This window comes from Acipenser ruthenus, unplaced genomic scaffold (genome assembly GCF_902713425.1).
Source record: "Acipenser ruthenus unplaced genomic scaffold, fAciRut3.2 maternal haplotype, whole genome shotgun sequence".
Classification (NCBI taxonomy): domain Eukaryota; kingdom Metazoa; phylum Chordata; class Actinopteri; order Acipenseriformes; family Acipenseridae; genus Acipenser; species Acipenser ruthenus.
Genome location: NW_026708152.1, coordinates 1 through 120,000, shown reverse-complemented (window position 1 = coordinate 120,000; position 120,000 = coordinate 1). Strand labels below are relative to the sequence as shown.

Here is a 120,000-nt window from a genome sequence, read left to right as displayed (position 1 = left end):
CCATCACAGCCCTGCAGAACACTGTGGACTCCCATCACAGCCCTGCAGAACACTGTGGACTCCCATCATAGCCCTGCAGAACGCTGTGGACTCCCATCACAGCCCTGCAGAACACTTCAAAAGATCTTTTTCTGTGTTCGTTTTATTGTATTTTTTATTGTTGTGGAGCGCGTCCTCATTGTTAAGACGTTGGAAACAGTCTATGCAAAATAAGGAGTCTCTATGCAAACGAGTCACGCTGAATTGATTTAAACACACACACCCCGCCACCCACTTGACCATGCATTAACACACACGCTGCTGTACAGCGCCCTGCAAGACAACAAAACGAGTGTATTTAAATACACAGTACCGGCGCTGCACTGCAAATCACCCAACCCGTGCGTAACTAAGAGAAAAACAAATCTATCAATCCCATTACTAAACAGCCAGGTCAAATGAAACGACCGGCACCATATCACTCAGCAAAGTTTACACACTGTAGCAATGCGATTTCCCTTGATCTCCACAGAATCGCTACAGTCAGTGCACACCACTGCACGATCGGGACGTCAAAATGCACATTACGATGCTGAAACCTCGTATCCCCTGTGCAGATGCAGAATTGCACGCTAAGTGCTGTTTGTTTTCAGCGATGCACGCTTACTTTACGTGCAGGCTAGTTACTGGGCTGTATGATCACCGATGTCATTTTCCCTCCATTATTTACACACAAAATCTCTTACAGCACCCATCCTTAAGTTAAACGATTTGCATTGCAAACAAAAAAAAATAATGATAGCTGGCAATCCTTGCACCGTGCACACATACACCCCGCCATCGCACATTACAGACAAGCGGTGATTTCCACTTGTTTTTATCGGGATGTGACAAGTGTACGCGGTCTGGTATTTCACACAACCTGCTCAACACACACACAGAAGCACCATTAATCCACACAATGCGTTTCTCATGAACTTTAGACTTCTGTGACGTGCTATTCTTTTTACATACAGGATAATATTCGTGGAACACTATCATTATTATTATTATTATTATTATTATTATTAGGTCACACTGCACATACGCGCAGTTGCTCCATTTTAAATGTATTTGTCACAGACCAACCATTTTTCTAAAATGATACACACTTGCATTATTTAATTTTTTTGTAACCTCCATTATTATTTTACACAATAACTTTCGGCACGTTTCTTCCGTCTCCTTGTCGAAATGAATGCGGCTCCTTACCTCCTCGCTCCCGCTGGAGCTGTATCCGGCCTGTCGGAGGCGGCAGTGGTTCACCGCTAGCCCGAGCAGGCGGATCAAAGCCAGGTCTTCATTCGGCGCAAAGCCGAGGCTGCAAGGCCTGGCGCCTCCCGCAGCATCCCCGTGTTCAACCAAGCGCCTGCCGACCTGGGAGCGTTTCTCTGACCGCAACCGACTCCGGGAGCCCCAGGGCCGACCCGGGAAGCGGCCCCGTGCAACCGCTGAGGTGCTCAATCCTCCCCCGGCCGCAGGTGCCGCTGATCCGGATCCCGCCGCCGCCGCCGCCATCATTATCGCAACAACAACACCGAGGCTACTTTGGGACTGGAGAGAGACGAGGGAAGGCGCGAGATGGGGAGGGGAAACCGGGGCAGGCTGGGAAACCGAGTCTTTCACCCGGAGCCCCGGACGAACACAAAGGCTTTAAACATGGATCAAAACGAGTTTCGGGGCCGGCGGTTGTTTGTAAAGTAGTACACCGAAGTAGGGTCGCGGTCTGAGGGGGTTGTGAACTGTGCCGCGGTGAGGATGAAGTCAAAGTATGGTGTGGTAGTCCGGGCAGCGAACTACATCACCCAGCGGGCTCCGCGCGAAAAGAACTGCCGAAGAAAATGGCCGCCTTCTTCTTGGACGGTTCGGCAGAGTTTCAGCGAGTGCGAGAGGCGGGGACTACATTACCCAGAGGGCAAAGCGCGCACCGTCAGCGCTGTCAGCATTTGTAATAACCATTCAAAAAAAAAAAAACTTTAATTGAATTCTTTAATTAATTCATGCATTTATTACAACTAAATATAGTAATACACACACACAAGTCATTTCTTTTCTTTTTTTCTTTATTATTTTGATGAGAATGAACGCTGATCTCTTTAACTGTATACTACACAATAAACAATGTATTTTAATTTGTCCTAGTAAGAAGGAACTAACACTTCATATTAAAGCAACCAGCAATTGAAAAAAAGAATCAAACATATTAATTACACTGATTAAAATAAATACTTTTGGTACGGTTGTTTAAAAGATGTACTATTATCGTGTATGTTTATGAATTAATACCCCTGGTGTTGTACGATAGTTTTATTATTATTATTATTATTATTATTATTATTATTATTATTATTATTATTATTATCTGTGTGTAAATATATGTTGTGCTTTTTTTTTATTTTAAAAGATTGTTAAATTAGGGTGCTAGACACGTGACCTTGCAGCATAAACTACTCAACCCAGAATGCAGCGTAAACTACATCTCCCAGTGTGCTTTGCTCTTCGTCGCGTCCTCAAGCAGGAAGCGGGTGTGTTCGGAGCGAGTTCATTTCGCTGAATTCTTCGCATCCTTCTTCTTGTTGTTGTTGTTGATTCGTTTTCTCTCTCAGCTGAAGTGCGGTTGTTTTTTTCACCTGGAATCAGTAACGGTAAGGTGGAATAATTTAATGAAGAAACGACAAAATAAATAAATAAATACCAACAACAACAACGACGAATTGGCTCGTGATGGTAGCATTAGATTTACAAACAAACACAAAACCGCAGCTTTTAATATTTTATTAAACAAACTGCGTTTAATGTTTAAAGACTAAAGTTGTGTGAATGTCGTGTTTTTTGGTGTTATGGTGCTTTACGACATAAGTTGTTACTTGCCGGTAACCGGTTTCCTAGGCAGCACCTAAAGAATGGGTCCGCCATTGGATAGACAGGAGCGATGTTAAGACAGTGCATGGATCTCAGTCGCTGTGTGTATAATTGTGCCGCGGTGAGTTTCCTGTGTTCACTTGTGTTTCTGCTGTTTATTTTCTTACCACAGCAATCGGTGTGAACCATGAATCTGGAGCGCATGCCGAACGAGGACAAGCTGAACCTGTGCAGGAAGTACTACCTGGGTAAGAAACACTGAGAGCAGCCTGCTCACACAACCAGAGAGAGAGAAACACTGAGAGCAGCCTGCTCACACAACCAGAGAGAGAGAAACACTGAGAGCAGCCTGCTCACACTACCAGAGAGAGAGAAACACTGAGAGCAGCCTGCTCACACAACTAGACACAGAGAAACACTGAGAGCAGCCTGCTCACACAACTAGAGAGAGAGAAACACTGAGAGCAGCCTGCTCACACAACTAGAGAGAGAGAGAGAAACACTGAGAGCAGCCTGCTCACACAACTAGAGAGAGAGAGAAACACTGAGAGCAGCCTGCTCACACAACCAGAGAGAGAGAAACACTGAGAGCAGCCTGCTCACACAACCAGAGAGAGAGAGAAACACTGAGAGCAGCCTGCTCACACAACCAGAGAGAGAGAAACACTGAGAGCAGCCTGCTCACACAACCAGAGAGAGAGAAACACTGAGAGCAGCCTGCTCACACAACTAGAGAGAGAGAAACACTGAGAGCAGCCTGCTCACACAACTAGACACAGAGAAACACTGAGAGCAGCCTGCTCACACAACTAGAGAGAGAGAAACACTGAGAGCAGCCTGCTCACACAACTAGAGAGAGAGAGAGAAACACTGAGAGCAGCCTGCTCACACAACTAGAGAGAGAGAGAAACACTGAGAGCAGCCTGCTCACACAACCAGAGAGAGAGAAACACTGAGAGCAGCCTGCTCACACAACCAGAGAGAGAGAGAAACACTGAGAGCAGCCTGCTCACACAACCAGAGAGAGAGAAACACTGAGAGCAGCCTGCTCACACAACCAGAGAGAGAGAAACACTGAGAGCAGCCTGCTCACACAACTAGAGAGAGAAACACTGAGAGCAGCCTGCTCACACAACTAGAGAGAGAAACACTGAGAGCAGCCTGCTCACACAACTAGAGAGAGAGAAACACTGAGAGCAGCCTGCTCACACAACCAGAGAGAGAGAAACACTGAGAGCAGCCTGCTCACACAACCAGAGAGAGAGAAACACTGAGAGCAGCCTGCTCACACTACCAGAGAGAGAGAAACACTGAGAGCAGCCTGCTCACACAACTAGAGAGAGAGAGAAACACTGAGAGCAGCCTGCTCACACAACTAGAGAGAGAGAAACACTGAGAGCAGCCTGCTCACACAACCAGAGAGAGAGGAACACTGAGAGCAGCCTGCTCACACAACCAGAGAGAGAGAAACACTGAGAGCAGCCTGCTCACACAACTAGAGAGAGAGAGAGAGAAACACTGAGAGCAGCCTGCTCACACAACTAGAGAGAGAGAGAAACACTGAGAGCAGCCTGCTCACACAACCAGAGAGAGAGAGAGAAACACTGAGAGCAGCCTGCTCACACAACCAGAGAGAGAGAAACACTGAGAGCAGCCTGCTCACACAACCAGAGAGAGAGAAACACTGAGAGCAGCCTGCTCACACAACCAGAGAGAGAGAAACACTGAGAGCAGCCTGCTCACACAACCAGAGAGAGAGAGAGAAACACTGAGAGCAGCCTGCTCACACAACCAGAGAGAGAGAAACACTGAGAGCAGCCTGCTCACACAACCAGAGAGAGAGAAACACTGAGAGCAGCCTGCTCACACAACCAGAGAGAGAGAAACACTGAAAGCAGCCTGCTCACACAACTAGAGAGAGAAACACTGAGAGCAGCCTGCTCACACAACTAGAGAGAGAAACACTGAGAGCAGCCTGCTCACACAACTAGAGAGAGAGAAACACTGAGAGCAGCCTGCTCACACAACCAGAGAGAGAGAAACACTGAGAGCAGCCTGCTCACACAACCAGAGAGAGAGAAACACTGAGAGCAGCCTGCTCACACTACCAGAGAGAGAGAAACACTGAGAGCAGCCTGCTCACACAACTAGAGAGAGAGAGAAACACTGAGAGCAGCCTGCTCACACAACTAGAGAGAGAGAAACACTGAGAGCAGCCTGCTCACACAACCAGAGAGAGAGGAACACTGAGAGCAGCCTGCTCACACAACCAGAGAGAGAGAAACACTGAGAGCAGCCTGCTCACACAACTAGAGAGAGAGAGAGAGAGAAACACTGAGAGCAGCCTGCTCACACAACTAGAGAGAGAGAGAAACACTGAGAGCAGCCTGCTCACACAACCAGAGAGAGAGAGAGAAACACTGAGAGCAGCCTGCTCACACAACCAGAGAGAGAAACACTGAGAGCAGCCTGCTCACACAACTAGAGAGAGAGAGAAACACTGAGAGCAGCCTGCTCACACAACTAGAGAGAGAGAAACACTGAGAGCAGCCTGCTCACACAACTAGAGAGAGAGAAACACTGAGAGCAGCCTGCTCACACAACCAGAGAGAGAGAAACACTGAGAGCAGCCTGCTCACACAACTAGAGAGAGAGAGAAACACTGAGAGCAGCCTGCTCACACAACCAGAGAGAGAGAAACACTGAGAGCAGCCTGCTCACACAACTAGAGAGAGAGAGAAACACTGAGAGCAGCCTGCTCACACAACTAGAGAGAGAGAAACACTGAGAGCAGCCTGCTCACACAACCAGAGAGAGAGAAACACTGAGAGCAGCCTGCTCACACAACCAGAGAGAGAAACACTGAGAGCAGCCTGCTCACACAACCAGAGAGAGAGAAACACTGAGAGCAGCCTGCTCACACAACCAGAGAGAGAGAAACACTGAGAGCAGCCTGCTCACACAACCAGAGAGAGAAACACTGAGAGCAGCCTGCTCACACAACTAGACACGGAGCTAGACAGACTGAACTAGGTAGACTTCCTTTAGCCCCTGAATCTGTCCTGATTGTTAACCCACTGATCTCCCCACGCTGTCCCCAGGCGGCTTTGCCCTGCTCCCCTTCCTGTGGCTCGTCAACGTGGTCTGGTTCTTCAAGGAAGCCTTCATGAAGCCTGTGTACACGGAGCAGGCGCTCCTCAAAACATGTGAGTCTGGGGGAGAGGGCGGAGGAAAGCAGGAACACAACGAAAGAAAGAAATAAAACATTGTATCACTGAGAAAGCCTTCGAGTCCAACAGGTTCTTCTTTATTGGTCTTACTAAGATTCTTTTCTCGTAGAAAGACCTCGTGTAAGTTTTATGAATTAAGGCCCCCGGTCTTGGCACAATCGCAGTAATAAAACCACTCGGAACGACTGCATACAGCAGCGCGGGAAATGACACTTCAAGACGGGATGTCTCGATGTAAGAGAAGGCGTTGATCTGTCTGTCTCTCTCTCTGTGCGTGGCTGACCCCCCCCTCTCCCTCTCTCCCTCTCAGATGTGAAGCGCTCGGCGATCGGGCTGCTGTTCTGGGTGGCGGTTCTCACCACGTGGATCACCATCTTCCAGCACTTCAGAGCAGAGTGGGGCGAGGTGGCGGACTACCTGTCCTTCACCATCCCGCTGGGGATCCCCTGAGAGAGAGAGAGAGAGAGGGGACCCCAGAGCCCTCACCCCGCTCTGCCACTCAGAATCACATCCACCACGTTGCTTTAAACAGTCTCATTGTCTTTCTGTGTCTGAAACATTCAGGATGTTTACTCTGAAAACCTAATAGATTCTATAGATATATATATATACTGTGTGCCGCATGCATTGTGCTGTTCTGCTCTCTCTCTCTGACTGGGTTTGTAATGGAGATCAGAACAGTTCAATCTGCTTGTAATATTGTTTAATTAAAGGATGAAAATGATGACGTGTTCCAGAGTGCCAAAAGTGCGCTGAACCCCCCGCCCCCCGCCCCATACAGGAAATGTTCCCCGTTTTAAAAGGAATGCAGAGATTTAATCAGCCTTCAGCTGTTTCATAGGAAAGAACCGCGTTTTGTGGAAGTTTTACAGTAGCTCCAAATTAGCGTCTATATTCCGCTTGCCTGTAATTCCACGGGTGGGAATAAGACTCCTATTGCACAGCGGTTTCACCCATTCCAGGTTTTAATACGAGCTTGATCAGCCCCAGTGTGTCTAGGTAACAAGCTCAGGTGTGTCTGATTATTAAACTCACTGTAAACACCAGGAATGGATCACACTGCTTTGCAAGGGGAGTCTCATTTCCGTCCCTGAATTAACTTGTATAATCACTGGAAACACTACCGTGGCAGCGACGGCTCAGCCTCATCTGATTTGTGCAGCACAGCACTAATACTTCAGACCCCATCGTCTTTCATCACTGATGAATTGCACACGCTGTAATTAATTAAGAACAGATACTGGGAGTGCTTTGGTTGCGGGAGAAATAAATTGTTTTGGACCGGAAACTAAACTGGTGTCACACGATCGCCTTTCTTTCTTTCTTTCTTGTGATAAAGTTTTTTAAAAGTTCAGCTGTCTGCTGATGATAGGAGCCCAGTCCACTCCCTGGTGACGTCAATCAGTCCACCAGCGTAGGGAGTAATGCTGCCATCTAGAGGCCAAAAGGAGGTACTTCTGAGACGAGTGCACAACCATGGGATCTAGAAGTTGTTTTTAGGACTGTTCTATAAAATCCCATTTTGATTAATGAAATAAAGCTTTTCTACAAAGCAACTTTTACAAAACCTTTTTTTTTCTAAGTTGGAAGTTTCTGAATTTTTAGTTTCTGAAGCGCAGTTTAACAGAAGAGAATAATACTGTAGGGAACACCCTTCAAAAATAAATTACTAAATAAATCAATTCTTTAACTAGCCCTTCAGGTGTTGTGAAAGGGGGATTACAGACTCGTGCTGGTTTGCATGAAGAGCATTTCACTGCACTGAGGGGGAATCAGCCTGGATTACATCAACCCCCTGGCAGACAGCATCCATCACATTACACTCAGGGGGACTGCAACATGAAGCCATGACTTACACAACAATTTATTGACAGTAAATAAAAATGAAACGTAGGCTTGTACAATGACACTAGAATATCCTCTCTCTATACATTTATACAGCAAAGCTCTGAGGAAGACGTCTCCTTCACTCGTCCCGCTCCTCCTCCATCCTCACGTCGACCTCACTGCAAAGAAATCAAACCGAGATAAACGAGCGACCCACAAGACCTCGGGAGCTACGCTGAGGGAACACGAAGCCACTTTCTCAGTCTAGTCTCCTGGAGCCAGGTTCCAAGCCACGCTGTGGCTTCGTGTCCCCTCAGCTTCACAGCTGCGGTTTCCCCTCAATAACGGGCCGGCACAGCAGGGGAGACTTGGGGCTCAATACAGGCGACTCAAAGGGGCTAACCCTTATAAAAGTGTCCTGCAGTATTGGCAGTCGCTGTAAAGCTTAGAGAGATGCTGTTTGCACATTACAAAAACATGGCTATACTAATAGTATAACCAAGGGGGGGGGTACTGCGACATCACTGTAACAGCACAGCTAATGCAAGAGGGGAAAGTGGGGCTGCTTACCAGAGCTGGCCCCTGATCCAGTCTCTCTGCTGCCGCAGAACCTGCAGTAAGGGGTCGTCATCAAACTCCACTCCGTCAGAATCTGAGGAAACAGACACCTTGTAACAAACCCCAGCCAGGAGTTAAAATGAAGCGTTGTCAAAAGGGCATGAAGCCCACCACATGGGCTCGAGGTGTCGATTTATTTCACAGTCCCTCGCAGTCTTTTCCATGTATAATTGAAGGCTGTGCACACGTGCATGGAAAGAGGGATTGTCAGTCTCCTTTACCTGCAGCGTCCTGAAGGAGCTGGGCGATGGCTTCGGGGGGGTGGGGGTCTCTGGGAGAAGCCGAGGAGGGGGCTACAGGACGGGACGCCTCTTCAGGGGGGTCCAGGGGTTTCGGAGGGGGCGACGGAGAAGGGGAGAAGAGTCTCTCTGAAACGACCTGAGGGATTAACAGAAATAATACTCATATTGAGCTGATGAAACACCCGATAATGTTTTGACATCTCTGATGAAAAATAAAATGAAAAAAAAAAGTCGCAAACGACTGCTTTTAAAGCGAGCGCCTCTCCCTGCATTGAAGCGCTCCAGCCCATTGTAAATAACGCTCACCTGTCCCAAAGCGCTCTGAATGGGGGAAGGTGGGACGGCCTCCTCTCCTCTCCTCCCCCCCCTCGGCCTGCCCTTCTGCCCACTTTTACCCCTGGACACTCCCGGGGCGGATCCCGAAGCCTTGCTCCTGATCCTGGTCTCCCTGCTGGCTGCTCTGCCGCTGCGCTCCCTCCCTCCTTCCTTCCTGGGCTGTTTCTCACGGGCAATTCCCTCCCTCTCTCCAGCAGTCCAGGCCGATGCCTCTCGCTCCCTCTCCTTGCTCCTGGGCTCCGCTCTGGAGGCTGCGCTTGTCTGGGGGGGTTGGGAATCAGTAGAGGGGGGCTCCTCGGAGGTGCTTATTTCCGAGGAGCTTGCCTCCTCGCTGGGGTAGGGGTTACATTCCCCCTCTCCTGGCTGCTCTCTGCTGCCCGAGGCCCCCCCTTCCTGGTGTGGGCAGGGCAGCACGTCACACTGCAGGTGGAGGTGAGGAGGGACAGCGGCCCGTCTCCTCTCTCCCTGGCTGCTGCTGTGGCACAGTGAAGGGCTGGCCACGGGGAAGCCTGCGCGACGCCCGGCTGCTCCTCCTCTCCGGCTCTCTGGGGTCACCTCATCCAGCCCGGGGGGGAGCCTGCGAGGCGGGCCGGAGGAGGGGAGAGAGCCGGCATCTTCATCTTCATCTTCCTCCTTTCAGCAGAAGAGAATCAGAGATCAAAACGCAAACGCGATTGATCCTAGGGTTACGTTTTTTAAAATTAGTCTTACAGCAGATTTATTTATTTATTTATTTATTTTAAAGCCCCAAATAACAAAAACAAACAAGAACAACTGGAACATAAAAGCAGCCAGCTTGTGTTTGAGCGCACGGTGTCACTGGTGCAACGCTGAACCCAGGGAAGGGAATAAGACTCCCATTGCAAAGCAGTTTCATCCGTTCCTGGGTTTCGCTGCGAGTTTGATAATAAGACACACCTGATCAAGCTGGTATTAAAAGCTGGACTGGTTGAAGCTGCTGTGCAACAGGAGTCTTATTTCCAGCCCTGGAATCCTACTGCTAGACGACGTCACGCGGTCATTAATCAACACGAGCGAGATCGGACGAGCAGAGAGAACCACAGCGCTGCGGTTCGAGTAGCGCGGCGCTCTGGGGGCTGCTTACCCAGCGAGGGAGCCTGGCGGGGGGAGAGTGGGGCCCTCTCCTGGGCAGCAGCAGGGGAGGCGGCTCCCTCGCCAGCTCCATCTTCCTGCGCAGACGCCACTGGAACAGGATATCCTCCTCCGGCCGCGCGCGGGGCAGAGAGAGACGGGGCAGCCGAGCGGCGCTCAACGCACCTGCAATCACAGGACTGAGACATCAGCGCTGGCACAATCATATAGAGAGAGGGAGTGTATAGCAGACCCTGATAGTGATGAGATCCAGCCCTCTGAAATGTCTTTATAATATATAGCACTAGACCCTGATATTGATGTGATCCAGCCCTCTGAAATGTCTTTATAATATACAGCACTAGACCCTGATATTGATGCGATCCAGCCCTCTGAAATGTCTTTATAATATATAGCACTAGACCCTGATATTGATGTGATCCAGCCCTCTGAAATGTCTTTATAATATATAGCACTAGACCCTGATATTGATGCGATCCAGCCCTCTGAAATGTCTTTATAATATATAGCACTAGACCCTGATATTGATGTGATCCAGCCCTCTGAAATGTCTTTATAATATATAGCACTAGACCCTGATATTGATGCGATCCAGCCCTCTGAAATGTCTTTATAATATACAGCACTAGACCCTGATATTGATGAGATCCAGCCCTCTGAAATGTCTTTATAATATATAGCACTAGACCCTGATATTGATGCGATCCAGCCCTCTGAAATGTCTTTATAATATACAGCACTAGACCCTGATATTGATGTGATCCAGCCCTCTGAAATGTCTTTATAATATATAGCACTAGACCCTGATATTGATGTGATCCAGCCCTCTGAAATGTCTTTATAATATATAGCACTAGACCCTGATATTGATGCGATCCAGCCCTCTGAAATGTCTTTATAATATATAGCACTAGACCCTGATATTGATGCGATCCAGCCCTCTGAAATGTCTTTATAATATATAGCACTAAACCCTGATAGTGATGAAACTCAGAGATAGGAGCTCTATGCACAACCTCCTTCACCTCCCCCCCCCCGGGTTACCTGTGGTAGGGTCGATGAGACTGGGAACCCTAGGTCCGTGGACTGGCTCATCTGCGCTGACGGGAGAGGAGAGGCTGGACGATCCCACACCCTCTGAACTCACTGGGGCTGAGCTCCCGCTGAGCGAGGACTCGCTGTGGAGAGAGCAGACACAGCCACAGCCAGATGAGAATGTCTTTAGAGACGTCTTCAGTTTCTCTTTTACTTCCAAAAGCAAACCCTCCCCTACCTTCTTTGCACCAAGCGCTGGGCCTTTTCCTGCAGCCGGAATATCTCAGGATCCCCAGGATCAGACCGGGAAGCATCGGAGAGCTCCTTAACAAACACACACACACACAATAAAGAGGTGAATATTATCCTTCAATCAGCCATCCATCCTCACACTGACACACACTTTCTTTAGGAGTCGCACTGAACACTCAGCTAGTGGAATATCAAAGCGACAGGCGACCCCAGAACCTGTCAGTCGAATCACCGCGAGGCTCAGTTTCAGAGTTGCAAATAAATGTCATTTTAGAACATTAATAAATAGTTTTTAAAAAAAGTGACAATTTTTAAGTGGCGACCAGTCGACCTATTCAGCAATATTTTCCCCTTAACTGTCCCGCTATCGTGTTCTGGTTTCTATTTGATCCGGTCTCACTCCTGGAATGACTACAGGTGCTTCCTTCCACAGCAAGGACTCACGGGGGAGCTCAGCCCTGTGTCTGTGTACCCCAGAGCAGATCTGTGACGAGAGGGGGGAGACTGGAGCGGAGAGCGGCCGGTCCTTCGCAGGGGATCAGGACCTGCAAAGGGAGGAGGGAATCAGTAAAGACTGCAGTGAACGCATCAGGGGATCAGACTGCTGTGCCACGGGAGTCTTACTTTTTTGGGTGTTGCTATCTGAGGGGTTTATAAACAGGGTTTCAAATCTACCTTTGGCCGCACTCCCAGCCCGCTGAGGGAGCAGCAGTGCAATAAAACGCACCTTTGCTGGGGTCGTGTGTGGGAGTGGAGCTGGAGGGAGGGGAGGTCTCCAGCCACCAGAACGCTCGTCCCTCTCCACCAATCGCAGCCCTGCGTTCGCGGTCCTGGCGGCTCTGGGGCTGCCCGTGACGGAAGCGCTCGATGTACCTGCAAATCCAAACCGCGGAGAGTGAGCGAAGAAAGAGGAAGCAGGGGGAGCCGGGGGACTAAGGGTTAAACACCGCTGTGTCTGAAGGGTTAAAGTCCAGCGCGGGGGCTCCAGTCTCACCGCTGTGCGTTTCCAGAGCTGCAAGTCAAACCATGTAAAAGCTGCCTCTGTTTGCCCCCCCCCCAAAGAAACACAGCGGTCCAAACAGTTTGACTGCGTGGCCGATGAAGAAGCAATAAAGACACGTTTCAAGGATTCAATCCACTTTGAGACGAGGCACTTTTAGGGCAGTATTAATGCAGGACAGCTTGTGAACATCTCTATTCAAATACTTGCCAGAAGTGTTGTGCTCACATCACAGTGCTATTGCAAACTGGCACTGTGGCAGCATTTTAGCAAGGATGCTAGGCGACTTTATATACTTCAAAAGCTAATAATAATCATAATAATAATAATAATAATAATAATAATAGAATACATTTACCTGGCCAACACTGACTCATCATGAGCCCCAGCTTTCATGTCTGCAGGCTGGGGCTTTCCTGTCAGGGCTGCCCGCGGTGCTGCAGTGCTTTCGGGGGACCCAGTGGTGTCCGCTCCCTGGGAGCTGTGCTCGGTGGAGGGCCAGGACTCGTCGAAGCTGGCCTGGAGGTCCGGGACCCGCCTCCCCTGCAGCAGCAGGTTTGCAGAGGCCAGGAAGCTGGCGTCGGCCGGGCTCAGGGGCTGCTGGGGGCTGGAGTGGGAAGAGAGGGGCTTCTGGATCCGCAGGGGGCTCAGGATCTGAAGGGAGAGGGAGGTAGAGCAGGGACGGGAATAAGACTCCTGTGCAGTTAGTCTTATTTCCATCCCTGAGAAAGGTTAAACATATTACTATACAATTCAGTTAACAGCCCAGTGTGTGCATGTTGTCATTGTTCTGCCTCCTTACATCTATAGCAATGCTAAGATCACATCCCGCAGTCTAGTATTAAATCAGAGACCTGCTGTTACATGTTTAAGGAAACTATGAGAAGACTCGTTTTAACCAGGAGGGATTTCAAGGCAGGGAGATTATCATCTCCGACACAGCTGGCTGTCAAAACAGATCAAAAGCGACGCTGCATCTGGGTGCTTTTACAATGGGGGGGTGCCCGCTAGTACAGGGGTACCCCCATCAACCCAGATGAAAGCAGCGGGAAGCCCGGGGGGAGCCCTCACCGCATGCTGCTGCTGCTGCCTGGGAACCCTCGTCTCCTGGGAAGGGTGGTAGTGCTCCCTGGAGCCTCCCAGCGCTGCTGGAAACGGGTTCTGAGTGGAGAACAAGGCGCTGATCGGGGAGAGCAGAGGAACAAGGTTACTTAACAAATGGAGCTTACATTGCTTCCCTATGCTTTGCAATGCTTTCACTATGATAAACTTGACAATGCTTGCACTGTGTTTATCACACTGTGCAATGTTTTCACTATGATAAACTTGACAATGCTTTCACTGTGTTTAATCACACTGTGCAATGCTTTCACTGTGTTTAATCACACTGTGCAATGCTTTCACTATGATAAACTTGACAATGCTTTCACTGTGTTTAATCACACTGTGCAATGCTTTCACTGTGTTTAATCACACTGTGCAATGCTTTCACTATGATAAACTTGACCTTGCTTTCACTGTGTTTATCACACTGTGCAATGCTTTCACTGTGTTTAATCACACTGTGCAATGCTTTCACTGTGTTTAATCACACTGTGCAATGCTTTCACTGTGTTTATCACACTGTGCAATGCTCTCACTATGATAAACTTGACCTTGCTTTCACTGTGTTTAATCACACTGTGCAATGCTTTCACTGTGATAAACTTGACAATGCTTTCACTGTGTTTATCACACTGTGCAATGCTTTCACTGTGTTTATCACACTGTGCAATGCTTTCACTGTGATAAACTTGACCTTGCTTTCACTGTGTTTAATCACACTGTGCAATGCTCTCACTATGATAAACTTGACAATGCTTTCACTGTGTTTAATCACACTGTGCAATGCTCTCACTATGATAAACTTGACCTTGCTTTCACTGTGTTTAATCACACTGTGCAATGCTTTCACTGTGTTTATCACACTGTGCAATGCTTTCACTGTGTTTATCACACTGTGCAATGCTTTCACTGTGTTTAATCACACTGTGCAATGCTTTCACTGTGATAAACTGGACAATGCTTTCACTGTGTTTATCACACTGTGCAATGCTCTCACTATGATAAACTTGACCTTGCTTTCACTGTGTTTAATCACACTGTGCAATGCTTTCACTGTGATAAACTGGACAATGCTTTCACTGTGTTTAATCACACTGTGCAATGCTTTCACTGTGTTTATCACACTGTGCAATGCTTTCACTGTGTTTATCACACTGTGCAATGCTTTCACTGTGTTTATCACACTGTGCAATGCTTTCACTGTGTTTAATCACACTGTGCAATGCTTTCACTGTGTTTATCACACTGTGCAATGCTTTCACTGTGTTTATCACACTGTGCAATGCTTTCACTGTGTTTAATCACACTGTGCAATGCTTTCACTGTGTTTAATCACACTGTGCAATGCTTTCACTGTGTTTAATCACACTGTGCAATGCTTTCACTGTGTTTATCACACTGTGCAATGCTTTCACTGTGTTTAATCACACTGTGCAATGCTTTCACTGTGTTTAATCACACTGTGCAATGTTTTCACTGTCTTTTATCACACTGTGCAATGTTTTCACTGTCTTTTATCACACTGTGCAATGCTTTCACTGTGTTTATCACACTGTGCAATGCTTTCACTGTGTTTATCACACTGTGCAATGCTTTCACTGTGTTTATCACACTGTGCAATGTTTTCACTGTCTTTTATCACACTGTGCAATGCTTTCACTGTGTTTATCACACTGTGCAATGCTTTCACTGTGTTTAATCACACTGTGCAATGCTTTCACTGTGTTTAATCACACTGTGCAATGCTTTCACTGTGTTTAATCACACTGTGCAATGCTTTCACTGTGTTTATCACACTGTGCAATGCTTTCACTGTGTTTAATCACACTGTGCAATGCTTTCACTGTGTTTAATCACACTGTGCAATGTTTTCACTGTCTTTTATCACACTGTGCAATGTTTTCACTGTCTTTTATCACACTGTGCAATGCTTTCACTGTGTTTATCACACTGTGCAATGCTTTCACTGTGTTTAATCACACTGTGCAATGCTTTCACTGTGTTTATCACACTGTGCAATGCTTCTACTGTGTCAGCTCCAGTCCCTACCCGGATTTCATGGCTGTCTCGCTGAAGGCTGGTGACACTGTCGTGGGCTGAGTGTCTTCACAGCGCAGGCATTCTGCTCCGATCGCGGCTCCGCGTTTAATTACAGCCAGGATAACGACACTCAGGACCGCCTAGGAAGATACAAGTGAAAAGGTGTAATATAACAACCAAACACGGGCTGTGTCGGAATTATCTTTAGGCCCTCTCCATAAAACGTGTATTCTTAAAATTATAAACTTAATTTAAAAAAAAAAAAATGTTTTGTTATCATTTTAATTACAAGTGGTCCGCGCTCCAATATTAATACAGAACAAAATTGCATTTGTAAACAAAAATAGAGAGAACATTTAAAACGCTATAAAAACGATTACTTTCACTGCTACATATATCGTATTGTATTTTACAGCTTGTTTTATTTAAACGTACGTTTTAGTCGATGCCCTGAGTACCTAACACGAAACAAATCCGACGACTTTTACGACAATTTCTGAAATGTCTTACTATCGAGACGTTTAATGTCCGACATTTGCACAGAAGGCTTTCTGACATTGCAATGTAATTTACCGCCCTTCCCCGTGGATTCAAATACAATAAAACAGCGTTTTAATATGCTAAAAGGCTCCCTGTAATTACTGAATCAATTACATTCATTTTTGTTACTCTCTCGATAATTTCAGTGTATTTACGTACACAGAATATCCTTCCTGTCTTTCTGACGCCCAACTGAAACCGAACTGCGCGCCCTACCGGGGATCAACCAGTCACCAGGCAACCGAAAGGAAACGGACTATAAAACTACATTTCCCATGGGGCAGCAGCGGCGCGTTCTTGTGAATTGTAGTCCAAGCTCGACCGGTCCGATCGCCAATCGGATTTGAGTAGTTTAGAGGAGTGACGGCGCTGTGCACCAATGAAACCAAGAGGCGGTCCTCGGAATTGACGAATGGGGGAGAGGTTTTGGTGTTGCGCGCGGAAGAGGAAAGTCCGTTACCGGAGCTGTTCCGAAGTTGAAATTTTTGTGAGCTGGTAAATGTAAACATTTTTTTTTTATCGTTTATTTCTTTAAGATTTAATTTTTCTTTATCATACAAACACCAGAATAACATTATCAAAGAGTTTGATGATTGCTGAGGTAATTAAATGTGTATTTATGATTAATTTACTGTGCGCTGACTATCATGGTATAATAATAATAACAGTAGATATATTGACTCGTTCATTTGAAAAGCCTAATTTGATTCAAACTGTTCTGTGAAAATTGTTTTGAACGACAAACCCACAAGTGTGTTATTATATAAAGCTTAGTTTGGTATCTGTCAATGCTGGCCGTGTCAGTACAGTTTGATTATAACGAATTACAAGATTTCAGTGAAACACACACGTTACGTTTTCACGGAATAAACCCAGCCGGGCTGGATAGGAAGCATTGAAACAAACTGTTTTACAAGATCTCTCTCGCATGCTGTGCTCAGATACCGTATCGCTATGCTGCATGCTTCACGCCGGCATTTTGATAAGTGCTATCTCTCCAGATCAACGTTAGTATTCACATGGGATCCAAAGTTTCTGAACTTTGCAGAGAAAATAACATCTGTAGGTTTAATTTCAAACCATTTGCACATTCTAATATGTAATATGCACATATTCTCTCTCTCTCTCTCTCTCTCTCTCTCTCTCTCTCTCTCTCTCATTTATATATATATATATATATATAGAACACCATTACATCATGTAAGAATAAATCATGAATTTGAATGTAAACAATAACAAGTCGTTGTCATGCCGTCAAAAACCTATAAATACCTCCAATGTTTGGATTCAAACACAGGCTCCCTTGAGAAAGATATGTACAACATATCGAAATGCTGGGCAGCTGGCTCTTTGAGCTAATATATATATATATATATATATATAATTTTTTTTTTCCTCTTATTTACAGGTTGAGGACAAGTTAGAGTCGCAATGCTGCAAGTGAAAATTAAAACAGAAAAACCAGGTAAGATAAACCACAAAAAATATATATATTATAATATATAATAATATATATATATATATATAAAGGGCAGCTGGCTCTTTGAGCTAAAATATATCTATATATATATATTATCTAGGTAAAGTACCTTGCTCAAGGGTACAGCAGCAGTGTCCCCCCACCTGGGATTGAACCCACGACCCTCCGGTCAGGAGTCCAGAGCCCTAACCACTACTCCACACTGCTGACTCCACACTATATATAGTGTTTTTTTTATCCAGGGTACATGGATGATGTTGCAACTTATTTTGTAGCAATCCAGATCCTTTTGAGTTTTAGTTGGTACGGTTGATTCCTCTTTGTTTGATAGATGATGCAGCCAGAATTAGGCAGAGTGGCATCCTGTAGAGAAGAGATACTGTAAGCACGTCCTCCTGGGAACAGGGCTTTCTGAACTACCAGAACTACACACAAAACTGTGCAGCAATTTCCTCTCTGAATATCGGACGTGACAGTCGATGCTTTGAGAACAGCGTTATTCAAAAGCAATAAGCGACAGGCGTGTAAACTCTTTACACAGCTGAAAACACGCACCTGCACATTACTGGAACATAAGAAATTCTAGAACGAGAAAAGGCCATTCCGGCCAACCTGTGCTCGCTGGCTTTGATGCAAGCGTGGTCCGTTATCACTCTGGAGAGGAAGAACAAAAAAACCCGAAGCAGGTTAATAGGAAAATGAAACCTCTGGGAATCCATGGCTAGACTGACCGCCCTTCTTCCAGGCGGCTAGCTAAAGGTCTGATTGTGGTCACAGAGGAGGTTATACAGTATTGTTCATGACAGCATCCAGTCTGTTCTGGAACGATACGATAGCCTCTGCTTCAACAACTCTGTGCATAGTAATGTAAGCTAGAAGCAAAAGGAAGTGCAGACTGACAGTCCGCAGAGGCCTCCAGATTGAGGTGAAACCGATCTGTGAATGTTCAGGGGGAAAGCAAATCAGTTTTGTTTCAACTCTTGAAAAAAAAAAAAATCTCAACAAATAAGTAAAATCAAAATAACACTGTTTATGAAACGCAAACCGTCTGGCCCCCCCTTCCCTAACCTCAGTCCTCAGTGCTGAGGATGTGAGAGATGGGCGGTGGGGTTCAGAAGTGAACAGCCCGGGGCACTTCAGGAAGTCACCGACCTGAGTGTCTCTCTCAGTTCCTTCATTACAAACCCGCTTGCCAGCACATTATAAATGGCAGCTTTACCCTGTTTCAGGGTATGTTTTTGTTACTGATAATTATGCCCCGGTTTCCAGGGAGTCTCTGAATCTTGTGCACGGTTGCAAGAGGGGTCTGGTTTCTCTCTATGAATCTTGTGCACGGTTGCAGGAGGGGTCTGGTTTCTCTCTATGAATCTTGTGCTCGGTTGCAGGAGGGGTCTGGTTTCTCTCTATGAATCTTGTGCTCGGTTGCAGGAGGGGTCTGGTTTCTCTCTAGTCTCTGAATCTTGTGCTCGGTTGCAGGAGGGGTCTGGTTTCTCTCTATGAATCTTGTGCTCGGTTGCAGGAGGGGTCTGGTTTCTCTCTAGTCTCTGAATCTTGTGCACGGTTGCAGGAGGGGTCTGGTTTCTCTCTATGAATCTTGTGCTCGGTTGCAGGAGGGGTCTGGTTTCTCTCTAGTCTCTGAATCTTGTGCTCGGTTGCAGGAGGGGTCTGGTTCCTCTGTAAGCTCTGTGGTGTTTTTTCTTCGTAGATCTGGAAGCAGTAAGCGCTCGAAACCGGCTGGATGCTGTCCTGCAGTGCCTGGTGGAGAAGAGTGACAGTGAGAGGCGAGTACAGAGCTGCTCAGGGTTTGCTAAATATCTGATGTTGATAAGCAGAACACCCCACAAGTGCATCGCTACTCCAATCCATTCTCTGCCAATGCAGAATGGCTGCGTGGCGTATTTGATTTCTTCATTTTATTCCAAAAAATAAGTATTAAGATTTTAAGGGGACCGGTGATAATGCTGCTAATAACAGATTTTATGTTAAAATCTTGTTCAGCAATCCTTTAAGATTATTATTATTATTATTATTATTATTATTATTATTATTATTATTATTATTATTTCTTTCTTTATTCAATTATCAGGGACCAGACGGAGGAGGAAGCTGGGAAAATGGCTGCAGATTCACACAGCAAGTATGAATTACATTTATTTTTTATTTATTATTATTATTATTATTATTAGTCTGTTTCTGGTTATCTCTCATCCAGTTCTTTTGTATTTACATTGTTATTGTATTGATATTTCTTGAGTCTTAGCAAATATAGAAACCCAGCATGAACTACTGTGATCATTAACAGGACATGTCTCAACTGCACAGCACTCGGACGCACCCTTCTGCTGGTAAACTGGAGTCGGTGTCGCTGCTGTCGTGAGTCCTGGTATTATTAGGTAGTTTTCTAACCTCTTCTTGTTTTCGTTTTGCTCTCCAGGGATCTTTCTCCTTCTTCGTCTGGAAAGCGGTAAGCTCGTCCACCTGGCTGCTGGATTTCGAATGCGATTCAATTGATCAGCCCGTGCAGTGATGATCAGTGAAGCTTTGAACTGCTGTGGGGTGAAAAAAACAACTCGCCACCCACTTTAAGGTTATGAACCAGACAGGAGAATGCACTGGCAGGTGGTTTAACTTTAACTTGACCACCGAACCACGTTTCTTTATTCAAATACAGTAGAAATCTCACTTATTTTTTATTATTGTTTTTATATAAACTGTTAATTTGAGTGATTTTATATTTATTACGAGACTTCCCCACATCATTAGCACGTTAGACCTCTTCTCAAGGGCCCTGAAAAGGTTACAAGCTGGAAGGGCGCTGGCTTCACGAGGCAGTGGCTCGGCTCCTGGGTGTAAACAGCCTGTTCTTGTGCTTCTCTGTCGGCAGCCCTTCCGCAAGGTTCCCCCACCATCGCAGGAAGAAGCGCAAGGAGATGGATGATGGCATGACAGAAGGCAGCCAGCACAAGCCGAGTAAGGATGCCTGCAGTGAACCCTGAAGCAAAGCAGGCGATTCACGCAGGAACGCGCGACGCACCGTTTTATTAGGGCGTTGAGAAAGACGTTCTGTTGAAACCCTTTTTTTTTTCTGTGCTTCTATCAAATGTCTTTTATAAGCGTGACCTTGCGTTAAACAAAACACACAAAGTATCACGGGATGCGTAATTAGGAGGGAAATGTTATACAGGAGATAAAAAATACATTTTGAAAATAATGAACTCGTTCGACTGCTCAAAACGCCCTTGAAACTTTGTCGCTGCTGTTTTGTGTATCTGTCTCCGATCCAGACGCCTACATCATCAAGCTGTTTGACCGCAGCGTGGACCTGGCGCAGTTCAGCGATGGCACCCCGCTCTACCCCATCTGCCGGGCCTGGATGAGGAACAGCCCCTCAGTGAGGGAGCGAGCGCGCTCCCCCAGCCCTGCGGAGGGACTGATGGAGGAGGAGGTACCAGCACTGCCCTGGAACGCAGGGAACACCCAGCCGCTTGAACCCTGGGTCCAGGAGACCACCGGGAGACCTAGCTTGACGGTATCAAACCCCAAGGCTCCCCTGGTGTGCCGTGCAGTGGCCTGAAACCTAGTCTCCTGAAGCCAAGTTCCAAGCCACAAAGTGGGTCCGTGTTCCTTTAGCTTCAGAGAGGTTTCCTCATAACCTAGTGTTGAATTAAAACAAACTAGCAAATGACCCATTTACTTTTAGCATGTGTATGTCCTATTATAGGACAGGATGCTGAACAGAAGTTAAAAAGCACGTTTCTTTTTTTTTTCTTACCATGTAACAACCTTTAAAGTAAAATTTTAAAACGAATGCACTTGGGTCGTGGGCTCTCAAACCCTAGATCGCATCTCCAGCGAGCTGCCTGTGTGAGTGCAGGCGTGTGTATAATGCTGTGGTCTGTGTCTGCTGCCCTGCAGGTGTCCGACCTGCTGAATCAAAAAGCTCGGAATGTCTACCGGATGCCCGCCCCCACCTCCTGCTCCGTGAACTCCTCGGGGGAGCCAGTGAACCTGCGCATCCCGCCTCCACTGCCCTTCACTGAGACACCTCTCCTGAACATGGTAAGCCAGCGGGCACAGTGAAGCAGTGACATGTCCCTCACACACACACACACACACACACTGCTCCCTCAGCCCTTCACTGAGACATCTCTCCTGAACACGGTAAGCCAGCGGTTACCGTTGGTTTCCCGTTCCGCTGTTGTGAGTTGAGTAAGGTGAAGTGATTGCAGTGCAGAGTTGGTTGTGCAGCTGTGTGGATTTGAAACGTTCAGCGCTCAGTGTTCAGTGTTGTGTTCCAGACCTCCGAGTCCTCGCCGGCTCCCTCTGCTCTGCTGTGCAGCCACATGCAGCGCTGGAAGAAGATCAGGCAGAGGTGGGTATGAAGGGAGCGCTGATGTCAAAACATCATTTACTGGCGTGTGTTTTCTTCCATAAAAGTCACGCAGCAAAGGGTTCATTCGTTTTAATACCTTTTATCACACACTTTAGTTCAGTCTCGTAGATCTATGTAGCTACATGGTGTTGTAAAATATGATGGGACAAAATATCAATGGGCAGCTTCTATTGTCCACAGCTCCCGAAACACCCGATCATGGATTCGAGGAGACAAACATTTCTGTTAGTGCCTGCATCAGTTACTAGGTCTCTCTCTCTCACCTGTGTTTGTTTCAGGTGGAAGGACTCATCCAACAAGAACCAGCTGCGTTATTCTGAGAGCATGAAAATCCTGAAAGACATGAACGAGCGGCAGTGACTCCTCTGTGGAGCCGGCTCTGTGCAGACAGGCTCTCCCAGCTGAGGGGAGCGCGGGGGCTGGTCTGCGGGCTCTCCCAGCTGAGGGGAGCGCGGGGGCTGGTCTGCGGGCTCTCCCAGCTCAGCCTGTCTGCACAGAGGGGAGCGCGGGGGCTGGTCTGCGGGCTCTCCCAGCTGAGCCTGTCTGCACAGAGGGGAGCGCGGGGGCTGGTCTGCGGGCTCTCCCAGCTCAGCCTGTCTGCACAGAGGGGAGCGCGGGGGCTGGTCTGCGGGCTCTCCCAGCTCAGCCTGTCTGCACAGAGGGGAGCGCGGGGGCTGGTCTGCGGGCTCTCCCAGCTCAGCCTGTCTGCACAGAGGGGAGCGCGGGGGCTGGTCTGCGGGCTCTCCCAGCTCAGCCTGTCTGCACAGAGGGGAGCGCGGGGGCTGGTCTGCGGGCTCTCCCAGCTCAGCCTGTCTGCACAGAGGGGAGCGCGGGGGCTGGTCTGCGGGCTCTCCCAGCTGAGCCTGTCTGCACAGAGGGGAGCGCGGGGGCTGGTCTGCGGGCTCTCCCAGCTGAGCCTGTCTGCACAGAGGGGAGCGCGGGGGCTGGTCTGCGGGCTCTCCCAGCTGAGCCTGTCTGCACAGAGGGGAGCGCGGGGGCTGGTCTGCGGGCTCTCCCAGCTCAGCCTGTCTGCACAGAGGGGAGCGCGGGGGCTGGTCTGCGGGCTCTCCCAGCTCAGCCTGTCTGCACAGAGGGGAGCGCGGGGGCTGGCCTGCGGGCTCTCCCAGCTCAGCCTGTCTGCACAGAGGGGAGCGCGGGGGCTGGTCTGCGGGCTCTCCCAGCTCAGCCTGTCTGCACAGAGGGGAGCGCGGGGGCTGGTGAGGTCACTGTTCTCACTGCTTTCTCAAGGATGAATGTTCTTTTTTTTTTCGTCGTTTCTGCGTCACCAGTCATAACCTCTCCGTCCCTGAAGATCCTTTGCTGGTGTGCAGTGGCTTACCTGGCTGTGGTAGAGATCACTGGGCTTGTGCTTCGGTTCTGCTCTCAATGTCTGCAGTGATTTACTCGCGTTTTAAAAGTTTTGCATTTGTATAATTCATCTTAAAATCCGAATTTGTTTTGTATTTGAAAGTGGACCGCCTACCCAAAACGTTCCTGCCAGGACTTGAACCTGAAGCGGGTCCCGAAGCATCTAAATAGCGCTACTTGGGTAATCAAACGGATCTAATATTAAGCAATATTCATGACTGGCTGCACCCACAGCACATGGAGTCTTTACAGACGGACCGGACTTCTCTATCTCAGCTGTCCTTTTGTATCCTTACTGTATTATACAAAAAATACAAATAACACTCAAGTTGTGGAAAATTCAAATTGCAGTAAATGCGTGTGTTTTGTTGTTATTGTCACAGTTGCCTTTTTAAAATGGTGTTCCGTGTACTGCGAATAAAGGAGTAGATAACGTTGGGATGTTCGTTGACTCTCTGGCTTGTCCACACAGTTTTATTGAGTACCAATCACTGTCAATATATCAATATGCTCGTGATCAAACCAGCTCCAACCCCTGTAGATATTATCTGCAAATGTTATTTTACATTTCTTTATTGTTTTGATACAGAATTATTTTGATTTCACTTTGTTTCCGAATGTGCACAGCATTCATCACCAGATACTCCCATATCCGGTGATATACAGCTAGGGCCAAAGGTTTCGCATCCCCTGGAACAACAAAAGACTATGAACATCATTTAGATCTTTTATTTAACGTCATGTATTAAAATGTCTGTGAAGTATATGGAAACCCACAAAGCGACGGTATGTAATTCAGTATGTTAACGTAACGTTCTTCAGCAGGTTTCATTCGACTCTATGAAACGTAGTTTAATTCCTTAGGGTGACGCTGCAAAACTTGCAGTCACAGCTGTAGAGGGCGTGCTCGGAGATCTACTTTGCATCTTGTCGTTCATATCTATGGCAGGTGATTGTGTTTAGCATGTCGTGTCGTAATCAGGTTCTGGTCAGAGCAGTGGTGAACGCGCCAGCCGCAGTGTACTCTGTGAACAGCTGAGGGGGAGTTTTCAACTCCGGAAATATGCTTCCTGTTTATAGCTAGTTCTCCTTTTGAAGGTGGTTTTAGTTTTCCTTTTAAAAGTTCTTTTTCAATATTTAGAGGCTTCAAACAACAGCACTGGGACAAATATTCCACCATTCAAACAGCTGCTGCTTGAAATGTCAGCGTGTTTATCTTGTGCAGATTGCTGTCCGCGCTCTGTAAAGTCTGAAGTTCGTCGTCAGTATAAAAGCAGAACTTGCTTTTGCCTCTGTCTGTACCTGGGCTTTCAGATAACAAAAACTCACATGGCTTGTATCTTTACCAGCATAACAGAACAAATAAAAAGGGAAGCCAGTTTTAATGTGCCAGGTGCTGTATCACGACTTCCTTCTATATTCCCGCTGTTCTCAGAAAACGACATGTTGCAGGAGTAGACGATTCTTAGAAGACAAGCCGGGACACTGACTAACAAACCATGAGGCTTTTCTCATCCGAGCACCATTAGAAAAGACTTGACCTTCTTCACAGTAACAAGACGCTGTCGTGTTCAATGCACAGCATCATGGTGTGAAAGGCGTGCCACGCAGGCAAGCCCTCGTTTATCCAGTCTGGAGGCACTACAGATACTGCAGGAGGACAGGGGCAGCTGAATAAGCAGGGTGTGTGACGGACACTGGATAATATATATTTTTTGGTTTTTCTTGACCGCTGAGCTTGCAAGCACGCCCAGGGGACTGAACCCAGGGCTCCTTCCCGGTGAAAACGCCGCTCAGGTAGAATATTGTTTAACGCATTGGCACGAGGCGCGGTTCATGAATCATCGGGTTTAATTCTGGCGCTCTGTGTTTTGTACGAGGTGCACGTCTCTGTAAAACTGCGGTTGGTTGATGTGTGTGGCACGTATTAAAAAAATAATTACGGAATTAAAAACTGCTGCTCAAAACAAAAATAATAAAACTAACTGTGAAGAGAATGCAGGGAAGTGAAGTGCATTTCATAAGCTGGGTTTTCATTTCCTCATTCAATGAACCGGTTTGATCCGAGCGATTACAGCAGGGACCTCTCCATTCAACGCTGGGAGAGTTTCACATGTATTCTCTTAAGCTCTGGGCAACAACCCTTTCAAAAAACAGCAATTTGAAGAGCAGCAGAAACGAGACGTGCGCTGGGCATTGTGCAATGTGTCCCGCATCTCATACAGTGTCATTGTAACCAGTGCAATGTGTCCCGCATCTCATACAGTGTCATTGTAACCAGTGCAATGTGTCCTGCATCTCACAGTGTCATTGTAACCAGTGCAATGTGTCCCGCATCTCATACAGTGTCATTGTAACCAGTGCAATGTGTCCCGCATCTCATACAGTGTCATTGTAACCAGTGCAATGTGTCCCGCATCTCATACAGTGTCATTGTAACCAGTGCAATGTGTCCCGCATCTCATACAGTGTCATTGTAACCAGTGCAATGTGTCCCGCATCTCATACAGTGTCATTGTAACCAGTGCAATGTGTCCCGCATCTCATACAGTGTCATTGTAACCAGTGCAATGTGTCCCGCATCTCATACAGTGTCATTGTAACCAGTGCAATGTGTCCCGCATCTCATACAGTGTCATTGTCACCAGTGCAATGTGTCCCGCATCTCATACAGTGTCATTGTAACCAGTGCAGTGTGTCCCGCATCTCATACAGTGTCATTGTCACCAGTGCAATGTGTCCCGCATCTCATACAGTGTCATTGTAACCAGTGCAATGTGTCCCGCATCTCATACAGTGTCATTGTAACCAGTGCAATGTGTCCCGCATCTCATACAGTGTCATTGTAACCAGTGCAATGTGTCCCGCATCTCATACAGTGTCATTGTCACCAGTGCAGTGTGTCCCGCATCTCATACAGTGTCATTGTAACCAGTGCAATGTGTCCCGCATCTCATACAGTGTCATTGTAACCAGTGCAATTGGTTATTCAGAGTAGCGTACCTCTCTGGTCTTTACAGTGTCTGTACCCATGCTCTGGGTTGGAATGGATGGGATGGAAATCAGACTCCTATTGCACAGCAGTGTCATCCAGTCCAGGTTTTACTACCAGCTTGATCAGCCCCAGTGTGTCTAGCTAACAAGCTCAGGTGTGTCTTATTATTAAATTCCTAGTGAAACCAGGAATGGATCAAACTGCTATGCCATGGGAGTCCTATTTCCATCCCTATAATGGTTATAGTTTCCAGCTCCATACAACGGCGCTGGAGCCTTTCTAAAAGTGGGTCGGGCCGGGTTGGTATAAACTATTTCTATGGAAAAATGAATCCAATTTAACAGCTATGTCACATATTGAAGCAGGTTATATATTTCTAGTCTACTGGGTATTTAAAGCCTGCAAGAACAATATTACTGCACTACTAATAATAACGAGCTTGTGATCTGAATGCTGGGTAGTGAGTGGAGTCCCACAAACATCCTTTAATTTACTATACAATAAATTACAGGCTTGTTTTATAAAACAAACAAAGAAAATGATCATGTAGAGCATTTACATTGATAAAGAAGAAATATACTGATCCTGTCTGCAAAGTGTTTGTTTAGCTTTATAGCCTGTGGAGCTAGTCTTTATTTATTTATTTTTAAAGTTCTCCAGTTATTTGCTGCTTCAGACACAAGCCCCCCTCCGTTTAAAAAGTGCGTGGGCAGGGGCTCGTTGGCACCGTAGATATATTCGTGATAATATGTATTAGCAGTAACCTTGTATGTGTGAAAACCGCAGACAACCTGGCCCTCTGAAGCTGAGGAGTGTGGGGAGAACAACGCTCACAGCTTCCTCCAAAGAGGGTTTTGAGGCGGAAGGAAGTGGCAACATCACTTGCAGAGAGAAGCTCTGCAAAATAAAACAGGGTTATTGATCAGGACATTAAAAAAATAAGAAGAAAAAAACAGCATTTTCAGCTCTGCAGAAAGACAGCAAATGAAGTGCATGAAAGTATGAGAAACTGTCCATTGGAGTGTCTTTAACTTTTTCATGATGTCATCAGTCCTGGAGGATCATTCCACTCCAGGCTTGTTTAACAGGGGCAGGGGGATCTTCAGGGTCTGGGTGGAGGGTTAATTGATTCAATCAAACACTTTATAACCGGGTTCAGGTAGAAAGAGCAGGCGGGGAAGGGCCAGCTTCGAGCACCCCTGCACGTCAGCATTACTCTGGATGCGTGCATGGACAGCATTTAAGTGGATATGGAGAAGAGTCCTTTAATAGATGACCTCACACTGCCTACATCAAACTGAGTGAACACCACAGCTGACCTATATTTCACATCGGTTGAACCTTTTAACATTAGTGTAACCCACACTGCCGTCTCAGAAGCAAAACCAGCACACAGTCCGGCTCAATTCACAAAGACTGCTTTATTATGATCAGCTCCTCTGCAAGAGAATTTAAAAAATAATAATGATAATAAATGCATGGAATAAAAACGGACCTGGCTGCAAAAAGGACAAGAGAAGCATGCGAACAAGCTGCATGAAATACACTGGAACCCGTTCTGTCACCGTGGTTACCGCAGGCTTCATACACAGGATATGAATACGTTTGGCTTTGCTGCATTTTTACATTTCTCATTAAGGGCAACAGATTTCTGAAGAGGAATCAGTCATATTAAGATCTTATGAGTCATGTTCGAGAAACCAACCAATTCAAAAAAAAAAAAAGCAGTGCTTTTTTATTTTTGAATAGTAGTTCCTGGGTTCCAGATCTGATTCGGAGTGGTATAATACGTTAATACGCGATGTGTTGGGTGTGTGAGCGTTGAGTTTGAACACCCAAACTGCAACGAGATGGCATCTCTTCTACAGGAATAGAGGCCCTACACTCGGAAGATGAGGTTTTAACTATTAAAATAAACCCTGTGTGCTGTGAACCAAGCTCACCTCCAGACTCCTGCAATGTTTCCAAATATATCCCCTTTGGACGTGATTTTCTGTTAGAATTTTAGACATTTTTAAACAGTTTGTGTGAACTCTATGGAGTTCGGGAAGCTGCCCTGAAAAAAAACAAAACAAAAAAACATACACGCATTATAAAATAGATCTAGATAGGAAACGTAACATGGTACAATCATAAAGCAGTGACTGAAAGGGGATCTGCAAGTCTGTCTGTATTCGGTATGGTCCAGTGTTCGGCGCGGTTCACAGTCTCCGGCTTCGGGCTCACCCTGCAGTGCTGTCCTGTTTGTTCCCGTTAACCAAGGACTCCATCTGGACCGTGGAGCGCCGGGACGCGCTCATGGCGTACAGAGTCCCCTCCTCCACGAAGGCGCTTTCAATCACCAGCAGGAAGGACTTCCTGAACTTCTCCCGGAAGTCCTGACACATGCACACGTAGAGGATCGGGTTCATGCAGCTGTTGAAGAAAGCCAAGCCGGTGGCGATGGGCATCCCGAAATCCACCAGCATCCACAGAAAAGGGTCATCTGTGACGTGGGCTCTCAGTTCCACGAGCTGGAGGACGTGGAAGGGAAGCCAGCAGACGAAAAAGGTCAGGACGACGGCGACCACGATTCTGAGCGGTTTGTAAGAGCGCTGACGCTGCGTGGCGCGGTACCGTTGCGCGATGAGGACGTAGCAGGAGACGATGACCAGGAAAGGGAAGACGAAGGCAAACAAGAACCGCACCAGGGTCAGGGTCTTGAGCGTGCTCGACAGGGCTTCGGATGAATAGTTGTGGCGCCGGAAGGAGCAGTACGTCACGTTGCGATTCTCGACCGTGTCGCGGAAAGCCAAATAGGGGGAGCTCATGAGGAGGGCGGCTGCCCAGAGGAGGAAGCAGGCGAGGTAGGCCTTCCGGACCGTGCGGAAGTTGTGCGCCCAAACGGCGGCCACCACGGAGACGCAGCGGTCCAGGCTGATGGCGGCGAGGAGGAACACGCTGCTGTACATAGTCGTGACCAGGACCCCCGAGTTCAGCTTGCACATGAAGCCCCCGAAGACCCACCTGAATCCCAGTGCGTTGGTGGCGATGGTGAGGGGCAGGAAGGCAGTGAAGACGAAGTCGGCGATGGCCAGGTTGAGGAACCACACGGTGTTGACGGTCTTCTTCATCTTGAAGCCGGTGATCCAGATGACCAGGCCGTTGCCCGTGGTGCCCAGGAGGAAGGTGAGGGAGTACACGACCATGGAGAGCACGTGCAGCCCGTGCAGGGCGCTCTCGTGCGCAGGCTCGCTGGCAGTGCCGTTGTCAGACATCTTCGTAATCTCACTGAAAAGAAATCGCACAACGCTTAACGGGTTTGTGGAGCGCACCTGTCTAACACTCAGCAGAGCTACATTAAGAGATGTGCAATAAAATCCCCTGACAGTACGTTTGGAGCTTTGAAGACATAAGAACACAGGTGGCTGATCTCGTCTACCTCACATACGAAAAAGACAAAACATAGTATCTGTAATAAGAATGACTGAGAAGGATTGCAAACATAATACACAGGAAACAGTGATGATTTATATATATATATATATAAACTAGAGTGCTATAGTACACTATATATATATATATATATATATATATATATATATATATATATATATGTGTGTGTATATATCCTGTTGTCTTTAAAATGCCTTTTAAACTAATTGAAATCCATGTTACTGATACAGTGGACTGGGAGTGGTGAGGGGCTACACTGAACCAGAAATGAATAGACCAGCCACTTTATATAAACTAACCATTATCAAACAGTCAACACACGTTTGTTAAGCTGGCTTTTAACAGTTGATAAAGTTCTAAATTGCTCTCAGCTTGTTTAGCAGCTGTTCTTCCAGGTGGTACTGATAATACTTTGGCAGCACACAATAGAAGCATTGTATTGTGTTGTGGCACATGGTGTTCTGATAACAATTCAATTGAACACTGTGCCTGGTTTTTATACTTCGCAATTAAACAGCTATTAAAACAATAATAAACATCATAATAATAATCAGCATTAATAATCAATGAAATAATAAAAATAATCATTACTGATACATGAAATATAATAATAATAATAATAATAATAATAATAATAATAATAATAATAATGTTTACCTGCCCAAAAATGTTTTGAAATTTGATCCAAAATTTCTAGTTGTCGAAATCTTAGCTGTAACCCCAGAAGTTTCAGACGAGAGCTGAGGAGTGGTAGTCGTCTGTCTGTTAAAACAGCTCGCTCTCTCTCTCTCTCTCTCTCTCTCGCTCTCTCTCTCTCTCTCTCTCTCTCTCTCTCTCTCTCTCTCTCTCTCTCTCTCTCTCTCAAAAATGCTTTATTGGCATGACGAGAGCGCTCAGGTATTGCCAAAGCTTTTATAATACAAAACAGAAATAATAAAAACTGAAATAAAATTACAGAACATAACAAACACATAAACCATTGTCCCCTTCCCTTTGAACAACATAACTACCTCCCTCCCTCCCCCCTCCTTCCTAATCACCAGTAACCCCTGGTCGTGTATGCAGGGTGTCCCTCAGGTTGTGGCAGGCAGACACATACTGCGCTGCTAGATTTGCAGTTCGAATTGGAGAGAGGTTAAACTCTCTCATTGAGGAAGTCCAGTAATTTCACAGTTTTTCCCCCTGTGCTTTCCCCATTTTTTTTTGTAATGATTCAACCTGCCTCTCTGTGCTTTACAATGCTCACCCCTGCTTTAACACGCGTTCACTGTGCCTGATTATCGAGTCAAACCGATGACGGTAATATCTAGTGTTTTTCTTATCTGTGGTTAGTGCCTGGTGTTTGAGTGGTTCAATGCTGGATACGGTTTCACACACTGATTCATATCACCATGCAGAACAAGAGTCCCGTTCTGTACGGCTCTGCTTGTATAGATGTGTCCTTAACTGATTCTGTCGTTATCAGATACTGTGTGGTGCACAACACTGCTTCTCTAGAGCACCAGCTAGTGGAGACAAAACTGAAAAACAACCATTACGATAACCATTATGATAATAGCAAACTGTACATACACATGTGAGGGTGTGGAACCAACTCCCCAGTAATGATGTTGAAGCTGACACCCTGGGATCCTTCAAGAAGCTGCTTGATGAGATTCTGGGATCAATAAGCTACTAACAACCAAACGAGCAAGATGGGCTGAATGGGGCCTCCTCTCGTTTGTAAACTTTCTTATTCTCTTATGTTCTTATATATATAAGGCTGGTGGAGATATTCCCCTAATCTGACACTTACAGAGCATGTTATAGTTTTACCTGGGGAGTGTTGGAAGTCAAATCTTTAAAATATATATATATATATAATCATGTGTCATATACCATCACAGCCAATCAGACAGCTCCATTCCCATAGGATATGCCACTACAGCAACAACTACGGTTCTAAATCGTTTGAACCAATAAACCCTGTGCCGGGAGACACACAGAGACACACTCGCTGTCACTTCAGATTCAAGCCTTTCTTTATTTCACAGTCTCACAGGTACAGTGGTCGCGGGCGTCCGCGGCGCTCTAGTTGTACGCCACAGTGTTGTCGATCCAGCTGCGCAGCGCAGCCACGCGGGCGTACACAGCGGGCGCCTGCACGTTACAGTCCTGGGAGCCCCAGGACACGATGCCCACGAGATCCCAGGTCCCGCTGCGCTCACACACCAGCGGCCCGCCGGAGTCACCCTGGGGGAAGAGAGGCGGGCGTTAGGCAGAGGGGGAGCATGCAACCTGCCGGCTAGGAGCTGGGCTTTGAATGAAGGCAACTTTCAGGGCAGCTTTTTCCTTCTGGAATACCCAAAGATCTCACAGCCAGGACCCCTGCGCTGCCCTGACTGTGTGACTCCCCCTGCACACCACATGGCCGTGCCTTTACCAGGGGAGCCCCTCAGGGACCCCTGCGCTGCCCTGACTGTGTGACTCCCCCTGCACACCACATGGCCGTGCCTTTACCAGGGGAGCCCCTCAGGGACCCCTGCGCTCCCCTGACTGTGTGACTCCCCCTGCACACCACATGGCCGTGCCTTTACCAGGGGAGCCCCTCAGGGACCCCTGCGCTGCCCTGACTGTGTGACTCCCCCTGCACACCACATGGCCGTGCCTTTACCAGGGGAGCCCCTCAGGGACCCCTGCGCTCCCCTGACTGTGTGACTCCCCCTGCACACCACATGGCCGTGCCTTTACCAGGGGAGCCCCTCAGGGACCCCTGCGCTGCCCTGACTGTGTGACTCCCCCTGCACACCACATGGCCGTGCCTTTACCAGGGGAGCCCCTCAGGGACCCCTGCGCTCCCCTGACTGTGTGACTCCCCCTGCACACCACATGGCCGTGCCTTTACCAGGGGAGCCCCTCAGGGACCCCTGCGCTGCCCTGACTGTGTGACTCCCCCTGCACACCACGCGGCCGTGCCTTTACCAGGGGAGACAATCGGGGACCCCTGCGTTCCCCTGACCGTGTGACTCCCCCCTGCACACCACGCGGCTGTGCCTTTACCAGGGGAGACCCTCAGGGATCCCAGAGGCAACATTTTTAAGCTAGAAATGAAGGATGTTCAGGTTGTGTTGTTGCTTTTTATTTCTGTATGCATGTATTGGTTTGTTTAAAGGAGTGAGGATAGGGCTCTAGAAGGGGTCTTTGAAACAGCATTGGTTGTCGTTTACAAAGGAAGCTTTAGTTGTATTGGAAATGGCCAGGTATGGGATGCACAGATGCTTTTTTTTCTCACAATGAGTGACTCGTGTGACGTGTGTTTACCTGGCAGGACGAGGCTCCAGAAGCACCGGCGCAGATCATCAGGTCAGAGATCTTGTTGCCCCAGTACTGTCTGCAGTAGCTGGGGGTGAGGAGGGGCACAGCGACCTGCTGCAGAATGGCTGGGCTGGCTGCAAAGAGACCGCATCCGCATGTCACACATCACACATATCCACAGACGCGCTTATCCCAACGTCATGAAGCTCGGCATTAACAACATATAAGCAGGCATTACTGAGAGGATCAGATTCTGGGGAGATACATATTTATATATAAATATATGGAGGTGTGTCTGTCTGTCTGTCTGTCTGTCTGTCTCTGCAGCCAGCGTTCTGTGTGTCACACTCGTGATGTCACAATCGCTTCTCCGAATTCCGCTACACCATTCCGTTGCTATTTCTTACTGTGCCCACGCTGCTGTGTGCTCCCTGCTGTTTTTGGCTCTAGTTCATGAGCAGTGGAGGGGTTGGGGTGGGGTGGGGTGGGGTGGGGGTAGAGGTGGGAGGTGGGGTGGGGGTGGGGGGTTGTGTAGAATGGAAGGCGCCGCTCACAGGTGAAGCGGGTACGCCCCCAGCCGGTCGTCACACACTTGGTTCCGGACGGGATGTTGATGCCGGAAGCAGCCAGGCACACGGGGGACACGCGGGGAGTGATCTGGGCCGGAGCGGACAGGCGCAGGAGGCTCACGTCGTTGTTGAAGTTCTGAGAGTTGTAGTTTGGGTGAAAGAAGACCTGCGGGGGGGGGGGGGGGGACACAAAGTCGTTTAGCGTCCCGTCCGTCAAACGACCCCCCCCCCCACGATTACTATCACCAAAGACCTGCGCACCTCACAGCTAACAACAGATGCACTGAGAACTCTATTATTACACAGCATGAAGCAAACTTCACGAACGCCTTCAATTAGAAGTGAAACACTTACCCTGGCGATGGTCTTCACCTGGATGGGTTCAGCGCTGGAAGATCTGTCGTACTCTCCCAGGATGACGCGATGGCGACTGGCGCTGGGGAAGGGAGGGAAACACGCTCTGTGTCAGTGAAGAGCAAGGGGCTCCTGTGCGTCTGTGCAGAGTCACCAGGGTCCTTCTGTTCTCTCTGGAACCCTGCTTTCATTTAGCTTCTGTATGGAACCGTCAGAGGATTCTATACAACGGGGTGAATATGACATCAAAGCGACAGACGCAATCATTAGGATTCCAGGGTTCCAAGCAGGAAGCGCTGCGAGTGGTTCTGAGACCAGGAGGCTGGGAGAGAACCGGCTGCCCTGCACACCTCAAGCAAGCATCTCAACCACAGTGCACAAGAGCCGGCTCGTCTGCATCACTGCTTATAGAGATTTTAAACTCATCTCATCTCAAGGACAGAATCCTTAACAGCAGAGCATCACACAACACTGCCCGTTACAATAGCACACTGCCTAGCTTTTCATACACGCACGCACGCACACACGCGGAGCACACACACACACACACACACACACGCATGCACGCACGCACACACGCGGAGCACACACACACACACACACGCATGCACGCACGCACACATGCACACGGAGCACAGTCTCGGTTTGAAGGAGAGGACCTACCTGACGCTGCAATGAGCTGCCGTCACCACCCAGTACTGATTGATCAGGGAGCCGCCGCAGAAATGAAACCCGGTAGTTTCCTGAACGCAGGGAGAATCACAACAAGGATGAAAGGGTAACGCAGCGCAAGTTACAGCTTTCACTTCCTGTGGGGGTCTGGGGGAGCCCTGGGGTCTGGGGCAGATCTGGAGTCTGGGGCAGATCTGGAGACTGGGGGAGCCCTGGGGTCTGGGGCAGCCCTGTGGTCTGGCATCGCTGGGCGTTGTTTACTCACCTGCAGAGAGACCTGCCAAGGCCAGGATCCGGGGACGGCGTTCTCCCCGTTCACGATCTTGTTGTAGTTGCTGACGACCGGCCTGATGGACGGGACCCCGCACCCTGGAACAGCACGAAGGGCGAGGCTCGTTCAGGACAAGGAGACAAAGCGCTGGGTTTGCAGAGGCCGCGGCGTCCCCCCCCCCCCCCCTCACAATATCACCGGGCCACAGCGTCCCCCCCCTCACAATATCACCGGGCCACAGCGTCCCCCCCCCCTCACAATATCACCGGGCAGCGGCGTCCCCCCCCCCCCTCACAATATCACCGGGCCTCTTAACTCTGTTCGAGGCTGGGATTACAATCCTGCCTCCTCAGGTTGCGTTTTGTCGTTTACTATCAGTTGTAAGATAGAAGATGTTTCGGGGTCTCGGTACGTCCGACACCACAAGATAATTACCCGCAGTTCTCACACGATACGTGAGGCCACTTTCAACCTTAATTTCAAGCACCCAAAAAAAAAAAAAACAGCAAATAAAAGAAGAGAAATCTCGTCTTACCGAAAGCAGAGCTGGCGAGCGCCAGGCAGCCCAGAATCCAAAGCATTGCCATTTCTAGATTGTGGCTTCACACTCGTTCACACGGCAGCCGAGCGCCGGGATCCCTGCTTATATCCCAGTGGCGCCGTGGACGTTGGACTGGCTATCTCGTTCCCTTCAGCTCCTCAGATAACATCGTGGGAAACAGAAAGCCTGTCCGAGGGGGAGGGGTCAGGTATGGAACGCGTTGTAAAGCCCAGCCTGGACCCCTTCCTCCGGGACGACTGCCTTGGGATTGGTGGGAAAAGACTTTGTGAATTTGGGCTTCCGGGAACTGACATCTGGCATCGTGGGATTTGAAACAGTTGGGTCTGTTTCCAAGAAGATATTTTTCTGCGGTGACCTTGCCTGTCTTGAACTAGTCACATTCAACTCGTTTCTTATCCTGTTTACCAACAGCCCCACAACAGCATCAAGAACAATGTGTTTATATATACTTATATACGCAGCTGTCCTCTGTCTGGATGTTCCCATTGAAGAATAAAAACACAGAATTCAAGCTCTATCTTTTTATTTTATTATTATTATTTATTTATTAGGCAGACGCCTTTATCCCAGGCGACTCACAGAGGTGTCACAGGGCAGCGCAGGGTTACAATGCGAGATTCATATTTAAACACAGTGCAGTTTACAGCAAGTGCAAATAATAATGCTACTAGAATACAATATGAACTAGGAAGCAGCCAGTTAGCATTACAACAAGTTATATCCACAAAGGTATTTTTAGTAGTGCAATAGTGTAAGGACGGTGCATTAGCTGAGGATCCAGTGCAGAGCAGGAGGGGCGGATCAAGAGATCTTCAAGCGTTTTCTAAACAGGGGGGTCTGGAGGGATCTTTGGTTTCATCTATATGCAAGATACTATGTGCTGGAAGACTAGGCCTGCAATGCATGTTTACTGCAGCTCGGAAGAGAGGCGCTCGCAGTGCATCAGGAGACCTCTCTCCTGCCTCTCTGTGAATCATCATTTAAAAGCTCAGCCGCTCTCTTAGAGGAGCAGACGGAGGATCGCTGGACCAGTCTCTCTCGCTCTTACTCTAGTCCACCTCCTCAATGGTGGGCCCTGAAGAGGACCCCCCGGCCCCCCCAGGGAAGCCCCCTGGCATCCCCCCAGGCATGCCGCCCCCTGCAGCCCCTCCCTGGTACAGCTTGGTGATGATGGGGTTGCACAGCTTCTCCAGCTCCTTCTGCTGGTGGTCGTACTCGTCCTTCTCAGCCATCTGTGAACGACAGCAAACTCGTCACAGCCTTGTGAGCTCTGTACCACGCAGCATACAGCCCTGAGTGTACCTGCACACAGCATACAGCCCTGAGTGTACCTGCACACAGCATACAGCCCTGAGTGTACCTGCACCCAGCATACAGCCCCGAGTGTACCTGCACACAGCATACAGCCCCGAGTGTACCTGCACACAGCATACAGCCCTGAGTGTACCTGCACACAGCATACAGCCCCGAGTGTACCTGCACACAGCATACAGCCCCGAGTGTACCTGCACACAGCATACAGCCCTGAGTGTATCTGCACACAGCATACAGCCCTGAGTGTACCTGCACACAGCATACAGCCCTGAGTGTACCTGCACACAGCATACAGCCCTGAGTGTACCTGCACACAGTACAGCAGCGTGCACATGTATGCGAACACCTCCAGATTCATCATGTATAGCAGTGTTTTGAAATCAAGTATAGCAGTGCATGTCTGTCTGTATGTACAGGTGCAGCAGTGTCTGTCTGTCTGTCTGTATGTACAGGTGCAGCAGTGTCTGTCTGTCTGTACAGGTGCAGCAGTGTCTGTCTGTCTGTATGTACAGGTGCAGCAGTGTCTGTCTGTATGTACAGGTGCAGCAGTGTCTGCCTGTCTATGTACAGGTGCAGCAGTGTCTGTCTGTCTGTCTGTCTGTACAGGTGCAGCAGTGTCTGTCTGTCTGTACAGGTGCAGCAGTGTCTGTCTGTATGTCTCAGTGTATCAGTGCGTTTCTGCTCCCCGTTCCTACCTGGTTCCTGTCGAGCCAGCTGATCACCTCGTTGCACTTGTCGATGATTCTCTGCTTGTCCTCCGGGCTGATCTTGCCCTGCAGCTTCTCGTCCTCCACCGTGCTCTTCATGTGGAAGGCCAGCGACTCCAGCGAGTTCTTGGCCGTCACCTTCTCCCTCTGGACCTCGTCCTCCGCCCTGTACTGATCCGCCTCCTGCACCATCCGCTCGATGTCTTCCTTACTCAGACGCCCTGCGCAGAACAAAACCGTCAGCACTGCCAGCCAACCACAGGGAAGCATTGCAAAGCACAGAGAGGTCTGGTAAAGCATAGGGAAGCATTGTAAAGCACAGAGAGGTCTGGTAAAGCATAGGGAAGCATTGTAAAGCACAGAGAGGTCTGGTAAAGCATAGGGAAGCACTGTAAAGCACAGAGAGGTCTGGTAAAGCATAGGGCAGCATTGTAAAGCACAGAGAGGTCTGGTAAAGCATAGGGAAGCATTATAAAGCACAGAGAGGTCTGGTAAAGCATAGGGAAGCATTGTAAAGCACAGAGAGGTCTGGTAAAGCATAGGGAAGCATTGTAAAGCACAGAGCGGTCTGGTAAAGCATAGGGAAGCACTGCAAAGCACAGAGAGGTCTGGTAAAGCATAGGGAAGCATTGTAAAGCACAGAGAGGTGTGGTAAAGCATATTGAAGCATTGTAAAGCACAGAGAGGTCTGGTAAAGCATATGGAAGCATTGTAAAGCACAGAGAGGTCTGGTAAAGCATAGGGAAGCATTGTAAAGCACAGAGAGGTCTGGTAAAGCATAGGGAAGCATTGTAAAGCACAGAGAGGTATGGTAAAGCACAGGGAAGCATTGTAAAGCACAGAGAGGTCTGGTAAAGCATAGGGAAGCATTGTAAAGCACAGAGAGGTCTGGTAAAGCATAGGGCAGCATTGTAAAGCACAGAGAGGTGTGGTAAAGCATAGGGAAGCATTGTAAAGCACAGAGAGGTCTGGTAAAGCATATGGAAGCATTGTAAAGCACAGAGAGGTCTGGTAAAGCCCGGGCTGTGCTGGCGCTGGTTCACCCTTGTCGTTGGTGATGGTGATCTTGTTCTCTTTGCCGGTGCTCTTGTCCACCGCGAACACGTTCAGGATGCCGTTGGCGTCGATGTCAAAGGTCACCTCGATCTGGGGGACCCCGCGGGGGGCTGGGGGGATCCCCGTCAGCTCGAACTTCCCCAGCAGGTTGTTGTCCTTGGTCATCGCTCTCTCTCCCTCGAACACCTGGGACGCACGCACACACAGACACACGCACACACACACAGACAGTTCATGACAAGAGCCACACAGTGACGCACTTACAGTCAAAACTTTTCAACTCTCCAATTTATCGTTTCAGTCAAAAACAAATATGTGTAGAGGGGGTTGGAGAGGGGGCTGGAGAGGGGTCTGCAGAGGGGTTATAGAGGGGGTTTGAGAGGGGACGGAGAGGGGACTGGAGAGGGGGCTGGAGGGGTCTGCAGAGGGGTTATAGAGGGGGCTGGAGGGGTCTGCAGAGGGGTTATAGAGGGGGTTACAGAGGGGAATGGAGAGGGTCTGGGCTGCCTAGGTACCTGGATGAGCACCCCGGGCTGGTTGAGAGGGGGGCTGGAGGGGTCTGCAGAGGGGTTTGAGAGGGGGTTACAGAGGGAAATGGAGTGGGTCTGGGCTGCCCATGTACCTGGATGAGTACCCCCGGCTGGTTGAGAGGGGGGCTGGAGGGGTCTGCAGAGGAGTTTGAGAGGGGGTTACAGAGGGGAATGGAGAGAGTCTGGGCTGCCCATGTACCTGGATGAGCACCCCAGGCTGGTTGTCTGAGTAGGTGGTGAAGGTCTGGGTCTGCTTGGTGGGGATGGTGGTGTTGCGCTTGATCAGGACGGTCATCACTCCTCCGGCCGTCTCGATGCCCAGGGACAGCGGCGTGACGTCCAGCAGCAGCAGGTCCTGCACGTTGTCAGACTTGTCGCCCGCCAGGATCGCAGCCTGCACGGCTGTGTGAGACACAGAGGACCAATCACAATCACACAGTGCACCCCTGCTACCAATCAGAAACACAGCCAGCCTTCATTACACCAATCACAGTCAAACACCACCCCCGCTCGTCCAATCGCAGTCAAACACCACCCTCGCTCGTCCAATCACAAACACAGAGATCCCTCGTTGCACCAATCACAATTGCAGAGAGCCTCACTTCCACCAATTCCAGACCGCCCTGGTTCCCCCCTTATCGCCGGATTAGACCCGGAATCAAAACCCAAAGACAAACGTTTTTGACCGGAACTCTTTCTCAAGCTCATTTTCTCAACATTTTTGTCACCCGGCCCATCAGAGTTTAGTGATTGTGAACGCGGCTCTACAGAGTGCTTCAGCAGCTCGGGATCCCTGTCGCTCTCGCCGCTGCCTACCTGCCCCGTACGCCACCGCCTCGTCCGGGTTGATGCTCTTGTTCAGCTCCCGGCCGTTGAAGAAGTCCTGCAGGAGTTTCTGGATCTTGGGGATGCGGGTGGAGCCCCCGACCAGTACGATCTCGTGGATCTGAGCCTTGTCCATCTTGGCGTCCCGGAGCGCCTTCTCCACGGGCTCCAGGGTGCCCCTGAAGAGGTCCGCGTTGAGCTCCTCGAAGCGCGCCCGCGTGACGGAGGTGTAGAAGTCGGCTCCCTCGTAGAGCGAGTCGATCTCGAGGCTGGCCTGCGTGCTGGAGGACAGGGTGCGCTTGGCCCTCTCGCAGGCCGTCCTCAGGCGCCGCACGGCCCGCTTGTTGCCCGCGATGTCCTTCTGGTGCTTCCTCTTGAACTCAGTGATGAAGTGGCTGACCATGCGGTTGTCGAAGTCCTCCCCGCCCAGGTGCGTGTCGCCCGCCGTGGACTTCACCTCGAAGATCCCGTCCTCGATGGTCAGGATGGACACGTCGAAGGTGCCGCCGCCCAGGTCGAAGATCAGCACGTTCCGCTCGCTGCCCACCTGCCGCGGGAGACACAGCGGTTGGAACAGGCGGGATTTTTAGGGTGTGTCTTATATGGGTGTGTTAATATGTACAGCTGACCCTGTCTTGCACATCACATCATATGCACAGCTGACCCTTTCTCTCAGTTAATATGTACAGTTTTTACCATAGACTGTCTTCTCGCGAGCCTAGAGGACTACGAATCTAAGCGGTTCTGTACCCAAAATGCAAAGAAACTCTTTGTCTAAATACTGGCTCCCTCCTCCGCATGCAGTCCCCTGACAATCATTCTCCATGACATCACGCAGTCACCTGACAGTGGTTCTCCGTGACATCACGCAGTCACCTGACAGTGGCTCTCCGTGACCTCACGCAGTCCCCTGACTGTGGTTCTCCGTGACCTCACGCAGTCACCTGACAGTGGTTCTCCGTGACCTCACGGCGTCTCACCTTCTTGTCCAGCCCGTACGCGATGGCAGCGGCGGTCGGCTCGTTGATGATGCGCAGCACGTTGAGCCCGGCGATGGTCCCCGCGTCTTTGGTGGCCTGCCGCTGGGAGTCGTTGAAGTAGGCGGGCACAGTGATGACAGCGTTGGACACGGACTGCGGAGACAAGAGGAGAGACGGTCACCAAGCGCCGGCTCTTACCAGAGACGCGATCCGCTCGCGCACTGAGAGAGTGCTGCAGCCCTCACCTTCCCCAGGTACGCCTCGGAGATCTCCTTCATCTTGGTGAGCACCATGGAGGACACCTCCTCTGGGTAGAAGGTCTTCACCTCCCCCTTGTACTCCACCTCCATCTTGGGCCGGCCGGCGTCGCTGATCACCTTGAAGGGCCAGTGCTTCATGTCGGACTGGACCACCGGCTCATCGAAGCGCCGGCCAATCAGCCGCTTTGCATCTGGGGGGTGGGGGGAGAGACCCAGTCATTGCATTCTGAACAACATCCAGAACCATTAAACACACTCAACACTGCTGAACTTAGAAACACTGAAAGAGGTTCAGTGACCAGCGTTTCCTAATGGAACTCCCTCCCTAGCTAGCTGCGTGTGATCTGCACATTATACAAGCTTGCTAATTGCCCTCCCTCACTGGCTGTGTGTGGTCTGCACATTATACCAGCTTGCTAATTGCCCTCCCTCGCTGGGTGTGTGTGATCTGCACATTATACCAGCTTGCTAACTGAACTCCCTCCCTCCCTCACTGGCTGTGTGTGATCTGCACATTATACCAGCTTGCTAATTGCCCTCCCTCACTGGCTGTGTGTGGTCTGCACATTATACCAGCTTGCTAATTGCCCTCCCTCGCTGGCTGTGTATGATCTGCTTGCTAACTGAACTCCCTCCCTCCCTCGCTGGCTGTGTGTGATCTGCACATTATACCAGCTTGCTAACTGAACTCCCTCCCTCCCTCGCTGGCTGTGTGTGATCTGCACATTATACAAGCTTGCTAACTGAACTCCCTCCCTCCCTCGCTGGCTGTGTGTGGTCTGCACATTATACAAGCTTGCTAACTGAACTCCCTCCCTCCCTCGCTGGCTGTGTGTGGTCTGCACATTATACAAGCTTGCTAACTGAACTCCCTCCCTCCCTCGCTGGCTGGCTGTGTGTGGTCTGCACATTATACCAGCTTGCTAATTGCCCTCCCTCGCTGGCTGTGTGTGGTCTGCACATTATACAAGCTTGCTAACTGAACTCCCTCCCTCCCTCGCTGGCTGTGTGTGGTCTGCACATTATACCAGCTTGCTAATTGAACTCCCTAGCTGGCTGCGTGTGATCTGCACATTATACAAGCTTGCTAACTGAACTCCCTCCCTCCCTCCCTCGCTGGCTGTGTGTGGTCTGCACATTATACCAGCTTGCTAACTGAACTCCCTCCCTCCCTCGCTGGCTGTGTGTGATCTGCACATTGCTGCAGCGAGGAGAGACGCAGCCGGGTCCCAGCACCGCGCGGCTCTCCTCTGCTCACCGAAGACGGTGTTGGTCGGGTTCATCGCCACCTGGTTCTTGGCCGCGTCTCCGATCAGGCGCTCGGTGTCGGTGAACGCCACGTAGCTGGGCGTGGTCCGGTTGCCCTGGTCGTTGGCGATGATCTCCACTTTGCCGTGCTGGAAGATCCCCACGCAGGAGTAGGTGGTCCCCAGGTCGATACCAACGGCCGGCCCCTTAGACATGCTGCAGCGGAACAGGAGAAAGAGGGTGGGTCTGCACAGGAGCGAAACACGCCGGAGATCTTAACTCGTATAGTGTTATTATTATTATTATTATTATTATTATTCGTGTCTAGATTCACCCTGAAGTGTTATTAACTGTTTGCTTATTACAACCCTGCAAAAGCAGTCCTGTATTACACTCTACACACACGTGGTATTTCTGCTGCATTTCCACTAGGGGGCAGAGTGCTCCAGGTTTTACTGGGCTATACAAGGAAGCGAATGGCAGTGTCCAGTTGGCAAGTGTAACAAAGATCCTCCACACTGTGCAGTTCAGCCCTGCCCTGGACTGGAGGGAGCACCCTTTCTCTTAGTGGGGTGCGGAGGGGAGCAGTTTCCATAGGAAGGGTTTGTAATGTGAATTTCACACTCCTTGTAAAAGGCCAGCATGCCAGTCCCATGCTCACTGTTGCGTTGTACATGAATCACTCTGGAATGCTTCTGGACTGCTCCCTCGCTCTGCATTCTGTTTCTATGATATGGAACGTGACGTTCCCTGTGGAATTCCCTGACACAGCTCTGGCGGGGTGGAGAATACTGAGCTCTGGTGTTTCTACAGCATGCATGGGCGGAGATTCAATCTAAACAACTGAAGCTCGGGGCTCCTGTGTGACTCGCTGCGGAGATTCAATCTAAACAACTGAGGCTCGGGGCTCCTGTGTGACTCGCTGTCTCAGGAGAGAATGCCACCGCTGTGCTACCAGCTGCAGAATGGACTTGGGAGTGTTTCACATACTACAGCGCTGGATAACAGCTGTGGTAAAGGGAAGCATTGTAAAGCACAGAGATAGGTAGCGGAATACAAACACACACGCGGATTAGGTAGCAGAATGCAAACACACACACGCCCTTCTAGAGGAATCTGCTGCTCCTGATGAAGGAATACAGCCTGCACCTGGGGGAGTGGGGATGGGGGGGGGGGGGGGGCTGTTTATCCCAGGATTTAGACCTCTCGCTAATTTAACCCTTTGTAGAATTTCAACCTGCATGCTGGACCATCAACAAAGTCGTCCAGACAGTGGTTTGGGTTACAGTTTGATTTCAGAACAAGTTTTTAATGTGCTGGTAGAGAGATGCGCTTTAATGATTTCATTCTTGTCGAATCTTTTTTTAAAATATTATTTTAATAAAAAAATAAAATAAAAAAAATTAAAAGTCCTGCACAGGATGTTTGGTTGGGCTTGCCCAATTTTACAGTGACTTATTCAGGATGGGGGGAGGGAGGGGGGGGGGGGGAAATAGATAGGAATGTGTTGTGACCTCAGGGTTCAGATATTTCAAAGCGTTAGGTCGAGATCACATGAGAAATGCTCTCAGGGTCTCGACAGAACAGAGTTTGGTTCTGTATCTTATCTGTCCTCAATCACCCCACCGCACACTTCTGAGCGGGTTTCAGTTTTCAATTCTGCAATAGAGAGTTCATGTCGTGGTGTCCCTCTCTGCACAGAGAACCATCCCGTCTTCCAGGGGGCCACTCTTGAACCCGTTTAAAACCAAAAAAAAAAATCAAAACTACCTCTGATTCACCTGGCATCACTTCAAAGTATTTTTTTGGTTTTTTTTGTCAGCTGTGTGTGCAAAGCAAAAAGCATCTCGATTTTCAAGCCTTAACAAAAACAAGCAAGAACAAGCAATAACAAGCCCACAGTGCACTTCAGCTTGAATCTCTTTACCTGGCTTCGTCAAAGTGTCTGTGTGGCACAGAACTGGAGCAATCGAGACAGGAGACTCTGAAACCCGCACAGCTCTCCTCACCACAGAACTGGAGCAATCGAGACAGGAGACTCTGAAACCTGCACAGCTCTCCTCACCACAGAACTGGAGCAAACGATTCAGGAGACTCTGAAACCCGCACAGCTCTCCTCACCACAGAACTGGAGCAATCGAGACAGGAGACTCGGAAACACACACAGCTCTCCTCACCACAGAACTGGAGCAAACGAGACAGGAGACTCTGAAACACACACAGCTCTCCTCACCACAGAACTGGAGCGGCCGGGGGGGGGGGGGGTCGTCTGGCGCTGGCTTTATACCCCCGGTCAGGGGATTCTATTTAAAGGGAGGCTGACAAACTGCAGAAAGTTCTGGACTGGAAACTTACCCCTCCCTCTCCTCACCAATCACAGCAGGGCGGGGGTCTCTGCTGTGCTCAGCTGTGATTGGCCCAACGTTGCTGTTGGTTTGTTTTACACGTGCGTGTGTGCCAAAAGATTTTTTTTTTTTTTTTCGAGTGTTTTCTACATGAGTCTCTGGTGTGGGTAATGATTCCTTAATCCAGCGCTGCGGTTTTCATTTTAAAAGCTACTGTCCACTCTGCCTGGATTATTGAATTGCAAACACTTTCTAATGAACTTTCCCCTTATAAAAGTAATAGTAAAGCATATTAAAAAGACAAAACACAGTAAACTAAGCCTTATTAAAAAACGTTTCCCCATAGTAAAAGCACAGCAAAGTGTAACAGAGCACAGTAAAAGCATAGGCAAGCACTGTGAAGCACAGAGGGGTATGGGAAATGCAGAACATAACCATGGTAAAAATGAAAAAATACGCTGTGAACTCAGCAGGCTGGCTCCCGCTGTTACCTGCAGCAGCAGGAGGTTACGAGCGTCTCCGCTGCAGTGCCAGGTGATTACAGGAGCTCTCGTTTCTCCCTCTGCCCCTCTTGGCTTTGACCTTTACAGCTGAGTTATAAATATAACCTGTTGACCTCATTGAGAAGCGATACCCCTCCCCCACTCCTCCTCACAGCCCTGCAGCATCATCATCATCCATCACTGCATCTGTCCTGAGTGTGTGAGTGTGTGTGTCTCAGTGTGAGTGTGTGTGTCTCAGTGTGTGTGTGTCTCAGTGTGTGTGTGAGTGTCAGTGTGTGTCTCAGTGTGTGTGTGTCTCAGTGTGTGTGTGTCTCAGTGTGTGAGTGTGTGTGTGTCTCAGTGTGTGTGTGAGTGAGTGTGTGTGTGTGTGTGTGTGTGAGTGTCAGTGTGTGTCTCAGTGTGTGTGTGTGAGTGTGTGTGTGTGTGTCTCAGTGTGTGTGTGTGTGTGTGAGTGTGTGTGTCTCAGTGTGTGTGTGTGAGTGTGAGTCTCAGTATGTGTGTGTGAGTGAGTGTGTGTGTGTGAGTGTGTGTGTGTCTCAGTGTGTGTGTGTGTGTGTGTGTGTGTGTGTGTGTGTGTGTGTGTGTGTGAGTGAGTGTGAGTGTGTGTGTGTGTGTGTGTGTGTGTGTGTGCGTGTGTGTGAGTGAGTGGAATTGAACACATGTATATGTTCTACAGACGGAATGACACGCGTCATTTTGGAATCCAACGTCATTCAAAACCCAACGACAGAACGACCGGGCGAGTCGAGCCGCGCTCTTCCAAACGATCAAGCAGACGGACGCAGAGCTCCACTGAAGGAAAGAGACTCCCTGAATTCAGCTCTCTCTTTTATTTCAGACACACTGCTCTACAAACAGCCCTCTCCACGCAGCGCTGCCGTGCCGTGCTCGCTTCACTCGCACACGATTCTTCCGGAGGCTCGTCCGGGATCAATGCCAGACTCGTTCTTGGAATGAGCACATCGCCGGGTGTCTCCTGTCGCCCAGGCACAGCTGTGTCTTGTGTCTCGTGTTTCACTGCGACAGGTCCGGGCGCCAGCCTCTCCTCTCTTATTACTGCAGTGGCCTGGGGTTCGGGGTTTGGGGGGGTGTGTCTCTCCTCCCTGCCGCTCAGGAGAAGAAGCTTCGCAGAGGGAAGCTGAAGGGCTCCCTGTCTTTAGACGGCAGGCAGTGGTTCTTGAAACAGTCCAGCACAGACTTCTTGCAGTACTTAATAAAAAGCTCTTCCGCTTTCTGCAGCGTGGCGTTCAGATCCAGCTTACCTTGCAAACTGAAACGAGAAAAAAAAAAAAACCGTGCAAGTCAGAATCATACGCTAACAGAACCAGCCGACTCCCAACCAGCGGGAAAGCATTCTTCAAGGGGAACTAGCCAATGAAATTAAATTTAGTAAAACGACCATTAAATACAGCGTGGTGCACGTGAGCAGTGTTGGAGGAAGAGGTCATGACTTTAAATAAAATGATATCCGGTCACTTTCAGGTCGGCTGCGAGGTGAACAGTTCCCAGGTCATTTCACCTGAGCAGTGCCTTCAAAGTGCACTGCTGTCTGGCTACAAAGCGTGTCACTCAATTAAAGGAGAAGCAGCCGATTGGTTAAGGACAGGGAAGAAGTTTGCTGATTGGTTGGTCGTATCTCAACGACCCTCGCCCAGGGCTGGCCATTCCACTCCTGAGCCAATTAAACCTCCACCCAGTCGTTGATCACCCCAGCTGTTAAACCTGGCGTGGAACTCCAGGACTGGGATTGATTGCACAGCCCCGGTACGGACAGTCCTGCCCCCCCCCCGGGGTACCTGTTAGTGAACTGGATGAGCTGCACCTCGCTGGGGCAGCTCAGCAGCGTGGCTCTGTGCTCCAGCAGGATGGCCGTGCAGAGGAACAGCTCGAAGGTGAAGTCGGGGTTCACAGAGGGGGGCAGCTCCGTCCTCCCCTCCCCTCCTGAACACAAACACAAAATCAGCACCTCTCTGAACGGGACCATTAACCTCCCCTCCTGAACACAATCACAAAATCACTACCCCTATGTGTGTGTCAGTCTCTCTCTCTCACCTCCCCTCTGTGCGTGTCAGTCTCTCTCTCTCACCTCCCCTCTGTGTGTGTCAGTCTCTCTCTCTCTCACCTCCCCTCTGTGTGTGTGTGTGTGTGTGTGTCAGTCTCTCTCTCACCTCCCCTGTATGTGTGTGTGTGTGTGTGTGTGTGTGTGTGTTTGTGGGTGGGTGTGTGTGTGTGTGTGTCAGTCTCTCTCTCTCTCACCTCCCCTGTGTGTGTGTGTGTGTGTGTGTGTGTGTGTGTGTGTTTGTGGGTGGGTGTGTGTGTGTGTCAGTCTCTCTCTCTCACCTCCCCTCAGTCTCTCCTGGTCCCGGATCTCGTTCAGCTCCAGATGGTTGCTGCTCAGGATCTCAAAGAGCCGCAGAGCGTCGCTGTGCTCGAACTCCCTCTGGAACCCCAGCAGGAGCCACCTGCATGACCCCAACACACTTTACACACGACAAACCAGCAGCACAGCTAACCCTAACCCTAACCCTAACCCCAACCCCAACCCCAACCCCAACCCCAACCCCAACCCTAACCCCAACCCCAACCCTAACCCCAACCCCAACCCCAACCCCAACCCCAACACACTTTACACACGGCAAACCAACAGCACTACAACACATCAGCATCTGAACCCATCAGCATCACAATACAGCATCCCCTCTCCCCTCCCCTCCTCCCACCCTCTCCCCTCTCCCCTCCCCCCTCCCCTCCCCTCCCCTCTCCCTTCTCCCCTCTCCCCTCTCCCCTCCCTTCTCCCCTCTCCCTTCTCCCCTCCCACCCTCTCCCCTCTCCCCTCTCCCCTCTCCCCTCTCCCCTCTCCCCTCTCCCCTCTCCCCCTCTCCATCTCCATCTCTCACCTGTGGCAGAACGTCAGGCTGCCCAGATCCTCTCTCCCCAGGTGAGCGTGAAGCTCGGGGTCCAACTCCTGCAGCAGCTTCACCTCCAGCTCTGCACCGCGGGGCAAAGAGACACGGACAGACAGACAGACAGACAGACACACAGACACACAGGAAGGTTTTTAAAGACATCTCCTTCATGAAAAATAACAGCATTATATTTTTTCTTGCAGGGTTCTCACCGATTTTCCTGCGCAGCCCGTCGGCTTTGAAGTCGTCTGCGATCTTCTCCATGTAGGAGGAGAAGCACCAGTAAGAGTCCCTCTCAGAGTCGAGCACCTCCAGGAAGCGACTGCAGAGCTCGTTCATACCCTGAGTGTAGCTCACGTCTGAGAGAGAGGGGAGAAAGGGGGAGAGAGAGAGGAGGAGAGAGAGAGAGAGGGGGAGAGGGGGGAGAGAGAGAGGGAGAGAGGAGAGGGGGAAGAGAGAGGGGGAGTCATTTCAAATGCTTTTTTTATTACATTGGCTGACTTTAAGATCTCGTTGTCAGCTCCTCTCAGACACAGCGTCTGAAACTCTTCCAGGGGACGACAATGACTATTTCAGACTAACAAAGTCAAACACATTTACAAACAACTTTAAAAAGAGTAGCGCAGTGATAATGGCATTGCTGCGGCGGCTCCTCTGCAATAACAGAACTCTTTATAGACTCAGGAGTTCTGTTATTATCTTACGCCTCAGCAATGCCATGACCCCTGAACTCTGAACTCATGTCACACAAAGGAAAGTGTGTGCTACACATGGCAGGTGTTTCCCCGGACGGGTCTGCATGTTACCTGGGTGGAACGCGGCGAAGGTGATCAGAACCTCCCTCAACACCAGCAAGTTAGCAGAACCCTCGCCCCTGCAGGAGTGAAGAACCGGATCACTACACAGCACCACAGAGACAAACCGGACCGTAGACAAGGCATGCCGACCTGGAGCCTCCGTCTCTTCAAGGAGCGCTAGCCGGGTTTAACAATCCCCTTTCTTACCTCTTACAGGCTTTACTACAGTGTGTGTCTGTGTGTGTGTGTGTCTGCGTTGCTGTTGTAGTGCCCCTGTCTGTCTGTGTGTCTGTGTGTGTGTGTGTGTGTGTGTGTGTGTGTGTGTGTGTGTGTGTCTGCATTGCCCTGGTCTGTGTGTGTGTGTGTGTGTGTGTGTGTGTGTGTGTGTGTGTGTCTGCATTGCCCTGGTCTGTGTGTGTGTGTGTCTGCATTGCTATTGCAGTGCCCCTATCTGTGTGTGTGTTTGTGTGTGTGTGTGTCTGCATTGCTATTGCAGTGCCCCTGTCTGTCTGTGTGTCTATGTCGCCGGACGTGCCCCCTGCCTCGCACTCACAGGAAGTAGTCCAGGTCCCTCTCAGTCCGGGGCACGTCCTTGTCTATGATCCGGACGGCTTCCTGCAGCTCCTCGATGTCCAGCTGCACCCGGTCAATGAGAACCTGGAACAGAGACCACGGGCGGCTCAGAGCTCCTCCTGTACAGGTGTGCAGTGCAGCGGCTCACCCATTTCAACCCACAGGGGGCGCTGCGTTACACCACCCAGCGAGGGAGGGGATTATCGATTGGGCCAGACCGCGACCCTCCCCCCTCCTCTCCCCCCTCCAAATCATCGGGTAATCCTCGGAGAGGTCCAAAGCCTCCCTTGTCTGGCTCTGGCTCTGGTTCTGGTTCTGGTTCTGGTTCTTTGCTCCACTCACCTGAGCCTGCAGTTTGAGGAAGGCCTTCTTCTCCCTCGCCTCCTCGCTTTCCTCTGCTTCCGATTCCTCGGCCTCGAGTCGACTTCGCTCAAAGCGCTTCACAGCAGCGATCAGCTCCTCTACGAAGACACAGAACAGAGACGCTGAGGGTGACGAAGCTGGGATCCTGTGCGCTGCAGTCCAGCGCTCCAGCCCCGACCTGCACAGCACCCTAACAAGAGACGCGGGCTCGGTTTCAAATCTTAAACCAGCCTGGGGAGCTTCTTACCCTGTTTCAAATCTTAAACCAGCCTGGGGAGCTTCTTACTCTGTTTCAAATCTTAAACCAGCCTGGGGAGCTTCTTACCCTGTTTCAAATCTTAAACCAGCCTGGGGAGCTTCTTACCCTGTTTCAAATCTTAAACCAGCCTGGGGAGCTTCTCAGACTTACGGGACGATTTCTGTTACTTGAACTCAACCTGCAGATCACATTTAAACACGATGTTTACTGCGCTGGTTCTTGCGCTCGATATCGCCCCCTATCCGACCCCCCCGGGAGTGCGTGGGATCCTCCCCCCCCCTCGCTCCTGGCTGGCTTCCGTACCGTCCGTCCCGTTGAGCCGCATGCGCACCGCCCCGGGCAGCTCCCTCTGCCACTTCCTCTTCATGGTCTGGTAGCGGACTCCCAGCTCCTCGGACAGCGCGGCCCGCTCCAGCGCCGTCGAGCTGCAGGGGTACATCCCGAACAGGAACCCCCACACCAGCCTCCGATCCCCGGGCAGCACGCCACCTGAGAACCACAGGGAACACAGGGGGGTTCACGGGGAGCACAGCGCTGCCGTCACAGCAAAACTGGAGCTGGAGGAGGAACGGCGGCCAGACACGCACTCTGGGTGTGACGCAACGTTTGACCACCAGGGAGCTGCTCAATAAGATGGGAATAAGACTCCCGTTGCACAGCAGTGTCACCCATTCCAGGTTTTACTACCAGCTTGATCAGCCCTACAGTATGTGTGTGTGTAGGTAACAAGCTCAGGTGTGTCTTAAACCTCAGAGCGGAAACCAGGAATGGATCAAACTGCTCTGCAATGGGAGTCTTTATTGCCATCCCTGAAATGAACATGCGAGTAGAATTGAAAACAAAAACCCACAGCGTGTCAGCTTTACTTTCTCTCTGCTCCAGCAGCTGATGAGACTGCATCAGGAGGGTTTGTTACATTAGCCCTGCTTGCGTCTCAATCAGACTCGTGCTTGTGAAAATAAACACACTTTAAAACAGAACAAAACATTTCACAGAAACAGGAAAACCTGGAAACCGTGGAACTGTTTTAGGTTGCCCACAGCGATTAGCATTGCGAGGGTGTCTCTATTTTTAACAGCACGGCCGCCAGCATTGACGTGTTAATAACACTTATTTACCTTGTTTGAAGATGTACGCTCTCAGCCTCGACTCGTCCACACGCCCTTCCGAGTCCACGACTCCTTGCAAGCCGCTGCTGCTGCAAGGCGAGAGGAGAGGCTGACAGAGATTCCCCGGGACAGCGCCTCGGTTTGATCCCTCATCCCCGTTCTGGGGCGAGCCCATCGCTTTCCTCTGCGGGACTGCCGCGGCGTCCGATTGCCTCTCCATCGCTCCTTACCTACAGACACCCATCCTTTATGTTGTGTGATCTGAATCTCAGCGAGCCTGCCAATGCGATATCCTGTGTTATTTCGGAGCTGCGGTGCTCCCTCCCTTCCTTCCTTCTCTCTCTCTCTCAAAGTTTACTCTTGCTCAGTCCGACTCGTTTCAGCAAGCCCTTTCTCGGTCATGTGATTTGTCCCGGCGCGCAGCGGCTCCTATCTCGGTTCAGGATTATTATACGCGAAAGGATTTCTTACAATGCCGATCTGTACAGCACAGCCATGATAATAACCAGCTCCTTCGTGTCAGAACAACCCCGACCACGTTTGTTTCTCTTTTGCCTTATAAAAGTGTGGCAAAGTGTAATTTTATACAGACAGTGAATGGTAAAGCAGAGGCAAGCCTTCTAAAGAATAGCGAGGCATGTAAAGGAGATTGAAAACATGGCAAACCCGTTTCTTTCTTTTCAATACGCTGCTCCCTGTGGAGTAGTGGTCAGAGCTCTGGACTCTTGACCGGAGGGTCGTGGGTTCAATCCCCGGTGGAGATACTGCTGCTGTACCCTTGAGCAAGGTACTTTACCTAGCTTGCTCCAGTAAAAACTGTATAAATGGGTAATTGTATGTAAAAATAATGTGATATCTGTATAATGTGAAATAATGTATAATGTGATATCTTGTAACAATTGTAAGTCGCCCTGGATAAGGGCGCCTGCTAAGAAATAAATAAATAATAATAATAATAATAACTCAAGCAGCAGCGGTTTAATATTGCGAATCGAGCAAGGGGGTTTCGCACAGATTAACACCCGGGCTGAAGAAAGAGAAACGGTGCTTTACTGTCTTTGAGTTTAGAGAAAGGGAGAGGGGGTGACACTGTGGAAGGGGGTGCACTGTGGACCTGCTAACTGCTCCGTGTTTCACGCTCACCAGTATAAACGGTGTATTTTAATTAAAGCGGACATTCCGCAGTCGTGTTACATTTTACAGTAAAGTAAGATTTACCTAATGACGTGGACTACAGCCTATACACGCATGCGCAGTTTACACTGTTGCGCACCCTGCCTCTTTGAAAACAAAACATAATATTTGTTGGCTTCCCACTTAGTAGACACGGCAGGGAGAGGCACACAAGCCGGCTCCCCCCTTGAGTTCTGTGAACAGAACCGCCCCCTCCTCCTAGCACGACAACTACCAGCTGCTAAGACAGCGGCGGTGTGTTTTCTCGCGGTCCCTGGCGCCATCTAGCGGTCACAAAACAAACTGTGGTTAGTTACATTGAAACTGCAATGTATTTTTCTTAACGACGTCACCACGCCTCGTCGACGCGCTGCCGTCGATTCAATTAGAAAATAACACAGAACTGAACGGAATGCCGGTGGCTGTCTGTTTTTAGGCGCGCACGACCCTAGACCAGCTTGACCATCAAACAGACTCATTTAGGAGTTTCGCCAACAAACATCTGGTTTTCAAACTGCACAGCAAAGCAAGGCCCAGCTTAACCAGTTCCTCAGCCTCCTAAACCAGTACAACCAGTTGAAACCAGTGCGGGTCACAGCTGGGATTTGTCACTGAAGTTTGCAGCCTCTAGTGTTGGGGGGGTGTCTCATGATAACTGCAGTTTTTTTCCGTGGTTTTATACTGCGCATTTACTACACTTGGCGATGTTTCTTAACATGCTTTCCCGTTGCTCTCTGGGTTTTACTGTGCATGCACACGCTTGACTAGACTTTGCTGCGCTTTTGCTGCTGGGAGGCGCGCGACCCCCGCCCCAGTTTATTACAGATTTCCTTTGGAATCTCTCCAAGGCTGTTGCTCCACATTCCCGGTCTCGCGTCCAAGTAGAGAAGAAGAAATCCACGGAATTCACAGCGTCACGAGTCACGATTCAGACCAATCGCAGCAAAGCTTACCGTTTGTGTTGTGCATTTGTTTTGTGCAACCATGACAACGTCCTGGTGTGCAAGAAGGCACAGATGTCGAAACTAAACTAGAACAATAAACAAACACTAAATAAACACACACACCCCAAAAAAACACATTAGTTTAATGCCATCGGAACTTTGATAAAGTTAACTTATCGTGCAATAGTACTCAGCCGCCGCTAGGAAACTCTAACCCGCTAAACCCAACCAGAGATGCGCACTCTGTCTTACCGGCCGGACCGCCGATGCAAGAACGACTACAAATCCCAGAATGCACTGTTACCCCTCTCGCTCCTGAGCTCTGGCTGTGTGTGTGAGAGATAGTGAGAGAGTGAGAGAGTGAGAGAGTGAGTGCGGAGCCGGTGCGTCCGAGAGTGTCAGTCGAGCTCAGAGCGACAAGGTAAGTGAAACTAAAAAAGCGAGCAACAGGACGTTGAATATCTGATTGAATATGTTGAATGTATATATATATTGAATATAATACAGTATATATTCGAGAGATACAATCGAACTGAATACAGTTCTGATGAAGTCGGTGTTCTTGTAAAGCGGTATTTAAGGGATGTCGGTGTTGGACAGACACACTGAAGAGACTGGACGCGCCTCGCAGGTGTCCATACAGAGATTAGTCTTTTTGTTCGAGCACGTTATGGGCTGGTTTCACAGACCCTCGTTCGCACCAATCATGTTCGGTTTGACCGAAAATGAACATTTCAGTTTGTCCAAAGTTAGTGCTAATCGGAGTGTGTGAAACTTTAGGGGCATGTCCTAATTTAAAAGACAATTAAAAACATTCGGTATCATCATCATCATAATCATAATAATAATAATAATAATAATAATAATAATAATAATAATAATAATAATAATAATGCTCTTGGAGTCATACTTGTTTTATGATCGACGCAGCGGCTCGGTGCTGCGCGTCAGGGCACAGCATGGTCGTGTTCGCTTTACGATCACTTCAATCTGTCGCTTTCCAAAAAAACAAGAGCCGGAGACAGCGCGGTGCGGGTCTGCCGAGCCCGCCTGGGTGCAGTCTGATTATCTGAGGGCTTTGTTTTTGTAACTGGCGTCTCTTTAACTGCACTGTTGTGATAAGGTACTCTAAATACAGCTTGGAATCTGAATATTATTATTATTATTATTATTATTATTATTATTATTATTATTATTATTATTATTATTATTGTCAAAGAAAATGGTTGTTTTTCTTCTGCAGAACTGCTGCTGCCCTTAGCTACTGTGTAGGAGCGCTTTGTGAAACCGGACTGGGGTTTCAGAACATGACGAACCTTCAGACCATCAGCGAGCGGGATCTGGGAGAGATGAGCGCTCTGGTCCAGTCCAGGGTTCTGACCGAGGTGGTGTCTCAGGTCCAGACCCTACTCAACAAACTGGGCACCGCCAGCCTGGATATCGCAGTGACGGGGGAGTCCGGCGCGGGCAAGTCCACCTTCATCAACGCCTTCCGCGGGCTGGGGGACGAAGACAAAGGGTCTGCCAGGACGGGGGTGATCGAAACCACCCGGGAAGTAGCTGTTTACCAGCACCCCAGCCTCCCCACCATCCGCCTCTGGGACCTCCCGGGTATCGGAACCCCAGACTTCCGACCGGAGCGCTACCTGGAAGACGTGAACCTGGAGCGCTACGACTTCTTCATAATCGTGGCGTCGGAGCGTTTTAAGGAGAACCACGCGCTGCTGGCCCGGAGCATAGGATCCATGGGGAAGAAATTCTACTTCGTCCGCACTAAAGTGGACTCGGACCTGGCTTCCTCCCGGAGACAGCAACCCAGCAGCTTCAACGAGGCCGGCATCCTGGACAGGATCAGGGGGGACTGCGCGCGGTCGCTGGAGAGATCGGGGGCGGGCTGCGCCAGCGTGTTCCTCATCTCCAGTTTCGAGCCCCACAAGTATGATTTCACGCGCCTGCGGGATACACTGGAGAGGGAGCTGGAGGGGTACAAGAGGCACGTGTTCCTGCTGGCCCTGCCCAACCTCTCCTGCGCCTACGTGGAGAAGAAGAAGCAGGCGCTGTCCGGCACGGTGTGGAAGACGGCGCTGTCTGCCTGCCTGGCCGCCGCGGTGCCGGGAGCCGCGCTCCACTGCAACGTGGACATGCTGATGCAGACGCTGCGCTCCTTCCAGCGGCACTTCGGCCTGGACCCGGAGTCTCTGCGCCGGCTGGCCGACAGAACGGAGAAGCCGTATGAGGTACCGACACAGCGAACACGCCCGCTCAGATATCCTGAGCCCCTCTTATGAACCCGCACTGAACAGCTCGTGAGACGGCTTGTGGATCACGCTTGTCTCACATTGCACTCCTCCTGCTTATAACAAATAACAATAGCTTTCACCCAGAGTAAAATCACAACAAAGCGTAATACAGCACAGCGAGGCATCGGTAAGCATTGTAAAAGCACAGAGAGGTATGATCATGCATATTTAAAACAGACAAACCATGGTAAACTAACCCTTATAAAAGCTTCCCATATTAAAAGCATAATAAAGCACAGCGAAAGCGGGCTAATGCATGTGTAAGCACGGTAAAGAACAGAAAGGTTAAGGTAAAACATTAAACACGCCAGGGTAAGCTGTGGTAAATGCATGGGGAAAATAAAACAGTGATCAGAAACACGATGGTAAAGCTTTCTAAGGGCGAGAGTTCCGGCGCTACACAGCGCTCTACACTGTAACAGCAGCAGGGGTCTGTCTTGTGTCCCCGCAGGCCCTGAGAGCGGCGTTGCGGTCCAGTCTGGCGGAGGATCTCTCCGCGCAGCGGGTGGTGGAGCTGCTGAGGCAGGCGGCTCTGGGGCAGCAGGTCCTGACCAGGGTGCTGGAGAGCAGGGTGCCCGTCCTGGGCAGCATCGCCAACGGCGGGGTCTCCTTCGCTGCCACGCACTACATCCTGAGCACCGCGCTGAACGAGCTGGCGGAGGACGCGAAGAGAGTGATCGGGACGGCGCTGGAGGAGAGGAAGGGAGAAACAGAGCCCGAGTTCCAGGTCCCTGACCCGGGCTTCTTCGCCTACGACTGAGCGCTCCTGCCTTCCACTCGCCGTCACACAGCTGCAAGCGCCTTCCAATAGCGGATTACACAGACGCAGGGGGTGCGTGTGTGAACACGTGAAAGAAAATTAAAATTATATATATAAATAAAACCGCTTTGCTGTTCCATGCATTGAACTGTAACGATATATAATTTAGGATGCTACCTCTACTCAGTAAATACAGGTGCGTTTACATTACAGTGTTATTGTGCAGAGTTACAATCTATTAAACGCAATATGAATGTAATTACTCAGTCCTGCCTTATTAATACGCTCTTTTAAACTGTGTTTTCGTGTGATACTTCTCAAGATGCGAGACTTATCGAAAATAAAAAAAATTATAAAGTAAACTGGCTGTATTTTAGATGAATGTATTCTTAATAAACGCTCTGGAATCGCTGTTGAGAATGAGAGGCGCATGAAGAAACAGCGATGCAGATCTGTGGTTGTTTAAAAGGTCCCAGGGTGGTTTTCTGAACAGGGTGCATGTACTGATAGTTTGTACATCGAATGTAAACGTGGTTTTCATTTTTAATTCAATAAAGCTGTCGCTGGAGTTTTGTGTTTCTAGAGAATTGGTTTAACGAGGCCCAGCAACGGGACTTGGTGGTGGTGATGGTGCTTCTTAAAATAAGGAACTGAATTGTTCTGTAATGAATGTGTTTTTCGAGACCTCGACACACCTGCTGTCGTGTTCTTGGGGGTGAAATGCTTCGGCTATTCTGGTCCTCAACGTCTCCAGGAAAGCCGTCTCTTTCACTTTCATATACACTTCACGGTTTCGGCTGGGTTTCGTTCCTGCTGTGAAACAGTAATTCAAGACTGTTGTCCTAACAATCCTGGAACTGTCAATCACTTATAAAGAAGTGGTTTTTATTTTAACTGCTGCACACAACACAGCGCTTTGAGACCGACTCACTGCATGGAGATCTTTGCATGTAAAATGTAATAGATTTTCTACTAATAGTTTGGTGCAACTCTTGCTCCACCCGCTTGCAAGTACATCTGCGCTGACATTACAGTTCAGATTGAAAAGAAACCCACTAAACAGCCTTTGTACACCTGAGAAGCCTGGTTGGCTGTCCAGTTTGTTTACATCCTCCAGAGGTAGTTTTGCACGCACGAACACAAGCCAGGGTATCTGTTAAAACATCGGAACAATAAACAAAATGTATGAAGGAGAGGAGAGCATTCGACACATCGAAGCTCACCCGGTTTCTAGAAGCGGATTGATCTCAGCGTGGCCAGGTAACCCCTCCCCTCCCCACCCCACCCCACCCCACCCCACCCCACCCACGCTCTGTGTAAAGGAGTGTCTGTTACCCTGCGTTCAAAGTCCATTGACACTTGATTACCTCTGATCCTGGCTTCTGTGCTGTGCTTACCAGCAGTATTTGGTTCAGGGTTACCTCTGTCAATTCCAATTCAAATTGAAAAGACTTGAATCAAGTCCCTGCTGGTGCAGACCAAGTGGACCCCTGGTATAACTCATGAAATAGCTCTGGGTTCTTATGCCGAGGGAAAGGTTTATGAAAACACCACACAGAGGAATCAGTTCACTTGCCTGCAGCGCTGAAGGGGTTAAGCAAAGCAGCTTCCGTTCACTGAAGCTCTAGAGGTGTAGCCGGGAGTCACAGCGCACTGAAACCAGCAGCAGGGTCAGAGCTGTTAGGAAGGGAGGAAGCGCTTCACGTCTCACGCATCACAGGGTTTGCAGACAGGGCTGCTGTAGGTTTTTCTTCTCCTTTTCAACTTTTACAAACCGTTTGCCTGCATTGTGAACCAAGACTCGTCAGGCTCAAGGTAAAAGTGTTTTGCTCTTCAATGGTTTGCGTTCCTGAATCAAACAAGAAAAAAAAAGTGTATTTAGTTCTAGAGTTATTTTATTTCATATTTGAAAATGACGCTGGGAAGAAAAAAATGTATGGTTAAAAAAAACTTTTTTTTGTAATACTGTAAACGTGGAGCTCTGATTCTCAGTCTGATAATTACACCATGTAACAATTTTTTTTTTTTTTTTTTTGTTCCTGGGTAGTAAGTGTTATTTCCTAATTGCTTATGCCTCAAAAGTATAGAAAATGGCTATTATTCCCCACAAACTTTGCTTTTGTGACCAGGACAGTGATATTTTGAAATTTACCTATTTTCCAGAACATTCCAGATAGATTCAGTGCTGAGTAAACTTGGAGTAACTTCTAGAACTTTCCAGTAATATAAATAGTAGTATAAATACAGGGCCTTAAGCCCACCAGTTCAGTTTAGTTCCAGCTGCCTAAGTGGATACATATCTGCATTTTTCTGAGATGGCATCAAGGTCATAGGAGACTTCAAAATGGTGGCATTCCTGATGGGTCTCCAAGGCGGTTTTACCAAGTTTCCCTGCTATCTTTGCCTTTGGGACAGCAGGGACACCAAGGCGCACTACCACAGGCGGGACTGGCCACAGCGGACCGAGTTCTCTGTGGGGAGGAACAACGTCAAGTGGGAGCCACTGGTGGACCCCCGGAAGGTGCTGATGCCACCACTGCACATCAAATTGGGCCTTATGAAACAATTTGTCAGAGCTCTAGATAAGGAGTCGGCAGCCTTCAAGTATCTTCAAGACTTCTTCCCTAAGCTGTCTGAGGCAAAGGTCAAAGCCGGTGTCTTCGTCGGACCACAGATAAAGATGATCCTGGAGTGCAATGAATTCCCCAAGAAGCTCACTAGTAAGGAGAAAGCAGCTTGGAACAGCTTTGTCGCAGTGGTTCGGGGCTTCCTAGGCAATCACAAGGCCGAAAACTATGTGGAGCTGGTTGAGACTCTGGTGAAGAACTACGGCACAATGGGCTGTAGGATGTCCCTCAAAGTCCATATCCTTGATGCTCATCTTGATAAATTCAAGGAGAACATGGGAGCGTACTCTGAGGAGCAAGGCGAGCGCTTCCACCAGGATATACTGGACTTTGAACGCCGCTACCAAGGACAGTATAACGAGAACATGATGGGAGACTACATTTGGGGGCTGATTCGTGAAAGTGATTTACAGTATAATCGTAAATCTCAAAAAAATACTCACTTCTAAATCTTTTGTAGTCATTTTTGCTTTAATATAAATACATGTTAATTTGGATTCATATGTTGTTGTTTTCTGACTTTATGTGAACGAAAAGACACAAATTCGCCCATTTTCTCATTGGAAATAGGTAAATTTCAAAATATCACTGTCCTGGTCACAAAAGCAAAGTTTGTGGGGAATAATAGCCATTTTCTATACTTTTGAGGCATAAGCAATTAGGAAATAACACTTACTACCCAGGAACAAAAATTGTGTTACACGGTGTTCTCAATGATTGTGAAAGTAATTCGTACCGAGGAGGAGCGCAGACTGGACTAGATTGTTAATGCTGCCACCTTGCGAGTGACAAGGGAACTGCACTCAGCATCATCGAAATATATATACAGCAGACTGGCAAAACCGAACTAATCATCCTGAGAATAATAATAATAATAATAATAATAATAATAATAATAATAATAATAATAATAATAATAATAATAATAATGCCACTGCAGCGCAGTTTGAGAGCCAGTCCAGGTTTTACATTTCTTAGTGTTGTAAATGCTTTAGCCACTGATTATAGAATTGTGGTATTGAAGTTTGGATTCTACAGATTGACATCAGCCTGCATTCCACTAGAACAACAGCGTGGCTCGTTCAGCTTGGATTACCTGGGTTTGGGATTAGCGGGATGTTTATGTGGAAGAAAACCTTTTTTTTTTTTTTAACTGTATAGCCTATAATATTTTCCTACTACGTTTTATTTCAGATTAACCATGGCAGAATACGGTTTCGAGGAGATTGGTGAGGATGAAGTGAATGACATACGGGAAGCAATGGAAGCTGGGGGTTTAGCAGGGGCTGCAGAACGTATCCAGGCTTACCTGGAGTCGCTAGACAGCGTGGAGCTCAACATCGCCATCACCGGGGAGTCAGGAGCGGGCAAGTCCACCTTCGTCAACGCCTTCAGAGGACTGGAGGAGGAGGACGAGGGGGCAGCCCCGACGGGGGTGGTGGAGACCACCGCGGAGCCCACCGCGTACCCTCACCCCAAGTTTCCCAACGTCACGATCTGGGATCTTCCAGGGATCGGAACGCCGAACTTCAAAGCAGATGAATACCTGGAGCAGGTGAACTTCAAGCGCTACGATTTCTTCATCATCATCGCGTCCGAGCGCTTCCGATCCAACAACATGACGCTCGCCATGCAGATCCAGGAGATGAAGAAGAAGTTCTACTTTGTCCGCTCCAAGATCGACGAAAACCTCAGGGCGGAGAGCAGAAAGAGAGGCTACAGCGAGGAGAAGACTCTGGACCAGATCAGACAAAACTGCGTCCAGGGCCTGCAGGACCACGGGGTGAAGGACCCGCGGGTCTTTCTGATCTCCAGCTTCGACCTGAAACTCTACGACTTCGACAGGCTGGAGGAGACCCTGGAGAAGGAGCTCCCCAAACACAAGAGGCACATCCTGCTGCTCTCCCTGCCCAACATCTCCCTGCAAGTTCCAAAGCGGAAGCAGGAGGAGCTGCGAGCCAGGATCTGGAAACTAGCTGCCCTTTCGTGCGGGGTCGCCGCCGTGCCCATCCCCGGTCTCTCGGTAGTTTGTGACGTCGCTATCTTGGTTAGAGAGCTGACGCTTTACTACAACACTTTCAGCCTGGATGATGAATCCCTTCAGAGCCTGGCCCAGAGGGTGGGTAAACCAGTGGAAGACCTGAAGTCGGTGATCAAATCCCCGCTTGCAAAGGAGATATCGACTGATGTGGTCCTCAAGCTGCTGACGAAGGCAGAAGGAGGAGGGCTCATGTTGGCAGGGTACTGGCTCCGGATCTTCCCCATCATCGGATCTGTAGTGGCGCAAGGGATCTCGTTTGGAACCACCCGTTACATGCTGAAGAGCTGCTTGGAGGAGCTAGCGGAGGACGCACAAAATGTCCTTAAAAAAGCCTTTGAGGTGGAAGTATGAAGCCTCCCAATTAGTGGTTGCAATCCTGGGATCCTGTATGCTAATTCAGCTCCCAAAATCCCAGGATGTATAGAAGAGAATTATTATTTGTTTATTTAGCAGACGCCTTTATCCAAGGCGACTTACAGAGACTAGGGTGTGTGAACTATGCATCAGCTGCTGAGTCACTTACAATTACGTCTCACCCAAAAGAAGGAGCACAAGGAGGTTAAATGATTTGCTCAGGGTCACACAATGAGTCAGCGGCTGAGGTGGGATTTGAACCGGGGACCTCCTGGTTACAAGCTTGTTTCTTTAACCACTGGACCACACAGCCTCCTAGGATTGTATTAAGGCAACTGGTTCTGTTTTTAGTCGCGATTTTCCCTTGTTTTGTTATGTCTGCTTCACTTAGTAACTAGGCAACCAAGCCCTGCCGCTGAAATTAAAACCGTGAGATTTGGAATTTCGCTTTAATGGTAACAACCACTGTCTGCAGCTACTCAGCTCAACGTGGCAGAGGGAAATGAAAAATGGACTTTTACTGACTGTGACAAAGGAGACTCAGAGGTGACATTCAGTATGTACACGGGTCATTCCACGCCAACGCAACCACACAAAGGGGCGTTCTGTTGCTCGACCGTCTCAGATTTTGTTAGAAAAATTCACCTGGAGGTTTGCAACCTGGCCTGCTGAGTGGCAAAGGTCAACCTAAAGTGAAAAAATCACCCTGGGCTCAACTTAGACGCTACCATCATGTGTAGCACCTCGTTCGACTCTTTCACCCCAAAATCACTGCAAGATATTTTTGGATAGATGTTGATGAGATCTACAAGAATCAAGCAAAACACTTTGGTATCCGTGGATTTTGGAGTTTTGGCTGTTTTTCTGAGAACCAATTGAGGTTTTGGTAGTTTCAAATGGGTCTCTGTAACAAAGAAATCTAAGCTCCATGTGCAAGTTCATAACCTCTCAGCTCCAAGCTAGTGCCACTGGAAGCACACCCTGTCACTTTTTACTCTAGATCTAACCCCAGACAATGCACAATTGAAGACTAACGCCAATTTGGTTAGGACTATGTGGACAGGGGCAGCAGTGTGGAGTAGTGGTTAGGGCTCTGGACTCTTGACCGGAGGGTCGTGGGTTCAATCCCAGGTGGGGGACATTGCTGCTGTACCCTTAAGCAAGGTACTTTACCTAGATTATTCCAGTAAAAACCCAGCTGTATAAATGGGTAATTGTATGTAAAAATAATGTGATATCTTGTAACAATTGTAAGTCGCCCTGGATAAGGGCGTCTGCTAAGAAATAAATAATGATAATACTTTAGCCTCACCAAAGTGGCCATAAGCAATGCTCGAAAGCATGACAAATGCAACTTCAAAAAGCCAAAATTCACAGATACCAAAATGATTCTCTAGCCAAAGCTTGATATAATACACCTGTGGAAGCCATGTCTTTGAGCTTATCTTTCATATTATTATTATCATTTATTTCTTAGCAGACGCCCTTATCCAGGGGCGACTTGCAGTCATAAACAAACATACACTTCAAGAATCACAGTACTATACTCAGTCATTTCCACTTGACATTTTTACCGTCTACACAGATTTCACTGAACACATCGTTCAAACTCCCACTTATTCTCCACTCAGAGCTATAAAACCCTCTCGCTCCAGTTGCTGGTCCACTTGGTATACATGATCATCCCATTTCTCTACCATGATCACGTCCTCCTCCGTTCACAGAGCAGAAATGTGTGAACGACTGCATCAGAAAAGATACCATGCAAAGGAAACCGACGCGTCACTAACACCTGAACAAAACCCAGGTTACTGCACCAGGGTGCTGAAGAACTGTGTTTTTAAAAACGACTGACCTCTTCATGAACATGGCGTAGCTATTACCAAGGATTGTGTTTCTTACAGTAACGCGCTGGATCATTTTGTGCACAGTATTTTCATTTAGAAGAAGGAGCTCCTCCTCTATCACAAGGGACGCGCCTGACTGCTGTTGTGTAGCTATTTCAAATGAAGGTGGTGGTGGTGGTGCTTCTTAAAATAACGAGCTGAACTGTTCTGTAATGAATGTGTTTTTCGAGATCTCGACACACCTGCCTGTTGTGTGCTGGGGGTGAAATGCTTCGGCTGTTCTGGTCCTCAGCGTTTCCAGGAAAGCTGTTTCTTTCACTTTCACTTTACTGTAAAATCGGTTGTTTTTCATCCCTGTCATTAAAAGACTTGTTGTCGTAACAACCCTGGAACTCCTGTCAATCATTTACAACAAAGTGATTTTTATAAACGGATTCACGCAACCCAGCGCTTGACACGGACACACTGCACAGAGATTTTTGCACGAAAATTGCAATAAAATTCCAACAAAGAGTTTGGTGCAATTCTTGCTCCACTCATATGCAAATATACCTGCACTGATATTAAATATTTCAGCTTAAAAAGAACCCCTTTTTGACTCCGCTAGAAATGAAATGTCAACCATAGTGTTCATTTTGCTTGTATCCACGAGCATGCTTTAGTTATTAAATGACCCCTCCCACCCCACACACACACACTAAACAGCCTTTGTACACTTGAGAAGCCTGGTTGGCTGTCCAGTTTGTTTACATCCTCCAGAGGTAGTTTTGGCCGCACGAACACAAGCCAGGGTATCTGTTAAAACATCGGAACAATAAACAAAATGTATGAAGGAGAGGAGAGCATTCGACACATCGAAGCTCACCCGGGTTCTAGAAGCGGATTAATCTCAGCGTGGCCAGGTAACCCCAGGTAACCCCCCCCCCCCCCCTCCCCCCCTCCCCTCTGTATAAAGGAGTGTCTGTTACCCTGCGTTCAAAGTCCATTGACACTTCTGTGCTGTGCTTACCAGCAGTATTGGTTCAGGGTTAACTCTGTCAACTCCAATTCAAATTGAAAAGACTTGAATCAAGTCCCTGCTGGTGCAGACCAAGTGGACCCCAGGTATAACTCATGAAATAGCTCTGGGTTCTTATGCCGAGGGAAAGGTTTATGAAAACACCACACAGAGGAATCAGTTCACTTGCCTGCAGCGCTGAAGGGGTTAAGCAAAGCAGCTTCCGTTCACTGAAGCTCTAGAGGTGTAGCCGGGAGTCACAGCGCACTGAAACCAGCAGCAGGGTCAGAGCTGTTAGGAAGGGAGGAAGCGCTTCACGTCTCACGCATCACAGGGTTTGCAGACAGGGCTGCTGTAGGTTTTTCTTCTCCTTTTCAACTTTTACAAACCGTTTGCCTGCATTGTGAACCAAGACTCGTCAAGCTCAAGGTAAAAGTGTTTTGCTCTTCAGTGGTTTGCGTTCCTTAATCAAACAAGAATTGTACTTTAAAAAAAAAAAAAATTAAAAAAAAGTGTATTTAGTTCTAGTTATTTTATTTCATATTTGAAAATGACGCTGGGAAGAAAAAAATATATGATTAAAAAAACCTTTTTTTTGTAATACTGTAAACGTGGAGCTCTGATTCTCAGTCTCTGATTGCACTATGTAACACAATTTTTGTTCCTGGGTAGTAAATGTTATTTCCTAATTGCTTATGAGAACATGATGGGAGACTACATTTGTAAAGCGATTTACAGTATAATCATAAATCTCAAAAACTATTCACTTCTAAATCTTTTGTAGTCATTTTTGTATTACTTTAGTATAAATACATGTTAATTTGGATTCATATGTTGTTTTTTTCTGACTTTATGTGAACGAAAAGACACAAATTCGCCCGTTTTCTCATTGGAAATAGGTACATTTCAAAATATCACTGCTCTGGTCACAAAAGCAAAGTTTGTGGGGAATAATAGCCATTTTCTATACTTTGGAGGCATAAGCAATTAGAAATAACACTTACTACCCAGGAACAAAAATTGTGTTACATAGTGTTCTCAATGATTGTGAAAGTAATTCGTACCGAGGAGGAGCGCAGACTGGACTAGATTGTTAATGCTGCCACCTTGCGAGTGACAAGGGAACTGCACTCAGCATCATCGAAATATATATACAGTAGACTGGCAAAACCGAACTAATCATCCTGTTAATAACAACAACAATAATAATAATAATAATAATAATAATAATAATAATAATAATAATAATAATAATAATAATAATGCCACTGCAGCGCAGTTTGAGAGCCAGTCCAGGTTTTACATTTCTTAGTGTTGTAAATGCTTTAGCCACTGGTTATAGAATTCTGATATTGAAGTTTGGATTCTACAGATTGACATCAGCCTGCATTCCACTAGAACAACAGCGTGGCTCGTTCAGCTTGGATTACCTGGGTTTGGGATTAGCGGGATGTTTATGTGGAAGAAAACCTTTTTTTTTTTTTTTAACTGTATAGCCTATAATATTTTCGTACTACGTTTTATTTCAGATTAACCATGCCAGAATACGGTTACGAGGAGATTGGTGAGGATGAAGTGAATGACATACGGGAAGCGATGGAAGCTGGGGGTTTAGCAGGGGCTGCAGAACGCATCCAGGTTTACCTGGAGTCGCTAGACAGCGTGGAGCTCAACATCGCCATCACCGGGGAGTCAGGAGCGGGCAAGTCCACCTTCGTCAACGCCTTCAGAGGACTGAAGGAGGAGGACGAGGGGGCAGCCCCGACGGGGGTGGTGGAGACCACCGCGGAGCCCACTGAGTACCCTCACCCCAAGTTTCCCAACGTCACGATCTGGGATCTTCCAGGGATCGGAACTCCGAACTTCAAAGCAGATGAGTACCTGGAGCAGGTGAACTTCAAGCGCTATGATTTCTTCATCATCATCGCGTCCGAGCGCTTCCGATCCAACAACGTGACGCTCGCCATGCAGATCCAGGAGATGAAGAAGAAGTTCTACTTCGTCCGCTCCAAGATCGATGAAAACCTCAGGGCGGAGAGCAGAAAGAGAGGCTACAGCGAGGAGAAGACTCTGGACCAGATCAGACAAAACTGCGTCCAGGGCCTGGAGGACCACGGGGTGAAGGACCCGCGGGTCTTTCTGATCTCCAGCTTCGACCTGAAACTCTACGACTTCGACAGGCTGGAGGAGACCCTGGAGAAGGAGCTCCCCAAACACAAGAGGCACATCCTGCTGCTCTCCCTGCCCAACATCTCCCTGCAAGTTTCAAAGCGGAAGCAGGAGGAGCTGCGAGCCAGGATCTGGAAACTAGCTGCCCTTTCGTGCGGGGTCGCCGTCGTGCCCATCCCCGGTCTCTCGGTAGTTTGTGACGTCGCTATCTTGGTTAGAGAGCTGACGCTTTACTACAACACTTTCAGCCTGGATGATGAATCCCTTCAGAGCCTGGCCCAGAGGGTGGATAAACCAGTGGAAGACCTGAAGTCTGTGATCAAATCCCCGCTGGCAAAGGAGATATCGAGCGACGTGGTCCTCAAGCTGCTGATGAAGGCAGCAGGAGGAGGGCTGATGGTGGTGGAGTACTGGGTCAGCACCATCCCCATCTTTGGATCTATAGCAGCGGGAGGGATCTCGTTCGGAACCACCTATTACATGCTGAAGAGCTGCTTGGAGGAGCTAGCGGAGGATTCCTGCAACGTGCTGAAAAAGGCGTTTGAAACGGAGGTCTGATGAAGGGAATCCGGTAACTGCACATTGTTAAACAAATCCAGTCAAAATGTTGCATCAGTGTGGAGTAGTGGTAGCAGTGTGGAGTAGTGGTTAGGGCTCTGGACTCCAGACCGGAGGGTCGTGGGTTCAATCCCAGGTGGGGGACACTGCTGCTGTACCCTTGAGCAAGGTACTTTACCTAGATTGCTCCAGTAAAAAACCCAACTGTATAAATGGGTAATTGTATGTAAAAATAATGTGTAAAAAAAAAAAAAAAAAAAAAAGTGATATCTTGTAACAATTGTAAGTCGCCCTGGATAAGGGCGTCTGCTAAGAAATAAATAATAATAATTTTTTAACCTAATGTAAATGTGTCAGTTTGAATATATATTTTTTCCCCCTCAGTAAATCTAGTCTTTTAATGTTTTGTTGACACTGTTGCATTTTCTGTAATTTTCCATACACTGTGTATCTATTACACACACACACACACAGACACACACACACAGAGCAGTGTGCATTTACTAGAACACCAAGATGAGTCATTAGCAGCCTTCATCCATCCGCATGCAATTCTCACACCTCAGGCCCTCGTGCGTGTGAAGAGGTCAGAGACTCTCTGTTCTTTAATCAGGCGTCTTCTAAAAAAGCCTCCTGCGTTTTACCACGTGCGGCTACGTGTTCCCTTTTCTCTTCCCATTTTAAATTGAACGCATGTGTGGCCTATTAAAAAAGACAGCAATTGAAAATCAGACAATCGCTAACTTGTCAATTTTCAGTTACAGTGGCTTGATTTCACATGCAAAACAAACCAAGACTACTTTATATAGATATACACACACACACACACACACACACACACACACACACACACAAATAGGGTTAAGGTTATATATTCTGCAGTACTGTTCATTGTGTTCTGCAGGATACGATTCAGGGATATTTCTTTGGTATTTGTTGAAGATAGGACTGTGGCTTGGGATCCCTGGTTTTCTTTCGAGCTGCACTGGAAGAGACTGGAGAAGGAGCTCCTCCTCCATCACAAGGGACGCGCCTGACTGCTGTTGTGTAGCTATTTCAAATGAAGGTGGTGGTGGTGGTGCTTCTTAAAATAACGAGCTGAACTGTTCTGTAATGAATGTGTTTCGAGATCTCGACACACCTGCCTGTTGTGTGCTGGGGGTGAAATGCTTCGGCTGTTCTGGTCCTCAGCGTTTCCAGGAAAGCTGTTTCTTTCACTTTACTGTAAAATCGGTTGTTTTTCATCCCTGTCATTAAAAGACTTGTTGTCGTAACAACCCTGGTACTCCTGTCAATCATTTACAACAAAGTGATTTTTCTAAACTGATTCACACAACACAGCGCTTTGACACAGAAACATCTTGCATGTAAATTGTAATGCATTTTCAACAAAGAATTCGTGTTTCACCCATATACTGTACATAACATTTTAACAACAAGAACCACTTGAAAAATCGACAGCTTCCACAAACAAAGATGACTAACAAAGTCCGCTGGCAGCAGAACGAGCCGACTGCAGCTCTCTCTGGAGTGAGAAGCTCACGTCAACCCCACCCCAGTATCGTCCTGGAGGGTTCAGCACCCAGACTCCAAACACAGAGGCGTTTCTGAACCCTGCACAGCGTAGCCGCAGCTGGAGCACAAAGAAGATCTCCTCCTCCCCCCTCTCCTCTTCCTCGCCGTCATCTCCATGGAGACGGGACCCTACGACAGCAGCCGGCTGTACTCCGAGAGAGCCGACGACTTCTTCACCCCGTCCCAGATACGGGCAGCGTAGTGGAACCTGCGGGACACGGGAGCGTTTTCAAATCAGAGAGAACATTTACAAAAGCAGGAGGAGGCCGTTTCGGCCCCGCCGGTGGAGCACCGGGTCCTGGGAGCTGAGCGAGACTCGGTCAGGACGGGTCTTCAAGGATCCCACTGATTGGGCTTCACAAACAAGGCTAGTGTCGTAACCGAGTTCACAATGCAGCAGCACCATCCCCTCACACACACACACGTTGTGGATGACAGTGAGGCTGTTATACTTAAAATATACTTAGAAGTAAAACTGCTAGAGAGCTTAGTGTGGAGTTTTTGTCGTAGCTGTGGATGGGCCACTATGATGTGCAGTAAGATCTGGGAGTGTGTGTGTCTCCCTCCCTCCCTCCCTCTCTCTCAGCAGTGTCATTGCTGCAGTTCTTCTCAGTGAGGATGGTGTGTGTGTGTGTGTGTGTGTGTGTGTGTCTCTCTCATTGCTGCTGTTCTCACCAGTTCCTCTCAGTGAGGATGGTGTGTGTGTGTGTGTGTGTGTGTGTCTCTCTCTCTCTCTGTACTCACCAGTTCTTCTCAGTGAGGATGGTGTGTGAGAGCTGACAGCGGGACATGGACAGCACCTGGCTCCTCAGCTTGGACACCAGGGAGGTGAAGCTGGGGTGCCCCCTGTACCCCGGCAGCAGGGAGAAGAGGGGCGCGCCGGAGCCTGAGGGAACACAGCAAAAAAAAAAAAACAACACACACACCGCTTTTATAAAACTTCAAGATCTATGAAGCAGCCTGAAGTGATCTGGTCTCAAATCTATCCTAAGAGGAGACCGTGACATCGCTCCCCCGCAGCCGAGAACTTCTGATCCCCAGAGCACAGTCACAACTTTGTGCTGCAGCTGTGAAAAAACCTGATTAAAGCGCCTTGGTGTTCCCTGAGCTTCAGAAAGCCCTTCATCCAAACGACTGCTCACCTGCTCTGGCCTCGTCCCCCTCGCTGTCCATCACCGGGAGCAGGAACAGGTTCACCTCCGACCCCAGGTAGTCTCTGGGCAGCCCGGGGAAGATGTTGCAGTCCAGCATGGAGAGAGTCCCTGGGAAACGGAGCACGGTGAGTCAGAGACATGCAGGGGGACTGGACGAAACAAACGAGAGCGAGAGAGCGAGAGAGAGAGGGTGGTGCTCTGGTGGTTAAAGAAAAGGGCTTGATACCAGGAGGTTCAAATCCCAGCTCAGCCACTGACTCACAGTGTGTGCGTGCGTGCGTGCATGTGTGTGTGTGTGTGTGTGTGTGTGTGTGACCCTGAGCAACTCACTGAACCCCCTTGTGCTCCATACTTCGGATGAGACTTAAAACAAACGAGGTCCTGCTGGAAGTGTGTTCAGAGGTTCGCTGGTACCTTTGTATTTGAGGTGCGAGTGCATCATGAGCTTGTCAATCACGCTGTGCATCTTCTTCAGGGTCCGAGGACAGAAGTCATCCCTTCTGGATTTGTTCTGCAGGAAGACTGAGAGAGAGAGAGAGAGAGAGAGAGAGAGAGAGAGAGAGAGAGAGAGAGAGAGAGAGAGAGAGAGAGAGAGAGAGAGAGAGAGAGAGAGAGAGAGAGAGAGAGAGAGAGAGAGAGAGAGAGAGAGAGAGAGAGAGAGAGAGAGAGAGAGAGAGAGAGAGGAGAAAGAAAGAATGGACTATGTGCTATATCTAAAAACAGGAGAATATATATATAAGCTTTTTACTATTTACTGTCAACATGCCAGCCTGACAGTGAATTCATCAGATTAGTGAGTTACTGAATACTGAACTATCGAAGGGGCACTGTGTATTATATACACACATATACATATATTTATATATATATATATATATTATATATAGTAAAGGGTGCTGCGAGACACGCGCTCGCTCCCCTCGTTTCCCCCCGGCTGGGTCCCGGCTCTCACCGATGTGTGGGTAGTACTCGCTGCCCTCGTCAGACCCCGAGGAGCCGCTGGACTCGTGGCTGGTGGACGGGGTCGACGGCTTCAGCATCTCCGCTGTCTGCAGGAACCTGGAGTCATGATAAGAGGAGGAGTGAGGACTGGAAACACACCCACGCACGCACAAACACACACACATGCACGAGGAGCATCGAGGACTGGAAACACACACACACACACACACACAAACACACACACATGCACATGCACGAGGAGCACTGAGGACTGGAAACACACACACACACACACACACACACACACACACACACACACACACACAGAGAGAGGCTGTGGTTACCTGTAGAGGCTGAGGTCCGTGAACCAGTCCTGCACCACGAGCACCACGTGACACACAGTGAAGAGGAAGGCAGCCACCTGCAGGGACTGGGGGAGGCAGGGTCAGTTTCAGGGAGGAACACAGAGGCACACGCAAACGATCCACACTCAAACTGAACTGCAGGACCGTTTAAATATTTAAAAAAAGAAATAGGACCAGCCCGGGCATTTTACTGTTTCAAATATATGAAGGCTTTAGGTTTAGCAGCATTGATCTTGAAATATTTGCATACCCTGGATTAACAAAAAGAGAGTGAAGAAATAAAAGATTTCTCAGCACAAAGAAATCTTAGCTCTCCTGTATGTATGTATGTACACAGTATATATCATACAGGGATGAAGGCTATATTTGCATCCTGAGCCATTCAGGAAAAAAAAAGGCTTAATACCACAGTAGTGACGTCAAAGAGTGGTAATTCCTCTAGAGGAAAATATACTTGAACTTTGACCCATTCGACTCCTCGAGACCATCGCTTTGAATTCAAACACAAAATGTCTCGTTTTCAATCACTCGACAACACCCACAGCACAGAAATGTTCATTAATGATCATCAAAATGAGAATACGTTAAAAAAAATGATGTCAAGCTGGTTCAGAAACTGGAGAGGAACGGGAAATTAAAACAAGGTAAAGGCGATCATCCAAATAAAGCTGAAGCTCTGACACATAACGACACAGAACGTCTGTACAGCGCTGAAACACGACGTTTAAAAAAAACAACCCAACTGTACTGCTGAACCTCGTCTTCTTTAATATCAGCATCACAAGGGATTTTAAAAAACAACAGACGGGCCTCTTCAGTGAGTCACAGGGAAACAATTCCATCTCGGGTTTCTGAGACAGTTTATAAACTCCACCTTCGCTCTCGTGGTTTATGATGTCACAGAAACCCTGGGTGGAATTGTTTTCCTGTCACTCACTGAAGCCCATCTCTTATTCCATATAGACACAGATAAGCACGTATGGACTGACCTGCATCTCCACGTAGGTGTGGGGCAGGTTATACTCTGGGGGCAGCTTGCGGTCATTATTGATCAAGTGGTCCAATATGGAGGGACTCAGGATGGGCTGTGAGAGTGAGAGAGAGAGGGGGGGGGGGAGCGAGAGAGAGCGAGAGAGAGAGCGAGAGAGGGGGGAGAGAGAGAGCGAGAGAGGGGGAGAGAGAGCGAGAGAGAGAGCGAGAGAGAGAGGGGGAGAGAGCGAGAGAGAGGGAGAGGGGGAGAGAGAGAGAGAGAGGGGGAGAGAGCGAGAGGGGGAGAGAGAGAGAGAGAGGGAGAGGGGGAGAGAGAGAGAGAGGGGGAGAGAGAGAGCGAGGGGGAGAGAGAGAGCGAGAGAGCAAGAGACACAGAGAGGCATTATTATTATGTGTTTATTTAGCAGACGCCTGTATCCAAGGCGACTTAAAGAGACTAGGGTTTGTGTGTGTGCGTGAACTATGCATCAGCTGCAGAGTCACTTCTGGCTTGCTCAAGGTCACCGGTTCATCTTGCTCACACGGGATGTCGTGTGTAATGGAATTTTTATAACATTGCAATTGCTTGGCTTGCTCATTAACATAAACAAATCTGTTTAGGGTAACAATGTAGAATGTAACGTTAAGTAGAATCCTGTCCTGAGCCGATAGGGCTAGCAAGACATGAAATATGAACAATAATAACTTTATGTATGAGAAGTATAAAAAGTGTATGTGTGTTAGGTTGAACTGGCTGTTCTTTGGAACTCACGAGGGGAGCATTTCCCCCATCAGTTAAGGTAGCAACAACCAATCAGACTCACCATCAATCACCCCATCCGGACAGACCTATCACAGTAAAATAAACAACTCTGTTGGAAACCACAGATAACTTGTCCAAACCAGTTTAAACCGCCATATGGGTGCAATTCTGCTTTTTATGCAAACTGTCTCATGACTGTCCCAATAAGGACATAGTTTCTGTTATAGAATGCTGTGTTGTGATTGCCTCTCTTTTCTGTTGTATAGCCATGCCTTATATGTACTGACTATATAATTTCCTGTTTTATGCAATCATTAGAACTGCTATATAATGATGAACAAATGTTAGCAAAGTGTGCGATTCTGCGATTGCTAACAGAGTCTGCGTCACTCTGTTGAACGCTCCAGTTTGCAAACTTATTAAAGAAAACTCCGATTATTTTACATCGTCTCCTCATTGAAGTCTCTTCTGGGTCATATTGAAGTACTTTGAAAACTTCTACAACACGTGCAAAACAGGGGCGCAAACTAAACAAGCGTGCTTTCCTTCAAAATCACAAAAGCTTCTCAGTTTAAGAGAACCCCTTCCGGACGAGAAGAGGACGTTCAGCCCATCAGCGCTCGCCCGCTTCCCAGCGATTCAGCACCGGTTGCCCCAATAATCATGTGTACGTGTGTCTGTCTCTCACTCTCTCTCTCTCACCTGAGTGTCCAGGAATATGATCCTCTCCTGAGTTATGAAGAAGTCGATGCCGCTGCTCTGGTTCCCTCCCCGCTCTTTAATCTCCTGGCTCTGGGTCCGGAACACGTACGACCTGCAGGGGAACGCAGCATCAGGAAAAAAAAGAAAATAACACAGGAAACGGAAAAGGTGCAGATTACTGAAGAGGCATCTGTAAGTGATCGTTTAGATCAACGGACTGACCCCAGACATCTAGTGCGTTCATTTTTATAGGCAAATAGATGAACTTTATACATGTTCCCTAGAACGGTGAGATCACTTGATAAGAATCGCAATTCCCTCCCCTGCAACATCACAACATGACACAGGCAGGGACGGGACTCCCGCTGCATAGCACTTTGATCCAGTCCTGGTTTTAATACAACTTTAAAAAGACACACCTGAGCTTGTTACCTACACACACGGTGGTTGGCTAATCAAGCTGGTAGTGAAACCTGGACTGGGTGAAGCAAGGGGAGTCTCACTGCCATCCCTGCACAGACGTTACATTTCATCTCACCGCTGGTCCTCCTCGGGGGTGTTGGCTGACAGCAGTGACATCACCGTGGACTTCCCAGTGCCCTGCAGTCCTATCACCCCCACCACCAGCATGTCTGTCTGGTCCAAAAGATACTGCGGACGACAGCCAAGAACAAACAGCAGCTCAAACAACACACACACACACACAGATCCGTGAATAATGTATTTCAACACCTCAAGGTTTGTCATATCATGAGCTCTGCAGCCAATAAAAAACTAATTCAAAACTAAAAAAACACAGCGATGTCTCAACGCGCCTTTTAAAACGCTAATATTTAGTACGGCCAACCTTTGACATCAAGAACAGCTTGGCACCTTTTTGGCATTGTGTCTGTGTGCTGCCTCACAATCTCCGGTGTGGTTCAATTGCATTTTTCTTGAAGTTGTATCCACAGACTTGCTTTTGTCAAGCATGGAGTCCGATAAACTCCAGAAGCAACCAGGGTGTTGGAACACATTTGAGTTGCTCCCGGCCTCACCTCCATGGCGCTGTCGCACCAGTTCATCTGCTCGTCCACCAGCTTGATGCTGTGCTTCATCTTCTCCGGGGGCAGGAGCTTCGCCTGGCCAATCACAGCTGCGGGTGCACAGGAATCAGCCAATCGTGAGAGGCGGGCGGGCACAATCAGGCACAACACAGACTAAAGCACCCTTAACACCTGGGCTTGTTATTACCTCAACACAGTGTGGCTGGTATTGAAACCTGGACTGGGTGACAGGGTCTTACTGCCCCCCCTGCTCGTACTCACGGTCCACAGAGCCACCGGGCGCTGCCGAGGCCATGCCCCGATTCTGGATCTGGTAGACCGGCTGGGTGGGGCGCTGGCCCTCCTTCTCCCCCTTGGCTGCGATGCCGGGGCCCTGGGCGGCCCCGTCGACGGGCAGGGCCGGCTTCCCCTCCTCCCGGGACTTGATCAGAACGATCGGCTTCTCCACAGAGGCGCTGCTGCTGCTGCTGCTGCTGCTGGGAGCCCCAGCCTGGCTGGGTTTAGACTGGAACACAACAGCAGGGGTGGAAATGAGACCGCCATTGGAGTTTGAGATCCCAAGAAAATGCCCTTGTCTTGTGTAGCCTTTAACTGCACCAATCGATGCAAGAAAGGACAGGACACTATCTGTCTGTCTGTGTCTATCTACCTGATCACTGTCATACTGCAGGGATGGAAATGAGGCTCCTGTTGCACAGCAGTGTGATCCAGTCCTGGTTTCTCTAGGAGTTTAATAATAAGACACACCTGAGCTTGTTACCTATACACACTGGGGGCTGATCAAGCTGGTAGTAAAACCTGGAATAGGTGAAACTGCCGTGCAATAGGAGCCTTAATGCAATAGGAGTCTTAATGGGCAGCAGTGTGGAGTAGTGGTCAGGGCTCTGGACTCTTGACCGGAGGGTCGTGGGTTCAATCCCAGGTGGGGGAACACTGCTGCTGTACCCTTGAGCAAGGTACTTTACCTAGATTGCTTCAGTAAAAAACCCAACTGTATAAATGGGGAATTGTATGTAAAAATAATGTGATATCGTGTAACAATTGTAAGTCGCCCTGGATAAGGGTGTCTGCTAAGAAATAAATAATAATAATAATAATAATAATAATAATAATAATAATAATAATGCCATCCCTGTATTTTATAGTTCAATCAGAAGAATAAAACATCCAATACGTTTCAGACTGGTCTTCTGTAAAGGACAGCCTTACCCTCTCCGACGGGGGCTTGGCGAGAATGATGGGCGTCTTCTGCAGCGTGGGACCCAACGACTCCTCACTCCCATCCTGGTCATCAAAACACAGCAACAGCATTGAAATAAGAGAGGCAACCATTTTACTGAGCAACACACCTGTGAATCTGATACAGGACGGGTTTGTTTCCAAAATACAAAACAAGACTGTTAGACCAGGGATGGGAATCAGACTCCTACTGCGAAGCAGCTTCACTCATTCCAGGATTTATTGCATGTTTAATTAGTCACAGTGTAGAGGTAACAAGCTCAGGTGCGTCTTGTTAAATTCATAGTAAAACCTGGACTAGGTCAAACTGCTATGCAATGAGAATCTTATTCCCAATACTGGATCATTTATTTTGTTACAAATATTTTCTGGGACGATCATGCATGGGTTGTGTGTGTGTTTGTATATTTCTTATATATATTCAAATATTTTATTTTGAAAAAAAAAAATCATTTTAAAACTGCAACAAACTGTATTGCACTCACCCGCCGCTCTCTCCCCGGGCCCGAGAGGTTCTGCCCAGGAAGCCCCGGATCTCTCTCTCGCCTCCTCCTCCGCCTGCGACCCGGTACGTACATCCCGGGCTGACTGTGACCCGATTCTGACATCCTCACAGCCTTCAGGAACTGTATTCACCTTCACAAAGCAGAGACCGGGGAGAGCCCGTTTCAAAGCAGCCACAGGGAGCGGATACCCATTCAAACTGAAGCTGAGGGAACACTAAGACACTTTTCAACAACAAGGGCTTAAAACCTGCTTCCTAGAAACCTAGTTTGAAGCAACGTTGCTGTTTCAAATCCCAAATCTCCCCTGGTGTGGCCTGAAACCAAGTTACAAAGTGGCTTCGTGTTCCCTCGGGTTAAGAACTTAAAAAATAACAACAACAATAACATTAATAATAATAATAATAATAATAATAATAATAATAATAATAATAATAATAATAATAATAGCAAAGTGCCTGACTGACATGACTATCAATATCGAGACACATATTGGAAACGTTGAATGGACCGTCTCTAAATGATCTAGTCGTGTTGCTTGAAATAACCAGTTGCCTGTCAAACGTACCTAACAAATTGCTTAGTCTCAGACCGACTTATTTTATTTACATATCTTTTTACAACAACAACTTAATTAAAATAATTAATCTTTGTATTTCGACTAACGCTATGTCGTTCTTTAATGCTAGTACTGTAATTTCATTAAACTACAAAGAAACCACACACGTTTAAACAGCATTGTGAAGAAAGGTACAGCAGTCAAATAACTGCATTAAATTATAAGTAATTAAGTAATTAGTTGTATTTTGATAACACGACAGTTGCTCACCTCACTCAGACTTCAGTCTCCTATCAACACAACGCGAACCAGTCCGCAGTGCGCACACACACACGGCTCGGGTAGGAAACACGCTCGGGAATTATAGGTTCCACTACAGTCAACGTCCCTAAACGCCGGCCACAATTTTTAATACAAATAAATCAATAAATATAGTTTATGAAAAACAAAAAAAGCAGATGTCACTGTTTACACAATTAATTTTTATTTATTTATTTATTTCTGAGAGATTGTAAACTCTTCACTTTATTATTATTATTATTATTATTATTATTATTATTATTATTATTGTTATTATTATTATTATTATTATTATTATTATTATTATTATAAACGGCGGCGTCACTTATTTTATTTGGTACATATTTATAACGACCCTAAAATAGAGAAAATAAAAGCTGTATAAAGCTGATCCCGCTTGCTAACTGCCCGTAAAGTAACTTTTTTAAATTGTCATGACAACATAAAATAAATACTGTCGGAATGAAACCAGGTGAAGGACGTTTGGGATTTGTAGTTTGTGTTAATTATACCAGCGAACCGAAAGTAGAAAGTAAATTCACTACGTTGTTAAAATAAAAACAAATTAAAAAAAGGCGACGAGTTTCAGTTTGTGGGTATGGATCTGACGGTGAAAGTAATGTTATAAAATATTTATTTTATTCTTAAGGAGTCACGTTTTAATACATGCATGTTCTACCGTTTGGTTATATCGCAGTTATAACATTTATAACACTCGCTAACAGTTTCTGTGTTACGGTATAAAGTTTATGCAAACTCTAGTCACTTTTTCAATACGTGACTGTTTACACGTGGGCAGAGGTAACCCTAGGGTTAGCATGCCTGGAAACTAGCTCAAACCCCCACTGGATCTCAGCGATCACATGGCACTGTTTAAAGGTATGTGTAAAAGACAGCTTCACTCTTTTGCACTTGTGTTTTACAAGTTCTTGTGACAGTCAGGGATGAAGAGCAGGTTCTTGTGATAGTCAGGGATGAAGACCAGGTTCCTGTGACAGTCAGGGATGAAGACCAGGTTCCTGTGACAGTCAGGGATGAAGACCAGGTTCCTGTGACAGTCAGGGATGAAGACCAGGTTCCTGTGACAGTCAGGGATGAAGACCAGGTTCCTGTGACAGTCAGGAATGAAGACCAGGTTCCTGTGACAGTCGGGGATGAAGACCAGGTTCCTGTGACAGTCGGGGATGAAGACCAGGTTCCTGTGACAGTCGGGGATGAAGACCAGGTTCCTGTGACAGTCAGGGATGAAGACCTGGTTCCTGTGACAGTCAGGGATGAAGACCAGGTTCCTGTGACAGTCAGGGATGAAGACCTGGTTCCTGTGACAGTCAGGGATGAAGACCAGGTTCCTGTGACAGTCAGGGATGAAGACCTGGTTCCTGTGACAGTCAGGGATGAAGACCTGGTTCCTGTGACAGTCAGGGATGAAGACCAGGTTCCTGTGACAGTCAGGGATGAAGACCTGGTTCCTGTGACAGTCAGGGATGAAGACCTGGTTCCTGTGACAGTCAGGGATGAAGACCAGGTTCCTGTGACAGTCAGGAATGAAGACCAGGTTCCTTTGACAGTCAGGGATGAAGACCAGGTTCCTGTGACAGTCAGGGATGAAGACCTGGTTCCTGTGACAGTCAGGGATGAAGACCAGATTCCTGTGACAGTCAGGGATGAAGACCAGGTTCCTGTGACAGTCAGGGATGAAGACCAGGTTCCTGTGACAGTCAGGGATGAAGACCAGGTTCCTGTGACAGTCAGGGATGAAGACCAGGTTCCTGTGACAGTCAGGGATGAAGACCAGGTTCCTGTGACAGTCGGGGATGAAGACCAGGTTCCTGTGACAGTCAGGGATGAAGACCAGGTTCCTGTGACAGTCAGGGATGAAGACCAGGTTCCTGTGACAGTCAGGGATGAAGACCTGGTTCCTGTGACAGTCAGGGATGAAGACCAGGTTCCTGTGACAGTCAGGGATGAAGACCAGGTTCCTGTGACAGTCGGGGATGAAGACCAGGTTCCTGTGACAGTCAGGGATGAAGACCTGATTCCTGTGACACTCGGGGATGAAGACCTGGTTCCTGTGACAGTCAGGGATGAAGACCAGATTCCTGTGACAGTCGGGGATGAAGACCAGGACGTTGTCTCGCTGGGCACGGTGAAGATGGAAGCGGATGAAGACTGGGAAGACGAAAGGGAGGAGGTGGAAGAGGTGGAATTGGGGGTTAATTACGTAAGTACCGGAGAGGCCTCACTTTGTTGCAAATTTCTGATGAGGAAGAGAGAGGCTCCCGTAACTTTAAACTAACCACCCCAAAAAAAAAACCTGGTCAAGTACTCAGCTAAAAGCTAAAACAAAACTATATCCAAGCCGTTCTGCCCTGGGAAGTCGACTGATCGAATGGATCAGTCGTTGCTGAGGGCCGGCCCCTTCGCACACAAGTGTGCGCTACATATTATTTCAATGTTATCTTTTTATTTCCAGGTGGACAGCCAGCTTTACCTCATTCCACGAGCCGGACCCCAAAGAGCACCCCAGAAGACCCCCGGGGCTCCCCAGATCTCTGTCGACCGCTTCACCGCTCTGAAGAGCTCAGCAAGGAACAACCCAGACTGCAACCCAGACTTTTTTTTTGATGTCATTTTAGTTTAATAAGCCACGCCTCCTTTATATCTATTTGTTCTGTAAAGAAATCGCTCGGTATGGCAGCAGCAATTAAAAGGCGCTATATAATTTACAACCGAGTGTTTTCAAGCAAGATAATTAGAAAAGAAATGGGGGCAAATAATATGGATCCGTGTTAATAAAAAGAAACTATATTTATGCCAAAAAAAAATGGTTTCAAATGTTGTGTTTTGCAAGGTCGTTTTATGTATTATTCTGCAAGCAGCGTGCAAGGAATTGTGGGAACTGTAGTTCCTCCCCTTTTCCACTTCCATACCGGAAGTTGTGAGTCTCTCCCGGAGGCGGGGCAGGGGATTGTGGGATATGTAGTTTCACCCACTTCCTGACAGGAAGAAGGCGTTAAAAAAAACAGGAAGAGAAGGTCCTGAAGACAATTAATGCTGAGCTGCAGACTTGGTAAAAAAAAAAAAAAAAAAAAGGATAAACAAAACGAGATGTTTTTTAATGAAAATATATTATTTGCATTTAAATGTTATCGCTTAGTAATAATAATAATTATAATATCACCTACATCTAGCCTTAATAATGTAATTCCATGCTTGTGTTAATTATCCATGCAAACCGACGCTGTGTCATTTCCACGTTTTTGCTAGAAGCGCTTCGCCTATAAACGTATTTAAGAACTGAAGTTCTTAAAATATGTGCATCACAGACGCGTGTGTGTGTGTGCACCGTGCAGGCTGTGCTGAACAGAATTAACACTGAGGAGGAGCGCAGGGAGTTTGCATGTATTTATAGTAGGTAAGCGAGACGCACACACACACGCACACACACACACACACACACACGTGTAAAACAATCTGGTTTACCTGTTTTACTTACAGACAGACCAGCACCGACAGGAGATTTAGGAAAGGCAGTTCTGCGGCAGACCGGACTCGTTCACACTCCCTCTCTAACGCTTTACAATCTCACTGATTTCACTGTTTATTTACACTGTAATATTCTTTAATACTGGTCTGCTTCAAGTTTCCCACAGTAAAAGCGCAGCACAGTGTTATAAAGTATAGTGAAAGCACAGGGAAGCATTGTAAAGCACAGAGAGGTATGATAAAGCATAGGCAAGCATTGTAAAGCACAGAGAGGTGTGGTAAAGCATAGGGAAGCATTGTAAAGCACAGAGAGGTGTGGTAAAGCATAGGGAAGCATTGTAAAGCACAGAGAGGTCTGGTAAAGCATAGGGAAGCATTGTAAAGCACAGAGAGGTCTGGTAAAGCATAGGGAAGCATTGTAAAGCACAGAGAGGTCTGGTAAAGCATAGGGAAGCATTGTAAAGCACAGAGAGGTCTGGTAAAGCATAGGGAAGCATTGTAAAGCACAGAGAGGTATGCTGTAATTATTAGCAGTATGATGATGATGATGATGATGATGACGGTGGTGGGGTTGCTGTAATTATTAGCAGTATGATGATGATGATGATGATGATGTTGATGATGATGATGACGGTGGTGGGGTTGACGGTGGTGTGGTTGCTGTAATTATTAGCAGTATGATGATGATGATGATGATGATGGTGTTGACGGTGGTGGGGTTGCTGTAATTATTAGCAGTATGATGATGTTGATGATGATGATGATGATGATGATGGTGTTGACGGTGGTGGGGTTGCTGTTCTCATGAGTTTGCTGTCCCCCCTGCTGTGTCGGCACGCTGTGTGATCGCTGCCCCTCTCTCAGAACCCCAGCACCGTGGACCCGGGCGCCCGTGTGATCTCCACGATGCTCGCTCCGGCCACGCTCTTCTCCCTCATCCTCCAGAGCGAAATGATCAAGCGCCCCAGCGGCCACGCCCACAGCCAGGAGCCGCGCCACAGCCACGCTGCGCCCGTGAGTCCACCTTCCTTCCTGGAGTAGTGAGTCACTTTGAGCAGCCGCTGAAAGACTGATTTCTCTTAAACAAGAACTATTATTTTTATTATTATTATTATAGATTCACATTTTATTTATATACTGAATTTCTAGTAGCACAGCATAGAGCAGCAGGTATTTCCACTAAGAGTCTTTCTGCAAGAATTCTTTCCTTTATTTACACGTGTGTGTGTTCACTTAATAAAATCAAACTGAAGATCGTAAGGGATGTCTTCCAGGTTGCCACGGTGTCTGGAGTCCCCATGGAAACGGTTGCCGCGGAGAGGGAGGAGGAGCTTGCTGCTGACCCGTCTGCAGGGGTTGCCGAGGAAACGGTGGTGGAGGATGGGGTTACCATGGACGCAGACATGGAGGTGGGGGTGGGGGCAGAGGTGGAGCTGCAGGAAGGGGCCGACAGCGTGGCCCCTGAACTGTCTGTGGTAAGTGTCCTGCGGCGAGAGCCTCAGCAGTGAGTCACCGCGGGGCTGATTCACCCTTTAAGGGACTGGCAGGTTGGATCCGGTCGTCCAAAGTGCCAGTTTCCTCCTCGCGATGCTCGAGTCGCCTCCGAATCCCTGCCTGCGAGAACGGGCCCCGGTTCAGCTAGAAATTGCACACCAGTTCTGTAACTGTTTGAAGCGAGCTGACTCTTATATTTCCCCTGGAGACGTCAGCTGCACTAACTGTTTCTGTCTTATCAGTAACCGATGGCTATTAAGATTTAATACAGTCATTTGATTATTAACACTGAGCACCGTTCAAGACTTGTCGTTCTGATGTGTAGTAATTCATCTTAAATAATTATAATTCATGCAAGGCTCGGGATGTTTCCTAGAACTATGATTCGAATTAATACCACATTCCCCACAGCCCCGACCCCCCCTCTAAATCGGTGTTTGGTTTCTTCCTCGCAGGGGAAGGAGCTCTTCAGCCAATCCAAGTGGGACCTGTCGAGCCTGTCTGATGATTCAAGCGAGGAAGAGGGCAAGGTAGGGGACCCCCCGAGACAGGGGAGCGAGACGGAGGAGGAGGTCCGAGTTCCCTTTCGCCCCCCCCCCCCAAATGGGGCTGGAGGGAGATTTGGGGTTTAGGATCCCCAATTAAACTGGCAATGTAAATAACGTGTGTAATGGTTTCATTCTGTTCATGTGATCGCCCAATAAAACACGCAACTCAGTTCTATTTTCTATAAATGTGTTCAAGACTTGTCATTGATAGCAATTCATATTAAATAATAATGCAGGACCTAGGATAATTGATAGAACGAATTCTAATTAACCCCACATTCCCTCCACCCCTAAATCCTTGTTTGGTGTCCTCCTCGCAGGGGAATGAGTTCCTCAGCCAGTCCAAGTGGGACCTGTCCAGCCTGTCTGCGGATTCGAGCGAGGACGGGTGCAAGACAAGGGGCCCCAGAGCCAGCGGGGCGGGAGCCGGAGGGGGGAGGGTCTGCCGGGAGTGTGGCCGCTCCTTTCCCTCCTGGGAGGAGCTCTCCCTGCACTTCCGGGATCACCAGCCGGAGATGACCTGCAACATCTGCAGGGTGGTCTTCCGCAGGGTCCCGTCGCTGAGACTGCACCTGTCCAACGCACACCGCGACGCCTCCCTGCGCTGCCACTGCGGACAGGCCTTCCCGGCGGTCTGGGACCTCAACCTGCACCTCGCCTCCCACTGCAGCCACCGGGAGCTCCAGTGTGAGCTCTGCCACATGCCCTGCCCCTCCTACGCCAAGCTCAACCAGCACCGGCTGATGCACGCGCCCCGCCCGCCCAGGTACCAGCCCGACAGGACCGCGACTCCCCCCACTGCGGGGGCCTCGCTGGCCGGCTCTCCTCAGGGAGGGTTTCCCAGCAGACCCGTCGAGACGCCATCGCTGCCTCCGACGACGACGCAGGAGGAGGAGTGGGGGGACCACGCCTACGTTTACAAGAACAGGAAGAGGAACAACTTCGCCGTGGTGGTCCGGAGCGTCAACTCCGTGACTCTGCGGTTCCCGCGGGATTCCGTGGCGGAGGAAAACCGGGATAAGAAAATCCACGTGGTGGTGGTGAGGAACGTGACGGGGAGGAAGACTGAGGGAATCAAACAGGAAGAAGGGGGCGGGGACGGGGATGGGAGACCCGCACAGGTTCAGGGTTACCGGGCGATAGAACACCCTGCTGAAGAGGAGGAGGAGGAGGAGGAGGATGTGAAACCGGACGTGTCCTCTCTGGTGCCGCCGCTCCCGGCTGCCCTCTCCAGTCCCGCGCTGCGTTCACAGGACGCTCTGAAAGAGGAGGAGAGCTCCTGCCCGCCCGCACTCCCGGACCCCGCGCTCGGGGACTCAGAGACAGAGAGCATCGCGGAGTCGAACCCGGTCCTCCCCGAGAGCTCCAGCGACTCAGACAGCTTACCCCAGGGTGACTCGGAGTTCAACCCAGGGGAGGTCTCAGACGCGTCCAGCGAGGACTCCTCCTTCTCCAGCGGGAACTCCAGCGGCTCGTCCTACAGGCCCAGGAAGAGGCGTGGCTCCAGCGGCGTCGGGGGCGGGACCGGGCGAAACCAGCCGCGCTCCTTTCAGAAACCGCCGAGACCCATTCGGCCCAACCCCAGCAGCACGACCGCTCCCCCTGCTGCCGACACGGCTTCACACACAGCGTCCCCGTCCAAGTGCCCGCACTGCGGCATCGCCTACAGCAGCCCTTCTTTGATGCTGCGCCACGCCCAGAGCTGCCCCGAGCGGCCGGTCACCGTGGCGTGCGAGCTCTGCTCCCTGACCTTCCCCAGCCAAAACAGTCTGATCCAGCACAAGGCGCAGGGTCACCACTGTGTGCGCATGTACGCCTGCCACCTCTGCAGGGAGGTCTTCCCGGACTTCGTCATCTTCAGCCGGCACGATTGCCCGTCCCTCAACTCGCCATCCTCGTCTCGACAGCTACCAACGTCCGCTGCTGTCCAGGGCTCCAGCCCGGGGGCGGTCACGCACGATGCTCGAGGCTCGCCAGCAGTGGCCCTCATCAGCCCTCCTCCTCCTCCTCCTCCTCTGCAGTCTGCCAACACCGCACCCCAGCTTGTGCTTCAACCTCCCGCCCCCGACCCTAACGTGGCAACAGACGTATATCCGATCAGCGGGACGCTTCTCAGTACAAATGTCGCCTCCTCCAGTCCCTCACCGAATCCTAATCCTAGCCCCGATCCCCACCCAGCTCCAAACCCGGAGCCTCTGAAGATCCTGGGGCTCTACGTCAACCTGAGCAAGGAGTCGACCTCAGAAGCAGGCCCCCTCGCTCCCTCCACCCCCCCCGCCCCCCGACGCTGCCTGCCCCGGGGTGTGCTGTTTGAGTGCCGGCAGTGCGGCGCCAGCTCCCCCCAGCCCTCCCTGCCAGTGCGACACCGCTACCTGCACCGGGGCCCCCGGGCTCACCGCTGCCAGTGCGGCAAGGCGTTCACACGCAGCCTGCATCTCCTCCGACATCAGGTGTGCCACGCCGAGAACAGCCGCTACATCTGCGGGCCCTGCGGGGCCACCTTCACAGGGGCCTCGCGCCTCGCTCGCCACAAGAAGAGGAAGAGGAGGAGGAGGAGGAACAGGAAGGGGACGAGACGGAGGGCGTGTCAGGACCCCTTCAGGTGCGTCTGCGGGCTGCCTTTTAAAAAGCCAGCCGCCTACCTCTGGCATAAACTGAAGAATTCGAAATCCAGGGCTAAGAAGCCTTAAGTGGGCTGCCCTGGCTGGTTTTGTTTGTTTTTGTTGGGATTCTTGTATGGAGTATTGTACATATGCATAGTTTTTTGGGGTTTTTTTTGCATTTTGTAATAAAATCTCAAGTGAAAGGTAAATTTATTGTCTTATAGAGTTTTTGTTTCCTGTAACGTGGTATGAAGTAGACTTTCCCAGCTTCTTCAAAATGACAGAATATTCAAAACGTGACAGCCAAACCCTCCCCCCCCCCTCATGCAGTGCAAAGAAAAACGGGGCACAGTCATTTTTCATTTCATGTAGACGTATTTAATCAATAGAAAACAAATCAATCTGTACAGGGATTAAGTGCCGTCGTGGGTAAAAAAACAACAAAACCAACAGCAAAGCTGCCAGCGTTTCCATTCCTGCAGGACGGGGGTCCCTCACCTCCCCGTCTTCAATACCCAACAGAAAGGCAGCTGCGTCTGCACAGCTTCAAGAAAACAGGAACTGCAGAGGCCTGTACGAGAACAGCAGCGACCGACATGCAAGCACTGTGCCTGCCCCCTCCCGGGGAGTGAGCGTTCACTGTGTGTCTGTGATCTACATTCAAGCACTGTGCCTGCCCCCTCCCGGGGAGTGAGCGTTCACTGTGTGTCTGTGATCTATATTCAAGCACTGTGCCTGCCCCCTCCCGGGGGGTGAGCGTTCACTGTGTGTCTGTGATCTACATTCAAGCACTGTGCCTGCCCCCTCCCGGGGAGTGAGCGTTCACTGTGTGTCTGTGATCTACATTCAAGCACTGTGCCTGCCCCCTCCCGGGGAGTGAGCGTTCACTGTGTTCAGTAACTCGGCGGTCTGGTTCCAGTTTGAATTGCCCAGTTCAGTAACTCTGCGGTCTGGTTCCAGTTTGAATCGCCCAGTTCAGTAACTCTGCGGTCTGGTTCCAGTTTGAATTGCCCAGTTCAGTAACTCTGCGGTCTGGTTCCAGTTTGAATCGCCCAGTTCAGTAACTCTGCGGTCTGGTTCCAGTTTGAATCGCCCAGTTCAGTAACTCTGCGGTCTGGTTCCAGTTTGAATCGTCCAGTTCAGTAACTCGGCGGTCTGGTTCCAGTTTGAATCGTCCAGTTCAGTAACTCGGGCGGTCTGGTTCCAGTTTGAATCGTCCAGTTCAGTAACTCTGCGGTCTGGTTCCAGTTTGAATCGTCCAGTTCAGTAACTCGGCGGTCTGGTTCCAGTTTGAATTGTCCAGTTCAGTAACTCTGCGGTCTGGTTCCAGTTTGAATCGTCCAGTTCAGTAACTCGGCGGTCTGGTTCCAGTTTGAATCGTCCAGTTCAGTAACTCTGCGGTCTGGTTCCAGTTTGAATCGCCCAGTTCAGTAACTCTGCGGTCTGGTTCCAGTTTGAATTGTCCAGTTCAGTAACTCGGCGGTCTGGTTCCAGTTTGAATCGTCCAGTTCAGTAACTCTGCGGTCTGGTTCCAGTTTGAATCGTCCAGTTCAGTAACTCTGCGGTCTGGTTCCAGTTTGAATCGTCCAGTTCAGTAACTCTGCGGTCTGGTTCCAGTTTGGTCAAATTTAAAAACCGCTTTACTCTTTTAAAAAAAAAAAAAAAATTAATATACTTCCACGTTTAAAAATGTTTTTTAAAAATAATAAGACACTGTGCGGTATTTTGAGTAAATACGCTTGGTATTTTCTCAAAAAAAAGAAGAGCTGCAATTTTTTCTGAATTTCACCCTAAATGAATGTTCACTCTGCCCCTAATAAAGCAATTCCTGAACCGCGGGATAATCACAAGGCCGGTGGCAGATCCGATCAGAGGGGGTCCCAAGCCGTGCTGTGAAACGCTCTAAAATAAACCAATAATCATCCAGCTGTGACTTTTCACAGGGGTCAGGGCTGTTCCCCCCCTCGCTGTTCACGTCACAGTCTGCGTTTAAAACAAACAACGGATTCCTCCTTCAGTCGCGTCAGAGAGAGGGGCGTGGTTTTCCTGAGTTTCCTCATCAGAGTCCCGTGGCTGTTCAGAAGCTGTAGTCTGCCCCCTGGTGTTTGGAGGATATAGAACAGCAGCTGCTCTGGTCCAGTCTTGTTGGACAGACGGGTGACTGGAGACGTACACCTGCGCAAAGAAGGAAAGACAATGAGGGCAGCAGCGTGGAGTCGTGGTTAGGGCTCTGGACTCTTGACCGGAGGGTCGTGGGTTCAATCCCAGGTGGGGGGACACTGCTGCTGTACCCTTGAGCAAGGTACTTTACCTAGATTGCTCCAGTAAAAACCCAACTGTATAAATGGGTAATTGTATGTAAAAATAATGTGATATCTTGTAACAATTGTAAGTCGCCCTGGATAAGGGCGTCTGCTAAGAAATAAATGATAATAATAATAACAATATTTGGCTATAATATAAATATTTGATATTTAGCCATTTAGCAACTCACAGAGACTAGGGTGTGAACACCTGCTGCAGAGTCGCTTCCAATAGGAGCTCAGTTTTGACGTCTCATCCGAGGGACGGAGCACAAGGAGGTGAAGTGACTCGCTCAGGGTCACACACAGCGAGTCAGTGGCTGAGCTGGGATTTGAACCGGGGGACCTTCCTGGTGTCAAGCCCTTGTCTTTAACCACTGGATCACCAAGCCTCCAAATACATGAACTGGTTAAAGCTCATTAATAAAACAGGGAGTTAGTCAAGTTTATCGACTGGCTTTTTTTTCTTTGCTGAGTGTTGCTAGTGAGTGAGGAGCATCCTGCTGGATTCTGACTCCTGGGACAGAGAGCAGATTGCGTTTATTTTTTTAAAACTCTCTCTCTATTCAACATCAGCACTGTTTGTCCTCATCCACTAGGTGGCACTGGAGTACTGTACACTATTTATTGGAGCATTGATCTGCTCACAGAGAAAGTATTTCTGAGGCACCAATTTGGATCAACTCGAACCACCAGAACAGCAAGGTGCAGATCACAGCGCTGCCCAGCATGGAAATAAGGTGTGATCCATTCCTGGTTTCACTCGGAGTTTAATAATAAGACACACCTGAGCTTGTTAGCTAGACACACTGGGGGCTGATCAAGCTGGTAGTAAAACCTGGACTGGATGACACTGCTGTGCAATAGGAGTCTGATTTCCATTCCTGTTGTTCATGGTGAAATGATCTCCACTTCCTAAGTATCCAGACACTCAAACACCTTGGCACTCAGCCCCGCCCCCCCCCGGCCCCTCACCCTCTCTCTGGGCTCTACGCAACGCTGTTCCCCCCGGCTCTGTGCTGCAGGGCTCTGGAGATGAGCTGCGATGTTTCCTGGAAGGCTCTGCTCAGCTCGTCCATCTTCTGCTCCATGGAGACAATCCTCCGCTCCATCTCCTTGTACGAGGTGCTCCAGTTCCCATTGAGATCAGACATCATCACCTGCAGCTGCGCAGACAGCCAGAGAGAAACAGGGACACATCGTCACATGCAGAACACACAGAGAGTGACACAGAGACACGCACAGGCAGACACAGGGACACCAGGGGAGACTGGAGGCTTGATGCAGCACTAGATCTCCCTGCGGTTTCCTGGAACCAGGTTTCAAGCCGCTGTTCCTTAAAAAGAGGCTTCGTCTTCAGAAATCACAACGACGAGCCGGAGAGCTGCTCCAGCACGTACCTTGGACAGGTCCACCATTTCATTGGCGTGATCTCTCAGCTTCCTCTGCTTCAGCCTCGCCTCCCGAAATCTGGCAAAGGTAAAGTCAAAAGGTTTTTAGGACAGGATTGCATTTCACAGCAACACAGCAACTGTGAACACACGCTGACGAGCTGTGCCTGGAAAAAAAAAAGACGCTTGACTAATCAGGATATCCTAAACAAAACAGCAATTAAAAATAAAAAGACAGAACTAATTATAGAAACACACACATGCGTGGGAGAGCGATCAATTAGGACGCGCCCCGAAACTAATTTTAATCACCAATGAAGGTGAATCCGAGAGGAAGCCACAAGGCAACACCCTGACATGCTGACACACACACACCCTGACACACACACACCCTGACACACACACACACACACACACACACACACACACACACACAAACCCGCTGGTCAGGTCACGCTGGTCTATCGGAGATAGTCAATTCAAACACATCTGTGCTTCCTGTGTTCATAGCTTGAGAAGGAAGCCTCCGAGCCAGCCAGGGAGTCGCGCCGCACCCACCGCACTGACGGCACAGCCGAGGAAGTGACAGAGGACGGGGCGATTATAGAAATCATTACAGAGCGATCCTCAGTGCAGGACAAGACCACCGTCAAAACACACACACACCCCTTAGGGAAGCATGCAGGGAAATCACCAGGGGCAGAAAAACTAAACCAAAGGCAGGGAGGGAATGGCAATGCAGCATTGCCCTCAAAAACTCCACACTCAAATACTTGTGTGTGTGAGTCTCTGTCTCACTCACACTCGGATGGCCTCCAGCAGTCGTCTCTGGTTCCTCCTGTTTTCTCCGCTGTCTCTCCTGCCTCTGCCGCTCCTGTGCAGCAGCCAGCACTCCCTCAGCACGTTGGCCGCTGCGCTGCGGATCTGCACACAGAGACAAAGCACAGGGGTCACGGGGGTCCCAGAGCATGCCCCCCCCCCCCCCCCCCCCGCTATGCCAACAAATGCACCTTGAATCTAACCTATCCTCTGTACCCCTCACCCCGCTCAGGTTTTATTCTTGAAAAACCAACACGCGCAAACAGCAGAGGCTCTCCGCGACGCGCGGCGGGTTTCCAAGCAGGTGAATCCTGTCGTGAATCCTGTCCTGCCTGGTGCTCAAGGTTATCTCTCTCTCTATTGTTTCCTCCGATGAAGCGCTGGCCCGCGGATCTAAATACAGACTCGTCCTGTGCCATCCCGTTCCCATGCGGCCGTGCGCAAAGACAAACGGCCGGAGGAGCTCACTGTGCCGGGAAGACTGGAAAACATGACGCTCCAGGAAACGAGGTTACGTTCCCTGTTTGTTTCGGAAAGTGACAAAAAACGCAGGCGCTTTGTAAAATGCTATTTTAAAAAAGCGCAGGCCAGGGATGACGAGCACCCGGAGTCAGGTCGCTTTCCTGCAGCGCTGCGGCGTGCTGTGTGCGTATAGCTGCGTCGTTATTGGTGTGCGGGTAGTTTATTATAGGACACTCTCAATTGAAAGCTGCGGCCGCTACGCTTGCAATCATCTCCGAGAGTAGATATCGCGCTCAGGACTGTCAAAAGCGAAACGTTTCATCCACGATCGCTTCTCTATAAAGAGATGAACAGCCTGCTTTCAGAAGGCGCGTCGTTGTGACGCGCAGTTCACCCCCTTAGTCTCTGTATATCGCTTTGGATAAAACGCGTCTGCTAAATCAGGCTTTCCCCACCCCGGTCCCGGGACCCCCCTGTGTGTGCTGGCTTTCATTCCAACTGACCCCTCAATGACTGAACTAGGCTCTTCATTGAAATGATCATTTGATTAAATTAGACCCTTTTAAATTGTTTTTCAGCTCTTAAAGAGTTTCAGATGTCATTTTGTAAGTAACTTGAACAGACACAGGGGGTCCCGGGGCTGGGGAAACCCTGTGCTAAATGACTAATTAATAATAATAATAATAATAATAATAATAATAATAATAATAATAATAATAATACAGCGTGCCTATAGAAATAAACACACTCCTTAATTTCAATACCACAGTGTATTCTCTGATGCAATATTAATGTTCATATTCTCTACGTGCAATATCTGAATGTTTGTGACGTATCATAATAAAAACGTTAAACGTTAATATGCGTTTGATGCAGATGTTTTAGAATGGCCATATCTTAAAATATGTACTGAATATATTGGCGCATGCATCTCTCTCTCTCTCTCTCTCTCTCTTTCTCTCTCTCTCTCTCTCTCTCTCTATATATATATATATATATATATATATATATATATATACACGCACACGCACACGCACACGCACACGCACGCTATGACCTCGCCCGTGCTGTCCTACCTTCTTGGTGTGCTTGATGTCCATCATGAACTGATGCACGTGTTTCTCAGCCTTGCTGAGCGACAGGTTTTTTGCGACGACAGCAACCAGCATGGCGGTGCACCCCACTCCCTACAGACAGCACGGGAGAGACGGTTCAAAATAATACCGTAGAAAAAAACAAAACCAAAACAAAAACAACACGTTGCTATGGCTCTCATCCCAGCGCGTCACCATTCAACTGAAGAGCGAGCTCACGGGTCATCCGCTATTAGTGTTATTAACTCATCAGCCGCTAGGAGGAGCTCCATTGCAACGTGCGGTGAATATCTAGCTGCGTCTCTTAAACGAGGGACACTGATTATTTACAGGAGCTGCCTGTCTGAAACAGGTGCACCGTTTACCAGGGAACTCCCGTGGATCCATCCAAAAAAACAACACACACACACACGCACAGAGCACAGAGCACAGAGCACAGAGCACAGCACAGAGCACTGCGCAGCGAGATAGCAGCGCACACACACACACAGAGCACTGAGCACAGAGCACAGAGCGGCGAGATAGCAGCGCACACACACACCCAGCTGCACTCAGCTTGCCTAGTTCCTTCACATCAGAAATAGCTCCGTCATACAGAATACAAGCAAGTATAGCCGACCTGTTACCTGCGAGTCCCACGGGCAGGCTTGAGAGCGAGAGAGAGAGAGAGAGAGAGCGAGAGAGAGAGAGAGAGTCAGTTAGCAGTGCTAGCAGTAGATTGATGCCAGGCTGTGGCTGTGGGATGGTTCACAGTGGGGTGACAATGGATCAGTCCACAGTCTCCGATTTCACATGCACAGCAATTCGAAACAGAAGCAACGGGGCGCTGCAGCACATTCGCACAGCGCTGGGTACGCGGAGCGCAAGTCTCACACCGCCTCGCTAGTCTTCTCTGGGGTGCTGTGCAGGAGTTGTATGAAGTCCCCAGTCCCAGAGTCTCTAGAGCAGCACACGGCTTCCCTCGTGTGGTTTATTGATCACCCCAGTGAGTCGCTTCGCTTTATCTGCAACCGGCCGAGATCAAAGGACGCGGCTCCACCCAACCCAGCACCAGCCAGCGAGAGGGGGAGAGGTGGGAGGGAGAGTGGTAGGGTAGGGGAGGGAGGGAGGCAGAAAGAAGGAGAGAAGCCCATCGGCACACACACTGAGTCATTACACCCCTATCTATGAGGAAGCACTGCAGGCAGGGAGGGGAATTAAACCCACTGCATAGCGGTTTGATCCATTCCTGGTTTTACTACGAGTTTGATAATGAGACACACCTGAGCTTGCTACTCTATCTGAACGCGCCGCGTCTAAATCGAGCTGGTAGTAAAACCTGGAAGTGGGTGAAGCCTCTGCGCAGGTTTCTCTCGGCTCGGAAGCGTGTTCCTACCATGACTCCGGTGAGCAGGCACACCGTCTTCCCGCAGGTGGTCTGGGGGGTGATGTCTCCGTACCCGATCGTCAGGAAGGTGATGGCGATGAGCCACATCGTGTCCTCCATCCTGCCCACGGAGGCTTCGCTCTGCCTGCAGGGGCACAGCGCTCGTCAGAGGGGGACTGGAGCCAGCCGGAGCCTCGGCCCGCTGAACTGGGCAGAGAGGCGAGGGCTGGAGGCTGAATCAACACCTGACCCTTCAGCCGAAGACCGGGCTCCGCTGACAAGAAGGGTGTCAGTACAGCGCGCGCGCCCACGCATACACACACACACACACACACACACACACACACAGTCTCTCTCTCACACACACACACACACACACACACACACACACACACACACACACAGTCTCTCTCACACACGCACACACACACACACAGAGTCTCTCTCTCACACACACACACACACACACACACACAGTCTCTCTCTCACACACACACACACACACACACAGTCTCTCACACACACACACACACACACACACAGTCTCTCTCACACACACACACACACACACACACACACAGTCTCTCTCTCACACACACACACACACAGTCTCTCACACACACACACACACACACAGTCTCTCTCACACACACACACACACACACAGTCTCTCTCTCTCACACACACACACACACACACACAGTCTCTCTCACACACACACACAGTCTCTCTCTCTCACACACACACACACACACACACACTCTCTCTGTATTTTTTTTTTATTACCATTAAACTGCATTTTTTTATTTTTTATTACAGCTTGCTTTATCTTTCTAGAGCTCAGTTATTTCACTCTGGTTTTCCGTCTCCAGTTCGGAGTGTCTGGTTATGTCTCCACAGCAGCTCAAGTGGACTGGGGGTCCGTGACCCCCACAAACAAGCCAGTAACCCTCAACAGAACTCGCTGACATCTCTCCAAGTGCAACTCTAACCACTAACGTCCCCCCCCCCCCACACATCCACAGCAGGTGCAAGAAATGCTCATTTGTTCTATGTGTTACATTGTTACAGGGGGGACCAGGTTAATGGTTGCACTCGGGTGTACCAGCGGTAGTTAGAGAGATGCTGGGAGAGCTCTATTGAGGGCAGAGTGGAGCCTGAAACCTCTGAATGAGTCACCAGGATGACTGGAACAGAGAATGACACGCAGTGTTTCACAGGAGAAGGAGACGGTAGCTCAGAGAAGCGCTGCGTCGGAGACACATGCCGACAGGTTTATTTTCAGGTCCTCTATTTACTGCAGTGTCAGTGTCTGCAGCGTCAGCTCTTTGCTTTCTTGTGCAATGCCAGACAGCGCTCCTCAGTGCCCAGCGAGCTGCAGGGCTCTGTCTGCTTGCAGAGAGACAGCGTTCCCTTTTTCCCCAGGCGAGGAAGTGAAACCTGTTCTTTAGTTTTCTTTTTAGTTTCTTCCTGTCTGTTTTACTGGTTTCACTCCAACAGATTAATTAAAAACTGACCTCAGTTATATACTGTCCTCTCTGTGCTTTACAATGCTTCCCTATGCTTTACCAGACCTCTCTGTGCTTTACAATGCTTCCCTATGCTTTACCAGTCCTCTCTATGCTTTACAATGCTTCCCTATGCTTTACCAGTCCTCTCTATGCTTTACAATGCTTCCCTATGCTTTACCAGTCCTCTCTATGCTTTACAATGCTTCCCTATGCTTTACCAGTCCTCTCTATGCTTTACAATGCTTCCCTATGCTTTACCAGACCTCTCTGTGCTTTACAATGCTTCCCTATGCTTTACCAGTCCTCTCTATGCTTTACAATGCTTCCCTATGCTTTACCAGTCCTCTCTATGCTTTACAATGCTTCCCTATGCTTTAGCACACCTCTCTGTGCTTTACAATGCTTCACCAGACTTATCTGTGCTTTACAATGCTTCCCTATGCTTGACCAGACTTCTCTGTGCTTTACAATGCTTGCCTATGCTTTACCAGACTTCTCTGTGCTTTACAATGCTTGCCTATGCTTTACCATGCCTCTCTATGCTTTACAATGCTTGCCCATGCTTTAGCACCCCTCTCTGTGCTTCCCCATGCTTTGCACCGTGCTGCATGACTGTGAGGAGCACCGTTCGAAGGAGCTCCCTCAGCAGACAGGCACCTCTGCGGCTCACTCACCTCTCGCAGAGAGTGAGGAGCCAGGAGGCGGTGAGCCAGAAGCAGACGATGAAGGCGAGCAGCGTGCGGCCGGGGTGGGTGTTCATCAGCACCTTGAGCACGAAGCGGAACTGGAAGTCGATGTTGTTGAGGGAGCCGATGCTCCTGTAGGAGGCGCTCAGGAGGGTCTTGCTGTGCAGCAGCAGGGCGCGGTGCACCAGGTACAGCCGCAGGAACATCAGGAAGCAGGGCAGCAGCTCCCAGGCCGCCAGGGAGCAGACGAGAGGGGAGGGGAGCGTGGCGTTCCAGCCCCCTCCCCGCCTCACCCCCTCCCCGTCCTCCCAGCTCCCCGGAAGCCAGACCAATGGGAGAGGGTGCAGGGCGCACACCCCCAGCTCGAGGGAGATGGAGAGGACGCGACGGGCAGTCAGGGCGATGCGCCAGTCCTCCACAGAGTGATCGATCATGAACACCTGCGTGGAGAGACAGGCAGACAAAGAGTCACATCACGGAGGGACAGAATTACTTCCACACACACACACACTTTTGTTCCACTGAGTAACAGCACTGCCTTTGCGAACAGAGGAGGCTGGACCCGCGACCCGGGGTCTTAACCACAATGCAAAAGAGCCTGTGCCGGGTGATACTCTGCTCCCTGGGAAAGGCAGCCAGACAGATCTGATGAGCCGGGTCGTGCGCTGGCACCGGTCCCAGTCAGAAACCTGAGCCTCTGGACCTCCGCACGCACCGCGGAGCTGCCAGATGACTGTCGAAGCCGTGCCGAGGAAAGCAACATGAGTCAGTCTCCAGCCTGCCCCTCGGCACCTCTCTCATCAGCACGGTCTGCATGAGCACAGGTCAGCTTTACAATCCCTTCCCTCAGCACTGTCTGCATGACCCACCCTTTACAATCCCTTCACTCCCCTCCCCTCAGCACTGTCTGCATGACTGAGCTTTACAATCCCTTCCCTCAGCACTGTCTGCATGGCTGAGCTTTACAATCCCTTCACTCCCCTCCCCTCAGCACTGTCTGCATGACTGAGCTTTACAATCCCTTCCCTCAGCACTGTCTGCATGACTCACCTTTACAATCCCTTCCCTCAGCACTGTCTGCATGACTGAGCTTTACAATCCCTTCCCTCAGCACTGTCTGCATGACTCACCTTTACAATCCCTTCACTCCCCTCCCCTCAGCACTGTCTGCATGACTGAGCTTTACAATCCCTTCCCTCAGCACTGTCTGCATGACTCACCTTTACAATCCCTTCACTCCCCTCCCCTCAGCACTGTCTGCATGACTGAGCTTTACAATCCCTTCCCTCAGCACTGTCTGCATGACTCACCTTTACAATCCCTTCCCTCAGCACTGTCTGCATGACTGAGCTTTACAATCCCTTCCCTCAGCACTGTCTGCATGACTCACCTTTACAATCCCTTCACTCCCCTCCCCTCAGCACTGTCTGCATGACTGAGCTTTACAATCCCTTCCCTCAGCACTGTCTGCATGACTCACCTTTACAATCCCTTCACTCCCCTCCCCTCAGCACTGTCTGCATGACTGAGCTTTACAATCCCTTCCCTCAGCACTGTCTGCATGACTCACCTTTACAATCCCTTCACTCCCCTCCCCTCAGCACTGTCTAATCACTGGCCCCTCCCTTTAAAGGAACGCGGCCCACCTTCGGATCCATTCTCTCACCTCTTATTAGCTTTAGTAATATATCACTGGCTCCTCCCTTTAAAGGAATGCTGTCCATTTTTACGATCCATTCTCTCACCTCTCATTAGCACTTCCTACATCAGCTCCTTCACCCGCACTGCACATCAAGCAGCAGCCGATGCTTTAAAACCCTTTATCATCCCTCTTATCAGCGCTCGCTACATTATGAATTATTATTAACTATGAGTGAGTCATTCAGCAAACGCTTTTATCCAAAGCGACTCACAGAGACTAGGGGGGGTGAACTCTGCTTCATCAACACCTGCTGCTGCTGCTGCTGCAGAGTCACTTCCAACAGGACCTTGTTGGTTTGACCTCTCACCCCTTATAAAGCTAGCCGACGCTTTTAAACTTGGGGAGGCTGGACGGCGTCCGAGCGAACAGCATACAGAGTTACAAACCCATTATAAAGTGACTAGAAAGACCAAGGGAGCAGTTTCACAAAACACTGCCAGGCACTTCTCACAGGCTGCTCGCTACAGTGGCAAGCGATCAAACCTGCAATATATACATTTTTATTATTTATTTTTATTTTTTTAAAAGATAGAACGACGTAGTAGAAATCCACTCAAAGTCTGCACGATTAAAGGAAAAATTGATTGCATTTAACAGACTGCTTTATCTAGAAAACTTGCCTTGTGAAAGCAGACCCCTGTCTGCCTCCACAGAGCACACCGGCCCTTGAATCAATAGGCAGGCACTGCAGCAGCAGCAGCTGTCCTTATCTGCAGGGCTGCACCCCCTCTGAGCCCTGACTGATAACCTTTCTGGGAGAATGAGGTCTTATCTTTCAGCTCCAGGACATCCTCCCAGCCCCGCTCTCGCCACAGCTGAGCACCCAGCCTGTCTGAGCAGCCCAGCAGACAGGCGTGTGGGTTTCTAATTGGGAGCGCGCGGTTTTTTGTTTTGCAAGTAAATGCAGCTCCTGTCCTTGACGTAGTTTCCCTGTATAAACCTGTGCGTCTGTCTCTGTCGTTGGAGATGTGTGTGAATGCAGGGAGAGGTTTCGAAGCATGCTTTTCTTATTTAAAAACTTTCTTCTGCTTCCTCTTCAGTTCTTATCTAAAATAGTTCCCCTGCATACAAGTCCTTATCAAAGTTCACCAAAGTAAAATTGCATGAGAATTTTGTAGCCCCTCATCCCTCATGCTGTTGCCTTTGTTATACTATGCATTTACCATAGCTTACCATGGGTCACTGTGTTTTAAATATGCTTTACCAGACCTCTCTGTGCTTTACAATGCTTCCCTATGCTTTACCAGACCTCTCTGTGCTTTACAATGCTTCCCTATGCTTTACCAGACCTCTCTGTGCTTTACAATGCTTCCCTATGCTTTACCAGACCTCTCTGTGCTTTACAATGCTTCCCTATGCTTTACCACACCTCTCTGTGCTTTACAATGCTTCCCTATGCTTTACCAGACCTCTCTGTGCTTTACAATGCTTCCCTATGCTTTAGCAGACCTCTCTGTGCTTTACAATGCTTCCCTATGCTTTGTTCCACTTTGCTCTTCCTATGGGACACTTGTATAAGAGGTGTGTTCCTCGGGTGTATCACTGCATCCTCCCGTCCCATTTGCTGGTGTGACTGTGCTGTTTGTGAGCGAGGTTGTGTTTCATGTCTGGGGCCGGATGTTTTCATCCTGTAGAGATGTGTGCTTTTTGGCAGCCGAGCTGTTAACTTTGTACATTTTTCTGCTCCAGGGGGGTTATGTGGCCGCTCATGAAGCTCAGAAGCATGCAGGGTTTACATGGCATTCCCTTTCAGGGACAGGACCAGACAAACACAACATTCCCAGCTTCAGGCAAGCTGGCACACGGCAGCCTTCTGGATGTATACACAGGGTTAGACAATGAATACAGACACTGTCAATATGGGTGGAGGTCCCTACACACCGACTAGCTTTACACGCAGCGCAAACAGTGACGCTCACACAGACACACCCTTCGAAAACTTACCAGGGTACGTTTGCATGCTTTTACTATGCATTTATTACCATGTTATTAAATATGCTTTACCATCCCTCTCTGTGCTTTACAATGCTTCCCTATGCTTTACCAGACCTCTCTGTGCTTTACAATGCTTCCCTATGCTTTACCAGACCTCTCTGTGCTTTACAATGCTTCCCTATGCTTTACCAGACCTCTCTGTGCCTTACAATGCTTCCCTATGGTTTACCAGACCTCTCTGTGCTTTACAATGCTTCCCTATGCTTTACCAGACCTCTCTGTGCTTTACAATGCTTCCCTATGCTTTACCAGACCTCTCTGTGCTTTACAATGCTTCCCTATGCTTTACCAGACCTCTCTGTGCTTCACAATGCTTCCCTATGCTTTACCAGACCTCTCTGTGCTTTACAATGCTTCCCTATGCTTTACCAGACCTCTCTGTGCTTTACAATGCTTCCCTATGCTTTACCAGACCTCTCTGTGCTTCACAATGCTTCCCTATGCTTTACCAGACCTCTCTGTGCTTCACAATGCTTTCACTGTGCTTCACTACACTGTGCAATGCTTTTGCTGTGGGAGACTCTCCTGAGGGTGGAAAGGGTACTCACCCGGATGTCTTTGTAGTGGAACGCCACCAGCAGGCCCAGCAGACACACAGTGGACAGGCTGATCAGCAATCGGACAATGAAGACAGAGACGGAGGCCTACAAGACAGGAGCAGAGCCGCCCAATCAGGATCCCTTCCACCCTGTCCCGCTGCATCACTGAACCTGCAAACAGCAGCACACGCTACGAGCTCCGAGCCTCCACAGCCCCTGCACGGAGCCCCGCGTGCGTGTGCGTGTGCGTGTGCGTGCAGTCAATCACAGACACTCCACCGCAGGCAGGTTTAACAGGTACAGCGAGATCACGAAAGGGTTCAGGGTCTAGATGGCGGTTTAATTGTTTCAAACACTTTAGAACTGGGTTTAGCTACAAAGACCAGTCGTGGAAGGGCCAGCTTCGGGCACCTAAAATGAAAGCCGTCTAATCAAACTCCCAAGACGCTCAATCCTTCACAGAGACAAGCGTTATCCCGCGGTACCCGCGCAGCGCAGACAGGGCGAGCTGCAGAGCTCTGAACTTCTGCACGCCGTTGGCGGAGAGGTGCGCGCGCGCGCTTCCTAATATTTCTTTAATACTGGATCTCTGCCCGGCTGAAACCGATCCGTGGAGCTGCTGACTGGGAGGGGAGATTCAGCAACGTGCTTTCAGGCACATGCATGGAGCCAGCGTGGGACACAACACCGCCACTGCTTTCAGGACTGCCACAAACCCTTCGTGTTAACGGGGCGCCAACCTGCCCCCTCCCCCAAATACATATCCCTACTTCTCATTGGTAGAACAGCTTTCTTGAGACAGTCCTTTATCGTTTTTGTTTTTGTACAGATTCACACTCCCTGGTGTTAGGATCCCACTTGACACCTCATGTTTCAGGTGGGGTCCGAATACCTGCTGCACAGGAAGTGAATCTACAGCGTGGGGGGTGTCAGGATGTGGGGTCCCTAATAGCAGCTGCACAGGGAGAGTGAATCTACAGCTGTCCGATCCATTCCTGGTTTTACTGGGAGTTGAATCGGACGCGCCTGAGCTTGCTGCTTCAGTTTTGCATGTACCACACATGAAGATACCGCCCTGTCGTGCATTGCAGAGCAGACTCGATTCCGGTAAAGGATTCCTTAAATACTCTCGGTAACATATTCCCTTGGCTTGGCAGAATGTTAATACGTAATCGCTGCTCGCGTTACAGAAAACGCCGAGGTGCGAATTGTTTCAAAAATCAAGACTTTAAATAGAACACATAAAATAAAGAGAAAGAGACTTTCAGACCAGAATCAGCCACACACACTGTGTCTCTCACACACACACACACACACAGTGTGTCTCTCACACACACACACACAGTGTGTCTCTCACACACACACACACAGTGTGTCTCTCACACACACACACACAGTGTGTCTCTCTCTCACACACACACAGTGTGTCTCTCTCTCACACACACACACACACACACACACACACACAGTGTGTCTCTCTCTCTCACACACACACACAGTGTGTCTCTCTCTCACACACACACACACACAGTGTGTCTCTCTCACACACACACACACAGTGTGTCTCTCTCTCACACACACACACACACACAGTGTGTCTCTCTCTCACACACACACACAGTGTGTCTCTCTCTCACACACACACACACACACACAGTGTGTCTCTCTCACACACACACACACACACACACAGTGTGTCTCTCTCTCACACACACACACACAGTGTCTCTCTCTCACACACACACACACACAGTGTGTCTCTCTCACACACACACACACAGTGTGTCTCTCTCTCACACACACACAGTGTGTCTCTCTCTCACACACACACACACTCTGTCTCTCTCTCTCTCTCTCTCACACACACTGTCTCTCTTTCTCACTCACACACAAACTGTCTCTCACACAGTCTCTCTCACACACTGTCTCTCTCACACACACTGTCTCTCTTTCTCACTCACACACAAACTGTCTCTCACACAGCCTCTCTGACACACTGTCTCTCTCTTTCTCACTCTCACAAACTGTCTCTCTCACACACTGTCTCTCTTTCTCTCTCACACACACTGTCTGTCTCACACACACTGTGTCTCTCTCACACACACACTGCCTCTCTTTCTCTCTCACACACACTGTCTCTCTTTCTCTCTCACACACACTCAGTCTCTCTCTCTCTCTCTCGTTTAGTGTGAGGGATATTAACATCGTGTCGGCGTGAAGCGCAGAGAAAGTGAAAACCGGCCGCGTGGATTCCAGTTCAAATCGTCCCGTCATTAACGACGCTGAAACACCTCGAGACACACAGCTACCCAATTATTTTGTCTTTCAAAAAAAACCAAAAAAAAAATGTTTCAATGCATCTAGATGTCAGTTAATGAGGGTGACGGTACCTGATGCGTGACGTCATATTTTCAGAGAGTTTCTCTCGTTCCTTAAAATAACAAAATCAGGTTATTCGGGTTTATAGAATGTGATACGAAACAGCTGGAGAGCGCTTCAGGGGACAGTGAAATATATCTTCTGTCTTATATATATATATATATATTAGAGAATGTACTCTTAAACCGCTACTGGCATTACCAACAGTTGACTATAACAATGTATTGTCCCTCTGATTGTATGAAACGCGCCTGCTAGAGCATGCTGGGTAATCACCCTGGACAGGGGCTGTCCGATCAATCATCAAGTTGGAATTGGTATTTCAGAGACGTCATAATAATCGATGCGATTGTTCGGCAGCTTTCATTTGAAGCGACTGGAACACAACAGAGACTTCGACCCGTGTCCTTTCCTGGCGCTTTGAGAAGCTCGGGTTTTTAATAGAATGGTGCTAATTGTAACGCTGATGATCGACGTGTGGGAATCGATTAAAGGGAATTGGAATGAACCCCCCCCCCCCCCCCCCCGGTAGAAATATCAAACGAAACTTCATACGAGGAACGACAATGTGTCGAGTCATTTTCAAATTGCTGCTGCAGCATGTCTAAAGTTAGCAACATCGGTTGAGGCTTTCTTACAAACCTGACTGACGCTGAGAAAAAAAAGCGAGTCTGGATCGCAGTGACAGAGTTCCGCAGCTGAAGTCTGTTACAGAATTCTGAAGGCGAGTTTAGAACAGCGATCCCCAAACCCGGTCCCGGGACCCCCCTGTGTGTGCTGGTTCTCATTCCAACTGAGCTCTCAATGACGGAACTAGAGCCTTCAATGAACCGATCATTAGCTTAATCAGACCTCTTTAATTGTGTTCAGCTTTTTTTAAAATAGTCGGATTAAGTTAATTCTACAATTTTATAAGGAACTTGAAATCGGCAGCTTTTTATAGGAGCCGAGAAGAATTAAAAAGGTCTGGAACTGCAGTTGGAATACAACTCGGCAGACACCTGCGTCCCGGGACCCTGCGCTCGCAAACACACAGATTTCTATTCGTTTATAATGTGTTTTCTCCACCGGGTTGTTCTGTTTGAAGTCTGCTGAAGCAGCCTACCTTGCCGCAGACGAACCAGCAAAGCTCGGTTTGCAGAATCATAAGAAAGATCCCGAAGAGGGCGATGCCGAGCGCCCAGCCGCACAGCCTGCGCTTCTCCTCGGTGAGAAGGGTCCTGTCGCGCAGCTTGAAGAGAGTGGGAGAGCCGAGAGCCGGCATGGTGATTTCAGCGGGCACCTCGCCGTTACTGCTCCCGCTCCCGGACCCGGACCCCGTTCTCAAGTTCACAAGGTCCGAGGTGAGAGGACGCCTCGTTATCAGTTCCATGGTGACGGTCGAGTCTTCTCCTTTCCCCCCTACAGCCGAGCGGCTGCGGGTAGTACAGGGCACAGAGAGTCTGGAGTGTGATAGCGACCTCTGGGGCATCGGTGTGGAGTGTGGTGATGATAGCGATGTGACGGCGTCTAAAACAGCAACACACCCATAACAGCGCGCACACACACACCCAAACACACACACATTGTAACAGCGCACACACACACACACACACACATTGTAACAGCGCACACACACACACACACACACACATTGTAACAGCGCACACACACCCACACACACACATTGTAACAGCGCACACACACACTGTAACAGAGCGCACACACACACTGTAACAGAGCGCACACACACACACATTGTAACAGCGCACACGCACACACACACACACACACACATTGTAACAACGCACACACACACACATTGTAACAGCGCACACACTTGTAAATAAACGCTGGAAGCAGTCAGTGATCAGGCTGCATGCCAGTACAGCGCACACACACACACACACATTGTAACAGCAGTCAGTGATCAGGCTGCATGCCAGTACAGCGCACACACACACACACATTGTAACAGCGCACACCCACACACACACACATTGTAACAGCGCACACACACACACACACACACACATTGTAACACCGCACACGCACACCCACACACACACACATTGTAACAGCGCACACACACACACACATTGTAACAGCGCACACCCACCCACACACACACACACACACATTGTAACAGCGCACACACTTGTAAATAAACGCTGGAAGCAGTCAGTGATCAGGCTGCATGCCAGTACAGCGCACACACACACACACACATTGTAACAGCAGTCAGTGATCAGGCTGCATGCCAGTACAGCGCACACACACACACACACATTGTAACAGCAGTCAGTGATCAGGCTGCATGCCAGTACAGGATACACACACACACACTGTAACAGCAGTCAGTGATCAGGCTGCATGCCAGTACAGGACACACACACACACATTGTAACAGCAGTCAGTGATCAGGCTGCATGCCAGTACAGGATACACGCGTGTTTTCTTGTGTTTTGGTTTTAACGGGTCCGCTCTGCATTCCTCACACGAGCAGGCTGGGAATGGAAAATCCTTGTCACTGTTATTCCAGTTTGTATTCATGATTTACATGCACATGCACTCAGTAAATCAAACACGGGCAAGAGAAGGATCAATATCTATCTAGCTATGTATTATTATTATGAATGATATCCTATATTAATAAAATCAGCGTCTATCTGTACACAACGCAAACCTTACCAGATTTCAAACGGTTTATTTGACGGTTGATAATTTCAGTGACAGCTGGAAGTTTGTTGTTTGTGTGCGTCTAATTCTCAAACCATGGTGAAGCCAGCCACATGCCCACGGTGATGCGTGAATCTTATGGGAAAGCCCGAGGAACGCGGAGTGCTCCGTCTATTTCAAACCAGTTAGCAGCTTGTGAGACGGTTTCGGATTACCAAGCAGCTGCGTTATTATCACTGATCTGAGTCGTTTGTTAATCAAATTGATATTGCCATGCAAGCGCGAAGGCTGGCCCGTGTGTTTGTGAAGCCGCGGATACTACTTCCGCAACTGAAAAATATATACAAATTAAAACAGTACAGAGAGAGGGAGAGGGAGGAGAGACATGAGACATGAGAGAGGAGAATCTACTGGGAGCCGCGGTGCTGATGGTGCACCTTATTAAAAAATATAACATCGTTCCTTCCAGACCAGTGTAAACTACTGCCGGTGAGAAGCGACCCAGAGACCGCGGCCGGCAGGATCACATCATCAGGGCTGAAGCAAGAGTTTATATTGCATGGAAGAAAGAGAGACGGGCGGGTTTAAAGAATGTATTTGAGAGCAATTATTATTATTATTATTATTATTATTATTATTATGGTGTAGGTGTGGGTATGAATCACTATCAATGTGCAGACAAAATCTGAGAAAATGACCCCACAAAGATAGTAACTCCGGAAAAAACGATGTTGTGGGGCCGTCCCCACCTTTTCAAGAACTAAATAAACCTTAAAAAAACACACGCAAAAAAAACACCAAAATATTGAGCTCCATCGAATTTCTTAAGCAATGCTGCCACCCTGTGGCGTAACCATGAAATGACAGCGAGCGCATTCACACACAGATAAAACACATCATCGGACCGTATTTTTTATTAAACATCTTATTCTGTCAAATAAATAAATAAAATGAACACCATTTTTGTATTATTTATAAAGTATTAATTTATTAAAGCCATCATCATTTATAGTATATAAAGCTTTATATTAATATATAATATATATAAATGTAAAAAAATACTAAGTAATTTACATCAAAATTCGAGTTAATGTATATATTAAAAATCTTATTTTACATGTTTAAAAAACAAACAAACAAAGAAACAAAACCCCAGAATAAATCAGAATACGAGACGTAAGATGCAGTGCGGGTTTACCAGCCGAGCTCGCAGCGTCTCAAAGCCTGGTAAGAGCAGAGAAAGAACTCAGGACTGCAGAGAGAACCTACACCCGCTGACAACGACTGAAGCAAAACAAAATTTTAAAAAAACAACATACAAATTGCGTTGGATCGTACAGTTGAATAGCACACGGCGCCCCCCTCTGTTTGTGCACTGCCACTGCAGCTCACTCTGCTAGACCCCGGTGCCCCTCTCCCTTCATCCCTTCGCGGACCCGCTCGGCTGCAGCGCTGCTTGGGGGATGATGAATTGCGCGGTGGGGGTGTAGCTCAGGGTCTGGGGCAGGATGTAGTACCCCAGCAGGGGGCCCCCAGGCTGGAACGCGGTGCTCAGCCACAGGGGGGCCTTCCTCTTGTACCGGGGCCACACAGGGGCCGGGTGATAGAAATACTGGAGAGAGAGAGAGAGAGAGAGAGAGAGAGAGAGAGAGAGAGAGAGAGGCAGGGTGAGCTTCAGTGAGACATTCACGCCCTCTAGTGGTCGTTTTTAGTATTGGTTAGACAGTGAAAGCCTGTTACTCGATCCTCTCTTGTGAACCCCAGTCTCGTTACATTGGAAGTACAGCTTAGCTTCAATCTAATGTTACGAGGGAAACACTTTCCCTGAAGTGTCCCTATTGACAGAGGAGTTACTGAGCAAATCCATGCGTGCTGACAAACCATTACAATGCTAGCATGCACAGTTACCATGTAGTGAATGTGAAAATCTTAACCCTTTTCTGATACAAATGTGTTCTTGCAGATATCGTGCAAAAAGATGGACACGTTAAGTGCATTGTAGCGATCCATGCCTGGAGTCTCACTGCAATGTGACTGCAGTTTGAGCTGGAGTCTCACTGCAATGTGACTGCAGTTTGAGCTGGACTCTCACTGCAATGTGACTGCAGTTTGAGCTCTGGTCACACGGTCACCTCTTTGTGTTTGGAGCTGCGAGGTGGCGGGGCACGCGGGGGTGCTGTGGGGGTCTCGGAGGGGCCCCCCTCCTCCTCCTGCTGCTCCTTCTCTCCTGCCTCGTTGTCTGAGCTGCAGTCAGAGGAGGTGGCAGAGTGGTAATCTGAGGTCTGCTGTTCAGTGCAGTCGGGTTTCTGGTCTGGGCTGGGGTTCTGTGCGGCGTTCTCCACTCCTCCCTCTCGCTCCCCCTCTCCCTCTCCCTCCTCTTCAAACTGGGCCACTGTGAAGTGCTGGCACTTCTCTCCAGACCTGCCAACACAAACGGGTTGAAAATCTCATTTGAATTCCTTCTTTATGTGCTGCTCATGTGTGTGCGCACACACACACACACACTGACACACACACACACACACACACTGACACACACACACACACACACTTTCAAACCTTGGTAAGCACTACTTTAAAAAGCACACCCCAATGCATTCTGGGTACCTTTCACAGTGGGACTACACTTACCAGAATGCATTGGGGTATGTGAATTAAAACCCAACCCTCCCCTCCCCTCCCCTCCTCTCCCCACTCCTCACCGGGCACTGATCTCTCCAGGGTCAATCCACAGTGTGAGCTCCCTGGGCAGCCCCAGTTCACAGGGATGCAGCCCAGTCTCTCTGCAGGCCTGCAGCAGGCTCTCGTCACAGGGCTGAGTGCGGTTAACACGGATGCACCTGAGAGAGGAGACACACACACAGGGGCTAGGACAGGGACTGATACACCTGAGAGAGGAGACACACACACAGGGGCTAGGACAGGGACTGAGACACCTGAGAGAGGAGACACACACACAGGGGCTAGGACAGGGACTGAGACACTTGAGAGAGGAGACACACACACAGGGGCTAGGACAGGGGCTGATACACCTGAGAGAGGAGACACACACACACAGGGGCTAGGACAGGGACTGATACACCTGAGAGAGGAGACACACACACAGGGGCTAGGACAGGGACTGATACACCTGAGAGAGGAGACACACACACAGGGGCTAGGACAGGGACTGATACACCTGAGAGAGGAGACACACACACAGGGGCTAGGACAGGGACTGAGACACCTGAGAGAGGAGACACACACACAGGGGCTAGGACAGGGACTGAGACACTTGAGAGAGGAGACACACACACACAGGGGCTAGGACAGGGACTGATACACCTGAGAGAGGAGACACACACACACAGGGGCTAGGACAGGGACTGATACACCTGAGAGAGGAGACACACACACACAGGGGCTAGGACAGGGACTGATACACCTGAGAGAGGAGACACACACAGGGGCTAGGACAGGGACTGATACACCTGAGAGAGGAGACGCACACACAGGGTCTAGGACAGATGCACACGCCGACAGCGTTATGCATACCATAACAGGTATATACACTATCGTAAAATGATGAAATCACGTATCCATAAATTTAAAACGTGTACGTTGTGATTGGTTACCTGTAGGCCTGGCCCTTGCTGGGATTGGCTGGGTACCAGTGGTGGGCGTATCTCTCGTGGAGGGTGGCTCTCAGCTTGTCTGCGAAGCGTTCGGCTTTGCTGTCGTCCACCGTGCCTCTCTGCTTGATCAGACGAAGCAGAAACTCGAGCGCCGCGTTCACCTCCCGTTTCATCCTGCAGCCTGCGTCACTCCCTTACTACAAGCAGGGAGAGAGAGGGGAGACAGAAGGGGAGAGGAGGGGGAGAGAGAGAGAAGGGGAAAGAGAGAGACAGGAACACACAGAAATACACTCTCAGCTCGATTAGAGAGAGACAGGAACACACAGAAATACACTCTCAGCTCGATTAGAGAGACAGGAACACACAGAAATACACTCTCAGCTCGATTAGAGAGAGACAGGAACACACAGAAATACACTCTCAGCTCGATTAGAGAGACAGGAACACACAGAAATACACTCTCAGCTCGATTAGAGAGAGACAGGAACACACAGAAATACATTCTCAGCTTGATTAGAGAGAGACAGGAACACACAGAAATACACATTTGAAAGGGGTGCATGTCAAACACGATGTCCTGCAGCAGCGGAAGAAGGTCGTTGTTGTGACGATCTGTCATTAATTGTTACTCATTAAAACTCGGTAAAGCACGACAGGTGTGTCACGTGACTGTAAAGGGACGTATAGAGCTTTACGGTAAGAGATCCTCTATTGTTACTCAGTGCTAGCGAGGGGGGGGTTCCGGTGTGCGTTGGCACTGACAGTCTGTAACACACAGATGATCCCTTACACTTCATAAAGATGACGCGATATACAGTAAAAACCTGTACATCCCAGCCAGAGTCACAGTGCGATAATCTCACGCCAATCTAATGAAAGCAGCCGGACTCTGAGGATCCAGACTCCCGTGTCTCAGCGTCACCTCCACTCTGGAACCCACACCGCGCATCCGACACGGATCACACCGGGTACCGCGCACCGGCGTTCGGCTCTGAACTTCCGCTCCCTTACCTTAGCACCTTGCGAATCCTTTAAAAAAATGAGTCCTTTAAAAAAGTCTACAGGGATTTAAGAAAAATATATGACAGCATTCTTCTCGAGCTCTTACGTGGAGTGCTGACGATTCTTACACGGATCCCAGATAAATGACGCAATAATGACAATGTTATAGAAACCGCATAGGGCTGGTTCTGCTCCGAGTCCTTTACACAAATTATAAGATCGATTTGCCGACTCCAGAAAAAAAGTGTACGTCACGTACAGGACGTGTAAGTGTGTGTTTAAGAAAGTTTGTTTTAAAAAAAATACACAAAAAGTTTAAAAAATCTTATTTTCAGTACGTTTCGGGCAAAAGCCCTTCAGCTGTTTAAAAAGAACACACACACACACACACACACACACACACACACACACACATATAATATCACTATGTAGAAAGAAACCACCAACTAAGCCGTATTATTAAGACAGGTAATAAACACACACACACACTGTCCTTTAAAACACACACAATTAAACAGGACAAATAACAAGAAAACATACCAATGATAACTTTCTAACAAACTAATGAACACGTGGGAGGGGGCGGGGGTGATACTAACACGGCGCCGCATGAGGAAATAAAACGATAACTATATATATATATATATATATATATATATATATATATATATATATATTTTAAAAAAAAAAACATATTTAATAAATATCCTGTGTAGAAGAGCAGTCGGAAACGCTTACGGTTCTCGTTGAGCTTGCTCTCTGTGATGTGTGGGAGCTGCTTCTTCCGCCGGACTGTCCCGTGTTCGTGAATGCAGAACTATAAACACGAGTGTAGTAAACTCGCAGCGCGCGTTCACAGCAGCCAGGCAATCCCAGTGACTCAGGAGTCAGGACTCAGCCCCGCTCACACAGTCCTCACACGGGACGGGACGGGCTGCTTTAGCGTGACGCGCATCGCTGCCCATATAAGGGAATGTTCCTTCCTCCTGGTAGCTGTGTGGTGAGGTCAAACCCCCCCCCCCACACGCACACACACACACACGCGCACACACGCACACACGCACACACACACACACGCACACGTCCAGCGGGTTTGATGTAATCGCAACGCAACCGGATGCGCTTTTGCAACGACCTCTTTGTTGCAGTGCAGTTCAGTTTGCCGTCGAGACCCCGTGTGTGCAAAACAGACTGGTGCGGCACACCACAGCCCCCGGAGTCCGCGCGGTGTGTCCACGCTCCACGCAAACTAATACTCTATTTGAAGAGGCAAACGTCTCATTGGAAAGGATAGGAGCAATAAACCGCCCAGTGTTTATATGAACCATAAAACACCCGGAGTTATTTCTGCTGCTACAGTATCACTGAAATACTCTCCGGGCAATGTTATTATTATTATTATTATTATTATTATTATTATTATTATTATTATTATTATTATTATTATTTATTTCTTAGCAGACGCCCTTATCCAGGGCGACTTACAATTTTTACCAGATATCACATTATTTTTACATACAATTACCCATTTATACAGTTGGGTTTTTACTGGAGCAATCTAGGTAAAGTACCTAGCTCAAGGGTACAGCAGCAGTGTCCCCCACCTGGGATTGAACCCACGACCCTCTGGTCAAGAGTCCAGAGCCCTAACCACTACTCCACACTGCTGCCCAGTTATTATTATTATTATTATTATTATTATTATTATTATTATTATTATTATTATTATTATTATTATTATTATTATTATTATTATTATTATTATTATTAGCCTTGTTTGCTCAGGTGCTTTCACCCGAGTTCAGAAGCTGCTCTTCACAGATACATGTGTAACACGCCAGAGCCGCCAAAGTGTCTTTAGATATGAGCGCCAATTCAACTGATTGCACTATAAAACCGAGCACTACAGGGCGCTGGCGCTCATTAATACACACACACTTTGGACTGAGCTACCTCACAGTAAATATTATATGACAAGCAACTCAAACTGAAGGAGCAGCCCGTGATCCAGAACTGAAGGAGCAGCCCGTGATCCAGAACTGCAGAACAGCCCGTGATCCAGAACTGAAGGAGCAGCCCGTGATCCAGAACTGCAGAACAGCCCGTGATCCAGAACTGCAGAACAGCCAGTGATCCAGAACTGCAGAACAGCCAGTGAATAAGCGTGAATGCATGAGGAGATATGGAACAGGATTATTCATCGTGAGATATTAGGCCAGTAAGAAAAACGGGATCATATATTTTTTTTAAATACAGCGGGGATTAGACCATGTGATGTTGATCACGTGACGAGGAATATGAATGTTACCGAAGCAGCAGACGTGCTTCCGGAATTCATTCGAGGAAATCGTGTTTCCGTGCTTTTTATCAGTGATGTCTTTTTTTATGTCAGCCGTGTAATACAAAAACAAAGAGATGGTTCCGGGTGAACAAAGTTTTTAAAAAACGAGAATTAGATGAGAGGCGCTGCCACCTAGTGGCAAATTCTGGAATTATTATTATTATTATTATTATTATTATTATTATTATTATTATTATTGTTATTATTATTATTATTATTATTATTATTATTGTTATTATTATTATTATTATTATTGTTATTATTGTTATTATTATTATTATTATTGTTGTTATTATTATTATTATTATTATTATTATTATTATTATTATTATTGATTTCTTAGCAGACGCCCTTATCCAGGGCGACTTACAATTGTTACAAAATATCACATTATTTTTACATACAATTATATTATTTTTTACATATTATTATTATTTTTTTTTTTTTACATACAATTACCCATTTATACAGTTTGGTTTTACTGGAGCAATCTAGGTAAAGTACCTTGCTCAAGGGTTTATAGGCAATGTATAATAATAATAATAATAATAATTATTATTATTATTATTATTATTATTATTATTATTATTATATCAATCAATGATAGATTTTTTCTATAGCGCCCCATATACATAATAAAATGTTTAAAGGCGCTTCACAAAATCTACTTGAAAACAAGAACATATCTAAGTATAGGCTTGGTCAAACAGAAAAGAAGTCTGACTCGCGTTGGTGTTGTAAGCCTCACTGTAACGCTCGCGTGATGATTTCACTCTCTAGCCGCGACTCGGGTGATTTCCTGTCCCTCCCGCAGATCGCGCCGGCTCGATGCTAATGACGCAGCTCGGATTCTCTTCTCATGTTATATATGTGTAAGGGACAGGTAGCGAGCAGATGGTAAAATCTCATTGTACAGACCCCTTGTGTTTTTACTACAGGGTTTCACGTTTTTACCGCAGGGGTGTCTGCCCCCCCTCCCCCCTCCCCTCACGCCCTTGTGTCTGCCGCTCCTTTAACAGGTATTGATCCGATAAGCTCGGCCGGGAGCTGATCAATAGCTGCGATCGCTGGCAGTGTGAGGAGGGAGGGGGGCGGGCAGGGTCACTGTGTCGGGCTGGAGCGTTTAATAGGATTGCTGTCGAGTGAAGCTCAGTAGCGTGGTTATAATGCAGAAGGGTTTTAATGAAGGAGCAGAACGAGCCCCCCCCCCCCCCCCCCCCCCCCCTCCCACCACACACACAGATTAATTTACAGTCTTTGTTGTTGATATTTTTTTAAGGTCTGTAAATGATTAAAAAGTTAGAAACGTTTTTAAAAACACAACAAAAAAAGGTTTGAAATCCTTAAGGCAGGCTGAACCTTATGATCCCCTCTCCCTCTCTCCCTCCCTATATCCCTCTCTCCCTCTCTCACTCCCTCTCCCTCTCTCACTCCCTCTCTCTCCCTCTCCCTCTCTCACTCCTCTCTCTCTCTTTCCCTTCAAGGTAAGCGGTTTATGTCTGTGTGTGTGTGTCAGTGTGTGTGCGTGTGCCTCAGTGTGTGTGTCTCAGTGCATGTGTGCGTCAGTGTGTGTGCGTCTCAGTGTGTGTGTCTCAGTGCATGTGTGTGCATGTGTGTGTCAGTGTGTGTGTCTCAGTGCATGTGTGCGTCAGTGTGCGTCTGTGTTTTGCAGGAAGCGTGTGGTGAGGGTTAGGGTTTGTGTGGCGAGGGAATTCTTTTAAGAGTTCAAATGCAAGATCATGTGCTTTACAGACCAGAGAAGGGAGAGAGAGAGAGAGAGAGAGAGAGAGAGAGAGAGAGAGAGAGAGAGAGAGAAAGAAAGAGAGGGAGAGGGAGAGAGGCAGGGGGAGAGGGAGGGAGGGAAGAACTGAATGGAGAGAGAGAGAGAAAGAGTGGGAGAGGGAGAGGCAAGAGCTGAAAGGAAATAGTCTGGTTACAGAAACAGAGGGAGGGAGAGAGAGAGGGAGAGCGCACAGGAAAAAAATATCTCTGCCTCCTCCCCCACCACTTACACTCAGCCCTCCCTCTCCCCCTCCCTCCCCGCTCCCTCCCTCACGGAGAGCAGAGACAGACAGAGGCAGTGCTGTGACAGAGAGGACTGTGCTGCCGGCTGCCCTGCTTCTCTCCACCGTGATTCAATCCCACGGGCCCGCCTGCCTGCCTGCCTGCCTGCCTCTCCTCCCTGTCCCTGGAGCACACAGGGCTGGCAGCACAGGGGCTGCAGGGAGCTGCGACTCACATCTCTGCTGTTCTCTCTGTGCTCCATGTCAGAGTTTTCTTTTTTTTTGGTCCTGTATGGGAGGGAGCACCAGTCCGGACTGCGAGAGGAGAGGAGAGGAGAGGGGAGAGGGGGGCTGGGCCCCTGGGAAGACAGGAGTGCAATCGTGGGATCGAGGGTGTGGGGTGAGTCTGAAACACGACCCATTCTTGAAAAACTCCCGGATATGTATTTACACATGACAAGCTCCGAATACAGGGGGCTGATATGAAAGAGGGGGTGTTCTGAAACGTGCAGGGGTACAGTGAAGGTACAGCGATGTCTCCTGATGTCAGGCTGGATCTACAATAGGATATTTCACTGTGCAGCCTGTAACCATCTACCAGAAATACATACGGAGAGAGCGGGTGATACATGTGTGTAGAAATATCTCTATAGAGAGAGGGAGGGTTCGATTTGAAGAGATAGATTTATATACTGTGTACATCCACATATATTGATAATCTAGGTCAATGTGTATATATATATATATATATATATGGGGCCTTGTATCTATCCATCTGTCTCTCTCTCTCTCTCTCTATCTCTCTCTCTCTCTCTCTCTCTGTGTGTCTCTATCTCAGTATTTTTTTAATGTGATCTCATCATTAAATGAAGACAGACAGAGACAGACAGACAGACAGACAGACAGACAGACAGACAGACAGACAGACGGACTCTGGCTCTGAGCCGCACATTCAGAACCACAGACCCTACCCTGAAGCAGGAGCCTGGAATCAGACAGCGTGCGCGCTGAGACGCACAAACGCACAAATGCACAGACCCACAGACACACAGACGCTGAGACGCTGAGACGCACAAACGCAGAGACCCACAGACACACAGACGCACAAACGCACAGATGATGAGACGCTGAGACGCTGAGACGCACAAACGCACAAATGCACAGACCCACAGACACACAGACGCTGAGACGCTGAGACGCTGAGACGCACAAACGCACAGACCCACAGACACACAGACGCTGAGACGCACAGACGCTGAGACGCACAGACCCACAGACGCTGAGACGCACAGACGCTGAGACGCACAGACGCTGAGACGCACAGACCCACAGACGCTGAGACGCACAAACGCACAGACCCACAGACACACAGACGCTGAGACGCACAGACACACAGATGCTGAGACGCACAGACGCTGAGACGCACAGATGCACAGACACACAGACGCTGAGACGCTGAGACGCACAGACGCTGAGACGCACAGACGCACAGACGCACAGACCCACAGACGCTGAGACGCACAGACCCACAGACACACAGACGCACAGACGCTGAGACGCACAGACGCACAGACGCATAGACGCTTTTCGGGAGCTTCTTAATAAGCTTATTTTATTTGTAATGTATATATTTGAATCTTTTCAACTTCTGTCATTTGAGTTAGAGTCTCAGTGTCTGTGTTAATGTGTCTGTGTGTGTGTGTCTGCCTGTCTCTCTGTCTTTGTCTGTGTGTGTCTGTCTGTCTGCCTGCCTGCCTGTCTGTCTCTCTGTCTGCCTGTCTCTCTGTCTGCCTGTGTGCCTGCCTGCCTGTGGATCTAAGTTACAATCAGTATAAGTTATGAAAGCAACAAATATCTTGTGCTGATGTATGAGCATCAATCCTGTATTCATTTAGGACCCCAGTATAACCCTTCCCCTCTTCCAACATGAGCACCGTGATCTCTGACCCCCTTGAAAAGAGTGCTAAGCAAGATTCTGAAAACACACAACTCAATGAGAAGTGTAATGTGTTAAGTGACCAGCAGAGGGCTTTGACTAATGTGGTGTTCAGTGCAGTGTGCTGTCTGTGCTCAGCCCTGGTGTTCAACACGGTGTGCTGTCTGTGCTCAGCCCTGGTGTTCAGCGCGGTGTGCTGTCTGTGCTCAGCCCTGGTGTTCAGCGCGGTGTGCTGTCTGTGCTCAGCCCTGGTGTTCAGTGCGGTGTGCTGTCTGTGCTCAGCCCTGGTGTTCAGCGCGGTGTGCTGTCTGTGCTCAGCCCTGGTGTTCAGCGCGGTGTGCTGTCTGTGCTCAGCCCTGGTGTTCAGTGCGGTGTGCTGTCTGTGCTCAGCCCTGGTGTTCAGCGCGGTGTGCTGTCTGTGCTCAGCCCTGGTGTTCAGTGCGGTGTGCTGTCTGTGCTCAGCCCTGGTGTTCAGTGCAGTGTGAAGGGTTAACAGTGGAATGTGACTCCGCTCTGCTCACATTCCTGAGCGCAGTGTTAGTAGGTCACAGCAGAGTAGAGCGAGAGAGCACAGCTATTCTGGTGCTTATTATAGCTCTCTCTCTCTCTCTCTCTCTCTCTCTCTCTCTCTCTCTCTCTCTCTCTCTCTCCCTCTCTCTCTCTCTCTCTCTCTCTCTCTCTCTCTCTCTCTCTCCCTCTCCTTATTTCTCTCATTCTCTTCCTGTGGAGCTATCTGTGCCTCTTTACTTTCTCTCTCCCTCCCTTTCTCCCCCTCTCTCTCATTCTCTCTCCATCCCATGATTGTTCTCTCTTTCATTTTTCTCTTTCCTCCTCTCTCCCTCTCTCTATCACTCTCTCTCCTCTCTTTCTCCCCCCTCTCTCTCTCTCCCTCCCTCTCTTTCTCCCCTCTCTCTCTCTCTCTCTCTCCTCTCTCTCTCTCTCTCTCTCTCTCTCCTCTCTCTCTCTCTCTCTCTCTCTCTCCTCAGTGTCTGTCACTGCAGTCAGTTGGTGTCCAGTTCAGTTTTTTCTGGTGCTTCGTGTGCAGCTTCATTTGGCAGTGGGTTCTGTCTGCTTCAGAGCGGGTTGATCGAGGGCAGCAGTCAGACACAGTCAGGCTCTGTGATTTCAATCAGTCAGGAACCAGATCAAAGGTCAAGGCCTCCAGCTGCAGGCTGACAGGGTCAGGGGTCAAGGCTGAGTGAGCGTTCCTCCCTGCAACAGGGCAATCCTACATGAAAAACAAAGCACAAAAAAGCAACAACTTTTGTGTGTGCGAGCGTGTAATTGTGTGTTTATTTAGCAGACGCCTTTATCCAAGGCGACTTACAGAGACTAGGGTGTGTGAACTATGCATCAGCTGTAGAGTCACTTACAACTACGTCTCACCCGAAAGACGGAGCACAAGGAGGTGAAGTGACTTGCTCAGGGTCACACACAGCGAGTCAGGGAGTGAGCGGGATTTGAACCCTCCTGGTTACAAGCCCCTTTTCTTGAACCACTGGACCACACAGCCTCCGGCATGGCAATCCAGTCCTCTTCTTCATTATCATTATTATTGACCTGGTGCGCTGGGCCCCCCTGTCCAGCTCGCTCCTTTTTTAAAACCGTTCTGTATCGTGTGGAGGAGGCAGACAGACAGGTCAGGGGTTAAGGGTTTGACTTTCTCGTGACACCAGACTGTCTAGCCTGGCCTTTGACCTCTAAAGGTTTGACCGCTCTGGTCATTCATGTAGCGTTGCTCGGACTGAGGCTCAGGAACACTGTCGACACGCTGAGACACACGCACACGCACACGCACGCCCCCGTGTGGTTCAGCCTGTCTGGCAATGCAGATGTAACAGAAGGGAGCCGTCCTTTCCCTCCCCGCCTCTTTATTGACTCGGTCGTGTTCGCTTGCGTTGAGCCTCTAAGAGCCAGCCGGTCCTTCACTGCGGCAAGAGGACACAAAGAAAAGAGAGGGAGGGAGGGAGAGAGAGAGGGAGAGAGGGAGGGAGGGAGGGAGGGAGATTCAGCATGACGCTGAATCTCGAGAGACTCACTCCTGCTTCCTCTGCAGGCCTGGGTTCAAACCTGCTCAGATCACAACTGAAATGGCCTTGCTGCTGCTGCTGCACCCAGTCCTGGGGTTCAGAGCTCCCCTCAATGAAGTCTGTTATTATTATTAATATTGAAATGATCAGGAGCCAGGAGTTTGAGCAGGGTTACAAACTCACACTAGCCCTGCTGCTGCTGCTGCTGCACCCAGTCCTGGGGTTCAGAGCTCCCCTCAATGAAGTCTGTTATTATTATTAATATTGAAATGATCGTTGAGGGGAGCTCTGAACTCCAGGACTGGGTGCAGCCGCAGCAGCAGGACCAGTGTGATCAATTAATAAAACAGTGAAATCACTTACAGGCTCGTGTTCGAGTTGGCTGGCAGTATCTCTTTGTTCTGTCTTTGCACCCTCCCCCCTCTCTCTGCCTCTGCTTGGCACAGCTCTGTGAAGCTGGCAGGCAGCCGGGTGCTGTTGCTCCAGCACAGTAACGCACATTGCTTCTCCCTTCCACTTGTGGGACTGAGTTTTTTTCTGTCCTTTTTCACCTCCCCGCCCCCCTTTCCCCGTCCCCTGTCCCCCTCCCACCTCACCCAAATGAGAAGAATCTCAAAATGATCTAAACTAAAACAATGTAACCTCTTCCCTCTTTCTCTCTCTTTCCTTCTTCCTTTCTTTCTTCTGCTTCGAAGGCCCAACACTTCTCGTCTCTCTCTTTCTCTCTCTCTCTCTCTCTCTTTCTCTTTCGTTCCTCGCCACGTTCTTGGATGGATTAAAAAGAGGAGAAAGGAAAGACGGACCGCTTTTTCTTTTCGGGGATGAACGCAGAACATCCTGGAGGCTTCGGAGCAAGTAAGAACTTTTTGTTTTTGTTTTTTGAGTTTAAAAAAAAAAAAAAGTCTGCCATTTTTTTGCAAACTTTTTTACTGCAATATAATTCGGTTTTTAATTTAGTAGTCCCCCCCCCCCCCCCACCCCCACCCCATGGCTGCACTGTGCATTTACCATAGTACCCTGGTTCGTTTGTAATATACTTTACCATGCCTCTCTGTGCTTTACAATGCTTCCCTATGCTTTACCAGACCTCTCTGTGCTTTACAATGCTTCCCTATGCTTTACCATGCCTCTCTGTGCTTTACAATGCTTCCCTATGCTTTACCAGACCGCTCTGTGCTTTACAATGCTTCCCTATGCTTTACCAGACCTCTCTGTGCTTTACAATGTTTTCACTGTGCAAATTCTGAGTGCTTTTGAGACTAGAAGAAACTGAGTCAAGCAGACCAGCTTTTGGACTCTAGTGCCTTCATCAGTGTTATTGAAACTAGAAGAGACCGAGTCAAGTAGACCAGCGTTTGGGCTCCAGTGCCTTCATCAGTGTGATTGAAACTAGAAGAGACCGAGTCAATCAGACCAGCGTTTGGGCTCCAGTGCCTTCATCAGTGTTATTGAAACTAGAAGAGACAGAGTCAATCAGACCAGCGTTTGGGCTCTAGTGCCTTCATCAGTGTGATTGAAACTAGAAGAGACCGAGTCAAGCAGACCAGCGTTTGGGCTCCAGTGCCTTCATCAGTGTGATTGAAACTAGAAGAGACCGAGTCAAGCAGACCAGCGTTTGGGCTCCAGTGCCTTCATCAGTGTGATTGATAACATTTCATGTCAAAATAACTTTCCATGGGGGGGGCATCACTTCTGGGATGTGAGCGTGCTGACTCCACGTAGCCAGGGCAACTGCTGCTGCAGTGCATGCTGGGGGGAGGGACTGACTGGTTGGCACGGCACCCAACATTGATTGATGGCCCTAGCAACCGGAGGGCAGACTGCCAAGCCTTTGTTGCCAGGGAGCTGGTTACCATAGAAACCGGGGTCTGTCTGCTGTCTGGCCTGGGAGGGAGAGAGAGAGAGAGAGGGGAGGGGAGGGGACCTCTCTGTACCCCCGGGGGTACTGTGTGTGTGTGTGTGTGTGTGTGTGTGTGTGTGTGTGTGTGTGTCAGTGTGTGTGCGTCAGTGTGTGTGTGTGTGTGTGTGTGTGTGTGTGTCAGTGTGTGTGCGTCAGTGTGTGTGTGTGTGTCAGTGTGTGTGTGTGTGTCAGAGTGTGTGTGTGTGTGTGTGTGTGTGTGTGTGTCAGTGTGTGTGCGTCAGTGTGTGTGTGTGTGTGTGTCAGTGTGTGTGTTTGTGTGTGTGTGTGTGTGTGTCAGAGTGTGTGTGTGTGTGTGTGTGTGTGTCAGTGTGTGTGCGTCAGTGTGTGTGTGTGTGTGTCAGTGTGTGTGTTTGTGTTTGTATCCACAGTCGTAGTTGATGTCTGTTGCAGTTTCAGCTTCTCTGGTACTAGAAGAAGTTCCTCCTGCTCTTTTCATTGCATCCAGAGCACTGCTGACTGAATCAGACAGGTGTGTGGGAGATGGGAGTCATGTGACTCAGCTTGACTGTCCAGCCCTCCCTCACTGCAGACACAGCGACTGCTTCCTGCTCGCACAGGCTCCTGGGAGATCCCGAAAACTACAACTCCCAGCAGCCTTTGGACGTGCCCATCCAATCGCTGTGTCTGACAGGTTGCCAAGCAACTAAAATATCAGGTACAGGGCTTTTATTACCAAGAGGTTTGGGTCGTCCTTTCCAAATTCACAAGTCATAATGCAGACAGACAGACAGACAGACAGATAGAGGCACTACAATGGCCATGCAGACAGACAGGCAGACAGACAGATAGGGCCACTACAATGGCCATGCAGACAGACAGATAGGGGCACTACAATGACAATGCAG

The 120,000-nt window shown here is 48.8% G+C and overlaps 14 protein-coding genes and 1 pseudogene across 29 annotated transcripts; 6 read left to right on the top strand and 9 right to left on the bottom strand.

The window, feature by feature from the left end:
• The window catches only part of LOC131729842 (histone-lysine N-methyltransferase 2B-like), a 12,513-nt pseudogene extending 10,577 nt beyond the window's left edge, over window positions 1-1,936 (bottom strand).
• Window positions 1,937-2,500: 564 nt separating this feature from the next.
• LOC117434106 (gamma-secretase subunit PEN-2) lies at window positions 2,501-7,403 on the top strand. The gene is made up of 4 exons (XM_059020090.1): window positions 2,501-2,663; window positions 3,053-3,128; window positions 5,982-6,086; window positions 6,421-7,403. The coding sequence occupies exons 2-4, from the start codon at window positions 3,068-3,070 to the stop codon at window positions 6,558-6,560; spliced, it is 306 nt and encodes a 101-aa protein (XP_058876073.1). The 5' UTR covers window positions 2,501-2,663; window positions 3,053-3,067; the 3' UTR covers window positions 6,561-7,403.
• Window positions 7,404-7,950: 547 nt separating this feature from the next.
• Window positions 7,951-16,502, bottom strand: LOC117964944 (proline and serine-rich protein 3-like). 3 transcript variants are annotated; one of them, XM_059020088.1, is made up of 13 exons: window positions 16,377-16,502; window positions 15,687-15,817; window positions 13,605-13,713; window positions 12,892-13,187; window positions 12,261-12,406; window positions 11,978-12,078; window positions 11,520-11,605; window positions 11,291-11,424; window positions 10,239-10,411; window positions 9,104-9,766; window positions 8,777-8,933; window positions 8,508-8,589; window positions 7,951-8,116 (listed from the first exon to the last, which is right to left on the bottom strand). In XM_059020088.1, the coding sequence occupies exons 2-13, from the start codon at window positions 15,695-15,697 to the stop codon at window positions 8,077-8,079; spliced, it is 1,998 nt and encodes a 665-aa protein (XP_058876071.1). In that variant the 5' UTR covers window positions 15,698-15,817; window positions 16,377-16,502; the 3' UTR covers window positions 7,951-8,076. The 3 variants fall into 3 exon arrangements, with proteins under 3 accessions (XP_058876071.1, XP_058876070.1, XP_058876072.1); XM_059020087.1 differs by lacking the exon at window positions 16,377-16,502 and adding an exon at window positions 16,332-16,352; XM_059020089.1 differs by lacking the exon at window positions 16,377-16,502 and adding an exon at window positions 16,113-16,273.
• Window positions 16,503-16,621: 119 nt separating this feature from the next.
• On the top strand, window positions 16,622-23,896 carry LOC117434097 (protein lin-37 homolog). 3 transcript variants are annotated; one of them, XM_059020092.1, is made up of 10 exons: window positions 16,622-16,712; window positions 17,626-17,682; window positions 19,403-19,478; window positions 19,784-19,834; window positions 20,132-20,161; window positions 20,582-20,667; window positions 20,982-21,142; window positions 21,613-21,756; window positions 21,996-22,069; window positions 22,369-23,896. In XM_059020092.1, exons 2-10 carry the CDS (start codon window positions 17,649-17,651, stop codon window positions 22,448-22,450), a joined length of 738 nt encoding a protein of 245 aa, XP_058876075.1. In that variant the 5' UTR covers window positions 16,622-16,712; window positions 17,626-17,648; the 3' UTR covers window positions 22,451-23,896. The 3 variants fall into 3 exon arrangements, with proteins under 3 accessions (XP_058876075.1, XP_058876076.1, XP_058876074.1); XM_059020093.1 differs by having other exon boundaries at window positions 16,632-16,718; XM_059020091.1 differs by having other exon boundaries at window positions 16,633-16,818.
• Window positions 23,897-27,855: 3,959 nt separating this feature from the next.
• On the bottom strand, window positions 27,856-30,874 carry LOC117434081 (chemerin-like receptor 1). 2 transcript variants are annotated; one of them, XM_059020084.1, is made up of 2 exons: window positions 30,546-30,874; window positions 27,856-29,723 (listed from the first exon to the last, which is right to left on the bottom strand). In XM_059020084.1, exon 2 carries the CDS (start codon window positions 29,708-29,710, stop codon window positions 28,676-28,678), a length of 1,035 nt encoding a protein of 344 aa, XP_058876067.1. In that variant the 5' UTR covers window positions 29,711-29,723; window positions 30,546-30,874; the 3' UTR covers window positions 27,856-28,675. The 2 variants fall into 2 exon arrangements, with proteins under 2 accessions (XP_058876067.1, XP_058876068.1); XM_059020085.1 differs by having other exon boundaries at window positions 27,856-29,719.
• A 1,017-nt stretch (window positions 30,875-31,891) lies between these two features.
• On the bottom strand, window positions 31,892-36,035 carry LOC117434087 (chymotrypsin-like protease CTRL-1). The gene is made up of 7 exons (XM_059020086.1): window positions 35,584-36,035; window positions 35,043-35,146; window positions 34,769-34,848; window positions 34,106-34,187; window positions 33,737-33,917; window positions 33,189-33,316; window positions 31,892-32,120 (listed from the first exon to the last, which is right to left on the bottom strand). The coding sequence occupies exons 1-7, from the start codon at window positions 35,633-35,635 to the stop codon at window positions 31,959-31,961; spliced, it is 789 nt and encodes a 262-aa protein (XP_058876069.1). The 5' UTR covers window positions 35,636-36,035; the 3' UTR covers window positions 31,892-31,958.
• Window positions 36,036-36,123: 88 nt separating this feature from the next.
• Window positions 36,124-44,802, bottom strand: LOC131729841 (heat shock cognate 71 kDa protein-like). Of its 2 annotated transcripts, none has more exons than XM_059020080.1 (9): window positions 44,458-44,802; window positions 42,541-42,776; window positions 41,268-41,473; window positions 41,023-41,175; window positions 40,034-40,589; window positions 39,417-39,619; window positions 38,675-38,873; window positions 37,620-37,852; window positions 36,124-36,842 (listed from the first exon to the last, which is right to left on the bottom strand). In XM_059020080.1, the coding sequence occupies exons 2-9, from the start codon at window positions 42,743-42,745 to the stop codon at window positions 36,660-36,662; spliced, it is 1,938 nt and encodes a 645-aa protein (XP_058876063.1). In that variant the 5' UTR covers window positions 42,746-42,776; window positions 44,458-44,802; the 3' UTR covers window positions 36,124-36,659. The 2 variants fall into 2 exon arrangements, with proteins under 2 accessions (XP_058876063.1, XP_058876062.1); XM_059020079.1 differs by having other exon boundaries at window positions 42,541-42,746; window positions 44,458-44,800.
• Window positions 44,803-46,193: 1,391 nt separating this feature from the next.
• Window positions 46,194-52,084, bottom strand: LOC117964950 (TBC1 domain family member 15-like). Of its 3 annotated transcripts, XM_059020081.1 has the most exons (10): window positions 51,395-52,076; window positions 50,580-50,765; window positions 49,997-50,115; window positions 49,635-49,738; window positions 49,091-49,158; window positions 48,497-48,643; window positions 48,276-48,366; window positions 47,719-47,840; window positions 47,175-47,319; window positions 46,194-46,648 (listed from the first exon to the last, which is right to left on the bottom strand). In XM_059020081.1, the coding sequence occupies exons 1-10, from the start codon at window positions 51,603-51,605 to the stop codon at window positions 46,489-46,491; spliced, it is 1,353 nt and encodes a 450-aa protein (XP_058876064.1). In that variant the 5' UTR covers window positions 51,606-52,076; the 3' UTR covers window positions 46,194-46,488. The 3 variants fall into 3 exon arrangements, with proteins under 3 accessions (XP_058876064.1, XP_058876065.1, XP_058876066.1); XM_059020082.1 differs by lacking the exon at window positions 50,580-50,765 and having other exon boundaries at window positions 51,395-52,079; XM_059020083.1 differs by lacking the exon at window positions 47,175-47,319 and having other exon boundaries at window positions 46,481-46,648; window positions 51,395-52,084.
• Window positions 52,085-53,624: 1,540 nt separating this feature from the next.
• LOC117964952 (interferon-inducible GTPase 5-like) lies at window positions 53,625-57,130 on the top strand. The gene is made up of 3 exons (XM_059020096.1): window positions 53,625-53,923; window positions 54,746-55,739; window positions 56,254-57,130. Exons 2-3 carry the CDS (start codon window positions 54,810-54,812, stop codon window positions 56,560-56,562), a joined length of 1,239 nt encoding a protein of 412 aa, XP_058876079.1. The 5' UTR covers window positions 53,625-53,923; window positions 54,746-54,809; the 3' UTR covers window positions 56,563-57,130.
• An 805-nt stretch (window positions 57,131-57,935) lies between these two features.
• Window positions 57,936-63,614, top strand: LOC117969217 (interferon-inducible GTPase 5-like). Its single transcript, XM_034917124.2, has 2 exons — window positions 57,936-58,377; window positions 60,384-63,614. The coding sequence occupies exon 2, from the start codon at window positions 60,391-60,393 to the stop codon at window positions 61,579-61,581; it is 1,191 nt and encodes a 396-aa protein (XP_034773015.2). The 5' UTR covers window positions 57,936-58,377; window positions 60,384-60,390; the 3' UTR covers window positions 61,582-63,614.
• Window positions 63,615-64,428: 814 nt separating this feature from the next.
• On the top strand, window positions 64,429-68,432 carry LOC117434073 (interferon-inducible GTPase 5-like). 4 transcript variants are annotated; one of them, XM_034056628.3, is made up of 3 exons: window positions 64,429-64,857; window positions 65,958-67,168; window positions 68,098-68,432. In XM_034056628.3, the coding sequence occupies exon 2, from the start codon at window positions 65,965-65,967 to the stop codon at window positions 67,153-67,155; it is 1,191 nt and encodes a 396-aa protein (XP_033912519.3). In that variant the 5' UTR covers window positions 64,429-64,857; window positions 65,958-65,964; the 3' UTR covers window positions 67,156-67,168; window positions 68,098-68,432. The 4 variants fall into 4 exon arrangements, with proteins under 4 accessions (XP_033912519.3, XP_034773017.2, XP_058876061.1 ...); XM_034917126.2 differs by having other exon boundaries at window positions 68,060-68,432; XM_059020078.1 differs by having other exon boundaries at window positions 64,429-64,535; window positions 65,958-68,432.
• An 80-nt stretch (window positions 68,433-68,512) lies between these two features.
• On the bottom strand, window positions 68,513-77,343 carry LOC117434064 (nonsense-mediated mRNA decay factor SMG9). The gene is made up of 14 exons (XM_059020076.1): window positions 77,243-77,343; window positions 76,396-76,546; window positions 75,881-75,955; window positions 74,933-75,176; window positions 74,663-74,760; window positions 74,164-74,276; window positions 73,626-73,737; window positions 72,181-72,276; window positions 71,171-71,256; window positions 70,837-70,943; window positions 70,299-70,406; window positions 69,873-69,992; window positions 69,475-69,616; window positions 68,513-68,938 (listed from the first exon to the last, which is right to left on the bottom strand). The coding sequence occupies exons 2-14, from the start codon at window positions 76,516-76,518 to the stop codon at window positions 68,860-68,862; spliced, it is 1,503 nt and encodes a 500-aa protein (XP_058876059.1). The 5' UTR covers window positions 76,519-76,546; window positions 77,243-77,343; the 3' UTR covers window positions 68,513-68,859.
• Window positions 77,344-80,253: 2,910 nt separating this feature from the next.
• On the top strand, window positions 80,254-85,612 carry LOC117434049 (uncharacterized). Of its 3 annotated transcripts, none has more exons than XM_034056578.3 (5): window positions 80,254-80,342; window positions 81,623-81,772; window positions 82,033-82,233; window positions 82,708-82,782; window positions 83,121-85,612. In XM_034056578.3, exons 2-5 carry the CDS (start codon window positions 81,665-81,667, stop codon window positions 85,488-85,490), a joined length of 2,754 nt encoding a protein of 917 aa, XP_033912469.3. In that variant the 5' UTR covers window positions 80,254-80,342; window positions 81,623-81,664; the 3' UTR covers window positions 85,491-85,612. The 3 variants fall into 3 exon arrangements, with proteins under 3 accessions (XP_033912469.3, XP_058876056.1, XP_033912470.3); XM_059020073.1 differs by having other exon boundaries at window positions 81,623-81,798; XM_034056579.3 differs by lacking the exon at window positions 80,254-80,342 and adding an exon at window positions 80,350-80,687.
• Window positions 85,613-86,443: 831 nt separating this feature from the next.
• Window positions 86,444-103,320, bottom strand: LOC117434062 (intermediate conductance calcium-activated potassium channel protein 4). Of its 2 annotated transcripts, XM_059020074.1 has the most exons (9): window positions 102,756-103,315; window positions 99,281-99,376; window positions 95,024-95,475; window positions 92,848-92,983; window positions 91,455-91,565; window positions 89,900-90,021; window positions 89,107-89,176; window positions 88,682-88,872; window positions 86,444-87,578 (listed from the first exon to the last, which is right to left on the bottom strand). In XM_059020074.1, exons 1-8 carry the CDS (start codon window positions 103,119-103,121, stop codon window positions 88,696-88,698), a joined length of 1,530 nt encoding a protein of 509 aa, XP_058876057.1. In that variant the 5' UTR covers window positions 103,122-103,315; the 3' UTR covers window positions 86,444-87,578; window positions 88,682-88,695. The 2 variants fall into 2 exon arrangements, with proteins under 2 accessions (XP_058876057.1, XP_058876058.1); XM_059020075.1 differs by lacking the exon at window positions 91,455-91,565 and having other exon boundaries at window positions 102,756-103,320.
• A 1,948-nt stretch (window positions 103,321-105,268) lies between these two features.
• LOC117971155 (protein BTG3-like) lies at window positions 105,269-109,869 on the bottom strand. Of its 2 annotated transcripts, none has more exons than XM_059020094.1 (5): window positions 109,663-109,869; window positions 107,923-108,119; window positions 107,011-107,148; window positions 106,441-106,729; window positions 105,269-105,920 (listed from the first exon to the last, which is right to left on the bottom strand). In XM_059020094.1, the coding sequence occupies exons 2-5, from the start codon at window positions 108,093-108,095 to the stop codon at window positions 105,729-105,731; spliced, it is 792 nt and encodes a 263-aa protein (XP_058876077.1). In that variant the 5' UTR covers window positions 108,096-108,119; window positions 109,663-109,869; the 3' UTR covers window positions 105,269-105,728. The 2 variants fall into 2 exon arrangements, with proteins under 2 accessions (XP_058876077.1, XP_058876078.1); XM_059020095.1 differs by lacking the exon at window positions 109,663-109,869 and adding an exon at window positions 109,465-109,520.
• Between the last annotated feature and the right edge of the window lie 10,131 nt (window positions 109,870-120,000).

What these genes read in the sequence shown, in the direction of transcription:
- LOC117434106 (XM_059020090.1), top strand. Translation starts at nt 3,068, where the DNA reads ATGAATCTGGAGCGCATGCCGAACGAGGACAAGCTGAACCTGTGCAGG. An exon ending in GTGCAGGAAGTACTACCTGG is followed by an intron (nt 3,129 to 5,981) that starts GTAAGAAACACT and finishes CGCTGTCCCCAG; the next exon opens with GCGGCTTTGCCCTGCTCCCC. An exon ending in GCAGGCGCTCCTCAAAACAT is followed by an intron (nt 6,087 to 6,420) that starts GTGAGTCTGGGG and finishes TCTCCCTCTCAG; the next exon opens with ATGTGAAGCGCTCGGCGATC.
- LOC117964944 (XM_059020087.1), bottom strand. An exon ending in CACACACGACCCCAGCAAAG is followed by an intron (nt 12,079 to 12,260) that starts GTGCGTTTTATT and finishes CTCCCTTTGCAG; the next exon opens with GTCCTGATCCCCTGCGAAGG. An exon ending in TGGATCAGGGGCCAGCTCTG is followed by an intron (nt 8,117 to 8,507) that starts GTAAGCAGCCCC and finishes ATTTCTTTGCAG; the next exon opens with TGAGGTCGACGTGAGGATGG.
- LOC117434097 (XM_059020092.1), top strand. Translation starts at nt 17,649, where the DNA reads ATGCTGCAAGTGAAAATTAAAACAGAAAAACCAG. An exon ending in GAGAAGAGTGACAGTGAGAG is followed by an intron (nt 19,479 to 19,783) that starts GCGAGTACAGAG and finishes TTCAATTATCAG; the next exon opens with GGACCAGACGGAGGAGGAAG. An exon ending in AGACACCTCTCCTGAACATG is followed by an intron (nt 21,757 to 21,995) that starts GTAAGCCAGCGG and finishes GTTGTGTTCCAG; the next exon opens with ACCTCCGAGTCCTCGCCGGC.
- LOC117434081 (XM_059020084.1), bottom strand. Translation starts at nt 29,710, where the DNA reads ATGTCTGACAACGGCACTGCCAGCGAGCCTGCGCACGAGAGCGCCCTG.
- LOC117434087 (XM_059020086.1), bottom strand. Translation starts at nt 35,635, where the DNA reads ATGGCAATGCTTTGGATTCTGGGCTGCCTGGCGCTCGCCAGCTCTGCT. An exon ending in GCTCGCCAGCTCTGCTTTCG is followed by an intron (nt 35,147 to 35,583) that starts GTAAGACGAGAT and finishes GTGCTGTTCCAG; the next exon opens with GGTGCGGGGTCCCGTCCATC. An exon ending in CTGGAGCCTCGTCCTGCCAG is followed by an intron (nt 32,121 to 33,188) that starts GTAAACACACGT and finishes CTCTTCCCCCAG; the next exon opens with GGTGACTCCGGCGGGCCGCT.
- LOC131729841 (XM_059020080.1), bottom strand. Translation starts at nt 42,745, where the DNA reads ATGTCTAAGGGGCCGGCCGTTGGTATCGACCTGGGGACCACCTACTCC. An exon ending in CCGAGGCGTACCTGGGGAAG is followed by an intron (nt 41,176 to 41,267) that starts GTGAGGGCTGCA and finishes TTGTCTCCGCAG; the next exon opens with TCCGTGTCCAACGCTGTCAT. An exon ending in AGCCTGGGGTGCTCATCCAG is followed by an intron (nt 38,874 to 39,416) that starts GTACATGGGCAG and finishes CGTGCGTCCCAG; the next exon opens with GTGTTCGAGGGAGAGAGAGC.
- LOC117964950 (XM_059020081.1), bottom strand. Translation starts at nt 51,605, where the DNA reads ATGGAGAGGCAATCGGACGCCGCGGCAGTCCCGCAGAGGAAAGCGATG. An exon ending in GCGGCTCAACGGGACGGACG is followed by an intron (nt 50,116 to 50,579) that starts GTACGGAAGCCA and finishes GTGTCTTCGTAG; the next exon opens with AGGAGCTGATCGCTGCTGTG. An exon ending in TCCTCAAACTGCAGGCTCAG is followed by an intron (nt 49,739 to 49,996) that starts GTGAGTGGAGCA and finishes TCTCTGTTCCAG; the next exon opens with GTTCTCATTGACCGGGTGCA.
- LOC117964952 (XM_059020096.1), top strand. Translation starts at nt 54,810, where the DNA reads ATGACGAACCTTCAGACCATCAGCGAGCGGGATCTGGGAGAGATGAGC. An exon ending in GAACGGAGAAGCCGTATGAG is followed by an intron (nt 55,740 to 56,253) that starts GTACCGACACAG and finishes GTGTCCCCGCAG; the next exon opens with GCCCTGAGAGCGGCGTTGCG.
- LOC117969217 (XM_034917124.2), top strand. Translation starts at nt 60,391, where the DNA reads ATGGCAGAATACGGTTTCGAGGAGATTGGTGAGGATGAAGTGAATGAC.
- LOC117434073 (XM_059020078.1), top strand. Translation starts at nt 65,965, where the DNA reads ATGCCAGAATACGGTTACGAGGAGATTGGTGAGGATGAAGTGAATGAC.
- LOC117434064 (XM_059020076.1), bottom strand. Translation starts at nt 76,518, where the DNA reads ATGTCAGAATCGGGTCACAGTCAGCCCGGGATGTACGTACCGGGTCGC. An exon ending in GGTGCGACAGCGCCATGGAG is followed by an intron (nt 74,277 to 74,662) that starts GTGAGGCCGGGA and finishes TGTCGTCCGCAG; the next exon opens with TATCTTTTGGACCAGACAGA. An exon ending in GGGGGACGAGGCCAGAGCAG is followed by an intron (nt 69,617 to 69,872) that starts GTGAGCAGTCGT and finishes GTGTTCCCTCAG; the next exon opens with GCTCCGGCGCGCCCCTCTTC.
- LOC117434049 (XM_059020073.1), top strand. An exon ending in CCACCTTCCTTCCTGGAGTA is followed by an intron (nt 81,799 to 82,032) that starts GTGAGTCACTTT and finishes GATGTCTTCCAG; the next exon opens with GTTGCCACGGTGTCTGGAGT. An exon ending in TGGCCCCTGAACTGTCTGTG is followed by an intron (nt 82,234 to 82,707) that starts GTAAGTGTCCTG and finishes TCTTCCTCGCAG; the next exon opens with GGGAAGGAGCTCTTCAGCCA.
- LOC117434062 (XM_059020074.1), bottom strand. Translation starts at nt 103,121, where the DNA reads ATGCCCCAGAGGTCGCTATCACACTCCAGACTCTCTGTGCCCTGTACT. An exon ending in GCTGGTTCGTCTGCGGCAAG is followed by an intron (nt 99,377 to 102,755) that starts GTAGGCTGCTTC and finishes CCTGTCTTGTAG; the next exon opens with GCCTCCGTCTCTGTCTTCAT. An exon ending in AAATGGTGGACCTGTCCAAG is followed by an intron (nt 88,873 to 89,106) that starts GTACGTGCTGGA and finishes CTGTCTGCGCAG; the next exon opens with CTGCAGGTGATGATGTCTGA.
- LOC117971155 (XM_059020094.1), bottom strand. Translation starts at nt 108,095, where the DNA reads ATGAAACGGGAGGTGAACGCGGCGCTCGAGTTTCTGCTTCGTCTGATC. An exon ending in CCTGGAGAGATCAGTGCCCG is followed by an intron (nt 106,730 to 107,010) that starts GTGAGGAGTGGG and finishes TTGTGTTGGCAG; the next exon opens with GTCTGGAGAGAAGTGCCAGC. An exon ending in GCAGCTCCAAACACAAAGAG is followed by an intron (nt 105,921 to 106,440) that starts GTGACCGTGTGA and finishes CTCTCTCTCCAG; the next exon opens with TATTTCTATCACCCGGCCCC.